This window comes from Sebastes fasciatus, chromosome 2 (genome assembly GCF_043250625.1).
Source record: "Sebastes fasciatus isolate fSebFas1 chromosome 2, fSebFas1.pri, whole genome shotgun sequence".
Taxonomy (NCBI): Eukaryota; Metazoa; Chordata; class Actinopteri; order Perciformes; family Sebastidae; genus Sebastes; species Sebastes fasciatus.
The window spans coordinates 37686522-37830700 of record NC_133796.1 but is presented as its reverse complement, the minus strand read 5'-3'; the positions used below and the strand labels follow the sequence as shown (position 1 = coordinate 37830700).

General features: G+C 40.4%; 6 protein-coding genes across 9 annotated transcripts; 1 reads left to right on the top strand and 5 right to left on the bottom strand.

The window, feature by feature from the left end:
* Positions 1 to 1092: 1092 nt before the first annotated feature.
* LOC141760082 (N-acetyllactosaminide alpha-1,3-galactosyltransferase-like) lies at positions 1093 to 17296 on the bottom strand. The gene is made up of 6 exons (XM_074622732.1): positions 17008 to 17296; positions 15396 to 15473; positions 15178 to 15273; positions 3555 to 3692; positions 2284 to 2969; positions 1093 to 1984 (listed from the first exon to the last, which is right to left on the bottom strand). Exons 1-5 carry the CDS (start codon positions 17025 to 17027, stop codon positions 2285 to 2287), a joined length of 1017 nt encoding a protein of 338 aa, XP_074478833.1. The 5' UTR covers positions 17028 to 17296; the 3' UTR covers positions 1093 to 1984; position 2284.
* On the top strand, positions 4643 to 6404 carry LOC141760092 (uncharacterized). The gene has a single exon (XM_074622744.1). It carries the CDS (start codon positions 4947 to 4949, stop codon positions 5832 to 5834), a length of 888 nt encoding a protein of 295 aa, XP_074478845.1. The 5' UTR covers positions 4643 to 4946; the 3' UTR covers positions 5835 to 6404.
* Positions 17297 to 25792: 8496 nt separating the features above from the next.
* Positions 25793 to 116109, bottom strand: mapk8ip1b (mitogen-activated protein kinase 8 interacting protein 1b). 4 transcript variants are annotated; one of them, XR_012592254.1, is made up of 13 exons: positions 115850 to 116092; positions 83618 to 83729; positions 67059 to 67316; positions 57091 to 57172; positions 51456 to 52580; positions 47129 to 47204; positions 43596 to 43768; positions 43187 to 43290; positions 42677 to 42793; positions 40828 to 40898; positions 38863 to 38961; positions 33798 to 34723; positions 25793 to 25810 (listed from the first exon to the last, which is right to left on the bottom strand). XR_012592254.1 is itself a non-coding variant. In XM_074622697.1 (12 exons), exons 1-12 carry the CDS (start codon positions 115924 to 115926, stop codon positions 34651 to 34653), a joined length of 2367 nt encoding a protein of 788 aa, XP_074478798.1. In that variant the 5' UTR covers positions 115927 to 116092; the 3' UTR covers positions 30311 to 34650. The 4 variants fall into 4 exon arrangements, 3 of the variants coding, with proteins under 3 accessions (XP_074478798.1, XP_074478806.1, XP_074478814.1); XM_074622697.1 differs by lacking the exon at positions 25793 to 25810 and having other exon boundaries at positions 30311 to 34723; XM_074622705.1 differs by lacking the exons at positions 25793 to 25810; positions 115850 to 116092 and adding an exon at positions 104903 to 104984 and having other exon boundaries at positions 30311 to 34723.
* A 5271-nt stretch (positions 116110 to 121380) lies between these two features.
* Positions 121381 to 130353, bottom strand: LOC141760043 (malignant fibrous histiocytoma-amplified sequence 1). The gene is made up of 10 exons (XM_074622686.1): positions 130244 to 130353; positions 127415 to 128279; positions 126279 to 126576; positions 125818 to 126004; positions 125548 to 125741; positions 124828 to 125327; positions 123558 to 123715; positions 123303 to 123477; positions 121615 to 121682; positions 121381 to 121519 (listed from the first exon to the last, which is right to left on the bottom strand). Exons 1-10 carry the CDS (start codon positions 130257 to 130259, stop codon positions 121476 to 121478), a joined length of 2505 nt encoding a protein of 834 aa, XP_074478787.1. The 5' UTR covers positions 130260 to 130353; the 3' UTR covers positions 121381 to 121475.
* A 2490-nt stretch (positions 130354 to 132843) lies between these two features.
* On the bottom strand, positions 132844 to 134504 carry LOC141761777 (guanylyl cyclase-activating protein 2-like). The gene is made up of 4 exons (XM_074625392.1): positions 134304 to 134504; positions 134003 to 134152; positions 133097 to 133208; positions 132844 to 132986 (listed from the first exon to the last, which is right to left on the bottom strand). Exons 1-4 carry the CDS (start codon positions 134502 to 134504, stop codon positions 132844 to 132846), a joined length of 606 nt encoding a protein of 201 aa, XP_074481493.1.
* A 2198-nt stretch (positions 134505 to 136702) lies between these two features.
* On the bottom strand, positions 136703 to 139812 carry LOC141762147 (guanylyl cyclase-activating protein 2-like). Its single transcript, XM_074626082.1, has 4 exons — positions 139565 to 139812; positions 139322 to 139471; positions 137939 to 138047; positions 136703 to 137768 (listed from the first exon to the last, which is right to left on the bottom strand). The coding sequence occupies exons 1-4, from the start codon at positions 139760 to 139762 to the stop codon at positions 137641 to 137643; spliced, it is 585 nt and encodes a 194-aa protein (XP_074482183.1). The 5' UTR covers positions 139763 to 139812; the 3' UTR covers positions 136703 to 137640.
* Between the last annotated feature and the right edge of the window lie 4367 nt (positions 139813 to 144179).

Genomic DNA, 144179 nt, shown 5'->3' with positions numbered 1-144179 from the left:
ACGTAAAGTCTGCACTGAAACCAGACTAAAGTATTAACTTGTTTGCAGTCTTGACTACATTACTGTTTCAACAAAACAATGTTAAAACATTGAAAGAATTGAGAAATAAATGATAGTTGAAGTGTGGTAATATTGTGATATATATCAGTTTCTTTGCAGCTGTGTCGGCAAGGTCCACCCTTAGAAGCCAGACAACAATCACTGCAAAACATCTCCATCATAACATGACTTATTATTGAGTCCTAAAAACCATTCATCATAACCAGTGGGCATCTCTGGGGTCTGAAAAGTGTAGCCAATGCTGAAGTGCCTTAAACTGGCATTCTTTCTAATATCCAACAGGGGGCGACTCCTCTGGTTGCAAAAAGAAGTCTGATTGTATAGAAGTCTTTGAGAAAATGAGCCTACTTCTCACTTGATTTATTACCTCAGTAAACATTGTAATTGACAGGTCGTTACCACTGCGTTGTCCGGTCTGGGAGTTGTCTGTGTTTTCGTCGTAGAACATTAACCTTTTCCCAGTGTGTTTTCAGCTCATGGAAGTTAATTGTAACATTTTGTCCGCCTAAAAAATGTCTTAATCAGCGCTCAGTTGAACTGAGCTCCACCCTCTTGTGTCACTTGTGGTTTCAAAGAAACAAGATGGCGACGCCAAAAAAAAAGAAGATGGTGACAGCCAAAATGATGAACTCGAGGCTTCAAAACTGGAGTCCACAAACCAATGGGGGACGTCAAGGTGACTAAGTCCACTTCTTATATACAGTCTATGATCATAACCCAGTTTCTGAAGGTCACTGAACACTGTTCCAAATTTTTACTAGTTCTTTATACCATTAATGACTTAGTAAGTACAGTATAAACCAAAGTTGAAGTTTGTAGATGAACATCCTGATGTACTATGTGCTTCATCGTGGACTGAAAAGCGTTGGTCCCACAATATAGTTGTTCTTTATAATACAAGTGTTGATTTAGTTTTGACCTCTTCAGTATCTGATAGAACAAGACAGCATACAGTACATGCAGATTGCTGCTCTAGAATCAAAGAAAAATAATGCTTGATTGTAGAAAACTGAAACTATGCACTATGATATGCAAATATTAGAGTTTAATGTGAAGTGTTGCCATAGAGTTAGCCAGCTGAACAATGGGAAACCAGTGAGAAACAATAAACCATCGACTTAGCAGTCTTGAAGGATCATACAGTATAGCATGACATGAGACAGAAACTAACATGTCAAATGTAAAAACACTTAAATCAGAGGTTAAAGGAAAACTACACACTCAAATTATGCTATAACCCTTCCTCCCTGCATATATAAAAAAGTCTGGCAGAGCTTTGACAGTAACTTGAAGCACATTTATAACCTTTTGCGAGGGTGTGGATACAGGTGTTACAATTATAATATTCTGTTTACTGTGATAATGATATTTAACATGAGCAACATCTTTTATTTCAATTGAACTGCTGTTAGCTTTTGACTCTGCCGTTGTTGCATGAAACCTTTTAACTTTTCCTCCCTGGCAACTGGATCTGAGTTTACCTAAACTCGTTCTCTGAATTCATTCCTGATGTTGGACAACTACTAAGTAGTTCCAGTGAAACTTTCAGCTCACTGCGGGCTGTGTGGCTGGTCTAACCTGTTAACACGGACGCCGGAATAAAAAACGACCGTTACGCCACGCGCTGCTCATTATTTTGAGCAAATATGTACATCTTTGTATTGCCTATAATGGTCTAATGATGCCAATTGTAGTTTTTCACTTGTGCTTCATCTTAAATTTAAATCATTCATCATTATGATGATTATTATGACGATGATCATAATTGTGGTGCACCCTCCGACACTTGGTGCCCTATGCGCAGCGCATGGTGGGAGCGGCAGCCCTGACTGTTACACTTCGAAACCAATACAAAGTTTAAAGTAAACAATCTTGCAAATCTTGCATCTTGCAAACATAATTCAATTAGTGGCTCTTCTAGCTCCTGCAGGGTGTGCCATCGGTGTGTGAATGAGTATTAGTTTACATCCTGATGGGCAGGTTGGCACCTTACATGGCAGCCTCTGCCATCAGTGTATGAATGTGTGTGTGAAAGGGTGAATGTTGACATGTAGTGTAAAGCGCTTTGAGTGGTCGGAAGACCAGAAAGGCCCTATATATATATACAAGTCCATTTACCAGTCCCCAATTTTTCTCCAAGTTAAGAATCCAAAACAAAGCTTATAGTAAATAATTTTACACATTTCTCAGAAGATTATTGCAATGAGTGGCTCTTCTAGCCACTCTACCGAGTACGAAGTTTGGCATAATGTTTTGGTGCCCATATTAGGCGGGTGACGTGTATGTCCTTTATTTCCAAAATAACTGGGTCCCAGCAGTACTCAGGCGAGAGCAACCTGCTTGGTTTGTTAAGCCAAAAGTACTTGTTGAGATGACTCTCATCATGCCACAGAGCCTCCACACTGTTTAGTTTGTCCTCCATGATACTCAGAAAGCAGTAATCTGCCAAATCCTTTACATTTTTCCACAAGCCTCCAAAGATAGCAGCATGGTAGTAGTAATCTCCGGTTTCCATGTAGGCTTTGGATTTGGGGTTTCTGTCATAGGTGAACCTATGCTTTGGAAGTTTGTAATACCACGCGTGTTGCAAGGCCACAGATTCCCCCAGAGCCTCTGAGCCAAATCTTCCCTTAAACTCCTGATCCACATCTAAGCAGAAGACGTAATTGCAGTGGTGCCGAATCTCTGATTCTATGGCATCTGATATCGTTTTCATCCGCATCATGGAGATGTCTTGCCACCTGGAGTACTTTTCCACCGGAATAACCTTCAGGCTTCGATTAGGAGCGAGCTCGATGTTTGGTACCTCCTCTGTCAGATCCGTGAACACGTAATAGGTCACATGTAGTCCCACCATAAAATGTTTTTCTGCAGAGGTCAGGAAAGTCTTGAGGTAGGCATCCAGGTACCTTAGGTAGAGACAGAGAGAAAAATAATTGCTGTTGCTCATTACTCATTATGATGATGAGAAGAAGAAGATTTTTATTTCATTATTTGAGACAACTATTATACATATGCATTCACGTGAAAAATAGAAAAAAAGAGGGATGACGTAGTGGTGGAGCAACGTGAACACAACTGAAGGGAAAGTGAAGAAAAAGTTAAAAAAAAACATGCATCCCTCCTCTACTACCATCCTAGAAACAAATATTGTTTGTCATGAAGTTTGGCTTTAATGTTTTCGTCTTCTCACACTGCGCCACAGTATGATATTCAGCTTTAACTGACCTAATTTTATCTCATTCAGATGGATTCAGGGTTTCTTGATTTACACCCAGGTATGGAAAAAATATAAAAATCTTTTGGCAAAGTGCTACCAGATTCGGACTGAACTGCTAGTAATAGTAATATGTCACTTGTTTTTCTCTAGAGGTAAGGAAAGTCTTGAGGTAGCCATCCAGGTACCTTAGGTAGAGAAAAAACAGTTTCAGATGGAACGGCTAGTGTGAAGGCGCTGGTGTTTTCACGGTCACAGTGTTTATGGAGAAACAAACCTTCCCACAGCAAACACGGTGAGGGCAACAGATGACTGGTTTTGGATGTGCTTTTGGTCGTAAAGATTGGGGTCAAACATCCCCTCCCAGATGATAGGAGCTTTCCAAGGTGCTCGTGTTTCAACTTCTTGTCTGGCCCTGAAATGGAAGATGAAAACAAAGACAAATGTTGAACGGCCATATGAGGAGGAGATTTACAGATTCCGAACTGCTGCTTCTCAACGGAGCAAACACAGACTTTTCCAGATCTTCCGCCCTGTGCTTCACCGAATCCTGGCCTGGAAGCCCATCCCGGGTAGTACACTACATCTGCTGGGCGTCCCACCCCGCAGAGCAGACCACCTTACGGATTGCCTTCTTTACTGTAGTTGTGTTTAGTCCAAAAAATACACCATAGGACCGAAAGCCCATTAGTCCGACAACCCACCTGTTGTTCCGAAATCCTGTTCTTCTGAAAATACACGCTCTCCCTGCATGGCAGTCTTACCGCATGGGCTTACCGGGGCTCAAGCCCCCGGGTCCAGCGATGTAAAATGGCCCACGAGGCTGGGATGCTCCGCGCGTAAAGACGCAACGGCGGCAGTGTTTTTTTTTCTCCGACACAGCCTGCCAGGAGATTAAAAAAAGTATTTTTCTAGCAGCTGTATAGCTGACTGAGATCTGTTTGTCTTACTGACCGACTGCCTGACTGACTGAGTGAAGGTATGAGAGGCGACTGACGGTTGATAAAGAATATATGGCTGTTGAAGCTGGGAAAGGAGGGAAGGGCTTTCAAAACGCCCGTAGTCAGACGGCTTAAAGTAATATTAAGGATATTATAATTTTGTTTAATACTGTGTATAGCCCTCACTAATATCACTGCTGCATGGAAAGCTGCATGATGCCAACCAAGAAGCACTGTTAGATTAAATACCTGACCTGAGGTCTGACAGTAGTTGCACTGGGAAGGTCCGATGACATCATTCTGCATAATAAGTAGCCATGTGCTTCTGTTTGTCTGCGATGGAAGATTCAGTGTGAACAATGGACAGATGGAGAAAGATAAATCTGCTTTAGAGTAGATTAATTTCATTCTTATCACTGTGAATGAAGAAGAACTGCATTAACGTGCTGACGTGCTTACGGTAAGCGTATTGCCTCATTTCCGGTTGCCTGTCTTTCTGTGTGCTGCTGTGTTCTGTAGCTGCTCTAGCACATCCAGGGCAATATAGTTCTATACTCTTCATTACAGCGGATAATTACCCGCTACATTTATATCTACACTAGTTCTGCTTAAGCACTCACAACTCGCTCCTCTTTAGAGACTTAACCACACATATTCAGCTCGCTAACGCTAGCTGGGCTATCGTATCGTAGCATAACAGTAGCTTAGCAGTAGCTTAGCCGTTAGCGATGGCTTCTCCTCTCCCCTGCTCTCCTGTTCTCTCTCCTTCTCCTGCTCTCCCCTGCTCTGTGTGTCTTATGTTTAGTTATTCCTCTGCCTCCTTTAGAGCTAATGGTACATGTATTAGGTGTAGTGCATTCGCTGCATTGGAGGCGAGGGTTAGCGAGTTAGAAGCCCGGTTCTGCACTTTAGCTTTAGCTTCTTCTGTAGTTAGCCAGCCCCTAGCCGGTGCAGACCGGCCAAGCTTAGCTTCTGCTAGCCGTCCCCCGGCAACCCCCGAGCAGCCGGGAGGCTGGGTGACTGTCCGAAGGACGCATAGTCGTACCCTGAAGCCCACGGTTAACCACCAACCACTTCACGTTTCTAACAGATATTCCCCTCTCAGCGACACACCCGCTGAGAAACCAACTCTGGTTATCGGCAGCTCCATTTTGCGGAACGTGAAGTTAGCGAAGTCAGCTGCCATAGTTAACTGCATCCCGGGGGCCAGAGCGGGCGACATTGAATCTGTTTTGAAACTGCTGGCTAAGGATAAACGTAAATACAGTAAGATTGTTATTCACGTCGGCGGTAATGACACCCGGTTACGTCGATCGGAGGTCACTAAAGTTAATGTCCAATCGGTGTGTGCATATGCAAAAACAATGTCGGACTCTGTAGTTTTCTCTGGTCCCCTCCCCAATTTGACCAGTGACGACATGTATAGCCGCATGAAGTCATTCCACAGCTGGCTGTCGTGGTGGTGTCCAGCAAACGATGTGGGCTTCATTGACAATTGGAACCCTTTCTGGGGAATTCCTGGTCTGATTAGGAGAGACGGCATTCATCCTACTTTGGATGGTGCGGCTCTCTTATCCAGAAATCTGACCAAGATTGTTGGTGGAACAAATCCATGACAAACCAGGGGTCCTTCCAGGACGCAGAGCTGTAGTCTTACACACTTCTCTGCGCTTCCATTAGAGCAGTTACCCACCCATAGCTTAACCCCAAACCTAACTGAGACTGTGTCTGCCCCACCTAAATTAATTAAATCAAAAGTAAACAGAAGAGGAGCTAAACATAATAATCTAATAAAATCTAACACTAGCACTGCAATAAAGCAACAAAACAGGAGAATTAAATGTGGACTCTTAAATATCAGATCTCTGTCATCTAAAGCTCTACTAGTAAATGATTTAATATCAGATAATCACATTGATTTATTTTGTCTTACTGAAACCTGGCTGTGTCAGGAAGAATATGTCAGCCTAAACGAATCCACTCCCCCGAGTCATATTAATACTCACATTCCTCGAGACACCGGCCGAGGAGGTGGAGTTGCAGCCATCTTCGACTCAAGCCTATTAATAAACCCTAAAACTAAACTAAATTATAACTCATTTGAAAGCCTTGTTCTTAGTCTTTCACACCCAACCTGGAAAGCACTACAGCCAATTTTATTTGTTATAGTGTACCGCGCTCCAGGCCCATATTCTGAATTTCTATCTGAATTCTCAGAGTTTCTATCAAGCTTAGTCCTGAAAACAGATAAAGTCATTATAGTAGGTGATTTTAATATTCATGTGGACGTTGATAATGATAGCCTCAGTACTGCGTTTATCTCTTTATTAGATTCAATTGGTTTCTCGCAGAACGTGCATAAACCCACTCACCGCTACACCCTCGACCTTGTTATGTCATATGGCGTTGAAATTGAACATTTAATTGTTTTTCCACAAAACTCTCTTTTATCAGACCATTATTTAATCACTTTTGAATTCTTATTACTAGACTATACACCATCAGATAAAAGTGTGTACACTAGATGTCTATCCGATAGTGTTGTAGCTAAATTTAAGGAAGCGATTCCATCAGCATTAAATTCAATACCATGTCTCAATATAACAGAGGACTCGTATGTTAATTTTAGCCCTACCCAAATTGATCATCTTGTAGATAGTGCTACAGACTCACTGCGAGTCACACTTGATTCTGTTGCCCCTCTAAAAAAGAAGTTAGTAAAACAAAGGAAGTCAGCTCCATGGTATAACCCTCAAACACGCAAATTAAAGCAAGCATCGAGGAAACTGGAAAGGATATGGCGTTCCGCCAAACAGGAAGAATCTCATTTAGTCTGGCAAGATAGTCTTAAAACATATAGGAAGGCTCTCTGTGATGCCAGAGCAGCCCATTACTCATCATTAATAGAGAAAAATAAGAACAACCCTAGGTTTCTATTCAGCACTGTAGCCAGGCTGACAGAGAGCCACAGCTCTATTGAGCCATGTATTCCTACAACCCTCAGTAGTAGTGACTTCATGAGTTTCTTTAATGATAAAATCATAACTATTAGAGACAAAATTAATCACCTCCTACCGTCAACTGGTACCAATTTATCCTCGAACTTAGGAACCTTAGAAACAGCTGTACAACCTGATATATATTTAGACTGCTTTTCTCCTATCGATCTCCACAAATTAACCTCACTGATCTCCTCATCTAAATCATCTACCTGTCTCCTAGACCCCATCCCAACTAAACTGCTTAAAGAAGTTTTACCTCTAGTTAGCACCTCTTTACTGGATATGATCAATGTGTCTTTACTAACAGGCTATGTACCACAGTCCTTTAAAGTAGCTGTAATTAAACCTCTTCTTAAAAAGCCCACTCTTGATCCAGAGGTCCTAGCCAACTATAGACCTATATCTAACCTTCCCTTTACCTCCAAAATACTCGAAAAAGTAGTTGCCAGTCAGCTGTGTGACTTTCTACAGAACAATCATTTATTCGAAGATTATCAGTCAGGATTTAGAGTGCACCATAGCACAGAGTCAGCACTAGTGAAAATTACAAATGACCTTCTAATGGCATCGGACAAAGGACTTGTCTCTGTACTTGTCTTGCTAGATCTCAGTGCTGCTTTCGACACCATTGACCATGACATCCTATTACAAAGACTGGAACATTTAATTGGCATTAAAGGAACTGCACTAAGTTGGTTTAAGTCCTATTTATCAGATCGATCTCAGTTTGTACATGTCAACGATGAGTCCTCCATGCACGCCAAAGTTAGTCACGGAGTTCCACAGGGTTCTGTACTTGGACCAATTCTATTTACCTTATATATGCTTCCCTTAGGCAATGTTATTAGAAAACACTCCATAAACGTTCATTGTTATGCAGATGATACCCAATTATATCTATCAATCAAGCCAGACGAAACAAACCAGTTAACTAAACTTAAAGCATGCCTTAAGGACATAAAAACCTGGATGACCTGCAATTTCCTGATGTTAAACTCAGACAAAACTGAAGTTATTGTACTAGGCCCTGAGCACCTCCGAAACAAATTATCTAATGATATAGTTACTTTAGATGGCATTGCCCTGGCCTCCAGCACCACCGTAAGGAACCTGGGAGTTGTCTTCGACCAGGATATGTCCTTTAACTCTCACATAAAACAAACCTAACGGACTGCCTTCTTTCATCTACGTAACATTGCGAAGATCAGGCACATCCTGTGTCAAAATGATGCAGAAAAATTAGTCCATGCATTTGTTACCTCTAGACTCGATTACTGCAATTCCTTATTATCAGGCTGCTCCAATAAGTCTCTAAAGACTCTCCAGTTGATCCAGAATTCTGCAGTACGTGTACTGACTAGAACTAGAAAAAGAGATCATATTACGCCTGTATTAGCTTCTCTGCACTGGCTGCCTGTAAAATCCAGAATAGATTTTAAAGTCGTCCTCCTCACCTACAAAGCGCTAAACGGTCAGGCCCCATCATATCTTAAAGAGCTCATAGTACCCTACTACCCCACTAGAGCACTGCGCTCACAGAATGCAGGGTTACTTGAGGTTCCTAGAGTCTCCAAAAGTAGAATGGGAGCAAGAGCCTTCAGCTATCAAGCTCCTCTTCTCTGGAACCAGCTCCCAGTTTCAGTCCGGGAGGCAGACACCGTCTCTACATTTAAGAGTAGGCTAAAGACTTTCCTCTTTGATAACACTTATACTTAAGCTGCTATAGGCATAGACTGCCGGGGGACTTTCTATGACACACTGTCATAAGGAACTTCCTATGACACACTGAGCTCCCCTCTCCTTATGTATATACTCATGTCCCATGTCCATGTTGTTACTAACTTCATTCCTTCCCGGGAGTCCTTGTGCCTCCTTGTCTCGCAGCTAACCGTGGAGCGGGGTCACACCTGGAGCGAGGTTATACCTGGAGCATGGGTACACTTGGAGCAGGGTTTCACCTGGATCTTGGTGGTCTCCGGTATTGTGGCTGCATCTGCTGCCGCGTCGGTGCCTGCTTGACACCAACTGCTACCATCCCTAATTAACTACGTCTGTACGAGGGACTACCAATGCTAACGAGGGATTTCCAACACCTAGTGACAATGTGGCAGCCTGGAGAATAACACTTCTCAATCACTGCCAAAGACATCAAGAGCTCCCAGCAAGCATGCTGATGCTGCAGGAACCAACGCACGGGCATCGATCGCAGGGACGTCCCACACCAATACACATGGACGTACTGAGGAGAGATGCTGGACAGTGCTGGCTTTCCGATAGTTGTATTATCACTCTTTCCATCCACCACTATTGGTTTTGTGTTATCAGTCCTACTTGTATTAGCTATTACAGCTGCTAGACTGCTATTGTGGCTGCTTCTCTATCTCTCTCTCTCTATCTATCTCTCTCTCTCTCTCTCTCTCTCTCACTCTCTCTCTATCTATCTGTCCCCCCAGCCGGTCTCGACAGATGGCCGCCTGCCCTGCGCCCGGTTCTGCTCCAGGTTTCTTCCCAGTAATCGGGGAGTTTTTCCTGGCCACAGTGCGCTTGGTGGATCCTGTTGGGTCTCTAAACTATGGTGTACGGTCACAGACCTGCTCTATATATAAAGCGTCTTGAGATAACTTCTGTTGTGATTTGACGCTATACAAAAATAAATTGATTTGATTTGATTTGATTTGATTTGAATGTTTGTTGAAATGATAATTAACCTAATTTGTTAACTTGTTTAACTTAACAATAATCCGAGGACAAATAATGGGATTCATTTAATTTTATTTGTTTAGGATATTATATATATTTACTTTTTCTGAAGAGAAACAGAAATGAGGAAAGCAAGCAAACAAGTATGTATGGTTCATTTCCTATTAAAACCCCTCTAAAGTAAAGCCGTCTGGGTATTTGTATTTGTATTTGACAACTCAGAGCAACCTAACAACCGAATCATGTATATCTGGTTACTCTTAGATCTGTGTCTCCTCTCAAACATACTCATAGTTCAACCCGATCTCACAGGAAGGTGTATAAATAGCACAACATTACAAGGACATTCAGCGTGTCAAAACTACGGTAACGTATAACGTATGTACTTTTTCTTGGTTGATAAGGTACATATATGTTCCAAACTGAGAAAGGGTCCATGTCTGTACCATTTATATAGGGGTACAATAACAAAGATGTCAGTGTGTGACCAAAATGCTGTTGGGGGATGGGATGGTTAGTGCATCAGGGCTGCAAAGGAAATTGTGAACTTCGGTTTGTGAATTCATTAAGCCTATAGTTCCGAGAGGAGAAAAAATCAGGTCTATTTAATTAATGCTAGTGAACCTCAGAGAAGTCTGTAATGAACTCAACAATGAAGTGAACAGAATTTTGACGATCACCCAACATAAGCACACCCAAACTTTTTACTAGGGTTATAATGTACTCAATTAAGTTAGTTATAATGTACTCAATTTCTTAGTTATAGTTATAGGCTGAAACCTGCTATAGGCTGGCACTATAAGAATTGGACAGCAAATAGGTTCATTTAAAACATTTATCCTGAAAACAACATTGATTTATTGGGCTAAATGAAGAACTGCAATCTATTTGAATTTTGATATTTGAATGAGTGCACATTGAGCTGCACCCGCAGGCACGTCATTTTGCTTCTCCAAAGTTTCAAAGTTTGTAATTCGTTAACTAAATGCATGGTGGAGCTGGCAAAGTGCCTTTGTTTTAATGAGCTTTGTTGACCAAGATACAGGAATGATATTTTAGCAGCGTGTGTTTGTAGTCTAACGTTAGCTTGATTGAGAGAAGCTCTTGTGTTCCATTCTAGGCTGTGCCTGAAAGAGAAGCTGCTGATTTTTGTACTTGTGCTCCTTTTCTTTTGTCGGGTTGTGATTGTATGTTGCGCGCACAGTCGGTTTATTTTCATAGCCTTGGGCTAAAACCTGGCGTTATGGTGTAACGTTGGCTTATCAAAATTGTTTACCGTTCCGCATAGGTTGTGTGCTTGTGCTTATGGAATGGAATGGACTTGCATTTATATAGCGCTTTTCTAGTCTTCCGACCACTCAAAACGCTTTACACTACATGTCAGTATTCACCCATTCATACACTGATGGTGCCAACTTTGCCCATCAGGATGTAATCTAAATCTCATTCACACACTGATGACTATGCCTTCAGGAGCAATTTGGGGTTAAGTGTCTTGCTCAAGGACACATCGACATGTGACCCGGAGCAGCCGGGGATCGATCCACCGACCTTCCGATTGGTCGACAACCTACTCTACCGTCTGAGCCACAGCCGCCCTACCTTATGTGCAACGAGTGTCGAGAGAGAGAGAGCCCATGTGTGTGACAGCGAATATGAAGTCTGCAGTTAGCTGTGATTGCAGCGGTACAGAACTGCACTGGCAGAAACCCTGTGATGTCTGTGTTGGACGGTGACCAGTAACTTACTGCTCTCACGGTAGCTATTGATGTAAGAATACAAACTGAATCCTTTTCATTCTTAGCTCACCGGTGCATCGTAAAGTAACTTTGATTTTTGTACAAGAGGAAAGTTACTTTGAAAAAGTAATAAGTGTCTTGCTTAAGGACACATCGACATGACCTGGAGCAGCCGGGGACCTTCCGATTGGTGGACAACCTGTTGTACCCTCTGAGCCACAGCTGCTCACCACTGTGTGTGGTTGCAAAATTGTAGTTCAGATGAGAAAAAATGTTTTCCGTTGGGAGGTTGAACTATTTTCATTTTCATTTTTCATTTCCAACAGGTGGCAACGCTCCAAGTCCCTACCCAACCGTACTGACTGGAAGATGGCCTTTACCAGGAAGGTTCCGGTTTCGGTTGAAGTGGACAGTGTGGACCTGTGCAGGGGAACAGGAGTTCAAGATGGGGTAATTGCAGCCTTCTGTGCCTACTTTGATTTTGACTTGGCTTACCCAGCCTACATGAAGAATACACTACCCTTTCTCCAACATACTATACTGAACCTTACTGTGGTGGGTGAAAAGCCCCCACCAGTCACTGTGACCCAAATGATCAATGTCCTCTACTAAAAATGCCAGACCGTATAGACGTAAAAGGTGTAGAAGAACCACCTTCACCTTAATGAAACTGCTTCCACATATTGATCTAATTAATGCCAAAGAAGCCAACTTTAATATCACTTGTGGACTAAATGACAGTGCGGCGACCCCTGCTGTCGCCTGTATAGTAAGGTTCTTCTAGCCTGTCATTAGGGCCTTCTTGGAGCACCTGGACCCGTTGCTCCCAGACTATAAATCCAAGGCTCATGACTCATTCGCTCTCTCACCATCCTCACCCAGCGATACATACAGAGAGCCATCCATAACCCTGCCATGACACAGTTAATCCACAAAGGACATTGGGCCACCAGAACACCCCTCCACATAATACTCCAAAACAAACCACCATAACTGTCAACCCCCCCACCACCACCACCAATATTAACCCATGATCACATTTAACTCCAGTTACAGTCCACACACCACATACAACCACATCATCCTTTTTTTAAGCCATCATTCTCTTTTAAAACATCATCTTTTTACCCGTGGCCCTATTAAACACCATCCTTTTAGCATCATTATTTTACTTCTATCTATCTACCTATTTATATTTATTTTACTTTGTTTTATCTTATCTTATTCTTTTTAATCTTGCCCTAATTTGATTTGCACCCTGACTGACAGCCAGCCACCCCAACCCTCTCAAGCGCACACACACAGTCACATGATATCATCCTACCCAGTTGTGTTGGCATTTTTAAAGTTTTCTTTCTTTGTTTGTTTATTTATTTTAATTTTTTATTTTTTAATTTTTTTAATTTTTTTTTAATTTTTTTTAAATTTTTTTTTCTTTAATTTATTTTTCTCTCCATTTTGTTTTATCCATACTTCATTTTATTTTATTTTGTTATGCGGAAAGGGAAGAAAGAAAAAACAAAAAATAAATCCTCAACTCTGCCGGGCCATGATGCCTCAGCACCAACTGGGCTCCTCCTCCATCTCCTCTCTCCTCCCTCCAATGATTTCCTCTATGGATAGAAAAGGGCAGAAGCCCTGAGCTATCTAACCAAGCTCACGAATTTACGAGTACGAGTACGAGATTCTCTCTCTTTTCCCCAACAGACACCATCGCTGGGCATGTGGCAGCCTTAGGTTTTCCTTAATTCATCTTTTGCTTGTTTTATACATCTTACAACATGCACAAGCCATTTACACTCTTCATGCACTCTTCTTTTTTCATTATATACTTTTTTATATTATGTACTTTCAGGCATCATATGTAAATGATTACTTGCATGCAAAGAATGTTCCTCCTTTTTTTTCTTAATTAAATATTTTTTGCATATCAACACACTGTGGCTTCTATGCTGTAAGCTTCTTGTCCCAGTTTTATGATTCCCACCTGTATGCATACACAGTCAAAGTTGATCCTCAATGGAGTGTAATTAAACCAGGACAAGAAGTAAACTTTCAGTCCCTCAATGTGTACTGTACAGTGTTTATGATAAGTTATATGTTACCCTTAGAAATATTTGACATTTTTAAAGGAGTTGTGGCTGAAAAACATTGAAAGAAAAAAGGGGGAAAAGCTATTGTTCAATGAAATGTGTTATGCTGGACTGTATTGTGTTGCATTGATAGTTTACATTATTCAGAAAATAATTTACAGATTTTTGAAATTCTGTATTGATATAAAATATGTTTGTGATGTTTTTATATCAGTTTTAACATACATTGTATGACTTTTATGATTTAAATATTGGTAGTGTAAAAAAAACGTCATTGATTAATGATTCAGATTAATAACTGTGGGAAAACATGATTTTTGACTCTTTCTCATGTTGTACTGAGTACATATTTGCCATCATAATGTACAAAGTGCTTGTCACTGGGGCAGTACCCTCTTAAAGGCCAAATTTGTACCATTTCCAAGGGTACATTTAAGTCCTAGAGAATTAAGGTCCATTTTTGTCCCCAAGTGTACTAGTTGGCCCCATAAGGTACAAACGGTAAGGGTACTAAAATGCACCCTTGTTAAGGGGTACAATGGGTGTACCTTTGTGGGTACTGCTCCAGTGAAGAGCTGTTGGACCCCTTAAGGTACAAACGTAGCACGTTATTTCTGATAGTGTTGGAGAAAAACCCCCCGTCATATTTGGAATTAAAATAAGTACGGAAACTAAGTAAAATACGTACGGAAATAACGTTACATAAGTACTGAAAATATGTCACGAAAGTCATCAAAAAACATGTGACAAACGTCACAAATGTAACTTACAAAAGAAAACACCGGTCTCCTGATTGAAAGTCCTGTGTTTGTTGGACCCATCCACCTTCCTTGCACCAAGTGGGCTTTCTCGCTTATTATTCTACGTCACTAGCTCTAAGCATAGCCTTTTTATGCAGATGTAGATTTACATTGTATTCAGTACAGACTACATGACGTCCAAAAGCAAGAAAGGTGTTCTTATTGCACCCTAAATGCCTTGCACATTGTGATGGTCACAGCCACACAGGGTAATATCATTTCGGTTAACATTCTCTTATCTCATTAGTTAACTACCTACACAGGTTCATGACATCACCATGTTACAGGAAAAAAGGCAGGAATTCAAGCAAGAAGTTTCAGGCAGTTCAGGAGCAGTGTTTCTGTGGGGGAGAGTAACTCCCTTTGGCGTGGACTTTGGGCTTTGTAACTTTGCAGACATTTTACGTGTGCAAAAAAATATATATATTACGCACTAAAGGAAAGGGGGAAAGCACAAAGGCGCAATAGGTCTTCTTTAAATTGTGTTTATTATGCAGTTATTATTCACCATGAAATCTCTCTGTAAAAGCGATGGGCAACGTGTTGTTTTTTAAATATGCCATTTAGCTAAATTGACTTGATTTCTGAGTCCATATAGTCAAAAGTAGAGGGACAATTCTCTTACCCAAAGTCAAGTGTGTCGTCCAAATTGATGCTCTGTCTCAATTGTCCTTCACTGGCCACCGGCAGGTTGTCTGGAGAGACGAGGGATGCTAAATTTCTAATATTGAAAAATGAGACTGGAATAAAATCATTTTGAAATGACTCTCGCAAATAAATCAAATCGGCTCATATGTGCTCTTATTGGTCTTCAAGAGCAATAACGATGACTTCGTGACTCACCTTAAATATAAGGAAGTGGAGCTGACAATGAGCAACACAAAACAGCAGAAGATTCTACCGCTCCTTTCCTTGAGCACACTGAAATGAGCAAACAAACAAAAAAGAGAACACATCAGTTCAACCTATACAATATATGGTTAAAAAAACAACAAAGTATTTGATGTTATAATGAGCATGTCAAGATATGCAATAAGGACCAAAATAAATTATTATTACTACTACCACTACTTGATATGGCCAAGCTGTATGGGGGAGAAAAACTGAAGTGGCCGTTGGCTGAAGAATAACAACAGCAATTCTGATCTTTAATTTAGTTAAATTCACTAACACATTTACCTTAAAACTCTTATTCTAATGTACATACCTTCCATGTTTTGTGGGAGGGCTATTTTACAGATTTTATTATCTCCTCATCCAATTCACCAATTAAAAAAAACGAAAAAAAAAACAGGAATGAAAAGTATCCAAGCCGCTGGGAGTGTCTAGTTTCTACTGTAAACACTCCCATTCATTCAATTGCAGGGTGTCACCACGAGATGGTGGTTCCTTCACAAACACTGTATATACCACTGAAGTACAATGAATGTTTCTTTGTTAAGGCCATGTTTTGCACTGTTTGTGTCTCAGACTTACAGGAATGGCTTAAACTTCAATGTTTGCCGCCCCTCAGTTGTCAATCGTTATCATTTACCTATTTTTTAACCATTTCATTTTCAGTGGTGGAATTTAACTAAGTAGGCCTACATTCAATCAGGTACCTTACTGAAGTACAACTTTGATGTACTTGTACTTTACTTAGTATTTCCGTTTTATGCTTCTTTATACTTCAACTGCATCTCAGAGGCCCAGTTTTTGCGGTGTGTGCCGCACCGTCCGCTCTAGTCTGCCCGTGTTGGAGTTTTTTTTGGCCGATTCGGCTTTCGGCGCCCATCGGTGAAAGAAATCACTCTGATTGGCTGTTCGGCTTAAACGAATCAGTGCACGAGAAGAGAAACGAAAGTGAGGAAAGCAAGCCAACGAATCAAGTCAAGAGGAAAAACACATTTTTCATCTTCATCTCATTAGATCACTCCAATACACGGATATTTTCACAACGACATGGCCATCTGGAATGAAGCCAAGTGGTGAGTGAGAGTGGTGTGAAAATGGTCGGCAAACGTCGCTTTGTTTCGTGTACGTATCATAACAACGGCTTGTATATCCGCCGTCCTCGGTCTTCCAGTTTCCTTTTTTTGAATGACGAATACAGACTAACGCCGCCTGCTGGTGTGGAGAGTTATTTCATGTCAGGAAGGTGCAGAACGTACGTGTTAACTGGTCGTCGGCTGTAGTTTTTGCAATGTGTTCGGGTGCAACTTGTGGGCCAAAATAATGGCGATATGAGGCAACGAAACAGGCGGCCTTCGTCGCCTCTAGTTCTCTGATGTCGGGTTGGCGTGTCCCCAGCTTAACAGATCTGGGATCCCCGTTACACAGATGATACTCTTAAATCATAACGCATGACTTTGTATGACTCCTAAAGAAATACTTTTTATTTCGGCTGATATTTAACTTAAAAATAGAAAAACCTGGAAGATGAGAGACCAAATACCTCATAGCACCTCATAGATACCTGAAAAACTGCCGCTTCATTTTTCCAGCAAACAAACTCTGGCAGGAGGTGAAGATGGCACGTTGAAGATAAAAAAATTCAGTCTACACTGTAGTGAAACCTGTTAAACAACAGACGCACACCAGTACACCCCTGTCACATCATAGGTAAAACACCAGTATTGTCCCACTGTCACACCATAGCAAAGATTGATGACACAGAATAAACTCAAGTTGTTTGTGTTGCACACAAAAACACACATTAGCAATGAAGTTTAACCCTTTTATACATTTTTAAACAACAAAATAATTGGGAAAAAAGTGACATATAACAATGAAGAGAGAAACCAAAATTGAGGTTATACTGTACATAAATTGTATCTAATTATTATTTAGATTTTCAATTAATCTGTTGATTATTTTTTTCGATCAATCAATTAGTTGTTTGGTCTATAAAATGTCAGAATATGGTGAAAAATGTCAATCAGTGTTTACCAAAGCCCAAGATGACGTCCTCAAATGTCTTGTTTTGTCCACAACTCTAAGGTATTCAGTTTACTGTCATAGAGGAGTAAAGAAACCAGAAAAATATTCACATTTAAGAAGCTGAAATCAGAGAATTTTGCATTTTTTTTTCTTTAAAAAATTACTCAAAAGAAAAAAAAAAGTTGGAGATGAATTTAATAGTTAACTAATCGATTAAGTGTTGCAGCTTTAATTCTAAACAGTCAAAGTGAGCCGCATTTTTCCCAGCAGAGACAATGCTGATGACTTACCTGTTTTCAGGTATAAATCCACAACACGTCCAGAGCATCAACAGCGTCAATGTCCAAATGGATTCTACTGCTGCAGAAACCTCCCTCCTCAGGTCATACATAGAATATCAGGGAGGAGACAAAGGGGGAGGGACTCCTCTGAAACAGGTTCAGGTTGCAAAGCTTGTTTTTCTTGACTTCTAGTATGTTTTGAGGGACGACACATGAGCCATGCACCATCTTTTTTTTTAAATTAGAAAATATTCCACTGCATGATATCAGTAAAAAGCACATCTTGATGTCTGCATCAAAAAAACTGCCATAAAACGAAATATTAGGGCTGTAAATCGATGAAAATATTTAATCATGATTAATCACAAATTAATCACACATTTATTATCTCTTCAAAAATGTACTTTAAAGAAAGATTTGTCAAGTATTTTTGTACATAGTTGTCCTCAGTCTCATTTGCTTAAATTGGTCATGGAGGCATCACTATAATACATTTTATTGTTCTCGTTAACTGTATTTTATGTAGTATTAATATCTGTGGATGTGTTGTGGTTGTGCCTTTTGAGTAAGGTGAGAGAGTATTGAAGCAGAAGTGTTGCTGGAGTTTACCATCTCTACACCTCAGAGCACTTGAGTCCCATGCTTACGGTATGTACATTCAGGTGTCTGAATAGCTTCAGGACTTAACAGCAGTATAACACCAGTATTACTATATCTACACCTCAGGGCACTTCAGTCCATGCTAATGTACATTCGTGTGTCTGGGTAGCTTCAGGACTTAACAGCAGTTTTCCTGATTACACTTCATGTTTACTTCCCCTGATATTTACCTCACTATTGGTTTACCAAACAAAGCAAGGTCAACAGGGGCATCACAATAAGTAAACATTTCTATTACATGTTATATTGTTATATTACATTATTATTGTATTACATGTTTATTATTGTATTATAGTACATGCAGTGGTGGAAGTACTCAGATATTGTAGTTCAGTTAAAGTAGCAATACTACCATGTATAAAATACTCTGTTACAAGTAAGGGTCCTGCATTCAAAATCCTTCTTAAAGGGACTATTTGTACCTTTCAGAATTGCTGCTTAACAGCGACACCTGTGGCCGTTAAATCAACGAAAGTCAGCGTCGAGCTCGCGCTTGCTCGTTCTACATAGACTTGAACGAGCATTGCTCAAAACAGTGAGGCGACACACGTCAGCTAAAACCACAATTTCACTCTATATTTCAGCTGCTTGGCAGTAATGTTAGCTAATAATAATAATAATAATACATTTTATTTAGTGGCGCCTTTCTGGACACCCAAGGACACCTTACAAGAATCAATTAAAACATTGACAGATAAAACAATATAAAAACAACAGGACATGACAGAGACATAATTGTACAGACACATAGGATGGGTGATGATGAGTTCTAGAGAGAGTAGGCCAGTTTAAACAGGTGGGTTTTCAGGAGGGATTTGAAAGATGTGATGTTGTCAGACTGCCGGATGTGTGGGGGGAGTGAGTTCCATAACCTGGGAGCAGAGCAGCTGAATGCCCTGGCTCCCATGGTGCGGAGGCGTGAGGTGGGGGTGGTCAGAAGTCCGGCTGATGATGAGCGGAGGGAACGGGAGGGAGTGTACTCCTGGAGGAGGTCTGTGAGGTAGGTGGGGGCGAGGTTATGGAGGGCTTTGTAGGTAAGCAGAAGGTTTTTGTAGTCGATCCGGGATTTAACAGGGAGCCAGTGCAGGGAGCCAGTATCGAAACGCTTAATCCATGGAGAAATACACACAGCCCGTATTCAGAAACTGAGCTTTTGAAACAAGCCGTCAGGGTTTCTGTCTATTTGTGATGTCACAAATATACAATATTTATTCCATTTCAAAGTTTTAAACGTAAACATTCTAAATGGGTCCCAGTTTATTTCCTGTTGCGGTATATATGAGTGACATCAGCTGACAGGAAGTAAACATGGACCCAAGCCGTTGCCTAGCAACGCAATTCTGTTGCAATTCCATTCAACTGTACTAAAACGGAACGTTTCAGACAGAGGGTAAATACAGGTATATTCAAGCAGACAGCATTAGGAAAATAAAGTTTTTTTTAAACATTAAAGTATGTAAACATGTTCTAGTAGAAACCCCAGATACAAATATGAACCTGAAAATGAGCATGATATGTCCCCTTTAAGTCTCAAGCTCAAGCAGAAATCTTCTTGGCCTCCAACATTAGCGTGCACGTAAATTGTGTACTGCAGAGTCACCTAATATAAACGTAATTTCTAATCCTTTTATATTGACCATTTCATTGCCATTATGTTGCTAGAGAAACAGCTTTGGTCCAAGTTTACTTCCTGTCAGCTACTGCATTAACAAATATTGGCTGTATTCAAAACCGCCTACTACATACTACTGATGAACACAGTATGCAGTATACAGTACATACTGCGTTCCTCAGTAGTATGCATGCGACGGTTAAAGCGATGTATTTTGCAGTATGCTAGATGAGGCTGTAGCATTTAAACCAGCTCTTAAAGCACTGGACAAAAAAAACAAACTTGTACCACTGTTGCAATATTATCGAAAAATACAACTTAGATTTTGTTGTTTATGTTAGTTTACTTTATAGGATACTGCAGGTTTAAACTATTTATTCTAACAGCTCATAGTAAAGTGAGACAAACAGGATCATCAACAAGGGGAGACGGGAAATATAAAACATTGCTCGACAAAATTTACGTCACTCAAACTGCTTTCTCGGTTACAGCAACAAAACAGTGGACTGATCTCCCTCCAGATATTAGAGGAATGTTAAAAAGTGTCGTGTTGTCTCAGCAGGTATCTCTCTGCCCCGTCAGAGGCTGCTCTTTCCCTCGCCTCTTCCCTCGCCACTCACCCTCTCTGTAGCCGGTCTGTGAGCGTGTCTGTCCATAAAGGCAGATAATCACAGGTTCCTGTTAATTTACAATTGACATTTGTGTTGTGATATTTAAACAAAACTATCCGTTGACAAGGAAATAAAAGTCCCTCGATAAAAGACAAAAGAGTGATTGTTGAGTTGGTTCCCCTCCACATTCTGAGGGCATTGTCTGTATCGGCAGTTGTGTACAATTAGCCAGCTCTGTTGACAGTTTCATGGCTCTGGTGGCCCTGGTGATGTTAAGGTCTTTGGTTTGGCAAGAAGCTGTGCTTGTGTTCCTGCAGCTAAGGAGACAAATAATGAAGACAAATGAAGTGCAGCATGCCAGTAACACTTATTATAAGAAGGCATATGAGAAGAACATCAGTATACATATTTACTAGGGTTGGGAAAAAAACATTCACTTATGTATCGCAATTTTTTTTTTCCATACGATTTTGAAATAAGAATCAATGTATTTGCTTCATTTGAGTCTATACGTGGAGGTAGAAGGAAGTATCAAGAGCCTCTTGCAACTTATTCCTATTTATTCATTATTTCTTTAAGCATGTTGAACTGTGTCAGTCATGATCAGTTGTGATTTAATTTCTATATACAGTATACTTGGGCTATGCATCTTCTGTAATAGGCCTATAATACTCCAATAATATTCACACTGGAACATTATAGGGTTAAGGTGGCGTGTTTGTATATAGTGTTCATACTTAAAGGGCTTTCTGTGTTATTTGTAGCCTACAGCATCACTAGGCTCTATAGGCATCTATAGGCTGGAACCAACAGCAGCCAGTCAGACATGCAGGTGTACATGCAGAGCTGAGGTGTTTGAGCTCTTCATTCAGTCCCATCAGGATGCTCTTACATATTATGCAGCATTATAAAGAGATACATTCTGAATTTCAACAGGGAATAAAAGATACTAGGAGATATTGTGTTTGGGGCTCCTCCCCCAAGAAAATTTGAAGGTTTTTGACTTAAACCTGCAATTTTACATAATTTTGGACCATTATTGTTATTAGTTAAATTATTGTTTTTATTATTTATCACAGTCTGGAAATGTTTGCCTTGTAAAATCATATTCTATAAATCAAAAGAGCAGATTCAGAAAACGTTTCAATCATTTTTCATTAATAATGACGGGACGTGAACATTGTATTGATAAATTACAGCACACCCTCTCTCCCCCGAGAGTTTTGATTCCTCGGATTCCCTCCCAGTCCGTCTCCCCAATCACTTTTCAAAATCCATCCACTATATCTATTAGAAACAGTCTTGTGTCACAGCTGTTTGTGATCGTAGGTTTTAAATCATTTACGTATTCTACATATGTGTCAGTTGTGTCTAAACAGAGAGAGAGAGAGAGAGAGAGAGAGAGAGAGAGGAGCAGATACACACAAGCACACAGACACAGAGTGAGAGATGGATAGTGAACAGCAGAGGATCAGAATCGCTTGTTGACCAGCACAGAGAAATGCGCTTCTGATGTGAACAGCCAGGCTTCAGCATCTTCTGTACTGCTGCATACCGGCCCACTTCGAGCACTGCGTGACGTCATATCCTGCCTGACGCTGCGTCATTATGAATCTCCATTATGAATCTCCCAGAGAACCTGATATGGAGAGGGCAGAGGAGAGTAAAGACAGCTTGTGAGAAGATCCGGTACGCATGAAAAAGTCACAGTACACCAAGGAGTAAAATGTAGAACTGCCGGTATTGCATATATGCTGCGTACCGACACTGCCTGTTACCAGTACTCCTGAATCTGAAAAGTATATTTTAAAGTAATATTGTTTAATAAATCCTTTACCTAAAATAGGATAAATCATTTATTTGGTGTTTTGAATGTGATTGTGAATGATTGTCTGTCTCTATGTGTCCGCCCTGTGATAGTCTGGCAACCTGTGCAGGGTGCAATGCACTTAACCCCAAATTGCTCCGGACTCATAGCCATTGGTGTGTGAATGAGTATTTAGATTAGATCCTGATGGGCAAAGTTGGCACCTTGCATGGCAGCCTTCTGCCATCAGTGTATGAATGTGTGTGTGTGAATGGGTGAATGCTGACATATAGTGTAAAGCGCTTTGAGTGGTTGGAAGACTAGAAAAACGCTATATAAAATGCAAGTCCATTTACCAATATAGACATTTTCCCCAGACTTATAAAAAAAATTATGAAGAAAAACAATATACGACTAAAATTACAATATATTAACTTATTATGCACCGAAAAATTAATTTCCATGGGCGCCCCCATTTCGGACAACATCAACAAACACATCGAAACTCGTAAACTCTGAGCTTTCAGAAACTTTCCACTTCCGGGGTCGTGAATGCGACATGAGGGTGGCGTTCATATGGACTCTTGAACAATTGCTGTTAATATACAGCAGGATTTCAACAGTATTAACCTGTTATTGCTAAAAACAGTGCTTTACTGTTAATACAAAAGAAAATCTGTTAAATTACGCTCATAGGCCGTTTTTTAACTGAACTATAATGCATTCTTTAAAAAACAGCACTTTACTGCTGATCAACTGTCTAAAGTATCATCAGTAACAGTTTCATGCAGTATTTTTTTAATTCTGGGACCTGATCTGCACATGTGAGGTTTGTACAGTGTACATGATTGTAAAATCAGTGAATGAGCTCTGTTCTTCACTCACATGTTGTTCTGGTTTGCATTCTGTGCTTGTAGCCAGCTATAGACAGACATTTTGGGAAAAGTGTCAACAAATCTATTATAGCCTTTTTCCACTAACAAGTGCCTTTAATTGTATTTAGTGTGACTATTTCTATGTCTGTAACCTGCTAAGTCTATTCATTTAGGCAAAAAATAATGTTTATTAAAATGTATGTAAATAGTGCATTAAAACAAAATCAGTAAGATAATGTAAAAGAAAGGGGGAAAACAGCAATGTATCTTTAAACAGTAAATTAACTGTAAAAATAATGTGAAATTAATAAAAAAAAACAGTTCATACTGTATTTTTCATTAACAGTACAAAGCTGTACATTTCAGTGACAGTATAATAATGTTAATTTGTACAGTAACATAATGGCAACCCTGCTACCAGTTCTTTACTGTTCTTTTACTGGGAAATTCGTTTCCTTGTTTTCTTTTTTTGAAGACTAACAAATGTAATAACTCATTCTAGAACCAGGCTTTTCTTGTGAGTTGATGCGGTGGTTTGCTCAAGACAAGCTGTCCACAATGCAGTTAGACAGGATCAGTAAAGGCCTCATGGCTCTACTCATCATCTCTTTTGTGATTTGTGGAGGACTTTCTGCACCTGTGCTGAGCAGGTAGGTCTTCTTTACTTCTATTTTAAGATAATCGTCATGTGAACATGTTGAAGCACAAGTTGAGGCTTCTGGCAGTTTGGTGTGATATTGTTATTTGAGTAGTTTCCTGAAAGATAGAATATCAAAAAATGCATCAAGGAATTGAGGGAGCAATGGCTGTAGCAGGGTGTGTCAGAAAACACAGACTGCTGCAAATGTTGTTGTTGTTGCCTAGAAACAGAGAATGACGGTCCTTGTGCACTTTTTCATGCCATATTATACCTGAGCTGTGCTTTGCCTCCCCTTACAAAAAATAAGTTTATTCAAGTGTGCTCTCAGTAAACTTCTTTAAAATTAAAATAAGTATGTTTGAGTAAGCGTGCAGTTTACTTTTTATGTGCATTTCAGAGATACACTTAAAAAAATTATACTTAAGTATACTTGGCTTATACCGACAAGTATACAGAAAAGTCCAAGTATACTTGGCTTATACTGAAATGTTTACTGAAAAGTATATTTGGCTAAGTACTATGAGTTCACTTAAAGAAAACGTACAAGTATACTTGCAGTAAAATCTATTAAACTAGTAGTTTACGGAGAGTATACTTTAAAGTATACTTTCATAAACTAAAAAGTGGGTTACAAGTATATAACTAGTAAACTAACAGTATACCTATAATTTCACTTGTAGTATTGTTCATATTATAGTTGCGGTACAAAACACAACTTGGATGTAAACTAGTTGTGTACTCAAAGTTTACTACTCTTACATTTAAAGTATACTTAAAAGCATACTTTTATAAACTAAAAAGTGGGCCAATTTAATCCCAGTAAGTAGTACACTTACAAGTATACTACTAGTGCATTGATATTAGTATACTTATTTCATAAAGTATTTTTGGGATTATACTTGAACTATACTTAAGTATACTTCCTTTTCTTAAGGGTATTTATCTTTTCATAGGCTTCATAAAGAGGCTTTGCGGCTTCCTTTTATTTGTGTGAGAGACTGTGACGCGTTCAGTCTTTTCCTGGGAAATGATCATACATTCTTGTGTGGCTCTTAACATATGAGTGGTTGCTTATAAATAAATAAATAAATAAATAAATATAAAATAATTAATATAAATAAACTTGAAGTATACTTCTGTTTTGTAAGGGTCTGCAAGGCTCTGCGCCCTACCTTGCAGTGAGTGAAGAGCAAATTTGTTATCATGTGAAGGCAGCTTAACGCTATCAGCAGCTATGCGTAACAAGTACAAACTGGGACTTTTTGTAGTTGTTTTTGCACCTGTCTGCATACATGCCAACGTACGTCAGTGACTGAACAAACTTCGGCACACCTATGCGTCCACTCATATGACAATAGCCACACAACTGTCAATACAGACACGATCCTTAAAGTTAATCCTTAAAGTAGATTTCCTTGACATGCCCTTTCTCAGAATGCTGAGGTGAACTTTGCCAAAACTGATACGATTGCCCAGAACAGCAGACCTGAAAACCAGTTCAACAACCACTCTTTTATTTGTTTGCCAGAGAGGAGTGGATTAAAATCTCTCTCAAATCTCTCGTATGGCGACACAAACCTATAGTATATGCCACATTTGTGCCTCTGCGTTGTGCTCTAGCCCCACCTTGCAGTGTGCACAGCTCATACTGCAGATCATGTGTAGCGAGCCGTAAGCCTAACTTTCCACATATGCGAGTATACGAGGGTCCGCAAGGGTCCGCGTGACATAAATTTCATCATCAGAGGATGTAACGCATATAGGCTCTGTGTGGAAGTTTGCTGCAGGTGGTAGCGTAGCAATCTACTGTGCATGTGTGGAACGCGTCCGCCAAGCGGACAGTACAATCAGGACTACTACTCATTCGTGGTGACCCTTGATGTTTTGTGATGATAAAAAGAAAAAAAAAATGTTCTCGCATGCCTCCACAGTGAACGGAGAATCCAAAAAAGTAGAAGATTCTTGATGAATTGAAGTAAACTACAAGCCAAGTATACCTTTCTGTAGGCCTTTAAGGCAAGAATACTTAATTATACTTTCCTTAAGTATATCTCGATCAAAAGGTTAAGTACAAATATAAGCCAAGTATAGTTAGACTTTTCTGTATACTTGTCAGTACAAGCCAAGTATACTTCAGTATACTTTTGTAAAGTATATCTCTGGTAAATACATAAAAAAGTAAACTGAAAGTATACTCTCTTATTTAAAGTTTAAAGGAAGTATACTAATAGCACACTTGAATTAACTTGTTTTTGGTAATGGTAGACTTCCTCAGCACATCTGGACTTCAGATTTTTCTCCACATTTCACTGGATGAAGCAGCTCAATTGTTCCATTATCTGGGGATTGCCATGCACGGGGTTCCTATGTACACTTTGTAACTGTAATAGTTCCTTTCTCAGATTATCATCCATAGATTATCATGTGCATGTAGACATAGACATTAGTTTGAGTTTCTGATATCAGCGGCCTCCACAGTGTGATTATCCTCACTGTTTTCATCTGGTGTTGCAGAGCTGATGGAGATACAGCAGAGTTAGAGCTGCTCTTTGACCCCGGACTCTTCAAACAGTATGTTAGCACTGCTGATGGTAAGAAAGCCACCTATCAGTTTATTCAGTAGCAACTCATAATCAAACCAAACAGGCTACCAAGTGCTGTGTGTCTAAGGCAACACTGAACACTGATTAAACAATGTTGTTAAAACATTTGTTGGATACTTGGCAAACACCAGATTGTGTCATTGTGTTGCTGCAGATTACGGTGAGAAGCCCCTCCCCCCTCCTCCTCCGCCACTTGATACTGAAGATCCTTATCAGCCCAACCTGGAGGAGGAATACTACTAACAGAACCATATCCTGTTGCAAATACATGAGGTGGATCTGTCCTGCAGGGAGGATCAGCTCCAGCAAAATATGTTGAAATAAAACAGGAAAAACCTTGTGCACGTTTCCTTGTATTTCGATACTTATCAAGTTATGAGATTAAGATTTGAGAAAGGTCCAACATCATGCTCATTTTCATGTTCATACTTGTAATTTATGTTTCTACTAGAACATCTTTACATGCTGTAATGTTAAAAAAAAAAAAACTTTATCTACCTCATACCGTCTGCATGAGTATGCCTGTATTTACCCTCTGTCTGAATCGCTCTGTTTCAGCCATAGAAATAGAATATAAGAGTAGAACGGATATTTCCCATTCAAATCAATGTAGCAGGATGGTCAGAGAGGCAGATATTTTTACGAGTGCCGCTGCCATAGTGACCGTTGTGGAGACCGACTTCCGCATAATCCCGTTTTCTTTTGTTTGAGTCAAATGACTATAACCTTTATTCAGGGGAAGTTCACTGAGAGCGATGTTCTCCTTTTCAGGAACTAGAAACTTCCTGGTACACTCACAGATTGATCTGCTGGCCACTCCTATTTTATTTCTATGGTTTTATGGTTCTATTGAAATGCGTTGCTAGGCAACAGCTTGTGGCCATTTTTATTTACTTTTTGTCCTCTGATGTAATTCACATACACTACAACTAATTAAACTAGGAAACATTTACAATGTTTACATATATATATAAATGTATATATATAGATGTAGATTTGTGACATCACAAATGGACAGAAATCCTGATGGCTCGTTTAAAGGCACACTTTCTGGGCTGTGTGTATTTCTCCATGAATTGAGTGTTATAGAACTTAAACCGGCTTTTAAAAAAAAGATAAACATCTCACCTCTTACAAGACCTTTAAATTATAGTTTCAGGCAGTGCCACCCCATTTTCCTCTTCATTCACACATAATGCACTGTGGGCCCTGACTCTTCCATAATGTTGTTATTCATACATTTTGATGATGATGAGATGTTATGCCCAACCTGGCAGTGTGTATGTGTATGTGTTTCTTTTTGCATTAAAGCTGAAGTAGACGAGATTGGAGCAAATAATATTAAAAAACGTTATTTATATAAAACAGTCGCTATATCATGACACTAGTACATGAAACAGGTAACCTGAAAAAATAATGTGCATCGGTGTCCTCCGGTGCTCCTAACATCTCCCTACATCTGCAGGATTTCACAGACCGGAGGAAAACAAGCAGTCAGAGCTGATCTGAGATCCGCTGTCCAGCTGACGTCTATGAGAGCCGGCTGTCAATCACTTGCAAACTCCAACAAAATGGTCAAACTAGGCAGCGCTGATCAAATATGAATCAATATTATGTTACTGTAATGCTTATTTCTCTCCTCAAATGTGTTCAGAATCATCTTGTAGTGCACGGTTTAGCTGTAAAATGAGAAAGTTTGTGACCTGGCAGCCATTGTAAAATCTGTTGAAGGAACGCCAAGTTCTGGTCACATGACCGGAGCACAGCCAATAGGAACGCTCTCTCAATGAAATGACCTGTGATTGGTCAAAGTCTCGATTTTTTAAAGCCTGAAAACAGAGCCATGAGGAGGTGCAGAAGTCTAGTTATCTCTCAGAACACTTGAATTATAATATGCTGAAAGGTTATTATGGAATTTTTGCCCAATGATGCCAAAAATATACTGTAGCAAATAAAGGCGCAAATAATTACTAATCCTTTGCCCACATTTTTGCAGATTTATCAATATTTTATTCAGTCCATGTTCAGTTAGATTCCTTCTCAAACTTCAGAGCGGCTGAGGGTTTAAGTTAGGTAGCGACTCCCTGTCATAACCGTTTCATGACTGGTAGCCCCGAAATGATGGCTGAGGGAGGCAGGTTTAGATGCAATTCTTGTTTAGCAAAACATCCCTGGCTTCCCTTTTTTCAAACAATTTTCTTCTGTGTAAATCTTCTATTGCTTCCAAACAGCGTTACAACAGCTCATGTTAACAGACCACAGCTCTGTTCAGCTACACTTTGCTGGGGTTTTGAACAGAGGCCGGTTCCACAGAGATATTTAACACTGATCTGTAGTGTTGTTATATGAATCTAATGCAAGTTATACAGTTTTACAAAAGTAAAGGCAGACATACAGTATTTTAAGCATCAACAGTTAGACTCCCCACTCGCAGGCTTACTTAGAATTAAGGCACAGTCACACTTCACACGTTCATTTCCATTCTATACGAGCGCAGGGGCAAAAAAATAACAACATTTGCTTCCAGTGGCAAATTTGCATCTTTGCATTTGCTCACTTCAACTTTGGTGAACTTTCAGTTTGAATAACGCCTCGGCGGGAAATGCTCACGGCATTGGCGCATGTGTGACCATGCTTTTAGGAACCATGTTTCCATGGTAACAACAAGTGACACCTGACAATTGGCATAAAATGACAAAAAAGAGGAACATGGCGAGGTGACTCGGTCAGCCGTGTTTTTTAGTTTTAAAAAAGTTGTAATTGACCCAGTATCACCAGAGTGCTCCAGGGATGACGTATTTGTGTAGGCCAACCGGGAAGTTAGCGTCGCCCTGGGTTCCCTCGACAAAAAGCCAATGGGATTTTTCCCATGTGTGTTTGTCTGTGGCAAACACACGTGTATGATATTTACACGTTTTGTTCAACAAGATAATCTCCAAAAATGAACACCACTTTTACGATTTCTTGTGTGAAAGCAATCGCCAGAAGAACGTTAGGCTATAAACGAACTACACCACGGTCATTAAAGCACAACGAGGTTGTAAAGGTGATGACGTTTTATAGTCTCATATAGCCACTTTGTCAGCAAACCGCCTCTTTTAAGACACGTAAAGGCTTCAAAGTTCACAAGTGAGGTATTTATTGATGTTTTTTATGTCGTAGAACAAAACGTTAAAGTCTCTTCAGCTTGTGTTAACCACAGAACTTATTTCAGGCATGTAACTAAAAACCCATTCAAAAAAACCCATTGACTTCCAGAAGAGGGAACTTCTGAAGTGCTAAAATGTTAACTCATTTCTGGGTTTTAGGACTCATTCCTGTAGCATTCTATACTGTCCACTTCTAAATAAAGGCAAAAATACTATACTACTTATTAAAAGTCATGTGTACGCTGCAACATAACCCAAACAAATAAGTGTAACAGAGAGGATTGTGTCACCAACTAATGTACAGTAGGCCAAAGACTAGTACTTGTTTAGAAGTACAAGTTGTCATAATAACTATGGAAGAGTAAGAATGTGTGTAATTACAACACATGAAAACACTGCTTCAGTAGTGTGTTACTTCATTAGTAACCCACTCACAAGCAAGTCAGCTATGACTACATTTAACTCACCAACTGAGATGTAGGGATGCCGTTAGTCAGTCAGATCATCCGATGAGAATCAAGACCTCACAAACACAGTGATATAAATGTGTGTATATATGCAGGTGATGCCAAACGTAATAATGACAAGACTCCATGAGATCTGCATTAAAATTTTTAAATAAAGAATAATCCACACCTAAAAAAAAATCCAAAATAAAGAGAAATTTCACATACTACATGTTGAATCAATACAATGTAATATTTATAATTACAGATATTAAATTATTTATTTATATATGGCATGTCTATACACCCTTTGTATAGCCCCCACTACAGTACATTTTCTCCTATCTGCCTGATCGGCTCTTGAGAAGGGAACTCATATAAAAGTCAGTGTTGCTCTCTTGATGTGAACACGATGGCTTCGATCATCAACAGGAGACGACTCCTTTTGTTTTGTTCAGATTTCTTCTTTTTTTTTTTGAAAGGAACAAACCGTGGGGACTGGTGAGATGGCTGAATTGACTATTTTCCACACTCTTCATTAATTAATATTTCTTTTACAGATACTTTATCTTTTGTTAAATATAGATCACATAAAATAATCTGTTAGAAACTAGTGTAAGTGATAAATGATGGAGGAAGCACACTGTCTGGTTTGTTTTTCACTGCAGGACAACTGTGCTGTACCCGTGCTGGAAAGTTGTTGTTGTCCACCAAAATCGATAACTTTAGCTCACAGCACTAGCATGGATAACGTAATTCCAGCGACACCAGTTGTCATCGTCCAAGTTGTCATTCCTAACCTGTCAGACGCTTGTTAAACGGGCGCTGTAGCCGAGCAGTGTATTAAATGTCAACACAGTCTCACAGCAGTTGGTGAAATAGTCACGAAATTTAATTTATTTGATTTGTGTCCATAGACACGCATTTTCCTTTTTTTTTTCATGACGCTCAGCACGACTTTCAACAACGTATTTTTTGTGTGTTATATCCAGCAACACATGACGAACGTGCCGATTTATGCTCCAGTCTTTTCAAAATTAAACTACTTAGTTAGGTTTATGAAAAAATCGTGGGTTGGGTTAAAATTAACACCGGAACTGCCGTAACTTCAGTGCGGAAGTTACGGGACAAAAATAAATCAACCGTTGACTTCTGGTTTTACACGGGGCACGGACATCAGTTCACAATTACATGAGAATTAATGATTCACGCTGTCCATCACCAAAAAATGTGTGATTCGTGTCTATGTACACAAATCAATACATTAAATTTCATGACTATTTCACGAACTGCTGTGAGACTGGGCTGTAAATGCAGACTATTGAAAGTCAAAGTATTGAAATGGACCATGGATGATTAAAATATTTTAAACGTTGATTTTTAGTTTAATCTTTCTGTCTTGTCAGTTTAACTTCTTACTCGGGTCACAGATATTAGGCTAGAGGGAAGACACCCCAAATCTTGAGAACCGGAGATAGAACAAAGCACAACTATGTTTTTTTCATATTCTGTTTGGTCTCTTACATAGAAAATGGATTCTTATATAAAAATGTTTTACTGCAAAAGTGGTTAAATTGACAGATGTTGTGATGTTGTGAATGGGAGTTTATATACCTAAACTCATGTAAGGCCATAATGCAAGCTCCGATTGACCCCACATTTTGTGTGATAGTGGACAGGGGGTTCCTCTACATGTGTGAGAAAAAGAATGTGAATGCATTGATGCATTGAGGAAATACAGTACTACAAACACATGAGTACAATGAGCGGAAATATCAGATATGAAGGTCTATGATGAATGTAGTCATTTACTTTTAGGCAGCTTTGGCAAATATATAAGTCAAATATTTTTATCCAAGTATCCATTTCCTATGTAGGAGACCTAAGAGAATTTGAAAAAACATCGTTGTCCTTTGTTCTACCTCCGGTAGGGGTATCTCAAAAACTAAAGCACTTTTGTTGGTCTTCCCTCTAGCCCATATAAAGGCTCTGTATTGGCACAATTTCACTCTTCTGAAATATGACTTGTGACAGCACAGGTACAGCACAGCACATTTGGTGCAGTGAAAAAAAAAAAAAAAAGCCCAAGTCACATCAAACATACTCCTTCATCACAATTTGCATTCAAACTCTTAAACTCAACACACACTCCAATGGCATTCCCTTAAAATGTGATAATGTTCACTGAGGAAGGTCACAATGATCTGATGAAAAAAGAGGCACTACTAGTGAAGATATGAAGACACCAGAGTTTTTCTTTTGCTCCCTTGTCAGCGCCCGTACCTACTGTCCCGAGAATCAGCCTCATTATCTTATCACCGCCACACTGAGAGCATTTAGGATTTCTGATGTGGAGCAAGTTTCTAGAACACCACACGAAGGAGAATTCTGTATGTCGGACCTCGTCTTGAACCGCCCAGGAGCCTAAGCCTTTATATACCTAAAACACACAGTAAAGAAGCGCAGTGTGTCTGGCATTAGACTAAGAATTAAGGACTAAAGGCTTTACTCGGCAAATTGTGGGGGCTGTTTAGCTTAACACTAGAGTACCAATAGAAGCTGCTATAAAGTTTGAAAGGAAAAATCCACGCTCATACACCCTCACACTGTTTTGTCATGCTGAGTGCATTTCAGGAGACATTTGTTATTCGATGTTAAAGATGTTTAGTCCACCCTGCTTTGTCTACTCTTACTTCAATTAGTGATTTCTGTACCTACGTTTCCCAGAATGCCCTTCAACCTACAGAAAACCAACCGATCAACATGGCAACTGAAACGTCTAGCATCGCGTTCTAGTCTACTGCCTTCTCTTTTGGATGTAGAAATCGGTCTCTGTATTTCCTCCTCTCCCTGTCTCATTGTGGAACATTGGTGGCTCTATTATTCTAAGGACCTCTACACATGATCTACAGCAGAGAATTGCTTCACATCTTCGTTGATTACTTTTCGCCCATGGAGAGCATGAAGATGCCGGACCTCGCAGCTGTGCTAGCTCGGGCATTGTACACCACTTGTAGGTTACGCCTTGCCACCGCGCTTAAAATTGAATCAGGTACAACTTTGACCTTGTTTGAAAGTTACCCGTGAAGGAATAAAAAGGGTTTCAAGCACCCAAACCCTTCTTAATCATTGGGATTATTTTCATTATCAATTATTCCATAAAATGTTCTCGAAGTCAAAGCTCACATATTCAAATTATCTGTTTTGTCCAAACAATAGTCCAAAACCATAAGATATTTGGTTTAATATCGTAGAAGACCAAGAAAACCAGCAAATATTCACATTTGAGAAGCTGAAAACAGTGAATTTTTTGCATTTTTGCTTAAGAATGACAATGAAACGATTATCAAAATGGTTAATTGATTAATTGACTAATTGTTTCAGCTCTAATCAGGCCCTTACTCGTCTTTGTGCTAAACTGAAAAAACACGGCCTTTGCTAGGCTTGTTTTGTTCTTTCCTGCTATTTGGCGAATTGCGACACAAACCTATATGCTACATTTGTGCCTCTGCGTTGTGCTCTAGCCCCACCTTGCAGTGTGCACAGCTCATACTGCAGATCATATGTAGTGAGCCTTAAGCCGAACTTTCCACAAGTATACGAGGGTCCGCAAGGGTCCGCGTGACATAAATCGGACAGTACAATCAGGACATCCGTGGTGTCCGTAGCCGTCCGAGTACGCGTCCATTTGGGAGTAAACCAAAGCTTTACGAACACCAAAACCTGCCATTGGTGTTCCAGATGGCTAGAACATTTTCTGCTGTCAAACAGCTGATGAAATTGTCTGGATACGAAAAACAAGGTTTATCCTCAACACCAAACATCTAAAGAAGACCCAAAATGCAAAGAGCATCACCTATAGCTGGTTTTATAACAGTGTTTTAGGGTGGATTCTTATGTTGTCACTGAACAATGTGGATATCACCTTGGTATCAGGTGTGCTACAAGGATAAAGGTCACTGTTCATACATGGTTTTGTTTCACTTAGTGTACATTTTCAGTGTGAGAATGTTATTTAGTAGATATACACCTCCCTCATGCTCAGACAAACTCATCTGTTTCCAAATCTCAGCCGCTGTTTCTTTTGTCAGGTGCAAATACAAGCTGGTGCGGTCCAGTATATGGCTCCCGGTCTTTCAGTGTTGACACCTGCTGAGATGACGCTACAGGCTAACTAGCGCTGCCAAGGCTGCGGTGATATAATGTTTGTGCTTTCCATGGGCAGCCTGCGGTCACCGCCTCATCACTGACTCCATTTTGCATATTTTCCTTTCTCAAGACTCCTCCTTTGGCTCATTTTCATCTCTTCTTGCTGCACAGAGGTTTCACCAAGGGTTCCGATACGTGATCCTTCTTCTCCTGCTTGTTTGTCAGATGTGTTAATTTTTTAATTTTTCTTCTTTTTTTTCTTTATTTTAGATATGTCTGTCCTTCATGCAACATTATGTTATGATACAGTGTACTGTACAGGGCTGTGGTTGAAGGCAGGGCAGGGTTATTCCAGGTAGATGTCCTCTGTAGGGCACGAGAACTCCACAAACTCTTTATAGTACAACTGGAAGGCTTTCCTGAAAAACAAAGACATGTGCTTCAGTCATTTCTAGAACGCACTTAAAAGTACACACTCTTTGTTATAGCACCCCAATTGAGAGCCACAGTTAGCTTCTGTCCCACTAGCTGACAATTCTCAATGCATTTTCTCATAGATGGTTTCTTTCACTACTCTTTCTCAAAATCTCAAACATGATACTCGTATTTTCGGTTCATGTTCTGTTCAAGTTCTAGTGCTATAATAGGCTGCCAGCCCAGTTGCACCAAATTGCGTATGAATGACGCGGCTGTCTTTTCACGTGCAATGACGATGCCTTTGTTGCTTTCGGTGTGTCATGTGTACGCCATGTAGTTTGCAAAGCAAACGCATTTGCGTAAATAATACTCCTTTCAATCCGGAGACCGATGTTCGAAACCGGGCGTTGATGTACAGAAGTGTTGTTGAGTTATTTAGAAATGACGTTAGTGACATGAAGACAACGGAGTAGAAGCGCTGCTGGGTCTTTGTGGTAGTCACATACAGGTGCTCCTTGGATTATTCAGGTGCTTATTCAATCTTGTGAAGGGCTTATTGCATGGGTGGAATGCAAGTCTCCTTAAAGAATGATCCAAGGCACACTGTAGAGTTTGAACAAAATGAAAATGCCTTTAGTTTACACGGCAATAATTGTTTAAAGGGACCAACGCCTTGCGACTGACATTGGTGTTCATCAGGGTCGTTGTCAGCATTCAGCAGCAGCTTGCACACCTATATTGTGTTACACTAATCAGTAGACCCTGGCGACCCGTCTTGAAACACGGACCAAGAAGTCTAACACGCGCGAGTCAGAGGGTGCAAGCAAAACCCAGTGGCGCAGTGAAAGTGAGGGCCGGCACGCGCCGCCTGAGGTGGGATCCCAGCCCAGCGGGGTCGGGCGCACCACCATAAAGAGGTATCGGAGCCGTTTTACGAGTATGAGTACGAGTACATTAGCACAGTATCGGACCCGATACTGGTACCGGGTATCGATACTGGTATCGGTATCGGTGCATCCCTATCAAAAGTGAAGTGAAGTTCAATTACTAACTGAAAACAACAAGTGGATACAGCATAAACATTATAGATTAAGTTATTTTAACATAGATAGTCCATGAGCCACTGGTCCCTCAAAAGTGGTCGTGCCACTTTGGAGGGACCATGTCTCATAGTGATTTTTTTAAAGGTTTATATCCCTAGTGTTGGAAAATGCATGATAGCATTACAGCAATGGTAGCTTTCTATGTGCTATCACTCCTTTTTTCATCCCTCCATCATTAAAACTTTTCCATCTTTTTTCGCCATTTTACACATAGATCCAGAATAAAAGAGGGAAACCAACACACAATATCATGAAGTCATATATCGTTGTAAAGCTTAGACTATAATCTATCCTTCAGTCACATTGTCATGACACTGAGGTCAAGAGAATTTGACCTTTGACCTATAATGCTGCAATGGGGCAAATTCTGAAAGCAACTCCAAATGCCCTTATAACTAACTCCATATTGATCGATTGTGCCCATGGATAGTTCCAGCATAAAGAGTACAAAAAGAGCTTTAAATTTATATATTATATGACTAACAACAATAACAACATTTCTTATCAGAATAAACGTAACTTTGTGCAGTTTGTATCTGATAGAATGTTCAGAACCTTGCATTGGATTCTGTTATTGGGGCCGTTTGTAAATGGCTTTCTTAGCAGCAGAAACACAAAATAATACTAAAACTAAAAAAACTGTACTAAGAAATTAATTCTCTATCCATTATTTTATGTTTTCTCATTGTCAATATAAACATGTTCCAACTGATGAGGCCCTGACTCAGTGGCAATGGGTTATATTCCAGGTGATATGTGAAAATGATGTTCACTTTTTTATAAAGGCATGAAACTTGGTACACTTGAACAGTTTGGAGCCCTAAACATTTGGAGACATGGAGCCATCGCAACAAAATTACCATAACCAAATTATGTATTTTGCATCATATCTCCTGTGCCAAACATGATGACACAGAAAAGGTGATGTCTATCCCTATGTTTGGATGGCCAATGTTTACAATGATACCATTCACAATATCATAAACTGTTCAGGTGAATAATTAATGGTGAATTCAGTGATGTTGTATGAAGCAAATAGAGAATTCATTTCTTAGCACAGTTTTTTTAGTTTTAGTATTATTTTGTGTTTCTGCTGCTAAGAAAGCCATTTACAAACGGCCCCAATAACAGAATCCAATGCAAGGTTCTGAACATTCTATCAGATACAAACTGCACAAAGTTACGTTTATTCTGATAAGAAATGTTGTTATTGTTGTTAGTCATATAATATATCAATTCAAAGCTCTTTTTGTGCTCTTTATGCTGGAACTATCCATGGGCACAATCGATCAATATGGAGTTAGTTATAAGGGCATTTGGAGTTGCATTCAGAATTTGCCCTATTGCAGTATTAGAGGTCAAAGGTCAAATTCTCTTGACCTCAGTGTCATGACAATGTGACTGAAGGATAGATTATAGTCTAAGCTTTACAACGATAAATGACTTCATGATATTGTGTGTTGGTTTCCCTCTTTTATACTGGATCTATGTGTAAAATGGCGAAAAAAGATGGAAAAGTTTTAATGATGGAGGGATGAAAAAAGGAGTGATAGCACATAGAAAGCTACCATTGCTGTAATGCTATCATGCATTTTCCAACACTAGGGATATAAACCTTTAAAAAAATCGCTATGAGACATGGTCCCTCCAAAGTGGCACGACGGCCAAATTTTGGGGGTCTGGCTCATTGACTAAGAGTAAATAAAAAATTATAAACTTGATAAACTCAAAGTCAAAACTTTTATTCAATTTAATTTAATTAACTTAATTTAACTCTTCTTTTTAATTAAATTAAACTAACCCAAAATTTCCCTGAAGTTCGTTGGCTTTAAAATTTTCTCAACTTTTTTTTTTTTTTACAGTGTAAAAGAAACAGGCTCTTTAAAGTTGAGGTATTATTTGACGCTGTAAGAAAATTGGATTGGATCTTTGACATTCAATATAAAGATGCTCCAATTGATGTGGCGCCAATCAGAACTGGCTGTTGGTCTTTACAAATTACTTGAACGGTGGTGCTTAAATTGCTCTTCAGAAAAAATCATTAACCCTCTGAGACCCACAATAGACCTGTTTTTGTCCTTTTTAGAGGGGTACAGGGGGTCTTTAGGAGGAGATAGCAGGTCAGCAGCAGATGTCACATAGAAGTGGTGTACATCATCTGAAAGCTGGAACCTGAGATGCTGCTCAGCACTGTGGCTCAGCACTGTGGGTCAAATTGTTCTGGTCATTAATCAGAAATAAATATGAAATATTTGATTGATTAATTAATTTAAATAAATTGTGAAAGCAGATAAGGGCTTAGAACATTATGATAGAAATATATGATGGCCATTTCCATGCTCTATTGTGTTTTTTTGGGTTGATACCATTTGTAACACAGATGTAGTGCTAAATTTAACCATTTTTTTACCACTCGAGAATTGATAAAAATGATCAAAAATCCCTCCAAAATATCACATTAAGACACTAAGACCTCGAGGAACACCAAAGAAAAAGCCATGCTGTGATTTGGTAGCTTTTGACATTTTAAGAGCAGTGTTTTTGTTTTTGAGAGAGAGAGAGAGAGAGAGAGAGAGAGAGAGAGAGAGAGAGAGAGAGAGAGAGACCGGATCCAGACTGGTCCTCTTTATTTTGAAGGATCTAATGAAATTTAACAAGATGATAGCTAGAAAGCGCCTACACAATCTTAGGAATGCGTTATATATATTAGAAAGTCACACATGTAAGTAGATCATGACAAACTTATGGAATGTTGAACAATGTCTCATAGAATATTATAATACAATATTAAACCTTTACAAATCATTTAAAGAAAACCTGGAAGTGTTGGGTTTTTACAGTATTTTTTAACCCAGGACTTTAGTTTTCAACAACAAATCGGTGATCTGTACCAGATCAGCTCTTTCTAATCACATTCAGCCAGATCCCTAAACTAGAGCGTGCATCTGTATGTGTCAGCGGAAAGGAAGTAAATGCACAAACCCCCTCCATGCAAAGAATGAATATCGAAGAGCAAAAGCACAGAAAGTCCAACTCACCCTACTGACTCTGCAAGAGGTTTGGTGGAGTCTTCAGACACGAACACGTGGCAGGCGAATCTCTGGTCTGCTGGGTGCTTAGTAATGAAACCAAAATACCTGCAGAGAAGACAGGGAATACAGATAAGACACTCCAAAGAGGGTGTTCGGTATTGTCGTCACCTTTATTTGTTGATATTCTTGCTGCTCATGTATTAATAATAATAAACTGCTGTTTCACATTTGATCAGAAGGCAGACAACAGTTCCAGTCTATAGGCCCAATTCCAAACCCACCCCCAACACCCTCTCCCTACCCACTTCCACTCCGTGTGCGCGTTCACGTGGAGGGTCCGCCATATTAAGGGCCATCCCAAATCAATCACCGGGGAGTGGAGGTGGGTTATAAAACCCTCTCAACAGCGAGTCTGCAGCGATGCCGACTTCACCAACCGCCCTTACTGACGACGTGCAACGTCGTTTTGTGTTTGTCATAGAACACAATCCAAATGTCAGTCCTGTGTGACTACCTGTACAAACATTTACTTGACAGCTGTTCAAACTGAATAGACATTTAATTTATTCTACTTTATTGTCATGCAGACGTTATCAACATAAAGTAAATAGATTGCATTTAGGATCAAATATACCATTGTCTAGACTAGAAAACAGCAGGCCTTATTCATTAGATTGTACATTGTTGTGTGTATATATATATATAAATGTCGCTGAAAACCCCAGCAGCAACCAATTGACTCTGAGCTGGATTCCTCTTACGTACGACTGTTCTGAAGAGAACAGAATGTGAACGCAATTATGTCATTATTCTGTGAATTTGTACATCACTGTCTGTCAACTGGTTGTGCAGTGCTGTGCATTAACATAATTTTGTTAATATATATATACACAACATATATTTATTATTTGTTACCCCTATCAGGAGCTATATCCCATAATTTATTATATCTTCAACTGTGCAATACTGACTTTACAGTACAATCTTTTTGTGCAATAATTTAGGTTTGAAATAATCTGGTTTACTTCGGCATTAACACTGCTTTTATTTATACACAACATTTAAACTAATATTGTTATTTTACTCTATTGTTGCCGGATTGGAATTTGGATCTATGTCTGAAGTCTGGGACATTTGCTGATTTCTAGCGACACCATTTGGTAAGTTAATGTTTGGTCTCTGCAGATGAACTCTAGCAGAGGGTGAAAAAATGAGTGTTTCTTTCATTCTAGTCAGACGGTACAGAACATTTGACTTGGTATTGTAGTCCCTGGCCCAATCTCAATGTCCCCCCTTAAACAGTCAGTGTGTTGTGCTAGTTCTTCCGGTGGGATTTTGTGTAATTCACTGTGTGGATTTCACCGGTTCACCGTACACACAAATGCCATTGTGAAAATAAACACATCAAACTAAGGTGAAGGAAAATAAAGAATAAAATGAAAACCCTCAGTTAGCTGATGCAACAAGTTGGGCTAGCTAACTGCACCTAACTAGCTAACTAACTAGAAAGACAAACAGACAGATAAACAGATCTATCAGTTTGTTGCTGCTCAGACTCAAACGAGCATGAGTGCGCCTGCTGCTTGGAGGATGACGTCTGACCTGCAGCTTCTACTATAGTCACACATCATATTATGCCATTTTGGCAACAACTCTCGGTTTTTTTTTTTTTTACTTTGAACACAAAATTAAGTTATTTGTCAAAAAAAATGTTGGTAAACAATGTGGCTGATCAACTTAGTCAGAAAATGACTCAAATAAACATGAAATATCATAGAAATTCCACAATAGACTGGAGGGGGGGGGGCTTTAAATTATTAATGTTAATGTTTCTGTGTAAATTTAAATATGTCTGGCTGAACACCCATGTGACGTCATCTTTGTTTACCTTTTTTTTTAAACCCTCAAAGTCTGTGAGTCTGTGAGTGTGGACGTTAGGATCGGACCCCTGTGTTTTCTACCTTTACTTACTTGCTGTTTTTGGGGTGATAGCCGCAGAAGGAGACGTTCTTTAACTGGAAGAAGTGACTGCACTCGTTGCTCTGTGAACGGGACACGAGAAAGAGGCAGAATAAATGTCTTCGATTAACATCAAGAAGGCTGCTTGCTCTACACTTACGAACCATTACAAAATACACATGTTGTATTTGCCCCACTATACGGTACGTCTTTGGATGTTAAACTCATTTATATGTATTATAAAAGTGAAAGTCCTGCTTTCAGAATGAGTAAAAGTACAACATGATTGACAGCACAATGTACAAAAGTAAAAGTACTCATAACGCGGAATGACCCCTTTCTGAGTGTTATATTATTGTATTATTATTATGCTATTATTAAGCCGTAAGCAGCATATTGAAGTTGTACGTATTGAAGGTAGTGGTCAGACTACTATATCACTACAAAGTACTATAGCATACATATGATATACTTCTGGGAAGTGTGATGAGCGGCTCATTAGAAAAGATCTTTATTTGGGACATTTTGCATTGGATTCCCCGGTCCAGTGAGGTACTTTTTTTTAATAATGGACTTTTTCAAAACAGGTATATATTATATATTAGGAAACATGGTCTGTTGATGTCTGGTACAAATCCAAATTACAGATATAATGTCTCATAAATTATTTCATAAAAAGCAACAACTACAATGTAGAGCCTTATGTGAAACACAACTTGACCAAAAGTCAAAGATCTCTCTGCAGAGTTTGATCCAGTGCAGAATTTTTTTTTTATAATTAAATAAAATAAATAATAATATAAAAAATATTAATTGAAAAATAAATAAATAAAAAATAAAAAACGGGGGTGGATGCCTATTACCCTTGTTAGCAAACCAATTGGTGTATCTGCAGAGGGTCTGTCCGAATTCTGTTTCTCCAATCAAATGTGACTAAAGAGTAAGGGGGAAAATCATAATGAAGATGATGGTATACATATTTGTTAATGTTTCAGTTTCTGGCCTTTTAAGACATAATTTGTGGTCGGATGATTAGAAAAGATGAGTTGTGTTTTAGGACTGGGAGCCTTTTTTTGTGTCAGATTTGATTGGTCGAGTTTGGGATTGGAGACAAAGTTCTTTGTTTGCAAAGTAATTTCTTAATGAACATTTCATTTCCTGACAAATCACTGCAATAATACAGTATATGTTGTGTCTTACGTCCGTGCATGCATATCATAGTTTATCATTATGTTCAACGTGTGAAACCTTCGTCTGAAAAGTAACAAGTGACTGCAGCTGTCACACAACTGTATTGGAGAAGAGAACGCTGTTGATGTTTCTCTCTGAAATGTTGAGGAAAGGTAGTCAAAATGGAAATACTTAAGATCTCTTCCTTTCTGAAAAAGACTTCCCTGGCGTCCCCTAACATCTTTGCCTGCCGATGGCGTAAATATCAGCGGTGCAACCGGTGGAGCTGCACAGAGGCCCAAAGGGGGCCCATGTAGGACGACCATTTTTTTTGCAGCTTTATTGTTGTAGTTGGGCCCTCCTATGCATCAACCGTCTTCTGGGCAACTATTATGCTGAAAGTGCTTGCAAATGTGCTGTATGTGGTGCTGATCAGAGGCTGGCATGTGTGTGTGTGTGTGTGTGTGTGTGTGTGTGTGTGGGTGTGGGTCCAAGAAAGAAATTTGCACCAGGGCCAATCCCAAACCTGTTGCCTGCAGGCTCTATTAGCAGCCACACGGGGGCGACATGCCTCAACTGTTGAATGGGATGGTCTGGTGTGAAGACGAGCTGTTATTTGGCAAAACCCTCACTCAGCTGCACTCGATTTATTTCACATTAGACAGACAAAGGGTACAGTAAGAGCGCTCACTCTGTCGTGGGCGTAATAATCCTCCTGAACTGCAAGCTTGATGCCTTTCACACTGATCTCCAGGATGCAGGAGGAAGGCGGGTTGTACTTGACTGTCATCCTTCTGTTGGTGGCAATCTGGGAAACAAATGTAAAAAGATGACTCCTAAAGTGCAAAAAAACTCAATACTCTTAACCTATAACCCGATTCTATACTAGATGATGATACAAAAGTAATACTGAGTTGACAGTGCTGTGTATTGGAAGCTAGTATAATAATGGTATTACATTAATTCTTCACACTTTACCTCTTCAGCTAGAAATTGTTTATAATATACAAAAAGGGATACATAACACATCATAGTTTATCTGTGTTGTTTTTTTGCACTGTACCACATGTCCTCTACTTAAGTTTTCTGGCACAATAGCTAATGTATTTGCGGTGTTTATTTTTCCTGCTTTACTATAGGAGATAAATACTTTACACACTCAAACACACACATACAAATGAGCACAACACGGGCGTCGTACCTTCTGCATAGCTGCACACAGAACATCGTTTCCTTTGTGGAAGGGCACTTGAACTGAGCCCAGGAACTTCAGCCGGTATCTGTCCAGCCATTCACTGCTCTTCACTGCACAGGGAAGACAGAAAAAAAAACATGGAATAAGAGGCCAGGAAATAATAATCAGGCAACAGACAAGATAAGATAACATACTGTAGAACAGTGGCAGTCATTTATTTAAACACTAACATCCAGGTGAGATTATTGTAGTTCCTTTAAAGAGACAAATACGTTGTTTTCTCTGGAATTTTTCTACAGAAGAACGATATTATATATGTTGGGGGTTGATAATGTGTGCAATGTTTTTTCAGCATCTTTACAAACATATTCACAGCCAGCCATCTAGAATTAAAGAATGGTGGCGGCGGCAGTACCTTTGTAGCTCTCAGTGTCCTTGGTCACCTCTATGGCGTAATAAGCTGGGAAGATCCCACGAGCACCGCTTCGCATGTTGTAGCCCTCGTACCAGTAATCCTCCGACTGGACCTCCACCAGCAACGGATCATCCACCTCCAGCTCCAACTCATCGTCGTGACGAGGGACAAACCTGTGGAGACGGATGTAGTTATGCCCAGGTTCTGAGAAGCTGGATGACCACCTTACACAGGACGCCTGTCTGCTTTGATTCATTTTAAGAGAATGCTTCTCTGAAATGTATCAAACATTCGCCACAACTGCACACTGGACACACCTGTGGTTAGCTTTGATTCACAAAGTCACAATAGATTCCAACAGGAAATCCGTTTCATTGTGAAATATAGTAGAACCACAGCGATACACAAGGCACTTCTCAAATGGCTCTTTCTTTACCGTCCATTTGCACGTTGGGCATCATGCAGGAAGCGACAAATACATTTCCTCTTATTTTTGTTTGTATCCACGATATGTTTTATTTTATTAGAACCCATTGGTTTCTAGGATTGACCAATGTTTTCTTATCTTTGCTCTTCTCTTAGGTAAGAGAAGATTTTACGAGTGGTCGAGGGCACTAGTTAACATACTATTTATCTCCATACTGGTTTTCAAAGTCCACAAATTGTTTGTCCAACCCAAGGAAACATAAATTAAAAATCTGAAGAACATAAAAAAAATGCATGAATATAATATAAATAAATTTGGATGTGTTTTACAGTAATTATAATGATTTGATTATGAAAGAAATATGAAAGAAATACTAATGGCTCTATCTATCTATGGATGGATCGATTAATCGATCTATGGATCTATGGATCTATCTATCTATCTGCTAAATTATATGCTAAATATTTAATAATAAACAATCAGCCACACGCCTCCAATTTCTGATCAAGTGGGATTCATCATTCAGCACACCTGTGAGAGCACATCTGGATGGTGAAGAACATTGGGTGAATCTGGAGCTGACTTCTCTTATTATTTCTCTTAACAATAAATTATGAGAAAATATAAGAGAAATTCAACAGAATCTTGCTGCATGAGGCCCAATGATTATGTCCCAGATACTTACATTTTCACCATATATACCATTATTTTAGCTTACTTTTGATGTTAGGACAAATAGCTGCAACTAAACAGGTTGCTCACAAAACAATAATTGACTTTTGTGAATCCAAGCTGACCACAGCTGCTATCTCCTTCAAAACTATAGGCCGTATGTTAATACTCAAAAGGTTTCAGAAACTAGGTTTTCAGGGTCAGCTTTTCTTTGAAAAGGAACCTTGTTTTCAGGTTGACCACTATGGATCCCTGAGTTTATCTAACAAGGTTTGAAATGGTTTCGTTAGTCAAAGACTTACAAACATTCCACTTCTAATACTTCAGCTGAAGTTAAAACGTACGATACATACGATATATCCTAGCTAAGTAGCCTGATGTTGGACAGTCAGATGTGATATTCAAAAATATAGAATATTATACACATACCAACTAGAAAGGAACGCTGTAACAAAGCCCCTGCTTTCAGGCATGCATGGATAATGTCTCGCACCATCATATGATCTTTCAGTGCACAGAGATGCTGCTATTCACATGACTGCATTATTTTTATGCATTTATCAGCCTGAGGTCTTCAACAGCAGCTGTAACTCCACGCTGCCAACTGGAGTGTGACTGTTATGGGGAAACATGAAGAAATGGAGCGTTTTCTGCTCTACATTAAAAAAAAAAGAAGAAAAAAAAAACTCCCTGCATATTTAAAAAAAATGGAACGTTTCCACACTGGTTTGTCAGATGATCAGTAAACATTTGAACCCACTAAACTCTGTTATTGCCAGCAACTTGGTAAAATTCTTAAATTTCTATTGATGATTTATTGCTAATAACACACTGAAATAAAACTTTTCTTAGCCACATTTCCCCATTGAATGCCGGTGAGGCACACTCATTATTTTTAAAATGTTCAACTGATTTCAGCAATTTGTAACCACTAGGGGTGTAGGAAAATATTGCAAATATCGAGTATCGCGATATTACGTTTTGTGATACTGTATCGATTCTCAAAAACACTGTTTTGATTTTTAAGTAATAGTTTAAATGCAAAGATTAGCTCAGACAATACTTTATTTCATTTGCAAAGATATCCTCCTCTCAGTGTATGCGCCCTCTCAGAGTAGTGCTATGATGTTGGATGTTACAGGGAGTGTGATAAATACAGGACTGTTCCGATTGCTTAAAAATGTATCCAGATTTCATGCATATGGTGGCGTATTCTTTATACGACTGTTTTCCTAAAATTAGATTAAAAAAATTGCAATACATCACCTCGGTTACAGTATCGCAATATATCGCGATATATTGAATCGTAAACCCTGTATCATGATACGTATCGTATCGCCAGAGCCACAGCCCTCGTAACCGCCAACAAGACCAACAAGAATCATATAGTGATTTTGAGTCGAATGACGAAAAAAAAAAGATTGCTTGTTTTAATAATAATAATAATAATAATAATAATACATTTTATGTATAGAGCGCATTTAATGAAACTCAAAGACACGTTACACAGTTAACATGGTCATCAATAAAAACATCATAACATATAAAACACACAAAATTAATCACAAATTAAAAGCAGTTCTAAAAAAGTGAGTTTTTAAGTTGTGATTTTCAATGTGGAGAGGTTGGTGCAGTCTGTGATGTGTTTGTTTGAGGTGTAAAGACTGCTTTTACATGTAGGTGGTATAAAGGCCAGATTGAATGGGGGTTGAGTTGATTGCTAAGGTCTGGAGACGTGGCAGGAACTCTGACAAGGTAACAGATATGAACATTCAGACACACCGGAGACATTATTTGAACTACTTATTAGAACATTTAATTCATTATGAACATTGAACATTATAATAATGTAGGTTCGCACCTCTGAATAACTATGTTTAGACAATATGCGTGAACTGTGTATTTGTTTATGACTTGTCCGAAGGAATATATATAGAAATATAAGATATAAATTATAATAAGATATAATTATAAAAATATTATATATATATACATATATATATTTTATATTATATAAATAAATATATAATATAAAATATAATAATTATAATATGTAATAATAAAGATAAAGATATATAAAGTATCACATTTCATTTGAAAGTATGAAGCATAATGAATATTTGCCAAAAGTATTATTTAAACCATCCATCTACATTTAACATAATTTGGTTATTACAGTTGGATAAACAAAAAAGTTAAAAAAATTTTTAACTAACGCTCTACCTTTGTGTAAGTAATCTCTGTTGATTGTATTGTATATTTAGTTTGTACTTTGTACATACTATACTATGCAACCATGGTCCTGAGTCAATAAGTTAAATTCCCTGACTGCTTGTGTGATGTGTTGAGCAAAATGATATTCAATACGGCTAAAACGACATATGTTTTCAGTCACGGTGCAACATTTAGTAGGGATGATGAGGTTCTTCCTCACCTGTAGACGGCTCTGTGGCTCTGATCCCTCTCCTCTCCGTTTATGAGACACGAGTACAAGCCAAAGGACTCTGCGCCTTGAAAACCACAGAAGAAGAAAAGAGAGAATTATGTAAATGATACGGTGTGGAGTGCCAGCAAAATAGATGATTGGCATTGCCTTCTAATTGCAACAAAAAGTCCCAATCATATACAAACAGAAAACACAATTAGTGCTCATTGTGTATACATTAAAGCACATATGCATTCTCTAGGAGCCATTAATCACACCATAATGAGGCGTGAAACAGATGAGCATTGTGTATTTCTACCTACATTCCCCTGAGACATCCGTCACCCTCTCCTGCACTGCTCAGATTAACCGCGTTGGTGTTTTTGTAATGAGTCTGTGAAACACATGGACGCCATCCAAGAGGACAGCGAGGACTATTAGAGGAAATGACCACACATACATTATAGACGAAGCTCGGTCCGTCTCTTATATGACTCCTCCCTCCTGCCCACTACTGCTGGCTGCTTACATACACACGGTGAGAGTCGGCCTAATGAAGGTTAATCCTACAATCCTCCATCAAAGGACTCCATCCTGTCCCTCCTCGTCCCTCGGTCCCAGATGCAGCCTCGGGAAAGCAGCAAATCTTGGAAGAAAACTGAGAGTAGCTGTTTCTTTAAGGACATGGACACAGCCTGCTCCTCATCTCTGCTTGAGGCTCGCTGCTCGAGGTGCTACTAGCATGCATGCATCGATTTTGATAGGCGCACAATGCTGAATTGGGAGTAATCTTTTCATAATACAGCTCGCAGAGTCCTGTTTGAAGACTTGTGTATTAAACACTGGTGGCAAAAAAACACCCCTTGAGCTGCTACTCTTTAGAGGGCTTATCGGGTCACGTTTTAAAGGGGACATATCATGCTCATTCGCAGGCTCATACTTGTGCTTTGGGTTTCTACTAAAACATGTTTACATGCTTTAATGTTCAAAAAACATATTTGTTTCTCATCCTGTCTGTCTGACTATACCTGTATTTACCCTCTGCCGAAAACGCTCTGTTTTAGCGCCTGCTCTGATTGGCTTAGGAGAAAAATATGGTGCAACTTTGCAAAGGTAGTTCTCAAGCTGTGGCTGGAGATACTCCGATGGGGGGGGGCAGTATATTCTAATGCAGGCTGGCCTCATACACCATTCATTGCTATACCTATGAAAAGTAATGCACTGTAATTCATATATATCCCAAAAAAATGAATTGTGTGTGTAATTCATGTAATCATGAACCAGGAAATGTAAAGAGCAGCGAACGCCGAATAGGAAGGAAGTCGGGGTGGATGGATGGGTCAAAAAATACTGGACTTTCGCATAAGAAGACCGGCGTTCGTGTCCCGTGTGAAACCAAAAGTCAACGTTGATTGATTTATCACATAAATTACCTACTTACCGGTAAGGAACAACACTTCCGGAGTTATTTTAAGCCAAACTTTTTAAGCCTACCTAACTAGTTTTGTTGCCTAATCCTAACCAAGTCGATCTTTTCCTATAAGACTAACTATATAGTTTTGTTGCCTAATCCTAACCAAGTAAATCTTTTCCTATAAACCTAACTGAGTAGTTTTCTTGCTTAAACCTGAGGAAGTTGTTTCCTGTGAAGACGGAAGTTTATTTTGAAAAGACTGTCTGCATGTAACGAGCGGAAATTGACACGTGTGGCTGGACATTCGTAGGAAAACGAACGAAAAAAGGAGGAATAACTTTTTCGTAAGATATCATACGAACCGTTGTAGGAGAATACGTTGTCTAATGAGCCTGTGTGTGACATGGGAAAGGGAGCCAAATCTGAATGGCTTGTTGAATCACATGTTTTCTGATCTATCTGTCTTATTTCACAGTTTGTGGGTTGGTAGGCTCTCCAGATGCACCCAAATGTATGTGCACAAGCACTGAAAAAAGTGAGTTTTTCCATGTTACGTCCCCTTTAATACAGAACACTAAAGAAGATGGTAAATAAAATCTTCAGGACTATAACTTGAAGCAGTCAAAATACACGTGGTGGCGACAAAATATTTAGCAGATTCAGCCGAATGTCAATACAGAAAAAATATAATTTATAAAGCCACTCACTGCCTGTGTCATTGCTTCTTTTCTTCCTCAGTCCTTCCAAACAGCCTCTCTAGGACTGCCATTGTTTTAATGTCTAGTATACGACTCAACTAACTCGTTTTTCAAAATGTGTGATCGGTCTGGACAACAGAAGGGGAAGAGAAAGGCAAACACAAGCTGCTTTTTGGCTCAGTGTCCCTCCACCCAGCACGCCACCTAAATGTCCTGCTGGGTTTCTGCCCTGAATGTGCTGCTGTCAGAATGCTGATAACGATATCAACAAAGCAGCAAAGACTGCAGCTTTCATTTACAACACTTAACAAGCTGTGCTGGGTATTGTGGCCGAAATTAGTACAACTTTCAAGTAAATCACATGTTCACACTGGTATGATAAAACAAAAATGTTCAAATACTATTCCTCAACCAGTTTCAGATGTGATTCTACGAGACAAAGTTAAATCTAGTCACAATTTCCAGAGTAACATGTCATGATGGATGATGATCTGTGCTGTACGAGAATATTCCAGCTCCTGAACATCTCTGTGGCTTTGCATCATCAGCCACATCGCTTTAAGCCTTTTCCCACCACGCTGCCAGATCAGCCAGACAGCATTCACTGCTGGGTTACTCTCTGTTTTAAAAAGGGAATTATACAGAATAACAGCCTGCTGTATCGATGTGCTTCCTGGTTGTTTCACGCATAATTCTGGTGGGAATTGGATGTCTTGTATCAAGAAATATCCATATTCTCAAAATGTAAAATCACGTCTCTGAGACAAAGAGGAGGGTGAGATGTTACTGTGAGCTATCTTGAAAAATATGAAGAAGAAAATACTGATGTTAAAAGAAGCTGTGATGTCACATAGGCGTTGTGAGGCTACCCCCCCATATGCAAACGAGTGTCTTAGTTTGCGTGTCTCTGCATGTCTTTACAGAACAAAAAACAAACCATACCCAAGCACTTCCCATTCTCATCAATTACACTTTTGATTGTTCTCTTGACCCTGCCCACAAACTCTGACAATTTAAATTTATAGTCGCCTTATTTGGCTTCATAATTATGACTAAAAACAAACCAAATGGCAATGACATTCATTTTAAAATCTTGTAATATTTTGCCTTTTTACCCTTTTTTGCTGGGCAATATGGCTGAATGTTTTGGCTATCACGGTTTTAAAGGTCCAGCGTGTAGCATTTCGAAGAATCTATTAGCAGAAATGGAATATAATATTTATAACTATGTTTTCATTATAGTGTATAATCACCTGAAACTATGAATCTTTGTGTTTTTGTTAGCTTAGAATGATCCGTTCATATCTACATAGGGAGAAGGTCCTCTTCACGGAGTCCGCCGCTGCACCCAACTGGACTGTTATCAGGCCATTAAATAGGTGTTATCAGTCACTATAAGCACCATAGATGTGCGTCAGTAGGGGCCTATTATGTCTACTACATTGTTTAAGTGAAAGCGAAACAAAAAAAAAGCACGTTCTAACACGTAAAACTGAATGAAACGTTACGTTTTCGCGCACAAACAAAACAGCTTCTTAAGGTTTAGACAACAAAAACCCTTAGTTAGGTTTAGGGAAAAATATTTTGTTTTGACCTTTATAACTACGTTTCAAAAATGAAAGTGAAACTTAAGGCTTGTGAACACAAAGACAACTACAATTTGTTGGTTTCAAATGCGTTGTGTTTTGTGCCCCATCCATCGCCCCCGATGTCCACCGTATATGGAGTTTTTACGCTGTCTATATTACAGCGCCTGACTTCCGTTTCTGCTCCTGTCATAATTACTACGGTCACTAAAGGTCGCTGTCGTGTTCTTTTATACCTTCTTTCAGTGATCTACCATGTGAATATATGATAAAACCTAATATTGGGTGTAGTAGGCCCCTATTGACCCACATGGTGCTTTAAGTGACTGATAACAGCTATTTAATAGCCTGACAACAGTCTAATTGGCTGGCCATGTTGTACCGCTATGTTTCTACAGTAGCCTAGAGCGGACAAACCAAACTCTGGCTCACATAACCGCAGTCTTGGAAAGGGAGGAGTGAGCGGAGGGGTACTCAGTTGGTTGCAATCTACAACCGCACCACTAGATGCCACCAAATTCTACACACTGTCCCTTTAATACTAATATTATGTCACATGTGGTTAATGTGTGCACGATGACCTATAAAATACTCAAATTGAAATATTATAGAAAAAAAAAATCATGGCAGTGACTTACTGGAGGAGCGAGAGCGTCCGTTCATGAAGACGTTGAGGAACTTCTTAGAGAAGTGCAGGTCGACCTCTGGAGTGGAGTCTTCAGACAGACAAGCGGTCGCCTCTCTCCTCACTCCTCCTATCTCAATGCCGTCCTCGTCGTCCTCGTCTTCCTCCTCGTACTCCTCCCCGATGGCCGACTCGTAGGGAGAAGAGACGCAGTTGTCGTAGACGGTGGCCGAGTCGCTGTCGTCGCTGTAGCCTTGGTAACACTGCCGCAGGCTGACTAGTTCTAGCTGAGCGTGCTCGTCCACCACCAGCGTGTATTTGACCGAGTCATACGAAAGGCCGCTGGCCTCCGAGTTCATGGAAGTCCTTAGCGGGACTCTGCTGCCACCGCCGTCCCCCTTTCCTCCCCCCTTCCTCACCCTTCCGTCCATTATTATCCTGTCCACGTCCTCGTCCTCCCCGCAGTAGCTGTCGTCCGTGGCATCCACGTACTCCACCGACGATCCGGGTCTCAGCATGACCCCGGCCCCCGTTCCTGCCCCCTTCAGGCTGAGGTCTAGCGTGAGGGAGGAGCGAGCCATGGTGGGCGGCGTGATGAGGGACTCTACACAAGAAGCGTACGAAGGCGGGGGGATGTAGACCTCGTCCTCCTCATAGATGGAGGGGTTTGTCCGGTCTGGGAGGGGCTGGTAAGGAGGCGGGCCCTCTGTGTCGGAGCTGATGGACATGCGGCCCTGCTCAGTCTGCTGCGAGAGGAAAGGCCGGTCCTGCGAGCTGGGGAGGTCTAGGGGGTCGGCGGAACGCTGCACGGGAGTCAGATAGATCTCCTCCGTGGGCTCCAGATGAACGTCCGTGTGGTAGCGGATCCTCTCCCGGTGGTTCCCGCCTCCATCCGCCTTCCCCGCCGGGTATAAGGGAGCTGGCGTGTAGTTCTGCGGCGGGGGTGGCGCGGGCGGCTTCTCCTGAAGCTTGGAGCGAGTCGCGGCCGTCGTAGACGAGCCGTGCGAGTGTCCCGAGGTGTGGCTGTGTCTGCAGGGGGCGTCGGTGGACGTCCCGCGGTCTTTGGTCTGCGCTCCCCCGCCCTGCACCGTGTCCTCGTCGCTGAGACAGCTGTGCTCGCGCGGAGGGGTGCGCTCACCTAGAGGGAGAGCACACGCAAGCAACGACACGCACGAACACACGCGCAGACACACAAGCACGCACAGAGGCCAGACACACACACAGAGTAAATAGACGTGATGCAGAAAGGCAGACATGACAACGGACAAGCAAATGCACAAACGGACATGGAGGCAGACATGGCAACAAATGCACAAGAGGAAGATAAAGCAGAGCACAAACAGGAAGAGAGGAAAAAGTAGAAATGGTTAGGTAACGGATGTCAGGATTACGCAGCTAAATCCTTATTACTCATCAAATTCATAGTGCAGCCAGGAGAAGGCGATTGACGGGTTATGTCATAATCCATGGCCAGCAAATCCAGGCATGGCATTTTCACTGTGGATGATGCAGCACTGACATCTGAAGCCACAGGAGAGCAAATGGCAGGTGAGCTCTGTGTGAGTGTTTCAACAAAGTTCAGCATTTATAGAGCAGCGAGGCCAATTCAGGTAAATACTGAGACACTTCATTTTTGTCTCTCCTTGAAAGGAACTAAGGCTGGTATTTTTGCGAGATTGTTACTTAGCAATGCATCATCACAGACATTATTTGATGCCCAACAATTAACCCTCATCATATTCAAAAAGAACAAAAAAAACAGAAATTCCTTGTGTGGCTGCACTGACTTGTTCTGCATTGAATCACTTTGCAATTCAAATTTAGTAGAACTTTCTCAGATGACTAAAATGAGTCTTTGATGCTTGTGAGGCCGTGTGATGTAATTTGCTGGTTTGCATATGAATGGAACCAGTTGTGTTCATTAACAAATCTGCAGGTTTCATCACAGTAAGTCTGAAAAGTGTGAGTAAAAAAATAGCAGATATTGTGACTGTGGAAATAAAGACAAGCATAAACTGTCCAAGTATGGTTGGAAGCGTGCACTTGAGGCCAATACACAAATAAGCAGCTCCTGAAAAAAATATCCCATCTCAATTTTCTTCAATAGGCTCTTTTCACAGCAGCCATTTGGACATGGCATATAGCAGGGTAAACACAGGTGTAACTAATAACATTAATTATGGCCCTGGTATTGTGCATGCTGGCTCACTGGAATGGCTGTGACACACTTATTCATTTTATCAATTACACCTGTGTTGACCCTGCTATGAGATGTCTAAATGGCTGCTGTGAAAAGGGCATGTGGTGCCTACAAATGTGGTCGTGTTTACCGTGTTCACGAGAAGAGTCCGTATGAACGCCCCCCTCATGTCGTATTCACAACCTCGTAAGTGGAAAGTTTCCGAAAGCTCACAGTTCACGAGTTGTGACATGTTTGTTGATGTTGTCAGAAATGGCAGAGGCGATGCAAGTTATTTTTTTGGTGCATAATAAGTGAACAAATTGTAGTTTTAGTCGTATATTGTTTTTCTTCGTAATTTTATAATATGTCTGAGGACACTGTCACCCACTTGCTAGCTTGCTAAATTGTTCACAAGTTGCATACACTCCTTTTCGCACAAAAAATATGTACAGTTTATTAATACCTTGAATCTAGCGCTGTAATTTTTACTGGTTTACTTTTTACATATTATTTGAATGTGCCACCCTTCTCTGAGATTGTGCCCCAGTCTGGGAAACTCATCAAAAATGTTCTAGACCCGCAAAATGGATATGTCATTAACATTGACCAGGACAAATATATATTGTAGATTGGACAATTGAAATAATCTGGGATGTGTAGCATAAGGCAATGTCCAAGGTCAATACCCAGGTTTTTATTTTCTCATACAGTACTTCCAGTGTTTGCTTTTCATTTTACTGTCATTAGGAGCAACCTGCATGCGGTTGGATTGTCTTAACAAAGCTCTGTTTAGCTTCATTCACCATAAGCTGTACACTGTACATTATCTGTGTCCTGTCATTTTACTGTAAAGTGGTTCAGTTGATAGTTAACCTGATTTACAGCACCTGTTTAAGAGAGGATTATGTTGTCCTTTTATATGGAGGTTGAGCTATCAAACAATGGTTATCCTGATTAAGATAAAACAATTTAATATATAAATGACATATATAATACAAATGTTTTGTCATTGTTGTTTAATTTTGTTATCAAAGAAAACTAACCTTCCATTCCACTCAGGGGAGGCCCTGGTATTGTGCAGGCTGGAAAAGCTTGCTGGGACACTTAATGGAACTGAGCCATCACTAATGTTATCACTTTCAACTATATGCGTTTCCGACTACCATTTTAGAATGACACTGCAATAAATAACCCCTTAAGGCAACTCAACTGTTCATGCATGCCGTGACAATTTCACACTTGTCTTATTGTGTTACTGTATGGAGCCAGGCTTCACAGTCAACTGTCAAACCTGTTGCATCGCTATATAAACAAGCACTGAACATAATGGATCAAAAACAAATGAAATGTTACCACTGAATAATTTTGAAAAAAGGTATAAGCTGCTCAGCTTTGATAGTTTTATCAAGTTTGCTTTTATCAAATTGATTTTTAAATGTGTGAACAATCTCGCCCCAGCTGTACTTTGTCCATATATCACAAAAATGAATACCAATAAAATAGCCATAGCGCAAAACAACCTTCGGTCAGTCATCTTTTTCAGTAAAAGGAAGACATTTTTGGAATGCCCTACCAACGGAAATAAAAATACAACCTTACCTGAAAAGGTTTAATGAAAAGACTGGCTGAAACTAAACCAAACCTGTAAAAACTGATTTCTGATTGGAAACATACATACTGTATGTAAATTGATTGTATTGTACGATTGTTTGTTGTACTATCTGATTTCATGTATGATATGGTATTACGTATTTTTATTTTTTCTTAAAAGCCTTACCAAGATCTTCAAATTAGCTACGGCAAGAAGTCCTATATACATTGCATTGGTTGCACTTTAATCAAGTGTGACAATGCCTACATGTATTGTCCCTGTCAAATAAATAAATAAATAAATAAATAAATATATAAATAAATAAATAAATAAATAAAAATAAATAAATAAATAAATAAATAAATAAATAAATAAATAAATAAATAAATAAATAAATATGACATGTCAAAATGTTTGCTGTGAAAAAGGTCCATTGGACAGATCATTCTAGTGCAGCCATCACATCATATTGTACAGACTGTAATCATTATCGTTTGAGATATGAAATGGCTAAATCAAATCAACTCTATAATCTGTTTGAATAATCACAAATGAGCTGCACTCTGTTTGTATCCCATTTTCTTTTGTTAGGGAGACAAACATTACAACTTTTATGATACAGGGGTTACGATTCAATATATTGCAATATTGCGATTTTTTAAAAATCTAACTTTAGGAAACCTGTCAAAGTATAAAGAACACACCACCATAGGCATAAAATCAGAGTATAAAAAGTAAATTTTTTTATGCAATCAGAACAGTGGGATCTGCATTTGCATTCATCAGTCTCTGTAACATTCAACTAGGGCTGCAACTAATGATGATTTTCATCATCTATTAATCTGTCGATTATTTTCTTGATTAATCGATTAGTTGAGTGGTCTAAAAAAATGGTCTAAAAAAATTTCCAAAAGCCCAGGACGACATGCTCAAATGCCTTTTTTTTGTCATAGAGGAGTTAAGAAACCAGAAAATTCTCACAGTTAAGAAGCTGGAATCAGAGATTTTTTGACTTTTTTTCTCTTAAAAAATGACTCAGAACCGATTATCAAAATAGTTGGTGATGAATTTAATAGTTGACAACTAATCGATTATTCGTTGCAGCTCTACATCCAACATCATAGCTATCGCAACAGCAATACTTTGAGAGGAATAAAGTATTGACTGAGTTAATCTTTGCATATAAACTATTAATTAAAAATCAATAGTGTTTTTGAAAATCGATACAGTATCACAAAACATAATTATCGTGATATTCGATATTTTCAATATTTTCAGACACCCCTAAATACAAGTCTAGCAACTGGGTAACCGGCTCAGAGTAATGCATGAACTGTATTCTGCCACCACGGCTTGAATGACACTTTAATGGCAAGTTTTTCTTGTTTTCTTTTGTGTTTTAAAACGATTGAAATAACAAATAATATACTGTATCACTTCTTCCATCAGTGGTGAGTTGTTGGCAGTGAGTTAGGTTAGTGTCGCCTCACATGCTGCTCTGAAAAGCGCTGTAGCAATGAGCAATGACAGCTAAGCCCTGAGCTGGCTAACACACACACACACACACAAACACACACACACACACACACACACACACACACACACACATCATCATCATTGCCTCGGCTAGCTACAGTTAGCTCAGCATAGCTAATCCAAGCCTGAACACTGTCCCCTGAGGATCAGTGAGACACACAACCTGCCAGACTCAATGCAAATCACACACGCGTTCAGCTGCTGTGTTAGTGGCACAAGGATGATTAATAACTGCATTCTGGTCATCACATCCCAGTTATCATCAACGAAACAAGAACATTCAGACAATTAAACTAAAATATGAGCTCCATGGCCCCGGGTGGGAAAGGAAAAGCTCACCTGTTTTAAGAGGCGAGGACGAGCCTGAAACCTTCTCCTGCCAACTGTATTTCTTCCCAAAGGAGTTGTTGTTTAGCGTGTCCTGTGGAAACGCAGAAAAGAGGAAGAGAAGAAGAAGAAGGAAGTGGTGAGAAAGATAAATAGATGGAGAGTACAGAAAGAAAAAAGAGAGGAGGGAGAGAGAGAAAGAGAGAGGTTCGGTTACTGAGTTCTGGATCCAGACACTCAATGTACACAACTTTTTGTCTCTCGCTCTCTCTCTCTCTTACACACACACACATATACACACACGCACACACACACACACACACACACACACAAAGCTTTTATTCTGTTGAATGAGTGGGGATTCTTTTGTCTGTGCTCCGTGGTGTGCATTTAAAGGGAACCAGACCTCTTACTAAAGCTACTGGGAACACACACACACATTGGGAGTCTCTTTAGGCTGTTTGTCGGGGAGTTGTTGATAGATGGGCGACAACCCAAAACCACGACACTTCTCGAATGCCTTTTTCCTTCTTTCAGATATAGGCTACTTAAAGGGATCGGGTCATCCAAAGACGTTATTTTCTGTTTTTGTGCGATACAGAACAGTTTCTTTTTCCATCTTCCTGATTTCCAGAAATGAGCAAATTAATCACAAACACCAGTTGAAAACATGTTTTTTGCTGACCTTCACTGGTTTAACATCTCACCATGCTGCAGTGATGTAGAGGAGTACTACAGGGTGTGGTCAGTACGCAGTGACATCATCGTTGAGTGCGGTCACACGTGCAACTGAGCTCACTTCTGACCACACCCAGTCAGAGGTGCAACAGAGCTGATACTTTCAGCCAGAGGGCAGTGGAAACCTGCTTCTTTCCAGCCTGGTGTTAAGTAACTCACTGGTCATGTATGTTTTTTATTCAACCAGTGAGGAGAGATTTTAATTTGATCATGTTTATAGCGAAATAATCTTGTGTGAGTGAGTTACTCACCGTGGAAGACAAAAACAACAGCTATTAGCATTACACAGCCAAACCTCTCTCCCATACACACTTATATTACTTATTTAAAAAGTGCTTTGAGTTACACAGATTCTCACAGTGGGACAAAACTCAAACACACAACCGGTAAAAGAGACATAATTGATGTGCAACGATCAGAAATGTCGCACTTCAGAGCAAGAGAAAGACAGATAAGACTAGGGCTGGGTATTTACGTCACTCAATTTTAATGAAAATAAATACATAAATAAATAAAATGGAAAATTAAATATGGGGGAATTAATAACAAGATAAATATATAAAGAAGCGAGTTTAAACAGAAATATCAATGTATTTCAAATTTTATCAATTAATTAATGGCTACATTTATTTTTAATATTATTTTTTGCTACATTTAATGAAATTTATTTATTTATTAATTTATTTATTTTGATTTTGGCAGGTTCCGTCCTCCATACAACAGAACGTGTGCCTTCAGAAAAATAAAATAAATACATTTTAAATTTAATAAAAAATAAATATATAAATAAATGAAAGGGAAAATCAAACAGAAGTGAATAATAAATAAAGAAGTTAATAAGATCAATTTGTCAGAATTCTGCGCTGTGGAGCCATTCACATCACAATCCCACGATTCCTGGCCCCAACTCTGCATTCACACACACACCCCTCTGTACAGAAGTAGCAGCCATTGCTCCACAAAGAGCCATAATTACAAATTTGATTATCTTTCTCCTCATCCTTGTTATCATCTGCTCACAAATTCGCTGGCTTCCACTGCACATCATCTTATAGATGAAACATGTCTGACAGTGTGCTGCGTGTGACGTCTTTGTTATTGTGTTTTGCGCATGCGGGTCAGTTCAGGACCGTCAGCAGTTCACACTGGAATTGAACAGTCTGAAAAAAATATACATGATCTGAGCAATTAATCCGAATTTAGCATAAGCCTTGCAGTGTGAACGTAGCCATAGTGATGAACCTACCAAATATGCAGCTCCCCTCGGCTGTACTGAGCTCTACAGTGAGTCTCAGCAGAAAAGAAATAGTGAAGCATGGATATATTTAACTCAGTAGTTGGTAGAGACAAAAAAACAAAACAAAGAAAGATAAAAGACAGTGAATATTGGACTTAAAATCATCGGGCGGACACAAACACGACTCCAAATGAATGCTAATGTTGCTCCGTCACTGCTGGATGTGTAAAAATGCAACTGTTTAACATATCAATTTAAAATGTGATGATATGTCAATGTTGTGGTTCACAACTTGTTTCATAAAACTGTCAAAGATTACAAATCTTACATTTTGTGACTCAGTAATACAGACACATTTTTAGTCTTCAGTACCAGACGATTACTGCAGTTTGATACCCGGCATGAGATTAGAGAAGGAGAGACACAGAGATGCTAAAGCAGAACTGGAAACTCCTGTGACGACAATTTGTCGCCCAAAATAAGATGTACCCTCCTCCTCTTCTGTCCGCCCACCACCACGCATGACTCACTTCCCGTCTACGTGTAACGGGCAGAGCTGTCGCCATGGTAACGAGTGAATCAGCAGGTGGGAGACAGCAGCATTGATCAGAGAAGCAAAGGTTCCTTTACTCATATAGTGATAAAAACATCATTGCTCAGGGCAGTGACTCAGATATAGTGCGAGTGTGTGTGTATTCATTAATTAATTAAGATGTCACCGTGTTCCCAGATATCAGCAGTGAACTTGGTGAGAACGACAATATTAATACTGATAGGAACGATGGCCGAAACAACAGATCAAACTTGTGATAAAGAGGGATTATTTAAAACGAGTATATTTTGGGTTGGAGTGTTTGCGTTGATTGACAGGAGACTCAGCCCATCACTCAGCTAGGATGGTAGTTTCTTGCTCGTCCCACCTCGGCTCAACCCTTTGACCAAATTTGGATTTTCCTCCTGCGGTAACTGAAAGGAGGTGAATGATAAACCCAGACTTAATCTCCCTCCCCTCATCACCCTCATCTCCCTCATCTGTTCATTTCCCCAATAAAAGGCTAAACTCCCTGCTGTTATGAATAGCATATGGAGGTTTATCTATACATTTTTTTTAAATTGTTGGCATTGGACGTTTCTGCGAACCATGGATATATTGAATGTCAACATTCTGAACGAAAAAAATGTTTCATAAATACATTTCTTATCAAACTTGTATCACACTTACAGAAATGCCCAATGCCTCGTGGTTAACGTTGTGAAACGATTGGTTAGGTTTAGGCAACAAAACTACTCGGTTAAGGTTAGAAAAAGGATCATGGTTTGTGTTCAAATAATAATGTAACATCATAACAATGTAACATAAGATAACGCAACAAAACCACTATAGTTAGGTTGAAGAAAGAACGACATGGTTTGGCTTAAAACTACGACGTCTGTACAGTGAAAATTACACTGAACGTTGTGAACACGGGACATGAACAAACAGCTGATTGTAAGGTGACACACCGGACAGGAACAGCGGTCTCCTGGATGAAAGCCCTGTGTTTGTTGGACCCATCCACCTCCGCTCCGACTCAGTGTGTCTCTTTTCGCTATTTAAACTTGCTCTGACCGAATGCAAAAAACGTAGACATTCAACGTATCCCTGGTTTGCAGCAACGTCCAATGCCCACATTTTTTTCCCTGGCGACTGGGCTGATTTTTAAAGAAATATAAACCAAGTGTTACTAATTTATGCCTCTTAGAGCAAGAGAAAGACAGATGAGACTAGGGATGGGTATCGTTTGAAATGATTCAATACTAGTGATGATACCATTTATGAATGTAGGCAATACCAAAACAATATTTTTTTTCCCAGTACATGTACCTTACTTAAATCTATACATTTTTTTATCCATTTAAAGCAGCTATAATCAATATTTTTAAAATAATGTATCAAACGAAAATGCAAAAACAATGTGACTATGTGAAAGGGGTCGCTCGTTCACACTGCAGGCATAAATGACCCAAATCTGATTTTTTTTTTTTTGCATATGTGACTACTGTAGGTCAGGTTTTTTAAAATCCGACCTGAACAGTCATATCGGAATTCATGCAACTTTTCTTTTCTGCAAGCGTGATATGAGGCCGATATGAAGCGTGTTAATGAAACGTATTTTTGGTTCAGAAACGTCGTCATTCAACATATCTGTGGTTTGCAGAAACGTCCAATGCCAACATTTCTTTTTTTCTGGCGACTGGGTTGTTAAAAATATATAGATAAACCTCCATATGCTATTCAAAAGGTTACTAATTTATGCCACTTTTTCAACAAATTCTTGATGTTGTCATGTGCATCGCTGTATTTGGTTACAACTCAAATCGTAGTATGTAGGTATAACGTTCAAATCACACACACAAATACACACATGTAGAGTAATTCAACATAAGGAGTTGTGTCGTAGCCAGGTGAGAGATTAGAGTCGGACTCGGATTAAGACGGAGGGATCCCTCCTGAGTTGGAGGTCTGTTTCGGATTTTCTGTCTGAATCATTTTATTCAAGCAGCTTCAGAGGAGACAATCTGTGAAATAAAGCCTGCCCCTGTTTCTGCTAAGAGCTCATGAAACTGTACATACAGTCTTCTTTTTTCAAACATTCTGTGGTTTCATTGTTTTTTCTTAAATACTGTGGCTGAAATCATTATATTTACTCCTTCAAAAAGTTAATATTTGTACTTTTTTAATGGCTAAAACGACATGAATCTTTGTCCTTCCTTAAAAAAAGTATTTTAGTGTCTCATGAGGCTTCATAGGATTCTTCACCTTGTAATTCTCTGGCACAAAAATGCTGGCACTCTGCAGATTATTGGATCTATAAATATTGCTTTTCCAAAAGCCTCAGTACGCTAACCTTGATCAGTGTTCAGAGCTGCTTTTGCTCAGCCACAGCACTCTGTCACTCGCTGCCAAATGATGCAGAACTAATTGTATATTTTAGCATTTTTACCGATCCACTGACCTGGAAACAGTCACACAGTGTGCTGTCTCTCTTTCCTCTTACAGTACTGTCTGAGAAAAAACTGCCTGGAGATCATCAGCACTCATCTTTTCTCATCTCATTTGAGTTGTGTCGGCGCCGCCTGACTAAAGCTTTCACTGTCAGCCGGAGCTGGTTAGGGCTGTTGTAGTGTTTCACCTATAGGGCTGCTGGAGAAACAAATCTATATGGTTATTTAATAAGTCTTCCAAGTCTGTACTGTGGATTTTTTGCAAAGCAGGTAAAACAGCACTGATAGTGTGAGGTTGAATGGAAAATACACTGTCTTTGCTTTTGTGGGAAATCCATTCAGGAAGAGTAAATAGAGAGGCCAATTTCAACACCCACGGGAGCAAGAAATAGACCAGAATGCATTGCAGATGTATTGTGCAGACCTGTCATCAGGTGTTTGTTTAGTACGATGGCCTCATCAACGTTATTTTCTCCTCACTCAATCTTTTCTTGGCATGAAAAACTTGCTGTGCTGTGTGTACGTCATCTGCAGTAGAGCCACTTTAGGCCCCCCAATCATTGGGGTTGTCTGGTCCTCCAAAATACCTCAACACACATGCATACAGGTGCAGTGGCTAGGCTTATGTTGTCCAAGTGCTTTTCATGATAAAAAAAAAGGACACTTTTCAAGGACACTTTAAAGTTGCTCTCTGATGTTATCAACACGATTTGTGAGAACATTATTCCATTGTACTGCAGCCGAATAGAGAAATATTTATCAAACTCAACCCCAAAACAGTGTCTCTAATCGAGAATGTCCTTTATACATAGTCAACATATTAATGTAGTTGACCCCCGCCTTTACTGTTAGCCAGTTGCGACTCCCGAATCAAATTCAAAATGTTCACAAAGGTTTCACGGCAGTTTGCAGAGCAAAAGGTTTTCTGACCACCAGGTGGTTCAGCTGTAGCTCCGAGCCTTTGAGCCTGGGAGTGGTAAATTCAAGCTAATGATTTATAGATGAAGGTCGTAACACATAGCAAACAGCTAGATCCTCACATTAAAACAGACAAATTCATTACAAACACTAAAACATCATCTATAAATATGGCTAAGCTACACTAGAACAACACATTCTCACTCCCAACTTGTCATATACCGAAGCTTGGTCAGTGGCCTTAAGCTTCAAACTATGATGCTCTAGGTACACCTCTAGGGTCAGTTTTGGACGTGTCTGGGACGCCGTGTCTATATACACGCTTTACATACATAGTGTCTTTTCAAAATAAACATCCATCTTTGCAGGAAGTTAGGTTAAGGCAACAAAACCACTTAGTTAAGGTTTGGATAAGATCGTGGTTGACGTTAACTTGATTGACTAGCGACTCATGTGACTAGCGAGTGACTAAAGACTGACGTGACAAAATAAGTCAATGTTGAATTTTTGTTTCACACGTGACACGTACAGCGGTCTCCTGGGTGAGAGCATAAATTTTAGCCTATTTAAGAAGTGGACGTAGTCACCTGACATCACCCATTGGTTATTGGACTACCATTTTGGAGCCTCGAGTTTGGCATCTTGGTTTTTTCGAACCAGAAGTGACACGAGATGGTGGAGTTAAGTACAACCGAACGCTGAGTGAGACATTTTTAGGCGACCAAAATTTTACAATTAACTTTCAAGAACTGAAAACACACTGTGAAAGGGTTAAAGTTGAAGACGGACAACTCCCAGACCGGACAACGCCCTAAAGCATCCCCTACTTTAAGGTCTATTTGACTCTGAATGGGACCATAATTTACTAAATGAACATCATGCTGTATTGACTTGAAACTAGCGTTTGAGACCATAAACTCATGTTTACAATGTTTACTGAGGTAATTAATCAACTGAGAAGTAGGCTCATTTTCTTATAGATTTTATACAATCAGACTTATTTTTGCAACCAGAGAAGTCGCCCCCTATTGGCTATTAGACAGAATGCACATTTAAGGCACTTCAGCATTGGCTTCACTTTTCAGAACCGGAGGTTGCCACCTGGGTGAAAGTCCTGTGTTTGTTTGACCCATTCAACCTCCCCTCTCACCTGCCCTAAGCAGACTTCTGTGCACTTTATCAGTTGCTCTGAGCGTCTAATAATGATGCGGGTGGGTTTACATTGAAGTTAGTTGAAAGCCCAGAACATACAGACTCTAAAGGGTGCCTAAGAGTGTCGGTATCAGACTCCGAGGGGCACCGACCAAGCTGCGTTATTTGACGAGTTGGGAGTGAGACCGGATTGACCAGAAGCATTCAAGTCCAGAAATCTGGAAAAGATCTGCTGCTGATGGATGTTACATTTACGAGATATTGCTTCATGTCTTCACAGTTCATGCAAAGGTCGCTTCCAGGAAACCTTCACCCATCTAACACGGAATTATTTCAAATCAGGTTTTGTTTTCTAACTGCTGTATGAAGAGAGTCAACGATGTCCCAGGAGGCAGGAAGACTTCCCAAGAACCAAAAACGTTTCAGAGCAATTATTTCCTTTATAATTTCCAGAACTGACAGATCAAAAACACACACACACACACACACACACACACACACACACACGAACAAAGACACAGCAGCAAGAACAGTAGGCTTGTTTCCACCTCACGGAAACTGAGCAAAGAACAAAGCGCAGACAAATATAGAGCTGCTTGGTTGATCATGTTGACAGCCTGCACTGTGGGGGGGCGGGGATGTGCGTGTATGTTAGAGTCACAGGCAAAGTCACTATACATTATCGTATACAGTACATTGCATAACAAGAATATCACCATACAGGCATTTACATTTGTACAGGTGCATGTGATGTGAAAGGGGTCGCTCACAGTGAAGAACTCACAGAGAATCATCACCAACTCTGCAGCTCTGCAGAGCTTTTTAGCCTCTTTTAGCGCATACTTTTGGTTTTACAGCACATTCACTGCATGGTATGCTCTCACTTCTCTCATCAACCTCATTTTCAGCAGCAGCAGCAGGCATTTTGACCTGAGAAGTTCTGATGAACACCACCACCTGCCCAGTTATGAACATAGTGATGCATTTAGCTGCTAGAGAGTCACGTATTTCCATCGGGAGTTAGTGCAGCCCAAGACAAGGCTGAGAGTCAGTATTGGTCTTGCATTCATCAGGTGGACACAAGACTCTAAATGGATGCTAATGTTGCTGTGTGTCTGCTGAATGTGTCTTGTTTGCTGACATATAACAGCTAACAGCTCATATTCTTTGCCATACTCAACTTTGTTGTCGTAATCCAAGCAATTACTTTGGTGAATATAATATTATCAGAGCTGATAGAGGTAGACTTGTAATTAACCCGAATTATTCTTTAGACATATTTCAGACTGATTCTGTTTAGTGGTTTTGTGAGCATGAGGTGTCTTTTGTATGAAGCATCTGGTGACAGGAAAATCAGGTGCCGCTGTTATAGAGCGTCAAAGTCGTTTTTTGGGGGGGCGGATGCACGGATCAATAAAACTTTGTTTGTCTCCCTCCCGTGTCAACATTGACCATGATCGTCCCCTAACTTTAATCACATGTTTATTATTGTCACCATGGCAACAAAGCTCCCTTATAACCTTAAAGGTTATCTGCAGTATATGATATTCAGAGCAGAATGAAATCTCACTCCCTCTGTGTGTGTTGTAATCAAAGCTTCTCTGTGCTTTGTTTACATAGGTAACATGGTTGTGCATGTGAGCGTGCCCCACTGGCTAGCTCACGGCTGTCGCTTTGCGCTGCGCTAATATGGTGGCTATACAGTACAGCTGATAACGCCATCTCGACCCACCGCGTCATTGCGAAACCGTAGCGCCTTACCTCTGGTTCCTCCCAAGGTTAACACTGCTAGCCCTGGCAGCACTGTTGCATTTGTTTGCACTGTCACCGCTGTTAGCCCACGTTACCTACGAGCCGCCGGCTAAGCCGTCGCCATGTTGAGAGCCGTGCGGAGGCAATTGATATGCTCTGAATTTCGTATTGAGCACCTTTAACGAAGCAGTTGTTTTAACTCAGACCATGATTTTCCCCAAAAGTTAACCAAATCATTGTTGTACCTAACCCAAGCCGAGCCTTAACCACATCGGCGTCACATCATGAAGGTGATTTATTTTTCAACAGCAAATTTGTAATGTCACTGACAAATATTGTCATCGTGCAGATCAGGGCGTCACATCAGAAATCGCTTTTGTGTTGTTCTAGAGTCGAGTAACAAACGATATATTTTGTTGTATAATTTGGAGGGACTTGCAACACACAGACACACAGACACACACACACACACACACACACACACACACACACACCAGTAATGTGTCCATTTAGTGAAGGACAATATAGACCAGAGCTCTGTTGTATGAACAGGAGGTGGACAGACGCACATGAGATCTACATACATTGATCAACATACCTACACTGTCACACATACACAGCCTCACCCAAGCACATATATACTCCTGTTTGTATGTCTATACTTGTGAGGACCCTTATTAATACCGTACATTCTGTAGCTCCGAACCTTAAGCTAAACCTAATTCTAACCCTAAGCCTATAAAAGTAACCCTGAAACAGCCCTTTTGAAGACAAAATGTCTTCCTCCTCGAGGTCTAAAGCTGAAATTGGTCCTCACAAAGATTGAAGTACAAGAACACACACAGTCACGAGCTCTAGCAGCGTTCAAACACAAACCGAGACGGGCACCAAGGGGAAAAAAAAAAAATCTGTGTCTTGACAATTGAGGCTATTGTTCAGTCCAGTAAACACATCCTGTCAGAGAAACAATTGTCGCAAATCCAATGGTGATGTCACGCAGGTTGTTCATTCATATTTACATTTTTTAAATGTCCATATTTGTGTGTGAGGAGGAACCCAGACAGGCAAAGACACACAGACAGACAGAAACAAATCATCTTCACTGACAGTCCACTCCTCCTGATTTTTGATCAATATTCAATCATCTGCCACAAACTGTGTGTGTGTGTGTGTGTGTGTGTAGATAAGGTCTCTCTACCTGTGTGCGCGGCACAATCGGGAAGAGGTTAAGGGTCGTGGGTCTCTTGGGCCGGTAGGTATCCATGGTAACAGGTGCTGCAGGGTCCTTGGTGACTGCCGGGGGTGCGATGGCTGACGCCTTCGAGGACTCTTTGTCGCTGCGGTAACCGTCACCGTCGTCGATGAGTTCCAAATGCAGCATCTCTGCCTGGAGCTGGCCGACGGCACCCAGCTCGGCCCTCCCCGACATGCTGTTGGTTCCTCGCCTCACATGGCCCTGCAGGGATTGGAGGAAAACACGCCGTCAGTCGAGGCAGAGAAAGAGAGAGAGAGGCAGACAGAGAGAGAGAGAGTGTGTGCGGATGGGATGAGGAGACTGAGCCGGCCAATTAGAGGCTGCTCTGTCTTCTGCCTGTAACGCTTTCGCTGCCAATACTGAGCTTCTTAAAGCAGAGAGCAGAAACTATTCCCAGCATCCGCTTCTCCACATGACAGCATTTACCTACAGTAATGAAGTGAGAATGAAAACTCCTTCTGCTCTGCTAATTAATGTTAATTTTTTTTAATCTCAGTCTTCTGATGAAGACTGCTGTTGTTAAATTTTGTTTTGTTCCACTGAGCCAGATAATCACAACTGTGTTCACGTATTTTTTTGCCCTAACTAATCATTTGTGACTGGCGTATCCGGCCCATTGACGTCATTTCAAATGACACGGAAGCTGCGGTAGCGGTTTGTTGCTACCGTAGGAGCAGTTAACCAAATGTTTGTGATGTTGATAGAAGGAATATTTAAGAAATCTTAAGAGTTGTTATTTCTGTAAGTTGATTTACAAAAATCTGTAGAATCTTATGGTACATGTCCATAGTCTCCGTCCTATCCACGCTTCCCATTCATTGTCTATGTAAGCAGCCGTGCAATGCATTCTGGTAGCGTGGCGGCGCGATTCAAGAGACGGGGCATCACATTGGCTGCTCCTTGTTTGCATTAAGTTGAGGTCTAGGCTACTTTATGCAAATCAGGGGGCGTCCGGTGCGGCGTCTCTGCGCCTCTGAAAACATCACTGGAAATAAGGACAGATTTAGCAACTGCATGGTTTATTTCTGGCATAAAATGTATTCAGAAACACATTTCTGTGAACTATTTTTGTGATATAAGAGAAGAAAGTTCCCAAACGAGCCGCCATTTTGGTTCCACTTCGAAAGCTGGGAGCAGCAGCCCACGAGTGAAAGCGTCCGTCCAATCCGATGCCTAGTGCCTTGTGTCTAGTGGCAGCCCATCAAGCCTCTGATGCTGGGAAGTGGGGCGATCCCCCGTGATAATAAACGCCCCTGTCGACGTGTACCATTATCCATGCGTGTTGCCAAGTTTCTGGCATTTTAGCCATGCTAGCCCCATGGCTCTAGGGACTGCAATGTTGGTCTTTCGGTCCACCACTTTGGTCCAGACTGAAATATCTTTACACTGTTGATGGATTGCCATGAAATTTTGTACAGACATTTGTAGCCCACAGAAGATGAATCCTACTGACTTTGGTGATCCCTTGACATCTATTTGATGGATTACCATGAAATTTGGCACACATCTTCACATAGTCAGTGAAATACCTAAACATCCACAAGATGGATTGGCACACAACTTTGTACAGGCATTCACGGTCGTAAGACAATGCATCCTACTGACTTTGGTGTTCCCCTGACCTTTCCTCTAGTGTCACCATGGGGTTGACAATGTTGTTGTTGTTGTTCAACTATTAGATGGATTGCTGAGAAATTAGTTACAGATATGGCCTTGTTATGGATAATAGCTTTGCTCCCCTGACCTTTAATCCAGCATCCCCCATCAGGTCAAAATTTGAATTTGTCCAATACTATAATGACCAAATAACTTAAAAAGTAACGATATTCCCATCAGCTCCGGCTGTACTTTGAGTTTAGTACTAATCAGCAAATGTTAGCATGCTAACAAGCAAAACTACGTTTAGTGAACATGGTAAGCATTATGCCTGCTAAACATCAGCATGCTAGCATTGTCAATGTGAGCATGTTGATGTGAACTTTTAGCTCAAAACATAGTACAGAAAGATGAAGTCCACATTCTCAGTCCTGCCTACAAAGCTCTGCTTGGCTCAGTTGTTTTTGACATATTCCAGAGGCAACTTGTTGGCCAAAAACTCAACCAAATCAGAGCAGCAGAGCAGTTGTTTCATCTTGTAATGACACTCATTTTGACTGTCTTTTACACTGCTGCTGAAATCAAAGCAAGTGACAAGCATCATCTGGGTGACAGAGTAAGTCAGAGGGCACTGGGACAGCACAGTCTGCTTCACTTACCATCACTATATCTGCAGCCACACACACACCCACACACCCACACACACACAAAACACATGGTAGCTCCTCCTGCTGGTAGATGTGATGTCCATGCTTTGACATGGACACCAAAGTCACTGTTAAGCCTATTACAGTCCTTAACTCCCTCTTTGCTCCACATCGCAAACGCACAATAATACAGATACAGTAATGCTCACACACATACATAATACTACTAAGTAAAGTACAAGTACCCCAACATTGTTCTCAAGTACAGTACTTGAGTAAATGTACTTAGTCACACTCCACACACAGACTAAGAAGCATGATTCTTCAGTATACTTCAGTTGGTTTATGTGTTTTTTGTGAAGGAAGCGCCATCTCATGGTGCAATTGAATGAATGGGCGTGCTTACAGTTGAATCTAGACACAAACTGTACAGGAAACATAATTATGCATCAGGTTAGAGGCACTTTGACTTAAAAAGCCTCTAAACCTGAAACATATTCAGTGACATGCAGCTTATTATTGTTGGAGAGTCTTTTCCCCCGTGATATGACTTATATTCTGAAAGATTTTTTTTTCTTTTTCGAATTTCACAAAATTTTGGGAAAAAAATGTTCAAGTGTAATCCAACTATACAAAACAAAGATTCACGAAGAATCACATAATTAACTCATATTTATCCAATTTAGACAAATGTTATATTTTTTATAGAATAAAATCATATCATCTTTTCTATATTCTAATCAACCCTGCCAATACATCCCCCAAATATATATATATATATATATATATATGTATACTGTATATTTATATATATACAGTATACATATATATAAACCAATCAGCCATAACATTAGGACAGCATGGGCACCCTGACCGGTCTGCGGCTATGCAGCCCCATACGCAACAAACTGTGATGCACTGTGTGTTCTGACACCTTTCTATCAGAACCAGCATTAACTTTTCAGCAATTTGAGCTCCAGTAGCTCTTCTATTGGATCGGACAACACGGGTCAGCCTTCGCTCCCCGCCTGCATCGATGAGCCTGGGGTCTGACCCTGTCGCCAGTTCACCGGTTTTCCTTCCTTGGACCACGTTTGGTAGGTCCTGACCACTGCAGACCGGGAACATCCCACAAGAGCTGCAGTTCTGGAGATGCTCTGACCCAGTCGTCTAGCCAGCACTATTTGGCCCTTGTCAAAGTCGCTCACATCCTTACACTTGACCATTTTTTTCTGCTTCCAACCCAAAGTTCAAAGTTCAAAATGTTCACTTGCTGTCTAATATATCCCCCTCACTGCTAGGTGCCATTGTAACGGGATAATCAATGTTATTCACTTCACCTCTCAGTGGTCATAATGTTATGGCTGATCGGTATATATACTGTATATATATATATATATATATATATATATATATATATAGTACATGAATGAAAATAGAATATTTCTTAATAATATATATGTTCTTGAGTCATTGCAATAGATAGATTATAGTCAAATATAGATTGTCGTCATTCATTGTTGTTGTCACAATTTCTTGATATACTAATTTGTCACTAAACAATTACAAGGCTAAATGATAATATTGATTCATTGCTACATATCAGTATAATCCTAATTGGGATGTGATGAACAGGGATCAAAGCACTGTGGGAAAATAAAACTGAAAAGAAAATCGATACACTTCTTAGAGAGCTGTACCAGGTCTGATTCACAGAGAGGACGACAACAGTGTAATAGTTATGTTAACACTCAGCCGCCGTGATAACAACATCCACCACAGTCTGGAATATTCCAGGGGAGAAGACCAGTGAAAGCAGAGCGGTGAGGCGAACTAAACTCCTTTGACGTAACTCATATTTTACATTCATTCAGTGAGCAGCATTCATATCCTGTGTAATAATTATTTCAGAAGGTAAAGTCATGTGCACAGTACTTAATCCTTGGTTATAATAGTGTGTTTATTTAAACCTTCATGCTGGCTGTGTGTTGGTGAATGGCTGTATAATGAAGATTATTACATGCGTTTTCCTTTGTAAATGAAGCAGAGCGGGTATTAACGTGTGTGGCCAAATTCATTGGCTAAGTGTTGCCTTCAGGCACATTTGTATGCAGCCAAACACTGATCACAGCAAACCAGAGGTCTCTCTCTCTCTCTCTCTCTCTCAATGAAGAAAGAGGCTTTTGAATTGGGACTCAAAGTGTTTGTGCAGCTGCATTCCTATTCAGGGATCGCCTCCTTGAAAGTCTCCATTTTTTTAGACTTAATACCAATACAATATAAAACCTGTCCCTTTTCAAATGTTTCGCCAAATGTGGCCTGGAAATACATTTTAATGATGCATTAAAACAGCATTTGTCAAACTGTAGCAGAGAAAGATCACATGGTCAAGTTGTATTTGCCAGTTGTTTTACGCTGATTTGGTCATTAGTCACAGGGAAATACATCATATGATGTTCACCATTGAAAACCCCACAGCAGGGTGTAAATAATGGAAGCTGGGCATAAACACAAATGTTTGTTTGGAATGAAATATAGCAGATAAAAGCTCTCAAAAATACAAACGTATCTGTAAGCAAACGTCAATAATTGTTAGGGCAGAAATTATGTCTACATAGAGTTCATAACTACTGATATGGCTGGTCTCCTACCTCTTCAGAGTTTTAGACACCTAATGTTTCTATTAGTTTTTTTTGTTGCTTACTGCCCCACTTTTAAATCATCTGATATACACTGAAGGACCAATAGTTGTTAATATTATATTTAATATATATTTAATATATATGTATATATATACATATCTATACATATATATATACATATAGATATATATATATATCTATATGTATATATATACATATAGATATGTATATATATATATTTATTTTTTTCTTTTTTTATTATTTATTTTTTTTTAAATAAATTGTCATTGACAATAGTCTTGGGTTTTGTAAAATCTTTTGTGAGGACTTCCTTACACAACCTCTATTGAATTAGTTAGAATTCCCTCCATCCATCTTTCCAAACATCTATCCTGTCCACCCACCGTCCATCCTTCTATGGTCCGTCCGTCAAGCATGCATCAATTCTGCCCATCCTATTCATCCATCATGCATCCATCCATCCTGCCAGTCCATATATTAATCATCCATCCATCCATCCATCCATCCATCCATCCATCCATCCATCCATCCATCCATCCATCCATCCATCCATCCATCCATCCATCCATCCACCAAGCATCCATCAGTCTATCCATCCAACTGTCCATCTATCTGTCCACTCATCTATCCATCCATCCATTCATCCATCAACATGACCACCACCAAAAACTACACACATTATACAGAGATTTGGATTAACATGGCAGCAACACCTTGCAACCACGCGAATAGATGATAACAGCCTTCTGAACCAACTAGTAGGTGTAGCAGCATCCATCGGTCTATCCATCCACCTGTCCATCCATCCATCAATCTGTCCACTTATCTATTTAGCGATGCATCTATCCTTTTATCATTCATCCATCCATTCTGCCAGTCCTGTGCATCCATCTGTTCACCTATCTATTCATCCATCCAGCCATCTTGCCATCCATCCTAAGGTACCCATAAATCTCTCCCTGATGAGCTTTCAGAAGTCACTACTGTCACCCCTCCTCCTGTATTTTCAGCTCAGTCACATCATGCCACTATCTGTCTGTCTCTGCGCCTGCAATCACACTCTTGTGCCATCATTTTTTCTCCTTTTATCTCTCCCCTCTCTCTCCCTGTTCACCTTTTCACCTGGTGACAATCGATGCCTACTAATGCAGTGGGCTTCTACTCTTCCTCTCATGTTTTATGACTTCAAATTATGACTGGCCCCTTTAAGAGAGCCCCGGCCCCTGTTGCTAGGAGACAAGGGGCTCAGTGATGATGAGGAGGCTGTGGAGATGTTGCTTCCCTGAAGCTACTGTGTGATGCTCAGCTCTTGTCCAATCAGAGCAGCCCGATCAGGGCAGTCGCACACCAACAGGTCAAACATAACAACACAAGACGGCTGAAAATGCTACATCACCCAAAACCTGCTGCTGAGCCCTATCCAGTGGTAAAAAAAAAAGTAGGAACTAATACAATCAATACAGTGTACAATAAATAAAGAGAAGAGACTATATGTAAAGCCAAACGGGACATCAGATATCTTTGTATCAAATGCATGAATCAAAAATACTTCTGAAGGAATAATGAATGATCTGAGGGTAGGCTATATATGTTAAATTAAATAAATCTAATTTGAAGTTTTGGATTTGCTCTGGTGTAAATTAAATAACTGGACTTCTGCTCCAAAATTGTGTGATATGACTAAAATCTAGAGATTCTTATCTTTGCTTTTTGGGAGACTGTGTTGTTACTTTGAACAAACAACATGGAGACCCACTGCATCTGGAAACATACTCTTAAAGCCGGACCAATCACTACTTTTATTGCAACAGAGGATAAAATGACAATGTGCAATATGAAATGGGCCACTCAAAGGGACAAACCCAGAAGGAATTACAACAAATATGGAGTATTTAGTATTTAGTATTTATTTTCCGGCCCACAAACTCCACCCTCGACGCCCTTGTTTCTAGTAGTGGCAGGTAGCATTGACAAAGCTTTGATAAACCCTCTGTACTAAACGACAGACAGACTAAGTTAACATCTAGCTGGTGAAGAAAGGGAACATCTAGTTGCTAAAGCAAAATATGTCTCTCAGGAGTTGGTGGAGACCAAAGCGGAGCTTAAAGGGGAAAGAACACTGGAATTGAATTCATCAGGTGTACAAAAATATGAGTCTGAATGAATGCTAATGTTGCTATTTTTGACAAATAGGGTTGTAACGTTACTATACCGGTATCAAGTTATACAGTGGAATGAAAGTTGACGGTTATCATTCATATATTCATTTGCTTATCAAATGTATTGAAAAAACAAACTGACATACATGAGTGTGTGTGAGTTACAGGTATAGACAGAGCAGCCTGGCTGCGCTGTCGCTCACATATGTTAATTGTTAATAATCATATAGGACATTATTTTAAAAGCCAACAGCTGATGTTATTTTTCATTTAGTTGTAAATTTAACATGTTATAGTTCTGCTAATATGTAAACCAACATGCTTTAGTCATATGACACAGTTACATGCTATTTATTATCAGGTTTATTCCTTCAAGGGTCATTGTAACTGATAAAAACATTAATATTACAGCTTATAATAATAATAATAATAATAATAATAGTGTAATACCGTATACCGCAATATTTTCTGACATAGTTATTGTACCGTGAAAATCTCATACCGTTACAACCTAACACATAACAACTATTCTGGAAGGCGAAATGTTAAAGTGTGTTTAAGTTGTTCCACTGCCTCCGCATGGGAAAAAAATGAACACATGCTAACCACGACAAAGACAGAAGTCCTTTTACTCCAGATCATGTCAATGGAGGGTCAAAGCCGATAACATTACTGCTTATTGACTGATATATGATAATATGATATACTGATATTAACTGATCACTCCCGGTAAACAGTGTGCTGGTGTCCATGGAAATGCATGAATATCAGCAAACAGCTAAATATCAGCAAACAACAACGTATGATGGATGATGCTCTGAACAGAGATACAGAGGGCTTCTCTTGTTTCTGTTTATGTTGATGAGGCAGCTTCATCTCTGCCGTTACCATGTGTAGATGACATGACGTGAGCAGTATCCATGGGGGCAGTGTGTGTATGTGTGTGTATGTGTGTGAGCGCCAACACTGTATTGCATGTATTTTCAGCTCTGACACATGGGGTAGGTGAGAGAAACACTGTTGCCATGGAAATAGGTCTCCTTCTCCTCTTGTAAGTGTTTTGCTCTCTCTCTCTCTCTCTCTCTCTCTCTCTCTCTCTCTCTCTCTCTCTTGACGTATTGCTTCCTCTCTCTCTCTCTGTCTCTCTGTATATCTCCCTCCCTCTTCTTATCTAGGTTAATGAGATCTGGTTTTACTGATGTGTATTGATGGAGTTAAGCACTGTTAATAAAGTGCTTTAACGAGTCAAATAATAGCAATCCTCTCTATTGGTTGGAAGGTTTTAGAACAATATTCCCAAAAGCCATGAAGCCATATGGTAAATGGTAAATGGACTTGCGTTTTTTTACAGGATCTAATTTAAATACTCATTCACACACCGATGGCTCAGCCTTTGGGAGCAATTTGGCGTTAAATATCTTCCTCAAGGATACTTCAACATGTGACCGGAGGAGCCGGGGATCAAACCGCTGACCTTCCAATTGGTGGACGACCTACATCCTATGTAAAAAAAACAAAACATCTATATAGGAATATTCATAATAGATTTACGAACACAAAAAGACCCCTCCTTCTCAACTCTGAATTCAAATATGATGGCATGCCTGTTAAAACATAAAGTATACATTGCCATATGCATTAGTCCTGATACAATTTCTTAATTGACATGAAGCTCATCTGTACTGACCATATTGTTTTTAACAAGTTTCTACAGATCAAAAAATAAAGAAAAAGAAACTTCAGTGTTCAATGTTTATAAACAAGTATGTATATTCTGGGCAATTAATTAAAAAGATTGTTTAATCTTGGAAGTTCAGACTGCACAAGACGGTCGTAATATTATTTTGAATGCATGTATAACTTGTAAAACACAGCACTAAATGATGGACTACGTATAAATCAAGTAGAAACAACCTCAGGGAATAAAGCATAGTGTGTTGCATAATTTCTCAGACTGCACAGTCAACCAAAAGTCCTACTGGATTTTATATGTTTATATGTAAGGGATAATGTACAGCGAGCTAGTCATTGTTGTGAAAGAAACCCTCGGTCTCTCATCGCCCTGAAGGGGTTTACTTCGCAACAATGACCCGCTAGCTGTACATTATCCTGCTTATTGCACGCGGCTACTTACTGAAGAAATCAATATTTTACAAAAGAATTGTCCGCCAGAGTTCGACATCAGAACTGCGTCCTTAGCAACGGTTTGTTATACATAGCAACGGTCTGCTATAAAGAAATAACAGACCGTAGAAAGCTGTGATTGACCAATCAGAATCGAGTGTTCAACACAGCCGTGTTATAAAAAAAGACAATAACTTGCTTTTTTGTTTTATTTAAGTTGACCTAACATTTAATTTAACATATATCACTGTCTACAATGTGACAATAGAGGCAGTCTAGACAGAACAATAACAAGTATAGTATATGTGTGTGTAGATATAACATAGTGGTCATGTGTGTGTTTCACTTAATGTAATAGCCCATCCCATCTGACCCCACCCCGACATGTGACTTTTTCAACCATTCACACATGACAAATGACTGCTAATCAAATCCATTCACCCCTGCACACATGCATGGAAGCACTCTTCTCTCTCTCTATCACCCACTCACACTCACACACACATACACACACACACACACACACACACACACACACACACCCACATGCACGCAGTGGTTGTGATAATGCATGTTGTCATTTCATGTCTCTGAGGAGCAGCAAATCTCTTTATGCTTCATTCTGGACTTGAGCTGCTCCACATTCGCCCCTCATAACAACGGCCATGTGTGCACTAATTCAGATTCATCTTGGTCTCTCTGTTTGGAGCTTCTGTCCACAACAAACGTTCAACCAAGAACTAAACTCTGGAACTAAAAGTCCCTTTACCACATTAATGTTTGTGTTTCCATCACATCTGAGGAGCTGCAAAGAGTAAATCAGACTGATCAAGAAGCAACAGCTTTGTTTGAGACGGTAACACCTCTTCTTCTTTTGTAATTTATTGTTGTGTTACTGTGATATCCTAATAGATGTTGGACATGGGATTTAAAGAGATGGAACTGGAAATGGAAAATGCCAGAAAGGCGAGATGCATAAGTGTCTGCATAAGTGGCACTGATCGGCTGATCTTTCTTGCTCTTTTTAAAGCTATTTGGGAAGTCTACAACATAACTTTCTTTAATTTCAATAGACATCACGATAAATTCCAATTCCTATTCCTAATGTTGCAGCCCAAATATGACAGTTTGGTCAGTGGCCCTACGCGTAAAACAAGGACGCTCTACGTGGCGGGAGTAAAGGAGGAAGTCAGGTTCCCGTTAAAGTCTGCGTAGGGAGGAGGTTGCGGTGGATAAATGGGTCAAACAAACACAGGACTTTCACCCAGGAGACCAGTGCTCGTATCCTGTGTGAAACTTATTTTAATTAATTTTATTTTATTTTAACGTTTAAGTTAAGTTACGTTACATAACGTAGCCTGCTTAAAGCTTCAGTAGGCAGAACGTTTTCGGCATCATTGGGTAAAAAGTCCATAATAACCTTTCAACATATTGTAATTCAAGTGTTCTGAGAAAAAAACAGACTTCTGCTCCTCCTCATGGCTCTGTTTTCAGGTTTTAAAAAATCTAGCCTGTGACGGGAGACTTTGGCCAATCACAGGTCATTTCAGAGGGAGAGCGTTCCTATTGAGCGTTCCTATTGGCTGTGCATCGGCTGGTGGGTGGTGCTTGGTATTTCCTCAACTGATCTCAACATGACTGCCGGGGCACAGACTTTCTCATTTTACTTGACAGCCAACTCATAGACGGCAGGCTCCAGCTCAGCTCTGATTGGTTGTTTTCCTCCGGTCTGTGAAATTTTGCAGATGCCATTAGGAGCACCGGAGGACACAGAGGCACATTATTTTTTTCAGATTACCTGTCTCATGCACTACTGTCAGGATATAGTGGCCATTTTATAAACATAACTTTTTTTAATCATATTTGCTCCATTTCTACCCACTGACGCTAGAGGGATACGTATAGAGTATCACATTTGAAGCGTAGAGCCACTGACCAAGCTGCCATATTTGACGGGTTTGGAGTGAAAACGTGTTGAACATTGACACCACTGGAAACCCGTGCTTGCTTTCTTTGTGAATGAATCCTGTTCACAAGCTGTTGTATTATTGGGGTTTGTGTTCGACCAGCCAGTGAAGTTCAGCACTGCTAACTCTGGCCTCAATAGTTCAGGAAAAGAGCCGGCAGGGACTGTTTTTGGGGCTTCAAACTAAATTTAAAACCTGCTTCCTCCACTACAGATGCAGGTTAAGTTCCTTGAGTCCTAAAAAAGCTCCTGCAGTTAAATTCCTGCAGTGAAGAGGCTATTAGTCAACAAAGTTTAGATCTGCAGATTCCTGACTTCTAGCTTCCTGTGGATGAATTGGGGATAAACTTCTTCAGCTCCTAAAACCATTTTCTTGGAAATCTTTTTGTTGGTGTTTTCCACCCCTGAAACTTAAAGTTTTCACTGGTGGAAAACACCAACAAAAATATAGTTAGAAAGTGACAGAATGAAGGATGGCAGTGATGCAGAGGAGAAGAATAAATAAATTGAAAAGCTCTCGTTGTAAATGTTGTACAAACTATGTATAACACTACAACAATCTGAGAATGCTAATGTGATTGGAACCCATTTTGACCAGTGACAGCATCTATAAAATGTCTGCATCAGTTTGGACACACCCTCTGACCCCTCCCTATAAACCTCTGGACACATGCACGCACGCACGCACGCACACACACACACACCCGCTGAGACAGACACCAAGCCTGTCTGGGGTGAGTGAAGCTCCCTCCATATGACCCCGTCCATTATTGATGAGACAAGATGTGTCCGCAAACTCCCCTGGGGTGGTGAGCTCACTGATGAGGTCACCTCTCTGTTTGTGTGTGTGTACATACAGTGAGGACTCTGCTTAGAGTGCTCAAAAAAAAAAACTACGTCCTGCAGCTGCACCGCCTCCTCATACATTTATAAACAGGCCGGGCCTCCATCAAACACTTTTAAATGGAAAGCAAAGATAAAGCCATTTCTGTGATGACAGCTGAAATATGACAGGCACAAAAAGAATGTCAGTCTGTCTTACTGATTCATTCACTAGTCCTCACCTCTATTTCCCATTTCTAAGCAATCTGAGAGTAACTATGGTTTCATGCATGTCTTGAATTTGCACGAAAAACTAACAACAGAAAGAGAAAAAGACTCAGAAACACAGACCACCTGATGGACGTGTGTTTGTGTCCAACTGGTGAATCTACGTCCAATATTCACTCTACTTTTAGCTCTGGTTTGGTCTCCACCAGCTCGTGAGAAGGTTTCTGACTCGTTAGCTGCAGATGTTCCTCTTTCTACGAAGGCTAGTCGCTAGCTTTGCTTTTCTGCCATTTGGTAGAACAGGGAGAAAACCGTGCCAGAGGTTGTCTACTGAAAACAGCTGTAAGACTGAAACAATTATGTACAACCAGAGAACCAAAACTATGAGTTAGAAGAGGCTAAAAGCCGTATACAGCTGCAGAGTGGGCGTAGAGCCGCAGGTGATACTTTTATTTGACGGGGAATTATTGGATTAAATGTTAATATCTAAAATATTGCTTGGTTTAGCAGAAGTTTAAAAAAAACAAAAAAAAAACAGAATAAAAATAGCAGGAATACTTAAAAAACCTGTGATGCAATGTGTTGTGGCTTTTGACTTTGTCTTTTACTACAAGCTCCTCCATCTGGTGGGGATTAAACGCTAATGAAACAAACAAAGTCATTGAGAGTAGTCTGGGATTTGCTTTCAGCATTATGTTCAACAGTTTATAGTATACTTGCAGATTAAGTGCAACACCACAGGTCGATTTTTTTGTCACTATGAAAGATGATGTATCTTTTTACTAGCACAAATGATTGTCTGAAGAATAAAATGACAATGACACACTTTATTACACATTTCCAAGAAGTGTCAGACACACACACACTGTAGGCAGATTACAGTGGGCATGGGAATAAAAATCAATGAATCAATAAAACAGTACTGTTTTCTATCTGTATAATCCTAGTGCAGCCTACTTGAAAACTATTTTCATCCAGTACATTTTAATAATCAGCTTTTGGTGTGGTCATCTTTATTTGGATTTGTAATAACTCATTGGATTTGTCGTGTTTTATACATTCACCTATTTTGAATGTTATCGGGCGATTGAATGGGCGCTATCAGCGGTTATCCCTACCGTTGTAATGCTTCGGAAGGGCCAACTTGCACCTGCCGTGTTGTAAAAGTTAAAGTGAAACTTAATGTTGTGAATTCAAACAAAACAACTTCAGGTTTAGGCAACAAACGTTTTTGGTTAGGTTTAGGAAAAGATCGTGGTTTGGGTTAAAATAAGTACACAAGTTATGTAACAAAAGTACCGTAAAATAAATCAACATTGACTTTTGGTTTCACACGGGACACGAACAGTGGTCTCCCGGGTGAAAGTCCTGTGTTTGTTTGTATTCTTATATTGTGTGGTGATCAGCCATGTGAATAGATGATAATGGCCATCTGAACCTACTAGATAACTCTAGGATTATTTTCACTGTTGATTTATCCGTCAATTATTTTTCTCTATTAATCAATTAGCTGTTTGGTCTACAAGATGTCAGAAAATAGTGAAAGATGGCGATCAGTGTTTCCCAAAAAAGGAGTAAAGAAACCAGAAAATATTCACATTTAAGAAGCTGGAATCAGAGAATTTGGGCTTTTTTTCTTAAAAAAAAAATACTCAAACCAATTAATCAATTATCAAAATAGTTGGTGATTAATTTAATAGCTGACGACGAATCAATTAATTGATTAATTGTTGCAGCTCTAGAAGCGGGTGATCCAACACCATTGTCGCAGTTTCACAATGGCCTCCAGTAAAATGCCAACTGCTGTCTTCAACCGTTGTTTAGCTCGTTGCACAGCTGTGCACCTTCAGGCACAGTGAGTGCATGAGACTGAGATACTGTCTGTGGGATGGGCGACAAAACTAACATAGGGAGACAAGCCACACTCAACAAACAGCAAAGCAAAATGACATGAGACTGACAGACACATTATTGAGACCAACCAGCAGAGTCTGCTCTTTCCCCACAAAACAATGTTACAAAAAAAACCTTAGCTGAAATGTTCCCTGTGCACTCTCTCAGAAGCCAGATAGTTTGTTTCATGCCCTGAGAGTGACGTCAAAGACACGTGTGGTTTGTTGTTGTTGTTGCCGCTGTCAGAGGGGAACGTCTCAAGGAGCCATTTTGGATTCTGATCTCTGCGAGGCCCCTGCAGGGGGATGAGTCATCAATCCAAAAACACACACACACACACACAACTCCAGCAGATAGCTTTGAAGTTCAATAATCTGGACTATAATTAGCTCCCCAGATAGGAAGACAAGAAAAAGCAGAGAGAGAGAGATAAAAGGCTTTTTAACGTTAAAATATTCCCATCACTCTGTAATAGCGAGTTCCTCATCTGTCAGGTCACCGACTCACTTAGACAATCAAATACGAGTCATAGAAGAAACAAATCTCTCATTTGCTCGTATAAATGACACTGACGAAAAAGACCCTCGACCCTCCTGTTGCCTTGGTTACGGTAGCAGAGCTGAATTGAGGAGGAGGAAGTGATGATGAGGGTTTCACTGGGAGGCAGAGGCGGAGAGATCTGACAGAATAATACATTTACCTCTGCTTATTTTCTCCCTCTCCACATCTCCCTCTCTCATAGTAGCACTTCACACACTCGCTCCAGTTTTCATTAATGATCCAATCGTTTCTATGCCAATAAAACTTTAAGAAAACCAGGGTGCTGGTGGGCCCCGTGGTGCCCGAAACTTTCTTCAGCAGAGTTTCAGAGGACTTGAACAAACAAGTAAACAGCTCAGAGTGAATTATTCAGATAACTAGGATGCAACGGGGCGATCGTATGTGATCAGACTCAAGGTTTTTACTGTCGCCGTCTATCAGGCCTCTCTGCCTCTGGCCTCTGCTCTGTTCTCTGCTGGCAGGAAGCTGAATGTAGCAGCTGTTCAGGACAAAATGCCACATAAGATTTTATTAAATGAGAATGAGCATTAAAAATGGAGACGATCTGACTTTTTGTTTTTTATTTTTCTAAAAATCTGGGAAATTATTGTTGTGTATTTTAACAATTAAATAGATGAAATGGGATTTCAGCATCTCGTCTTTGTTTTTTTGTTTTTTTAATTGACTGATAAAATCAGTAAGAATGGAACGATGGGTTTAAATTGGGTGTTGTGGACAGGAATTTCTTTGACTCTGAGGAATTGCATGAATGTTATTATGCCAATTTTAACCATTTGACTCCATCCATCCATCCATCCATCTGCAACCGCTTATCCCGTTAGGGGTCGCGGGGGGGCTGGAGCCGATCCCAGCCGACATTGGGCGAAGGCAGGGTACACCCTGGACAGGTCGCCAGTCCATCGCAGGGCTGACACATAGAGACAGACAACCATTCACGCTCACATTCACACCTACGGGCAATTTTAGAGTCCACAATTAACCTAACCTGCATGTCTTTGGACCCCCATTTGACTCCAATTAATTTAAATAGCCTCCGAGAGCAGTATTAAGATATTGTATTTCCTTTTCATTCATGTGGGCCAGCGGTCAGCCCGGCAGAGCCAGACATAGACACTATGTCTCCATACACGTGCATGAATCAAAACCAGCAGCAGCTTTGTGCTGCTGTGAAATCTTGAGCAAAGACGCTAAACCTTGCAGCAGCTCAACCTGGCCTGTTTGCACCTCTTTGAACAAATCAAGTGCACAGCAATACATTATCAACTACTAGTTAGTAGGGCTGTGTATTGGCAAGAATCTGGTGATACGATACATATCACCATACAGGGGTAACGATTCAAATATATTGCGCTCTATTGCGCTACCGTAAGCAAGGCGATATATTACGACTTTTTTCTTACCTTATTTTAGGTGAAATGTCATAGTATAAAGACAACACCATATGTATAAACATTTAAACTTGAGTTGTAATTCCTGTTCATTTTGAAGATTTTTTACCATGTTGCTGGTATACGATTTATTATTTTAGTATTAACAATTAAATAAATTCATATCTATATATATCTATTGGTCGCATTTTGTTTTACAAAGTTAGGGAAGCAATGTTTAAGTCAAGCCTGATGTTGATTTACACATAAAGAATGATCCCAGTCACTTCCACACATTGAGGCTTACAGCTTATTAATTAAACACTGGTATCGGATCGGTACTCGATATCGGGACGGAAAAAGTCGGATCGGTGCATCCCTGCATATAACTGCTTGAAAAGTGGAAGACTTCGTTGTGAGAATATATAGCTTATTTAATGAAATCTGGTGAGCACCTCTTTATGGAGGCTGCTTACCTTTATATCCGGACCATTGCAGTTGAGGCTCATCCCGCACTCGTCTGTGATCTCCGTAATCTCCGACAGGTCGTCATCTTCAAACTCATCCAGGCTGATGTCATGGGTCAACCTGGCGGAGGGGGAGGATTAAGGTGAGAAGGGGAAGGGGGGGGGGGAGATGAGGAAAGAAAATCAATGTTAATCCCTCAGCACTCATCCGTAGCCACAGTTCATCTCAAAATCACTTTTTGACCAAATTATGTGTCTTATATGGTGGCAGCTCCAGGCCAAAGATCCAAGACCGATGACACATCACATCACAACACAACACATGGACGTGCAATCATAACTGTCACCATAAAAACGTAGCTGACAAAAAATCATTCCACATTTTTCTGTAATTAAAAATAAAGACAAATATACATAAATATTACCAAAAAAATGTGCTGTATTAAATCACTGATTTACATAAAAGACATAAAAGGAATTTCAATCCCAAATTTAATGTAGTCATTCCACTGATTATTTTGGTAACATGTTTACTTTAACACACCCTATAGGTATTTAACATAGGTGTAATAAAAAAAATATTAAATGTTTATACTGTCTATTATATAATATAATATAATATAGAAACGTCCTCATAGGAGAAAGTTGTTGATAAATATTGTACATAAAAAAAAAAGCGCAAATCTGCTTACAACTAAATTATAGTGTGTTATAAACATTTATTAAATATTTGCATAGTATTATAAATGCTATATAGGAGCATGGGGGTCAAAGTAAAGTGTTAACATAATTTTGATACGATCTTGCTCTTCACTACTCCACTAACGCTTCCTTCTTTAATGAATGACATCACCGAACTACTGGTATTTTTTTCGGCCATTTCTGTGAATATTTCCGTTGGCTATGTTTGTAAAAGAAGGTTAAGATTCTCTTTAAGTACAGGAAGGATGACAAAAAAATAAATAAAAGCCACTGGCAGCACTTTCTCATCACAAGCAGGAATTAGTGTCCGTGACAACAACAGATATCTGACCGGTGGAGGGTGGGAGGGGGATGTGATGGGAAGCTGACTGTTTATTTGGCTGCTGGCTGAGCTACACACCTACGGTGATGAGAAGACTGAATCATAGTGGTTGTGGGAAATGCATTGTCACAGATGGCAGCTCTATCAATGAGCTTACTGTAACAAAAACAATGACAGGCCGGAGAGCAGACTGAACTTATCAATGACAGAAACACAATGTTTCTGAGTGACTTTTCCAGAGATACAAAGTTTAAAATTAGAGTTCAATATGCAAATTTGCCTGTTGTTATAATTAACAGCATAACATTTTTTTTAAAGTTATTTAATCCATAATTCAACATGACTAAAAGATGTAGAAAGCACCGTAAGCAGCATGTAGAGGCCACAATGTTCATTCAGAATACAGTGCATGGAATAAATCAATAAGAATACTGTTGATTTTGCTGCATTTATCAGAAACATTATCAAAGGTTGTCCATCCTCTGACGACCATGACTGTGTTCAGCAGTCTTCATAAATAAATACAGTATCTTGTGGGTACATTTTGTCCTAGGAGTGGCTCTAGAGGTAGTAGGGTTGTGCGATTGGACAAATGTACTGTATCGGCTATTGGCGATTGACGGTCGTTTTTTTGGCTAATGTTTGTCATTTCATTTTGCTAATTTAATGGTCTGCCTCTGAAGAATGAGACTCACTCAGCCGCTGCTCTGCAGGCAGAGAAAGAAAGACAGTGGGGGGAAACAACATGTATCTCCTTCTACCACGTACACAATATCGGAAAGATCCGACCCTCCCTCACACACCCTACTGCCGAGAAGCTCATCCACGCCTTCATCTCCTCCCGCCTTGACTACTGCAACTCTCTCCTCTATGGCATCAGCACCACCTCCATCAACAAACTCCAACTGGTCCAGAATGCAGCTGCCCGACTCCTCACTCACACCAAATCCTGGCATCACATCACCCCAGTCCTCAAAGACCTCCACTGGCTCCCTGTCTCCCACCGGATCTCCTACAAAATACTGACCCTCACCTACAAAGCCCTCCACCAACTTGCTCCCCCCTACCTCTCTGACCTCCTCTTCCCCTCCACGGTCCCTCAGATCCACTTCAGCTGGTCTACTTTACACCCCCAAGTCCAACCTCCGCAGCTTTGGGGACAAAGCATTCGCCAGGGCAGCTCCCAGGCTCTGGAACTCCCTCCAAAAACTCATCAGAGACTCTGATTCCCTCACCCTATGCCAGTCCCGCCTGAAGACCCATCTTTTCTCCTCTGCCTACTCCTAGCCCCCCCCCTCCCCTTACCCATTTGTCCGTGTGTATGTATGAGAGTGCGCCTGTGTGTCGTTTGTCTGCTGTTTGTTTCCCCCCATAGAGTAAAGCGTCTTTGAGTCCTTGAAAAGCGCTATATAAGTTGAATTTATTATTATTATTATTATTATAGCTGGCATATTTTCCCATCTAACTCAGTGAAATAAGGGTTTATTTTGACCAAACCACAGGTGATCGTTGTAAAAGACTAACCAAGACGGTTTTGGTGAGTTTTATTTTGGTTCTGTCGAGAAGGAAGTGTGTTTTACCGCTGGAACAGCTGATCTCCCAGCTAAAACTGTACCACACACACACAGACATGTGAAAATATATCGGCAGTTGCCAGCTGGTGGGCTGACGGTTGCTGGTTTAAAAATTTGAACATATCGCCCAACCCTTGTAGCATCCAAAATTAGAGCGGTTCATCCTCTGGGGAGCATGACTATGCTCAGTAAATTTGAGGGCGTGATTTGGTTATTTATTTGTGTAAAAGTTGTCATGACAGTGGTGGTGGACAATAGGCCAAGGTGACAAAAAACATTAGGATTCATCACCCGGGGACCAGGAATATCCACTGTAACTCTAATGTCAATCAGGCCTGTTGTTGATATATCTGAAGGACTGATTGACCCCTGGAACAACTTTTAAGTCAACAAAACAGGTCATCATATAACTACAAGTAGGGCTGTCCTAAACCAAAGAAATTGTTGAGGTTTTGCCAACTAATCGATTAGTTGATTTAAAAACTTAAAATGTATTACAATCTTTACATACGTACAGGTACATACATGAAATTTGACCTCTACATTTAACCCACTCTTCAGCATGGAGGAGCAGTGGGCTGCTGTAAAGCGCCCGGGGAGCAACTTGGGTGTGCGACTTGTGGTTAAAGGACGACCACTCTACCCACTGAGCTACAGCAGATCTATAAAACGAGAGTTACGTATGTAACTACGGTTCTATGAGTTCTGGATGACTGCCAGAGGCAGTGTTTAACACTGGATGTTATCCATCTCGCGCACGCGCAGGTCGAGTATTTAATATCAACAAAGTCACATGTGACCTGGGATGACGTAGTTTATATAAGCCCACGTCATCATCAGATATGTCCCTCCAGAATCTTCTCGCCAAGATTCCGAGTGACAGCCAACTCTGGCAGTCATCCAGAACTCATAGAACCGTAGTTACATACGTAACTCTCGTTCTATTTCGTTCTTCTTGACTGCCAGAGGCAGTGTTTAACACTGGATGACGACTACCAACGTAGTCACAAGGAAAACCCACCTCACCGGGAACGGCCTGTGGATTCCTGAAAGACCACCGATGCTACTGCATGGGGAGCAGCAACATTGACCCTGTAAAAACGGGCAAAGGTGCATGGAGTAGCCCAGCTGGCCGCAGCGCAGATATCACTTAGGGGGATCCCCCGTAGCGCTGCCCAGGAAGTGGAGACACTCCTGGTGGAGTGGCCTCTGATATTAAGAGGTAAAGGCAGTCCTTTTGACCTGTATGCTTCCTCAATGGCCTGAACAATCCACCTGGAAAGCCTCTGCTTGGACAGGGTGTGCCCTTTCCTATGGCCCCCATAGCAGACAAACAGACTATCAGAGCGGCGAAAGCTCGCAGTCACCTGTATATAATGCCTTAAGGTCCTCACTGGGCAGAGCAGTTCTGCTGACTTAGCATCTTCACCCTGTAGGCATGAAGGGTCATAATAATAATGCCAGCTCAATGACCTGATTAGAGTGGGCCGGAGCCAACCTCTTCGGGAAAAATGATGGGTTAGGCCAAAGTGCTACCCCTGTGCCATCCGAGTTCCAGCGAATACACGTTTCACTCACTGACAAGGCGTGAAGTTCACTCACACGTTTTGCTGATGCCATCGCCAAAAGGAAAGCAACCTTTACTGAAGACCACTCCAGCCCCGACTGCTCCAGAGGCTCGAAGGGGGGGAGACAAAGGGCTTCTAGCACCAGAGGCAGTTCCCACGAGGGAACCTTGACAGCCTGCGGGGGGTTCCGCCGCTGGGCTCCTTTAAGAAATCGGGTCATCAGAGTGTGAGACCCCACGGTCTGGTTATCCACTCTGACATGCCCGGCTGAAATAGCAGCTACATAGACCTTCAAGGTAGAAGGAGAGAGTTTCTTCTCCAGCAAAGACTGCAAAAATCTCAGTATTATTGGCACAGAGGCACTCTGAGGTACCTCCTCATGAACTTTACACCACTCTGAGAATATTTTCCACCTGTTGGCATACAGTGCCCTGGTGGAGGGTGCTCTTGAGTCAGAAATGGTTTGAATTACCGCCTGGTCACATACCCTTAGGAGTGGGTCCGACTCCTCGGGGGCCATACCCAAAGCTGTAGGCGATCCGGGTTCGGATGCCAGATGCGGCCCCCCAGCTGTGAGAGCAAGTCTTGCCTCTTGGGCAGGCACCATGGAACTCCGTCCAGAAGCCTGTGCATCCCCGGAAACCAGGGTCTCCCCGGCCAGTTTGGGGCGACCAACAGGAGTCTGTTGTTGCCGTGCTGTATTCTGTGTAGCGTTACTGCTATCAGTGGGAATGGTGGGAAGGCATAGAGGAGGCAATCTGGCCATGGGTGTGCCAGGGCATCCTGTCCCAACGGGCTTGCTGTCTCCGTCAGGGAGAACCAAAGAGGGCAGTGCGTTGAGGCTTCTGAGGCAAACAGGTCCACCTCTGCTGCGCCATATTTGCGCCATATCTCCTCTACCACCTCTGGGTGGAGCCTCCACTCGCCCGCGGGGGGTTTCTGGCGGGAGAGAAAGTCTGCCACCACATTCTGTGGCCCTGGCAGATACATGGCCCTGAGGCTGGAAAAACAAGGGAAAAACAAGGGAAAGCCCATACCAGAAGTCTCCGTGCCACCTGTAGCAACCGGGTTGATCTGGTGCCCCCTTGCCGGTTTACATGGTAGACAGCTGACTTGTTGTCGGACCGTACAACAACATGCCTGCCTCTCAAATGTGGTAGGAATTTGCGAAGTGCCAAATATATAGCACGGAGTTCGAGCACATTTATGTGCTCCGCCGCTTCCTGTGCTGTCCAGAGCCCCCTTATCGCTTTGTGCTGCCATACTGCCCCCCAGCCGGAGGGCGAAGCATCGGTCACCACCACCTCGCGACGTGAGGGAATCGAACCCAATGAGATGCCCCTGGCCAGATATGCCCCGGCTCTCCATGGCCGCAATGCAAGGAGGCATCGGCTGGACACCCTGACTCTCTTGGATCTGTGGGACTTTGGATCTAATTGGAGACCATTGATCCAAATTTGGAATGGCCGTAAGTACAGGAGGCCCAGTGGCACTACTGATGTTACTGACGTCAACATACCTAACAGCCTGAGAAACAGGCTGTACCTCAACCTCCTGTTCTTCCGGAACCGGAGGAGGAGCTGGAGTATGGCGTTTACTCGTCTTGGTGTTGGGAAGGCCAGCATATGGCGGGAGTCCAGAGTTAAACCAATGAACACTACCCTTTGGCTGGGTATGAGACAACTCTTGGCATGGTTGACGGTAAGGCCCAACCTCGTCACGTGATGCAGAAGGGACGCAGTGTCCCGCTCTGCCTGTTCCCTGGTCAGAGCACAAATTAGCCAATCGTCCAGGTATGGGAGGATAAGCATACCCCTGGCTTGCATCGGGGCGAGTGCCGCCCTCATGCACCTTGTGAAGACCCGTGGGGCAAGGGAAAGACCAAATGGGAGCACCTTGAATTGGAAGGCTTTGCCTTCGAATGCGAAGCGCAGGTACTGCCCGTGAGGTAGTGCTATTGGGACGTGAAAGTATGCGTCCTTCAAATCGATGGATGTGAACCAACTGTGCCGTGTCACGTTTTGGAGCACATCTGCTGTACTCAGCATGTGGAAGGGCAACACCTTCAGAAATGTGTTCAGCCCTCGTAAGTCCAGTATAGGGCGAAACCCACCCTCTCTCTTTGGAATCAGAAAATAAACTGAGTAAAACCCACCTTGCTGTGTCTCTAGCCCCAGCTCTTCGATGGCACCCTTCCCCAGGAGGGTGGATATTTCTTGTCTTAGTGCCTGGGACTTTGTGGGATCTCTGACCGTGGTCAGTCTGATCCCACTGAAAACTGGGGGCCGGCGTCGGAATTGGAGATTGTACCCTTGGGAAAGCGTAGCCACCACCCAAGGGTCTGAAGTGCTGCTTTCCCAGCAGCTGAGTTGCTGCTGGGAGAAGCGTCCGACTGCCGGCCCCGGGGCATCAGGATCTTCCCCTCTGGCCCTTTGGGTACCTGGGGGGGCGATACCCTGACCCCCGACCCCTTCTCGCTTGAGGCACCGGCCGTGCCGGAGCCTGCGAGGTCCTCGGGTACGTATCAGGACGAGCTGGAAGCCGAGGGCGACTGGTACCACCACCCTGTGGGGGCCGCTGTCGCAATAAAGGCGTAGGTTCCCGGAAGCTAGCAAACTGCTGCCGAGTCTGGTTCGCCTGGATTCCCCGCTCCAAGGCCTGCTGTGCTGCTGGGCCAAACAGCTCCCCCGGAACCACGGGGAGAGTGCGGAGGGCTCTCCGGCCCGGCTCCGAAAGCGGAGATTGGGCCAGCCATACCTGCCGGCGAGTCAGCGTAAGGGTCGACATTAGTCTGCCAAGCTCCCTTGTGATAAGACCGAACGCCTGCAGGGATGCATCACTGAGGCTCTGGACGGAAACATCCACGCCAGCAGCTTGCAGGGACTGGGACAAGGATAGTATCAGGTGGGAAAGAGAGTTTCCAAGACGGCCCATGCGTGCCGCTGTTTCATAAGCCTTGACTAGAAAGTCGTCTGTGATGCGACACTGGGGCCTGGGACAGCGAGCATCAGGCCTCAAGACCTCATTGGGAGACACAATAAGGGCGGCAATAGATGGCTCCACTGCTGGCATCTTATCCAGTCCGTAAGTGTCAGCGTTCTGCATTGAAGTAAGGCCCTGCCATCAGTGGTGTGGTGGGAAAGCGATTTCGGGTCTGGCCAGCATTTGTGGAGCTCCTCAATGTATGGCTGGGAGGGTGGAACGGAGAAACCCGCCAGGGGCGGGGCCCACCTAAAAAATGCACTGGATGAGGTGCCCGCAGTCGGGGCCTCATCCAAGCCTAAGCGTGCCAGAGCCATACGGACCACTGGCTTAACTGTCGCTGGAGCAGACTCTGAGCCTGCCCTGGACCCACTTCCTGACTGCTGGGAACAGGTGTCAGAAGCGTGGGAGGAGGCTACTAGCTCTCCCTGTCCAGGCCGGTCCTCACAGAACTGGCTACAGGAAGCCCTCGTAGACAGGGCATCCTCATCCCATCCCGGTGGGGTAGGTGTCATAGCCTGCGGGCTGTCATTCTGGGTTACGTTCACCCTGCCTGGCTGAAGGTTAAGGAGCAGCGCTTTAATCTCAGCAAACTCTGATGTTAGCGTGTCGACCTTAGTTTCCAAACAGTCCACTTTCCGTGCCTTTTTTTGTAGGTGGGGCCCCCTCAGGTGGGACGCGTCTCCGCCCACTCTGTGTATTTGAAGGTACACCCGATAGGGGCAACTGGCACTCGAGCTGCTCTTCTAGCTCAGCTAATCGAGCTATCTTCAGCTCCCGTGGCATAAAACTACAATTCATGCACTGACTGTCGGACAGCCCCTCCCTCAGGTGTACAACACCGAGGCATGTGGGGCATTCATCATGGCCATCAGTAGCTAGCAGTGGAGCCATGCAGGCACGGCAAACATGCTCACCTAACATGGTGCTGCTGATATTTATAATAATTCTTAGTATTAATTTTATACTCTTATATTTAATTAAATAATGTATTTATCTTACTTATATAATGTGTTTACTTAGTTATGCAAATCATTGGTTACACTGGAGTGAAAGCACTCTCTAGTAACAGAGAGAAAAAAAATTACATCAATTTGCTTAACAGCAAATTGTCTCAGTAACTAGACACTAGCTTTGAACTAGGACTGTTATTATACAAAAGACAGGGAAGATAATAACTTCCCCTTTAACAGCAGCCACAAAATAAGTTAACCCACAAGCGAAATCACTTACTGGGGAGCGGTCGCTCTATCTATCAACAAAGGAGATGTCTGCTTTAACGAGCGAAATCACTCGCTGCTGAGCAATACACACTGTAAAAGGAAATTAATTAGCCGACAACAGACCAACGGGGCTCGTTGTCCGACGGAGGCTCGCCGATACTGTAGCGCAAACACTTAGCTCGGCGGCAATAAACAATAAAGGAGACCGAAAACAGACTCCTATCAACAAACGTAACTTAAACTCTAACGACGGGAGGATATACTCACCTTGTTATCCTAGCTCACCTGTCGTTAGCCTCGCTGAATTGAACCGGCGAAAACACCGGTGTTACAGCGTCTAAAGTGTTAGAGTGTAGCCGTGATTAACTAATCGCAGCCCTTGGAGGACGAAACCGTAGCTCCAACCATGCGGTTGCAGGGCTTCCAGCGAAAAGTCAACGGTTTATCTCTTTAATCAACCTGCATTCGCGGATTACCTGCCGCGAGAAGATTCAAGGGACATCTCTGATGATGACGTGGGCTTATATAAACTACATCATCCCAGGTCACATGTGACTTTGTTGATATTAAATACTCGACCTGCGCGTGCGCGAGATGGATAACATCAAGTGTTAAACACTGCCTCTGGCAGTCAGGAAGAACGAAATAGAACTGAGTTTCTCCACAAAGAATCACACAAAAGCACAACTTTAAATCTTGAGTTTACTACAGATGTGCTCATAAGTATTTTGAAAATGAGTCATTCAACATCAAAAAAGCATAAAAGAAGTCGACTAAAGGCCCAGACACACCAACCCGACATCAAAGAACTAGTGGCAACGAAGGCCACCAGTTGCGTCGCCTCAACTCGCCTTAGTCTTGGCCAAAAAGTTGCACTCAAACACATTGCAAAGACTACAGCCGACGACCAACTAGCACGTACATTCTGAGCCTGAGTGGGATGAAATAACTCTAGATTTAAAATGCTGTATTGGCCGAAAACAATTCCAACACGGGCACACTAGAGCCGACGACGCGGGACATACTGCAAAAACTAGGCCGATGGACCGACGGCTGACCGTTGGCTAGGTGTGCCAGGGCCTTAAGACCAAAATCCTCTATTAGTTGACTCAACTAAGAGAGGGCTGCCCTAACTACAAGGTACCCAGTAGCAAACTCCTGTCAAAGATGAACAATCCTCTGCATCGGTTTTCTACCAGCGTATCAACACAGTGCGGCAGTTCTGGCTGTCAAGCGCACACGGAGGCACACAACAACTTCTTAATTTACTGTCCTTGCATCCAAAACGTCCGTGGACATTAAAAGACAACATTTATGTTTTGCAGGGGAAGAACATGACTGACTGTTCTTGCAGCAACCCTGGACATCACTCCGGTGTGAGCCAGGGAAATGCACCATCCTGCTGTCTGTGGCGGGATTCAATTAGCTTCCAGTAAACAATGCTTCACTTTTCCCCATCTGTAATTATGTCTGTCCGCCTGTTATCTCTTTACGCTGCAGCCTCCTGGGCGTAACAGAGAGCAGGGAAATGTTATTAGAGGGAGGAAAGAGAAGATGGCGGTGATCACAAGGAGCATCAAGCAAGCTGTCATATAGAACCCTGGTGAACTTGCAGAGCTATGATCCCCCCCTGTTGTTGCATGATGCTAATGCCATTTTCTGGCTACGTCGACACTGCAGCTGTCTCCTGTTGCAAAATTACACGCAGCTGCAGCCGTCTTTAGCCGTCACGTGTTGGAATATGGGTCTGGGAGTTAAATAGCCTGGGTAGAAGCATCTGTTTACATCAGTAATGAGGCCCTCAAGGAGGCAGGAGAGAAGGGCTGAAGGATGGGAAGAGAAACAATCTATTGGTAGCGATATAAAAGATCTCATATGAGAGTACACCTGGCAGAAAGAAAGGAACAGAAGGAAAATGAGACATTAACAGTTCACCCAGTGGAATCCTCCACCTTCACTGAACAATCCTCCCACTGACAAAGCTGCATTTGTCATTCATGGTTGATTTCCTAAAATGGCACCTAAATGCAAAGTTGTGTAGCGTCTGACTTGCAAGGTGGAAAAACTCTGACTGCATTTGCTCCTGTAACTGGAATTAAATGGCTTTAAGCTAGAGTTTCAAGAAAGGATAAGGCCACTGATGTTCTATATTTTTCTTACTGTCAACAAATTCCATAAAAAGACAACAATGAACTAAGTATCATCTGTGTTGCCAAAGCCTGGTACAGCTAAATTCTCCTCGCTATAGACCTCAATTGTTGACCAAAAGACTACTAAAACAGATCAATGAGCCACATGTTTGCACTACAGTAGGTCACATTTTCCTTCACTGCCATGAACACAGCTACTGTAGTTTATTTTGGGTCAACCATACATACTGTACACCATCCTGCTGCTGTATACAGCAGATTTGTAAGCTGTTTAAGATTTATGTCTTCTCTAGGTATAGCCTTAGGGCAGAGTGTCTAAAAATGACATTCCCATACAACAAACTGCATTGTCAATTACGTTTTAAGGGGAAAACTATTTTCTCCCAGATTACGTTTGTTTTTGATGTATCACACATACATTTTCAATGAGTCTGCATAGTTCAAACAAACACAGGCCTTTCTCCCAGAAGACCGCTGTCCGTGTCCCGTGTGAAACCACAAGTCAATGTTGACTAATTTCAATTTACGTCTGTAACTTAAATAACATAACAAACTTATTTATTTTAAGCCAAACTACAATGTTTTACTAAACCTATCCAGGTAGTTTTGTTGCATTTTTGTTTTCAATTTACAACGTTAACCAGGTGTTTAAAACAAAATACATTTCCCTCAAAACGTAAATAAGAATGCATTTTAGTTGTATGGGAAGTGATAACGTGTTAACGCAAATCCGTTTTAACGCCACTAATTTCTTTAACACATTAACGCAAATTGCTATTTTTAGGTTGTACTAGGCTTGGTTTCAAAGCTAGTGTTACTGGTATCATATGAAACTAGAAAACCTTAAGGAATCCATTGGTACCAACCATGTCATACTAGCTTGTCATGAAGGAGGTTAAATAACGCTCCAAACTTACACTAATTTTTATCAAAGAAAAACTGGCATGCATTTTCAAAGAGGTCCCTTGACCTCTGACCTCCAGATATGTGAATGAAAATGGGTTCTATGGGTACCCATGAGTCTCCCCTTTACAGACATGCCCACTTTATGATAATCACATGCAGTTTGGAGCAAGTCATAGTCAAGTCAGCACACTGACACACTGACAGCTGTTGTTGCATGTTGGGCTGCAGTTTGCCATGTTATGATGTGAGCATATTTTTAATACCCGTGAGGGTTTCTGGACAATATTTGTCATTGTTTTGTGTTGGTAATTGACTTCCAATAATGAATATATCAATACATTTGCAGAAAGAAGCATATTTGCCCACTCTCATGTTGATAAGAGTATTAAATACTTGACAAATCTCCCTTTAAGGTACATTTTGAACAGATAAAAACGTGTGATAAATTTGCGATTAATTGTGATTAATCATGGACGTCCATGATTCAAAATTGCGATATTTTAATCGATTGACAGCCCTAGTCTGTAACTTAAATAATATAACAAATTTACTTATTTTAAACCAACTGATGATGTTTTACTAAACCTAACCAGGTACTTTTGTTGCATTTTTGTTTTGTTTTGTTTCAATTTACAACGTTAACCACGTGTTTAAAACTGCGACCGTAATCCTGGAGTAAATACGTTTCCCTCGAAACGTAAATAAGAATGCATTTAAGTTATATGGTAATATTCTAAGAGACAGGGTTGAGCACAGACAGGTTAAGGAAGCCAAACAAATTGCGAAGCAGACTAATTGGCATTGTTGGTTTCGGCCATTGTTTCAGATTCGTTGACATGCAAAATATAGAATGACTGAAGCATTCACAGACAGAGACATTGGGGTTCTTTATTCCAGTGAATGATTGGAAAATATTAGTAAAGCGAGTAGTAGCTTTCCTATAATACTCAATGAGCTGTGCACAAATGCCTCACATTGAATTATAGCATGGTGGCTGTCACTCAAGTAAATCCGTTCTGCCAATATGTCTCCAGCTCATCTCGTCTTTACCCTGCAGACATGATCAGCTCTGAGTAACAACATGTGGCTTAAGGCGCCGTCTGAACTTTTTTTGTTTTGTCCCAACTGAAATGCATTGACCGGCTTTGTGTCTGGGGACACTGCTCTGTTTTGGAATAACAAAAACTGTAAGCTTATCAGTTCACTACAAATGTAATTTATTAGGCTACAACACAGACAGATGCTTGTAAGAGGAACAAAATCAATATGCTCCTGCGCATCCCCGTTATCAGCATCGCTTACAGGAAGGAGGCGAAAGGTGGAGCAGAAGAGAGGAGAGTAAAAAGGAGAGCAAAGGAAAGAATAGAAAAGGAAATACTGCATGCCAATCAGAGCCAATCAACCATAAGTATGTCATCTATTGTGACCCTGAATTGCAGGTTTTGACCTGTAATTGGGGCTTTACAAGGACAAAAAGGGGGAGGGGAGTCTAAAGAGTGGGTGAAGAAGAGGTGAGAGGATGATGTCGTGATTGTAGATCAAACCCAGAGGAAAGTGCAAATAGAGGCAGCGGACAGTGAGAGGATGGAGGGAGTCATGGGGACTGGAGGAGGGAGGGAGGAGAAAATTAAGTGCCGGGAGATAAACCACCTGGACGGGACAGGGTGACCTCTTTGCTGCAGTGAATTGTGGGTAAAGAGGGATGCAGACACCAGTGAAAACCAACAGGGTGTACAGTACAGAGTAAATTACGTTGTCACACATCAAGGCTGAGACATTACAGGGTAGCAGGGATATATCCTACCAGAAATCTTGGTGATTTTTTTTTTCAATTCACATAAATGATAACAGGGTTCCTCTCTGGGTCCAGAATAGAAAACATCCCACACAGTAACAAAAGACGTGTTCATTTGTAAGAATCTGAAACATGCAAACTTGACATTATAAACAAAGCTTTTTTTTTCATCCTGCAGATCCCATCCTCCTCCATACAGTCACCTTTTGGCCTGTAGAGCCCATAGTGCAGCCACAAGGTCATGATCCCTCACCTACCTCCCACCCACAACAACACTGGAAGCACTGCAGCTGTGGACTGAACACAGCTTATGAGCATTTTTGGGCAGTCCCACATCCCCTTTTCACAGCAGCCATGTTGACATGTTATAGCAGGGTAAACACAGGTGTAATTGATACAATTAATTATGGTCTTATTACACGGCTTTGTTGGATACTTGATTCTGATTGGTCGATCGCGGCGTTCTACGGTCTGTTATTTCTTCATAGCTCACTTTTTGATGTGGAAATCACCTTAACAGAAACCACAACAGAATTCTTAGTCCAAAGAAGACATCTAGATGATGACGCTACAGCAAAATTTGCAGAGCAGATTGCTCTATATGAGCCAACTAGTCATGAATGCTCTCTGAATGAAATGGTAGAGAACCTCAATGATGCACTATCATCTGTGTTAAACTCTGTAGCTCCACTGAAAACCAAAAAGAAGTTTACAAGCAGAACCTCCCCATGGCTGAGAAATAAAAATGTTAGTGAAAATAAAAGAAAATGCCGCGCAGCAGAGAGAAATTGGAGGAAAACAAAGATCACTATCCACCACGACATCTATAAAGATGCACTATCTACCTATAACAAAACCATCCGTCTAGCAAGGAAAGATTATTTTTCCAGCATTATTACAGAAAACGCCGGAAATTCCAGAGTTCTTTTTTCCACCATTGACCAGCTGCTAAACACTGTTCCTGTCCCCCCACTATCCTCAGCAGCTAAGTGTGAAGAGCTTGCCCTATTCTTCATGAACAAAATAACTTCAATCAGAGCTAGTATCACTACTAGTGGAGGTGAAACTGACATCAGTAGATCCCGCAATGTAACCATGAGCACTTTTACATGTATCACACTAGGTGAACTTTCTAAAACTGTCAGTGAATGTAACTCTACAACATCAGATATGGATCCTATGCCCACAACATTCTTTAAGCGAGTGTTTGATAGTGTCTCAGGTCCGGTCCTACACATTATAAACACATCCATTAAAACTGGCGTTTTTCCAGATGCTTTTAAAACATCTGTTGTAAAGCCCTTATTAAAGAAACCCAAATTGGATACCAGTATACTAGCAAACTACAGACCGATATCAAATCTACCTTTTATTAGTAAAGTATTGGAAAAGATAGTATTAGTCCAATTAAATTCCTTTCTTGAAGAAAATAACATCTTGGAAGTCTCTCAGTCAGGTTTCAGAAAATATCACAGTACTGAAACTGCTCTCACCAAAATAATTAGCGACCTCAGACTTAACTCTGATGCAAATAAAGTATCTATCCTTATCCTGTTAGATCTTAGTGCGGCATTTGATACCATTGATCACGACATCCTAATCAATAGACTTGAAAAGCTTATTGGGCTCACTGATAGTGTACTGAACTGGATCAAAACATATATCAGAGGAAGGAAGTTTTATGTTAGCCTAGGAGACCATATGTCTAAGAAACATGAAAACTGCTACGGGGTTGCACAAGGAAGCTGCTTAGGTCCATCACTCTTTTCTCTTTATATGTTACCACTTGGTGACATCATCAGAGAACATAATATTGATTTCCATAGCTACGCGGATGACACACAATTGTATATATCAGCTGAACCTAATGATGCGACAGCCATAAATTCCATTACAAACTGCTTGTTGGCAATAAACAAATGGATGAACAATAACTTTCTCAAATTAAATGAGGACAAAACAGAAGTTCTACTTATCGGCCCCAAATCTAAAAGAGAGATGCTAACCACAAATCTCGGAGGTTTAACCGCCTGGCTTAAACCTGAGGTGACAAGTCTCGGTGTCATCCTGGACGCAGATTTGAATTTCAACTCCCACATTAACAAAGTGACCAAAACAGCTTTCTTTCACCTCAGGAACATAGCGAAGGTACGATCATTCATAAAACAAAATGATGCTGAGAAGCTAATTCATGCTTTCATATCCAGCCGGTTGGACTACTGTAATGCACTTTTCGCTGGTCTTCCCAAGAAAACCACTGGAAGACTCCAGCTCATCCAAAACTCTGCAGCTAGATTATTAACAAAAACTAAAAGGAGAGAACACATCAGTCCTGTCCTAGCTACTTTACACTGGCTGCCTGTTACTTTCAGAATTGACTTCAAGGTCCTCCTCCTCACATACAAAGCACTAAATGGACCTAGCTACATTGCTAACTCCCTTACAAACTACACACCAGCGAGAACACTGCGATCATCAGATGCAGGTCTATTAGAGGTCACCAGAAGCAGTCGTAAGAAGATTGGTGATGCGGCCTTTGTCAACTATGCCCCAAAATTATGGAACGCACTACCCATAAATATTAGGGAAGCAAACACGCTAGACATTTTCAAAAGACATCTTAAAACCTATCTTTTTACCAGCGCATTTTCTCTGTAACTTGCACTACGAATTTTATCCTGCACTATTTATATTTTACTATTTCTACTGTTCTAAAATGTTTTATTATTTTTATCATGATTTTGTTGACTCCATGCACTGCTCTTGCTGCTTGTTTTTAATTTATTTTATGTAAAGCACTTTGAACTGCAACTCCTGTATGAAATGTGCTATATAAATAAAGTCTTACTTACTTACTTACTTACTGACCGTTTCTATGTATAACGGAGCGTTGATATGGACTCAGTTCTGATCTCGGACTCTGGAGGACCGTTTTTGTGTAAAATTATCGATTTCTTAAGTAAGTAGCCGTGTAATAAGCGGGATAATGTACAGGGGTCCACCACAGGCATCCGTTTCTTTCACAACAATGACCGACTCGCTGTACATTATCCCTTACTTAGTGTGTCACAGCTATTCCAGTGAGCCAGCATGCACAAAACATAGACTGTATATAAAGATGGATGATGTGTCTCCTCTTCCTCCCGCTGTACAGAAGTCAGAAGCCAAAATATCCCGGATACAGGAGCTGCCAACTTGAGATTTTGATGTCATTTGGAGTCAGAGTCTGCGCAGTAGTGATCGGGCGGTGGAGAGACGCGGTACCGAGGTCACCTGACCGAACCAATCGCGAGCCGAGCAAAGCCACACCTTGTCAGCGAGAGAGGCTCTCAGCTGCCAATCATAACGTCTGACCCCCTTTTTATAGCATCAAATAACTAATTAAAACCAAACTTATCAGAAAAATGAATACTTGAAAAAACATCAGCATGATTAGAACTACCTACAATGACAGAAACCATCTTTGGAAAAAAATTATTTGACGTGTACTTAGATTTTTTTAGTTTGGCCCATGTCCCATCCGCTAACATGGAGAGGGCGGGATTTATGACCTATAACTGTAGCCAGCCACCAGGGGGCGGTCCAGATGGTTTGGCTTCACTTTTGGGGAGCTGTCATGTCGTCCATCTTTATATACAGTCTATGGCTATATACCAGGGCCTTGGCCCATCTAAATGGAACAGGGCCACAAATAATGTTATTAATTACACCTGTGTTTACCCTGCAATGAAAAGGGACTATTCTACATTGAATTCCTCCAGTACATCCTATATGATTACACTCAGTTGCCAGTTTATTAGGTACACATAGACCTACACCTAATACAATCTAATACAACAATCCAGCAATAAACCTACTTTCATGAAGGTATGTAATGTTCATTGTTTGTTAAAAATCGTGTTAGAGAGGTGTTGATCCTTGTTGAGCTGCATGATCATTTTGGAGGAAGTAGTATGTGGTGCTGTTGAACTGTATTGTATTATACAGAGTGGTGTTTTTATATCATTTAGCTTGCCCTCACTGATCTAAACTGGGTGGAAAAACAATAAATACTGTACAGAGATGCTTTTATAAACCTCACCTGAGTTCAACAGAACTCCCCAAACACGAAAAACAGCCTCAGGTAAGGAATAGGCCTTTTTAACAGAAGACATTTGGACTTGTCACAGTAGTAAAAGCACAGGTGTAAATAATTAAATGAATGATGGAACAAAATTCCATTTAGCTGCTTTGATTTCATGTTCCTGGTATCGCACTTGCTGGCTCACTGACACTCAACACTTAAATAGAACAGAGACGACCGTTAGTGTTAGTAGTAACACCTGTGCTTTTCCTACTATGACCAGTTAAATTGTCTGATGTGAGAAAGACCTACATTTCTTTGGAGACTTTACCACTGCAAGGGTGTCCTCCTAAAACGCTTACACTTACTTTTACAACGGCTTGGGGAGACGGGGGGGATGACATCCAACAAAAGTCCATTGCACTTACATGATACACCTGACCCTATAGGCCACGAGACGCTCCAGATCTCTCACACTTTTGCATACACTTAAGCAGACAAGCACCCCACATACAGTACATACGCACACACCTAATTCTTCAAAGAAAAAACATCCCACCATCCTAATTTTCCTGAATGAACACTAAATGGACCTAGCCTAGAAAATCCAGAACCCTAAATATCCTTGGTAGTCTCCTCTGGGATTGTATTCCTGTACGATGTGCACCCATCATCACCCTTGGTGATCAATGCAGGCTGACTCAGCAGTCTGGCTGGGCTGTCCAGGTCAGAGAGTCCTGTGACACATTTACTATGTCACCATCACTGAAAGTGACACGCAGCAAATCATTTGGACCGTAGCAACAACAGGCTGACACCGATATCATCACTGTGACACTGTTGCCACCTCATAGAGCCCTAAAGAGCATCCAGGCACCTCAAGTAGTAGTAGTAGTAGTAGTAGTAGTAGTAGTAGTAGTAGTAGTAACTAGTTATTACATTAGCATCCCTGATACAGTTTTTGCCTCTGCCATATAAGTTGAGAGCAGCTGATATTTTCAAGTGTTAAAGCAGCAGTGGGGAAAAATGGAGCAAATATGATTAAAAGAAGTTATTTTTTTAAACTGGTCGCTATATCCTGACAGTAGTGCATGAGACAGGTAATCTGAAAAAAATCATGTGCCTCTGTGTCCTCCGTTGTCTTCCGATGCTCCTAACGGCATCTGCAAGATTTCACAGACCGGAGGAAAACAAGCAGTCAGAGCTGATCTGGAGTCTGCCATCCAACTGCCATCTATGAGAGCCGTCTGTCAATCAGCTGATCAAATATGAATCAATATTCTTGTTACGTTTATGCCTATTTGTCGCATAAAATGTTTTCAGAATCATCTTGTAGTGTACTGTTTAGCTGTAATGAGAAAGTTTGTGACCCGGTAGCCATTTTGAGATCTGTTGATAAAATACCGAGCACCGCCCACCAGCCGGAGCACAGCCAATAGGAACGCTCTCTCTCTGAAATGACCTGTGATTGGTCAAAATCTCCCGTCACGGGTTAGATATTTTAAAGCCTGAAAACAGAGCCATGAGGAGATGCAGAAGTCTAGTTTTCTCTCATAACATTTAAATTACAACATGCTGAAAGGTTATTATGGATTTTTTTCCCAATGATGCCAAAAACATTCTGCCTACTGCAAGTTTAAGATGTCAAGAATTGTGAAATCTGTCGGACCAGCCCTGTCTCCTACAGCATACATCTTTACATCATTAATTTGCTCTGCCAAGAAAATTCTAGAGGGAAGTTATGTTCGCTGGTAACTTTGTTTCCAATTAAGGAGGTGTGACGTTCTTAAGGCCTTAACACACCGGGGGGCGTTATTTTTCGTACGATTAATTCACACGTCAATGTATTATTTTACATTGTTGTTTTTTTTATTATGATTACTTTCACACAGAATGTGATTATTACACAGCGAAAAAGCAGCAATTATTTTTTGAAGCAAGGTAAATTTTCCTGAGCTTTTGCACCGAGAATAAAGACATCGACCAATCACGTTGAGAACCAGCTGGTCCTATTTATATGAAACAACAATCGCAATATATTGAATCGTAACCCCTGTACAATGATACATATTGTATCGCCAGATTCTTGCCAATGTACAGCCCTATTATTTATTTATATTGTGTATTCTATATATATATATATATATATATATATATATATATATATATACAGTATATGTACATACTGTATTTACTGTTCCTGTGCATTGCCTGGACAACCTGCTGCTGTAACACAATAATTAACCAATTTGGGATCAATAAAGTAAATATATCTATCTATCTATCTATCGATCTATCTATCGATCTATCTATTATCTAAAGATCAATACTGAAGCAGCTGAAGACGCACACTTCAGATTTAGTTTCTCCAATAGACACTCAATACCAGCTCCAGGAAATCTAAGTCATCCAAGAAGACCCCGAACATCCCTTAAGATATATATTCTTTTCCTCGAGATGTCAGAGTCTCATTCCCTAACTTTACTTCTAATGTTTCTTAAGCCTCGAGTTCACCTCTCCAGGGAAGATTTGAATATTTAATGTGCTAGATCCCATTCTCAGCATGTATGATCTTTCTCCTACTAACCCAGTATTAGTAACGGTAAATATGATATTCATTTGGGCTCTGTGAGTTGCAGGTTTTGAATGTCCCTGAAATGTCCACAGTTTATGTTGTGAAATGACATCAGAGGGCAACAGCGCTGCAGGACGGATGTTTCAGTTTGTTGCGCTGAGGATTTGGGATAAACTCCTGCGTTTTTCTGACAGTGGGGGGGTGACGGGGCAGCCTGTTTGTGCCTCCTCGGCCTGCCTCTCTGCTTGTGTTAATGAAGGACAGCATGACCTCGCGCTCAGGCCTTGATGGGCCCGGGCAGTTCATTAGTCTTTATCTGAGTCCAGCTATGACCCAACAGCACCGTATTTACCTGCTGCTTGCTTGCTTGCAAATGTTGATGCAGTTTTTGTTCACAAGTAGCACGCAAGGTCAAACACAGATAATGGTCAACAGATTTTTTTTCTTCAGTTAATACTGATTTTCACCAGAATTTTATGTCCCTGCAGATCCAGAAGTTTTCCTGCTGCAAAAAAACGACACAGTTTTTGCAGTTTACAGTGTAAAAAGGTCATGCTGTGGTGAAGACAGACCAGAAAGATGCTTCCGGTATTAGAAAGTGAAGAGAAAAATGCAAAGGAGCTGCTAATTATAGACCAAAATCCCCCTATAGGTAAAATTCATAAAAGCTGAGTGAAATGTGAAAAACTGAATCTGATTTCCACCCACATGTTTGTATTATTTATTGCAATATTTGTTTCAGTGGAGGCAGGACAGTCCTGTTACCAATACAACTATGGATATCTTACACTTGCATATCTCTTGCCATGTTGTGTTGTTATGATTCAATCGCCTCACACACTATACACATGAAGCCCAGCGTTTAGTCGTCACAGATGCATGTAAACCCTCGCCTGTCTGTTTCCCCCCCCCCATATCTCCCCAATAATTCACATGTTTATGATCCCACTGAGAGATTACAAGGCTGCACGCAGTCGCTCATTCATCAGATTCGTCCTCCTGCAAGGACAGGACCAAGACAATGATCAGGTCCAGGACCGTCCCATCAACACCCTTTCCCCCCAACCTCCTTTTTCATCCGCTGTATGAAAACAAACTCTGCCAAACAGTACATCTCCATCAGCGTTGGTGTCACAACACACACACACAAACCCAACACAAACTGTGATGTGTTCTCCTCTGGTCCTATTTTTTGGTCAACATAAACCAGCAACCTCTCTTCTTTAGATACACAAACACAGCCATATGCATCCGCTCTCCCTTCAAGGGCATGCCTGTCCTGAGCTTTAAAGATGCAAGGAGGCGACATATAGCGAGAAAAAAACGGCATGTTAGCAGCAGTTCCGCGCTCACAAGGTCACGCACAGCCATGTTGCTGCATGCCGGTAAAAATAAAACACACAGGGTTGGGAAGAATGAGAGAGATGCCCCTACCATTTCTCCCACTGGTCCTCCATCCAACCCTCTTCTCCTTCCCCTCCCGAGTCCATACTGTAAGTGAGGAGGGCATCCACAGCTGAGAGGAGAGGAGGAGGAGGATGATGATGATGAGGAGGAGGAGGAGGAGGAGGAGGAGGAGGAGGAGGAGAAGGAACAAGAAGGGTTAGAAAGTGAAGGAAGGAGGGAGGGTGGGAGAGAGGGGAGGAGCGAGCCGGAGGAGAGGGAGGAGGGGTGCAGCTCCTCCGGGTCGATGAAAGAAGCGTCCGACTCAGAGCCCTGCTACTGCTGCTACTGCTGCCGCTCATCCAGAGATAGAAGGGGGAATTATTTAAAGCAGAGGAGTTGAATCTGCCACAGGAGTAGTGTTATATAATCTACTCCTCTCTCTCTTTCTCTCTCTCTCTCTCTCTCTGATGCTTACTCTGTCCTGCGTGCATCAGATTTACTACGCCACTGCAGGAAAGTGCTGGTGTTTGCAGGACATCCAACGCCGCGGCAAGACCGAACAGGAAAAAACATCAGCACAAGAGGACACTCCTTTCTCTCTCTCTCTCTCTCTCTCTCTCTCTCTCTGTGTGTCTCTCTCTCTCTGCAAAACACAGTCGTGCTCAATTATTCATGAAGCCCCATTGATCGTAAGACTCCTAATTTTCCCTTCTCTCTCTTTCTCTCCATTCATCCTCTTAAAGGAAAACTCACAACTTGGCTCTTATCTTTTTGGCCCCTTATCTGTGTCAGTTTAGATAGTATTGCACTCTCCCAAAGTAATTGCAAAGGTCTGGCAACACAGCGACATTGATAAAATAAAAAGATGCCTGACAGGGCATAAAACACAAGTAGTCAGAAGACCAGGTAGGTTGTAAACAAGCCAACATTTTAACCACACTATCTATAACACTTATTTTGAGGTAAAATGCAATAACTCCTCATTATGCAGGGGAATTGAAAGCTCATCACTATACGGTTAATTACGGTGGGTCAAAGTTGAACCAGGAAGTGGATCTGTAAACTGTGGCGAATGTTTACAACATACATTGTGGGGCTAACCCCAATGTTTCGTAGCTTCGACCGTTGCCATGGTGACCTCCAAATCAGTATTGGAATGCATTTATATCATTTATATATAAATATATATATATATAAGTATGTAAAAATAAAGTATAAATCCCCAAATAGCCCATGAAATAAATAGTCAACATTAATTAATATGAGATATTCCCAGATGGGTATTGCTGTTTGTTTTGTTCAACATGTTCTCAATCCCAACTCGTCAAAATACCGAGGCTTGGTCAGTGGCCCTGAGCTTCAAACCGTGACGCTCTATAGGTACCCCTCTAGAGTCAGTTTTGGACGTGTCAGGGACGGCGTGTCAGTATACTCTCGATACATTCATAGTTTCTTTTCAAAATAAACTTCCAGGAAGTTAGGTTTAGGCAACAAAATCACTTAGTAATGCTTGATTGATACTACTGTGACTGTGCGCCTATGTGTTCTGCGTGTTCTCGCACACACCAGGCTGACATAGTACTGCAGCGGATTGCGCGTAGCATGTAATTTCTTTTTGATTTGGCCCCGCAGTTATCAAATTCTTTGTCAGGCAGTCTTTGATTTATTTGACAGACGTGATTCAATAGTTCCATATAAGTTTGGCCCAACACAACTCCATGGCTGTAAAATAAAATATGGAAGAGTTGAATGATGCTATAATTAATAAGGTTGCTGTTGTAACGGTTGTTAGGTACTTGTTGGTAAATCCCACCTGCGACGTCCACAGTGCCTGACGCGTGGTCAGTATAAATTTTGCATTGTAGGCTGGTCGTGGTAGTCGGTAATACTGGTTTCATTACCGTCACATCCCTAACGCATTCGGATCAGGAAAAGATCGTGGTTGACGTTAACTTGACTGACTAACGACTCACGTGACCACCAAGTGACTAAAGACTCACAAAACTAGTGGGTGCAAAACAATTCATGTGACTAACGAATGAGTAACGGGTCACGTGACTAAGGACTGACGTGATAAGTAAACGTTACTTTTAGTTTTACACGGGACACAGTGGTAACAGTGTTCTCCTGTGTGAAAGTCCTGTGTTTGTTGGATCCTTCCACCACCCATCGTAAGCAAACTATCGTGCACTTTATACTACAGTTACTGTGAGCATCTAATGATGCGACAGATGGGTTTACATTGGAGTTAGTTAAAACCCTGGTGCGTTGCATACAGATGCTAAAGGGTGCCTCTGTATCATATGCTGGGCTTTAATGAGACTGTTAAAGTTGCACTAATCAATATATTTTTCTATAATATAATATAATTATTATAATAAAATGATCAGCCAACTCCGCAGTTCAGCTTGATGGAGCATTTTACCGTCCTGTAGGTCTACCTGTCCAGCACTAAATGGAAGACAAAGTTAGTCACTAGCTTGTAAAGGGCCAGATGTTTAGATCCAGGAGTTCGAGAAGACCAAACCAGAGCTAAAACAGAGAGGATATTGGACTTACATTCATCCGGTGCACAAAAAATGACTCTAATGTGTTGGTTACATTTACTCTCTGTCTGCTGGACATGTAAACAGGTAACTGTTTGCCACAATGTCAGCTATAACAACTTTATGACATGCCGGTGTATCGGCGGTCTGTCAACTGATGTTCCTCTGCCCCCCAGTGGCCAGAAATCAATGAATGCAGCTCAAAATAACAGCAAAAGCATTTAATTCAGCCATACGTTCATATTTGAAACATCCATTACAACTTCACACAGGTGCACAGGCAATTGGTGCTTTATAAAAACCAAATCCCAGGTTTCAAAAATTCCTTCAGAGAGGTCAAGTCCTTGTTTTTCCAGACTCTGAGCTGCCAACACACAGCCATATGGCCATACAGCACGGCCTCGGCAACTGGCCAGAACCTATGGAGCGCACACACAAACACCACCAGAAGAGCTTCGACATTTCCCCCAACACATGTAGAACAAGAAAAAATGCAATCGAACACGCAGAACGCACGCTCTGTATCTGACAAAGAGGAGAAAGAAGAAATGATCGTGTTTGTATTGAGAGACCTAAATCAAGAAAGAGTGAGAGAGAGGTATCCCAGGATTGTGTGACGTTTAATCCCTGTTCAGCTCATCAACAGAGGGAAATTAACACTGTAATGGCCATGAGAGCCGAGGCATCAAGCTGGATTCAGCTAAAGTGTTGAAACAATTAGTTCATTTGTCCATTGGTCAAAAAAAAATAATTAAAAAATATAGTCATGGAGTAAGTCCAATATGCAACTGGAAGGTGATGCCTTAGAAACATGTGTCCTCAGATTATGACACTTTATGATTACTGAAAAAACACTACAGATTTTGAAAATAATAATTGGTTGCAGAACTAACACATTATCACTCCCAACTCGTCAAATACCGAAGCTTGGTCAGTGGCCCTCGGCTTCAAACTGTGACGTAGATGGGGAACCTAAAGGATCCTTCTCAAAATAAACTTCCAATGTAGGTTTACTTAGGCCACAAAACTACATTGTTAGTAGGCTTTGCGCAGTAGTCGGTGTTACCGGTGTTACACGGTGGTCGGGCACACACCGATTACATTACGTACCCACCGCCCCCACCGCCGTTTTGCTTTTTTTACAGAAATAAAACCCATTGGGTTCATTTTGTGCGTATCAGCGCAGTGTTATCATACATAGTCGAACGATGGACGCTACAAACTGAAAGCAAAAGTATCTGCTCCGTACATAGTCTCAGCACAGAGTTGCAGGAGTCAGCTTTCACACACGGGACGAGTAATAACTACGCTTGTTTCGCACTAAAGTCCAGAAGTTCCGTAACAAAACTACGGTAAAATAACTCAACGTTGACTTGGTTTCACACGGGACACCGATAGTGGCCTCTTGGGTGAAAGTCCTGTGTTTGTTCTAACATGGTCTCATCCCAACTCGTCACATACCTCCACTTTGTCACTTGGCGTCACTTTATGTTCTGCATTAAAAACACTATAATTAGTTTTAGGAAAGAACTACGCGGTTGGGCTTAAAACTACTACGTTTGTGCAGTTCTACAGTTTCGTTTCGCTCTTTAAAACTACATCACCATACTCCCGGCGCACTTTCCTGGAGCTTTTACTGTTGCAACCCTGCTCCGAGGGTCCATGCTTACTGTACATGCTGTTTCCACAAATATGTCGATAAAAATGTTTATTTTCTTTTGAATTTTCTTTTTTAAAATATGCTCTGTCAATTTTATATCCCTACACAAAATGTGAATCTCTGTAACTGGGAAATTAAAATGAGAGTAGATCTGAATACTGGGAGGTGTCCTACTAAAATATGATAAAAAATATATTATATTAAGAAAATACTTGTAAAAACAAGAAAAATAGGAATAAAGGCCTGTCGTTATTAGAGAGAGAGAGAGAGAGAGAGAGAGAGAGAGAGAGAGAGAGAGGACAGTATAAGCAAAGGGGAGGTGCCATCAGGTGGAACGTGCCGTGTCAGCAGAATTGAGCGACAGCAGTAAATAATGAGCGTGGGGGGGGAACTGCAACCAGAGCAATAACTGTCCACTCGGTCAGCTTCTACTGGGGGTGGAATTCAAATCAGCTCGATTTAAACGCTCTCTCTCTCTCTCTATCTCTCTCTCTCTCTCTCTCTCTCTCTGAGGATAAAACACAGCTGAAAAAACTACAAGCTAATTCTGTTGAAAAACCCTGATATCAAGCTTTTTTGTCCCCCCTCCTGAAAACATCAAAGTCCACGAAAGACGGATTCAGTGAATCAGGGAAACTAACACTTCAAAACCTGCTTAACCTCCCCCTTCTCTCTCTCTGTCTCCCCCCTTTCATCACTCACATCCTTTTCACATCCCACACCCTGTGAATCCATCTGCCTGAGCAGATCTTGTCAGCAGAGTCACGTCAGTTTGGAAGCTGCAGTGAAAAGATGAAAGAAGAGAAGGAGAGATCACAGACGCTTCTGCGCTTTCAAGTTGATCATTCAGTGATCTGTACATTTTAAAACGGTTGCCTATTAACTCTGATTTATTTTCCATTTTCTGAATATAGGAACAACAATACTAAATGCACAGTGTGTTCAAAATAACAGAAAATAAGATAAATATTGAACTGCATATGAGGAATACGTTTAGCCCCAAGAAGGATCTCTGGTTTCACGAGTTCCCCATTTTTTCCCCCATGATGCACCACAGAATGGACTGCAATCCTACACCGTCTTGTCTCTCTATACATGCTGTATTGCACACACATACAGATCTAAATACTGTGTTAAGGATGTGAAGGAATCTCCTGTTACGCCATCTTGTGCCACAGATGATCAATGCAGTGGAGGAAAATTTAAAAGGTATAGTTCACCTAAATATATGATATGAAATATGAAAACAGCTTAACGCCACTGAAATTAGCTAAACTGGTAACACTTCATGGTAATTAAGTGATAATTAGCAAGTAACCTATTTGAAATTTCTTTGGAATGACTTTATTATAAACATGATTTAATAATGATATGCTAAAATAGCATATAATGGTTCAAATAGGGCCCTTAGGCTTGAGAAGCAGGTGTGCGCTGCTCTTTATCGGAGGTGGAAGACTAAAAATAATAGAAGACGCTTCTGATTGGGTACAAATCTCACAATTGTGGGACTTATTGTCTACACAAATGTAACCTGGTAGCTAATGTAATGATTCAGGGAGTTTTTTAAGAAAATGTAAAATAAGTTATTCGATAATTATCTATTTATAGAGCAGACATGGAAATAATTCCTGGAAAAGTATTAAATAAATTACCAGCTATTGGGAAATAGCAGAATATAATTATTAAATAATGTTTATAATAAAGTAATTTTCAATACATTTTGAGGTAAATATTGGGGAATTTTGGCAGTAATTCCAAAGAAATTTCAAAAAGGTAACTTGCTAATTATCACCTAATTACCATGAAATATGCGGACCTGTAAAATGAAGTGTTACCGCAAAACTACCATTTCTTGATCTCATATTAAATATTGTAGGATAGCTGCACAGTACACCCAGTTTAGTAAAAATAAGAAATGGTGAAGCTGATCAGTAAAATACAGCCTGCATCACAGCCTTCTTTTGTGATTCTGTATGCTAAATTGTGTGCCATCCTTCAGTGTTTTATTCAATATCTGTGAGGAAATGATCGTCAGTGTGGATCTGTTATTCTCTGAAGGTTTGAACAGTCTCTCTCTTCATCTCCAGCATGTTCATGATAATGTTCAAAAGCAGTTTTCAGCTGACAACAGCTTTTTACAGGTGTGAACTTGAGAAATGCCACTAAAACACTATTTTTAACTCTGCTGTCATTGCTCACAGTCAGTGTGAATATCGTTAAATTCACATGCCGGCTGCTGCCGATCTGTTTGTGCCGCTGTGTGTGCATGTTCTATCAATGCTGCTTAACAGGAAAAGGTTATAGCGTCTAACAGAGTGCAATGAGTTCAATGATTAAAGTCCTCAAAGACCTCGTCTATTCAAGAATATTTTTGGATCACTTGGATGTTTGGCTTTGACACAAGAGGGAAATGTTACGCTGAGCTCCCCTTAAAGTGATAGTTTGGGTGTTTTGAAGTGGGGTTGTATGAGGTACCAACGCAGTCTCACGGCCGTTTGTGAAATAGTCGCGAAATTTAATCAATTTGACTCATGTGCATAGACACAAATTTCCCTTTATTTTTTTCTTTTATTTTTTCCGTGACGCTCAGCACGAATTTCAACAACATAATTTTCGGGTGTTTTCCTACGGATGTCCAGCAATGCACGTGTTACACTCCAGTCTTTTCAAATTAAAACTACTTGGTTAGGTTTAGGAAAAGATCGCTGTTTGGGTTAAAATAACTCCAGAAGTGCTGTAATTTAAGTACGGAAGTTACGTGACAAATAAATCAACTTTGACTTATTGTGTTTTTTGACCTACCCATCCACCCCGACCGCCTCCCTACGTGGCGTTCGCCACTCTCTATTCTGACGGCAAGATAAAGCAGTTAAAGTATAGTAAATATAGCGAACACTTAAACGGATAACGTTTTTTTTTAGGTGAGTCTTTCTTTTAGGTGGATTAAATATGTTTTGTAGCTGCCCCCATCCACAGCACTGTATCGCTTTGCTCTGGTGTGGGTACTCCTGTCTGCCTCTCCAAACTGCGGGCACACGATCCGTCATAAGAAGAAGAAAAACAACAGCGATATTGTCTCTCTATATATTTTTGTTATAATTTTGGAACCTCAGCACTTCTTGCTAAAAAAAAAAAAACCTCCATAGAAATCTGCTAAAACATAATAGATGTCTTTCTTTTAGATTTAACTCATCTATTATCCTTTCCGTAAAATCTATTTGTTGTTACGTTCACACTGCTCAAAACAACACAGAAATATGTTGTACTCAATCTCATATGACAACTTGTTAACTCCCTACTGACGAGTCATGAAAATTTTAGGAGCCTCTGAAATGAGGTCACTGGCATGAAAAGCAAAAGAAACCGATGACTGAATCTAGTATCTCAGTCAACGAATATCTCCACACATGGAGCTGCACAGACGGCAGCAAATCAGCGGTCTGTTCTCTAACAGCAGCAGATTGTGGAGAGACGGAGGATTCTACCACAGTGAGTGGAGGCAGGGAGGGAGACGGAGGAAAACATTCCAACATATGGCTGCTATGGGACCGGGCCAGGTTGTGGATTATCTGGCTTCCTTCTCTAGCCGAGTACAACTCTGAAACATCAATCAATACAGTTCACTATTCTGATTTAATTTGAAGCGAAAAATTTATTATTTTACTAATGTCTTTTTAGCCGCTGATATAATTTCGTATAGTTTTTTTTTTATTGCTTTTATAATCAATTTTTTTTTATTGTCTTATTTAGAATTTTGCATTTTTATTTATTGTTTGGCCTTGTACGTTGGAGAAGTATTTACTAGGGCTGTCAATTGATTAAAATAATTAATCGCCAATAATCGCATGATTGTCGGTAGTTAATTGCGATTAATCGCAAATTAATCGCACATTTTTTATCTGATCCAAATGTAGCGTAAAGGAACAGTGTGTAGGATCTGGCGGTATCTAGCGGTGAAGTGTGGAGATTACAACCAACTGAAGCCTCTCCCGTATCCCAGGTGTGTTGGAGAGCTACGGTGGCCGACGTGAAAACACTACACTAGAGCCATCTGGAGCAGAGCCAGTGCGTAGAGTGTGTGTTTGTACGTGGCAAGTGAGTGGTGAAGCGAGAGAGAGAGAGAGCGTCGGCGATGGGAGCAAGTAAAATTGTCGGCATTTAAAAGTTTAAAAAGTATGTTTTTTTCCATGCTACTCCAAGAAGAGGACCCGCTCACTATGTAGATATAAATGGCTCATTTTAAGGTAACGAAAACACAACGACTCTTATTATCAGGTGATTATACACTAAAGAAAAACATACTTATCATAGATCCCCCTAATTGTTACACACTCCTTTAAAGGGAGATTTGTCAAGTATTTAATATTCTCATCAACATGGGAGTGGACAAATATGTTTGATTTATGCACATGTGTGCAAATATTTAACAATTAACAACACAAAACTATGTGCTGACTTGACTATGACTTGCCCCAAAACTGCATGTGATTATCATAAAGTGGGCATGTCTGTAAAGGGGAGACTCGTGTGTACCCATAGAACCCATTTACATTCACATATCTTGAGGTCAGAGGTCAAGGGACCCCTTTGAAAATGGCCATGACAGTTTGTCCTCGCCAAAATTTAGCGTTATTTAGCCTCTTTCCCGACAACTAGTATGACATGGTTGGTACCAATGGATTCTTGAGGTTTTCTAGTTTCATATGATGCCAGTATCTTCACTCTAGCTTTAAACACATTATTATCACGTTGACTTTGGCAGCCTTAGTATTTACATAAATAAATTAAAAGTTTGACTTGCAGCTAATCATTTACAATATTAATGAATGTGATTAAATAGCCCTAGCTGTTTACTGTTTAGTGTCTTTTATTTAAACGCTTTAGTTTACATGTGGATCATAGATGTGTCTTAAGTTGGTGTTAAATTGCTCATGCTACTGAGACTGTACTGCTTCTATTGTTTGTTTTCTCCTGATGGTTTGATGTTTTTTTTTTTCTGTGTAACTTTGAGACGCTTCAAAAAAAAAAAAAAAATTATAATCATAGTTTTTTCTGTCAGACAAATCAAACACCGCTGGAGCGACTCTGATGCCACTGCGATGAAGAAAGATGCTTGTGGATCGGAGTGTTTGCAGCTCAGCTAATAAGACAGGGACAGACTGAGCCTGAGGGTGGTGGTGGGGGGGTGTTGCTGTCTCACTGGGGTATATTGATCACAGGCCTCCATCTACTCAACCATGCTACTGAAGAATCACAGCTTCTCCTCAGGCAACATTGTATGAGTCTCTGTGTGTGTGTGTGTGTGTGTGTGTGTGTGTGTGTGTGTGTGTGTGTGTGTGTATGTGACACACAGTATAAAAGCACGTCAACAGCATGCAGCTAATCCCTCGCCCGGCTCAGCTCTCCAACATGTTGATCTGACCCCTGTTGAATTAGCTCCGACTGATCACCTACCTGATGATGAACTCTGGGCCGTCTCTCTTTACTAAAGCTCTTGAAGCAACACTATTTTCATTATCGACCGACCTATTAATTATGTTCTTATGCAACTCATTACTAATTAATAATGTGCAATAAAATGCCCATCACAACAAGTTCCCAGAGCACACAGTCATTCTTCTCTCAGTCTGGACTACAGTCCAAGAAGCAAAACAGATTTACATTAGACTAATATGAAACAGGTAAAAGCATAAACTATAATCAGACAATGTTTGATATTTTACTGAATAAATTACTTAACAGGAACTGGTTGTGAAAATAGTCATGAGTTAATTCTGTGGCAGGGAATGGGGACTATGAACTGTATAGTAAATTATAAAAGCATTCATTTATTAGACAAAATATGAAATTTATTTTGTACAAAAAAGCTAAAACAGCAACCAGGACATTTTTGTTTGTTTGTTTGTTTTGTTTCCAAACATTCAGGTTTAAGTTGCCATTTTAAAAAAAAAAAGGAACTGCAGCTTTGGCTATGATAGCAGGCCTATTATAAAATTATTATTGCTATTATTGCACCAGATTACAACAGCCTAATTGGCTGTTTCCATGTGAATAAAGTTTATTGTAAATAGGCCAAATCCAAACAAAACACCCCATATCAGAAAAAATAGATTGATGATATACTACAGTACTAGGTTGCTGTAAACTAACATATGAGTTGAGTATGAGTCCTGTACACACAATATGAGTTCCTCTAATAACTTGTAGTGATAGGAGATTAATATGCTGGTAGTGTACTGTTAATCACATAATTAGTGTGCACTACAAACACAAGTCACAACTATATGATGTCACAACAACAAGACTGTACTTTTGTGACAAATCAAGCTCACAAATGTTTTCAAACTCTTCTTCAGTAAAAGCATATTGATGTAAGGAAGAAACTGGCTACCATAAAGCAGGCAATATAAAAAAATATATTTGAAGCAGCAACTCGTAAACAGGCTGCACATCAGTTCTTACAGGGATTCCTGTTTTGGAGCATCTATAACCAGAAAGTATGCGACATATTTCAGATGTCTCTGGTTGTGTTAGATGCAGGGAGAACACATCAGCTCAGTCTGGATTCTCCGGAGAGCAGACACGCCCAAACACTAAAACATGCGGCTCAACAACACATTGCGACTTCCATCCGCAGAGCTGAGCGGTGCCAGACGCAGCTGCAGCGGCTCCTCAGCAGCAGCAGCAGCATCAACAGCTCCGGAGCTCTGCGGAGCCGCGCTGGAGCTTCATGCAGCCCAGCCTCTAACCTGCCGGCGGGAGAGCAACCCGCCCCGGGGCGCTTCTTACCTGAAGCTGGCCGGGGAGTTCACCTGGATGTTGCGGTCAGACGGCGGGCTGGCTTTCCTCTTCTCTCGGTCCGCCATGCCGTCCCGTTATCCTGATTGGTCCATTGGCTGCGCGCTGTGCGGCCGCGCGGCAGAGACACCTGAGAGGTCCGGCGATGCTGCGATACGGTGCTGCCTTCGTGGGCTGTGGGGAAAATAGCAACTCAGCTCAACTGTGCAAGAGTGACTAAATAATATTGGTAACTTTTGCAGGATTTGGAAGATGTGTTGTTGTTTTTTAGTCCCCCACGCATGTAATGTATTGGTCCATTGTTTAAAACAGCTCAGATGTTTTGATTAGCCTACAATAAAAAGACGAATAAATCAGAAATACATACATAAATAAATTAATCAATGAATTAATTAATGAATAAATAAATAAATAATAAAATGGTTAAACATTGCTAAAAGAGCGAAGTAGTCTCTGATATTCATCTTCTATATATTCACTTAGTCCCATATGCATATAGCCCTATGTACATAACCTCTCTATGTATAGATACATACAAGATACAATATAACTCCCCCTGTATACCATTTATTCTTTATAATACTCTTATACAATATTTGTTATACAATATCTCATCAGTATGCAACTTATAGTTAAGCTCTTATTCATCAGAATATAACACATGTCTATCCTTTGCACCTTAACTACAATCTGTATATATGTACTGTTATGCCTATGTAAATGCCCCACATATATCCTCATTTGTATATTGTCTTAATCAGCACTTTACTAGTTTGCACTCTGGTTAGATGCAAAACTACATTTTGTTGTAATTGTACCTGTACTATGTGCAATGACAATAAAGTTGAATCATCTGTTCAGCAGCAGATCATGTGTACAAATGTTTAAATGGCAAAGCAATAGGTTATTTACAATGTTTGAATGTTAAGACCAGCATAAAGACAGCATAGTTTAAGTAGAAATACAAAATACACTCATCATGTTAGCTGTGCCTTGTTATTTATAAGGTCTCTGGCTAATAACACTTTTATCCCAAATAACTGTATCTCAACCATTTAATTGAATTTTATCTTCTTAACGGAGACATGGCTTAGAACTGAATTATTCAACTCCCGTATAGGCTCAATGGTAGGGAAGGTGGACTTGCAGTTGTCTATAAAACAGATTTAAACTGTACCTCATCTTAGTGGAGAAACCTCCCAGCTTTGAAGTACTAAGGCGCTATAGAAATAAAGTTTATTATTAAAGGTTAAGCCTATATACAAGGACACAATTCAGTCAAAATTCATAAATGGTTCGTTTGGATTTAAATCATTTCACTGTGTGGGGGTCACAAGATGACATGAGATACTGCACACTAAAGGAAAAAGAAAGAGGATGTGGAAATGGGTTAATGTATTAAGTATTTTTTCTACTATTTGTATAATGAGTAATACCTCAATTAAATCTGCATTGTAATGTGGCGAGGACTGTGTCTTTGTTGTTATCATGATTGTGTTATAAAGTTATAAAAACTTGTGTTTTTATCCTATGATGCTTCACTTTTATGCATAACACACCTTGTTTGTACTGCCTGCTATTTATAGTTGCTTGAATTGTATTTATCTTTTTCTTTTTATGTATGTATATAAACTGGAAAAACAAAGTTCGGAAACTTGTGTTTGGTCGATTATTTCTCTGTTATTACAATGCTAATTGGCATTGTATTTTACATCGTTGGAAAGCCTGTTTATTTACCTTTGCAATGATGTGCAACTTGTAAGGATCAGGCAAATTTTTCTTGGGCGCTACCCACATAATCAGCTGTGCTGCTCATCCCACAAATGCATGATCCTTAGAAGTTGGACATCATTGCGAAGGTAAATAAACAGGCTTTTCAACCATGTAAAATACAATGACCATTAGCATTGTAACAACAGAGAAATAATCAACCAAACACAAGTTTCCGAACTTTGTTTTTCCAGTATATATATATATATTTGTCCTTTATATATAATAATTTATAAGATGTTTGTGTCATTTTTGGAAATCTTGGAGATTTCCAGTATCATTTAAAAAAAACAGTTATGAGGTTTGAACAAGTTTCAGCAGCACATTATGAGCTTAACTGATGCTGATGTAAGTGAGTGACATTTAAAATGAATAGGAGACTTTAGTTTTTGTTTTTTTTCCTTAAGAACTTATCTTCCAACTTTCATCTTTAATAGGGTTTTCCATCATTCCTATTGGTTATGATTGTTTATCATAACATCTCACTTGCCAATGTTTTGGTGTTTAGAGATGTAGGGATGCCGAGACATCAAAACATAGACATTGGAGTCCATTAGGTTAAACAACATGAGTGGTAAGATAATCAGAATAGTTGGAAACAAACAATTTTGGAAGTGAAAACAAATGTGAGGGCACCTGAAATCTCCACTGCATCATTCGATAAGTGCAGTAGCTTAATCTGTACCAGCAAATGTAGCTGTAAAATAGTTTGGTATGAAAAATTGTGTTTTAACTTCTACATAAAATGTGCAAAGACTCCGGTCATTATCAAATCTCAAATCACAGGGAGCTAGCCTTGATATTATCACACTGATCAATCTTTATTTCACACCACCAAATACTAATTATATGTAACTGCAGAGATGCATTTATTATTTACCATTGCTCTTACCCATTCTAGCACTTCTTGGTCTGGAAAAAAAAGACCCCAAGCACAGGACAAGGCTGTCTTTTTAACTGCCTTAGTGGGACACCAGGTTTAAGTAACCATACCTCACCTGTTTTTCAGCCTAATTAACAGTTATTAGATAGAACATAATACAACTTTTGAAAACCCATCATATTATCTCAAAAATAGACGTTCCTCCACAATGGGTACTGTTTGTTACTGTGTCTTATTAATAATGTGTTATTTCCTCCGATTAAAAGCACTTGAAAAAACACATCACATTGCGTGCATGACTATTACTTCCAACAGTTGGAGTTTACGAGGAGACCATGAAGGCAGCAGTGAGCTCCCACAGAGAGGAGAGGGCTGGATGAAAAACAGACAGAAAAACAGAGGTGCATACCAGCTATAGGGGGATATCAGCAGGCTATCAGTATCAGATTGGACTAATATCTAAAATGTCTGACCCAATATGTTTATCAACTGTGAGTGACCGGTCTGCATGTAACAGGTGTCATTTCAGATCTACATAATTATTAATCCAGAAAGAAAATCCCTGACAGCGTTGAGAATGAAAGCTGTTAGATTTGTCCATTACAATGTGAAACAAACAAACAAAACAGTTACATTAGAGAACATGTTGACATGTTCCCAAACAAGAACTGAAACCATTAAAGAGTCATGTCAGAGATAAACCAGCAGAGGGTGACACTATACACAGGAACACTATGAGTAGTGATGATACTGACAGTATAACATAATTTTTCTTTTTTTTAAATCAAGGATTCTTCCATCTGTCTTCCTGCTTTTCCCCCTTTTCTTTTCTTTCTTCAAATCTTTACTTTTTTTCTTACATTCTAATATATCCCATTGTCTTTGCATCTTTCTACCCCTCCCTGCCTCGGAGTGAGTGAAGAGCCGGGGTTGAAATTGTGCAGGGCTGCTGAGTTGATGTATTGCAGGTGTGTGTCTTGCAGCAGGTGAAACAGCTCGGCAGCAATCGGGAGACTGAATGGAGCAGCCAAGCCGTCGGCAACACACAGAGACAAACAACAGCAAAGCATCACATACCTACATTTTCCCTCCCTATAAATTGATTGTTCAGGCATCTGAGCTCATTCACTTACATTCACATTTTAAAGAAAACGTAAATCCTATTGTAACTGCTACAAATGCAGTACTGCTACTCACCCTGTCACTGTTTCCTTCAGGCCCACCACTGAAATGTTTTTCACAGTAAAAGACATAAGACACAAATTTCTTCCCAAATTGTAATTTTTTCTGTCACTCCGGCCAATCACAAGGCCCGTTCCAGATGAGCCAGGCCTGCACAGAATCGATCGCCAGCGATCACCGCGCAATGCATGACGGTTCGATTTTTGTCCGACTTGATCCCGACTTGCTCTGACATCATGTACACGTGGCCAACGATAACCTCACGAGATCGAGCCGGCCACAATTTTTGGAGTCTGGCGCCACAGATGCTCTCCACGGACTGCAAGACCCAGGGCATTATGTTAGTTTTGACAGCAAACACCACATGTTGTATAAAGTCCGAACCTTCTGTGTAATTATAATATTTAACGCTAGATTGTAGGATATTAAGTCTCATGTTGTGCAATGAAGGTTTCACCTGTTAACAAACATATCTTGTGTGGTTGATAATAATAATAATAATAATATGCACATTACAAAGTGCATTTTGAGGCGGACATACAAATAATAAAGGATAGAATACAATGCCAGATACACGTACATTTCCACATATATTTACAAACAAATATAAATAAATCACAACGTGGTCTGCAAACTACAAGGAGTCTACAGATCAGATCTAACAGGATGTAACTATTCCTGTGACTTCCTGTAAATTCTTTGAAGTCTGCTGGAAACGGCTGGAAACTGTCCGACTTGACTGCGGCTTTTTGTCTCCGCCCCCTGCTGCTGCCGCCTGATCTCATCTACTTTCCAGGCGAGATGCAGTTCATCTCCTATGAGCCTAGTGTAATCTTTGCAATTCTGCAACACAACTCCTTGGCTTATTTGATCTGCCGGTTGATTCAGTACCCCTGCATGCAAATTACCTTAAAGGTCCAGTGAGTGGGATCTGGCGGTATCTAGCGGCGAGGTGAGGAGATTACAACCAACTGAAGCCTCTACAGTGGGTCAAGCATGTTGTAAAACGCGAATGCCCATCTCTAGAGCCATCTGGAGCAGAGCCAGAGGGCAGAATGTGTGTGTACATGGGAAGTGAGTGGTGAAGCAAGAGAGAGAAGCGAGAGAGGGCGGGAGAAGTTTGGTTTGTCCGTTCTGGGCTACTGTAGAAACATGGCAGAGAGGTAGGTAACGAAAGCACAACAATTCTTATTTTCAGGTGATTATACATTAAAGAAAACATACTTATTAATATTATATTCCATTTCTGCACAATAGATCCCCCTTAATGCTACACACTGTTCCTTTAAATGTTTCCTCATTTCTCTTACTTATCCCCCCCCCCCTCCCTAAGGTACAAGGAAGAGAAGCAAAGAAGAAGAAATGAAGGAAACATATTTTTGGGTAAGGTGACATCCTGGCCTCAGAAGTGACGTCTCCATCAGTTGATGAGTTGACACGTAGTCAACATGTAATAGGGATATTTTTGACAGCATTTGAAAGCAACGTTAAGACAAAACGGGTACAGGACACCTGGGATTCGCTGAGCCGATGATAAAAGAATATCTGGCATCCCAGGATGTTGTGAATTCTTGACATCTGTTACAACACGTTTTTATGATAATCATATCAGTGGTGCAATGAAATACAAGCAGCATTTTCTGCAACACCAAATCGACTACACGACAAAAAATCAAGCTGCCACATAAACTTTTAACATATTTATTTATTTTCACAAGAATGACAAAATTAAGTCTGTCATAGTTGTTGCCATTGCAGAATTATGTGGTCACGTGACGTTTCTCATTTGGAGTCATCTTCGTTGGGCTGTGTCATCAAACGCCTCACTGCAACATGGGAATTGACGTGAGAACACATTGTCAATTAATTCGAAATAAAACTTTCGCCTTAACCTCACATATTGACGCAGATATTTCTTTACCTCTTGGAAAAATCAGCTCCGTCCGTCGTGTGTGGCCTCCCTGGCAAACTAGTTTCTCCTCCTTCACACTATTAAAACAGATAAAGTATGAAAGGTGGGACCATGTTGCCTTTGCTTGAGACACAAGTCAACCTGAGTCATAAATGCTACCTGTCAGCAGCTAACAAACAGTAAATTCTCAACAGTTAGCATTGAAGCCTTTAACCAAATCCTATTTGTATTGCTGACAACGGAAACAGAAGGGCATGATAGAGTCAACATTTGGTGTCTGACTGAATGGAAATAGATGGAAATATACTTGACAATTGTCATAAAAAGTTTTTCACAAAACCTTGGATATCTTTTCAGCATTTTAAAATGTATCCCTTTTGGAAACTTTTTTTGAAAAGCTCTAGTTTCTGCCTCTTATCTATTATCATTACATTCAAGTCACAGAGCTAAGCCTTCACTTTTCTAAGATATATATTCTTGCCATCTTTCAAAAACCCAGTTTTGAAGGTATAATCCAGAATGCCATCTGGATCAAAAACATTGCATTCTCTTCACAATCAAAAACATTTTCAACCGACCTGGTTGTGACTCCTCTTTATCTAAAGATCGAAGCCAGAACTGACGTCAGTGCATCAACAAAATTATCAAGCACATTTATCTATACTTATTGTTATTTTCTATTCCCATACAGAATAAACATGTTCATATTTTTTCTTGTGTGATACAAAATAAGCATGTTGATGTGTCACGTTTAATTTTAAAGGTTCAATGTTCATTTATTGTCATTCTACAACCCAGCAATGCAAAACGAAATGCAACTTGTAGTCCCTACATGCTATACAAGAAAAAAAAAAAAAAAAAAAAATTTTTTATGGTGGAGTATAGAGGATAAGTAGATGAAGAAGCTGCTCTGTTGTCTCGTGGTACGACAGCGGATACTTCTGTATCTGTGCCAGGCGGCAGCAGCAGGGTGAACAGGCTTTTTCTGGGGTGGTTATTGTCTTTAAATATCCTTTGGGCTCTGTGCAGGCACCTCACCTCACTGATATCACTGATACTCTGTAAATGGGTACAAACAGCCCATTCTTATTCCCAGGGCATCAAATACCGACGCTTTGTCACAACCATTGGCGTTCGACACGCGAAAGGGTGCCTTTTACGGCGGTAGGAGACGAACCGAGCTTTCCATTAACTACCATGTATACCCATCCGCGGCAACAGTAAACACACAGTGGTAATGTAGTTTAAAAAGAGAAAGAGACACACAGGGCGGTAGGGGAGGTGAATGGGTCCAACAACACAAGGCCTTCATGCAGGAGACCGCTGTTCGTGTCCCGTGACTTACGTTCCACTTTCACTTTACATTCAGCTGTTTGTTTGTGTCCCGTGTTCACAACGTCCAGTCACATTTTCACTGTAAAACATAGTAGTTTTAAGCCCAACCATGTTGTTTTGCCTAAACCTAACTATAGTGGCTAAGCAAGTGTTTTTGTTAAATTCACAACATTAAGCATGTGTTTACTGCGACCGTAAAGTGACGCAGAGGGGTCTGACAAAGCGTCAGTATGTGACGAGTTGGGATGAGAACATGTTGGGTGGTATGGCCAAAGATACTGTTCTAAATAATGTTCTGGGTTTTTGAAAGAGTACCAGGGAAACGGGCATACTGTAGCTTACCCTACCTGAGGAACACTTACATGTTGTAGAAGTCAGCGTTGTGGAGCTCCTGCCAGTCCCTCCAGGTGAAGTAGTGTGGACAGCCTCTCTCTGGACAGGGTGTGTGCACCTGCTGAGTCAGTCCTGGCCACTGCCTGGACAGCACAAACAACTTGGACATCACCGCCAAGATCAGATCCCACAACTGACGAAACTCTGAGGAGAGAAAACAGCATTCTGTGCTGTGCAGAGCATTTGGACTCTTTATTATGAAAGAGTGATCGTAGATTTTTTACCCTCATCCTTCTCTGGTCTCCTGCAGCGTATCTCTATGAACGGATCTTCATCTTCATTCTTCTGTCTCACCAGAGCCAGTCTGTTTCCACAGCAGAGAAGACACTGTTCTCTCCCCACCCAGTGAGCCGGGTACAGGGAGCACGTCTTGATGATCACTCTGATGGGTACATACAATAGATACAGGCAGTGTATGGAAGTTTATTGGTGACAAAAGTATTGAAAAAAATAAGCAAAATTTAAATTGTTTGTTTGTATTGTACATTTATGCCATTTGCCAACCATGGGATATGTTGAATGACGACGTTTCAACCAAAGTATATTCCATAAACACATTTCATATCAGCTCGTATCATGCTTGCAGAAACACATAATGCCACGTGGTTAACGTTGTGAAATGATTGGTTAGATTCAGACAGCAAAACTACTTAGTTAAAGTCATAACGAAACAACGTTGTGTAACAACTGTAACTACCGTAAATAAATAGCAATCTTTAGTGGACTTCCTTACGTAACAAGTACAACAACATCACGGAATAATTGTAAACTCAATGTTTATTTTTGGTTTCATACGGGACACAATCAATAGAATCCTTGGTGAAAGTCCTGTGTTTGTTTGGCTCATCCACCACTTGTCCCACCCTTAAAGGACTTTCTCGCTCTTTATACTCGTTATTACACCATGTAACTTTCAACAACGGTCGCTCCATATATTACATCACATGCTCTGCACGTCGCTTGTTGTAAAACTGCTCTGGCTCTGACCGAAAGTAAAAATGCCCATATAAAAAAAAAAAAAACGTCCACATTCAACATATCGGTTGGTGGTTTGCAGAAACGTACAATACCAAACTGTTTTCCTGGCGACTGGGCTATTGTTCCTTTACAAAAGTCTGAACTAAAGTTCAGCTGTAAGTCACGTCATGTCAATTCCAAGAGTCACATTCTCCCAGTTCAGGACATTCAGTATTTGGATCAAGAAGAAAAAAATGGGATGTGTCAGATAAAATAGGCTGCAGCTGTTATTTCAACGCGTCAGACACATATTTAATCAACATTTGCGTAAATATAAGTATTGGATCAGCTCTGTATCAACAGATACCCAATATCAAAGGACTAGGATCAGGTGCGGGGCCATAAAAACTTGATTGGGACATCCCTTCTTCAGCATGTGTTAGGCCTCAAGGATATACAATACATTTTGGTGAGAAACACAGAATGTACACAAACATACACAATGTCAAATGATGAAAAGAAAGAAAGCTCTGCTACCTGTGGAAGAAGCCATGAGGAATCTCAGGAAGGAAGTACACGTGGACACTGAGGTCATCTTGCTTGTCCTCACCCCACTTGTGGCAGACTACGAGGTCGTCCTTCAGGTAGATGGGGAAGAGACAGGCTCCATCTGGATCTCTCTTGGCCTCCCCGGCAGACTCCCACTGCTTTCCGCCAGGGACGAACTCTGGTGCTTGGGGGTTCAGGTAGTTCCCGACAAAAGCGGGGAGGCAGACCTCAAAATGCTGCAGTAGGGTGAGTATTATGCCTTCCTCCCTTTTGGTCCCCACCACCTCTCCGACCAAGTCGTCGTCATCCACATCCAGTTTCTCTAACTCTCGGCGCATCAAGATGCGCATGGCCGCATTGTGTAGGGTGCCTCTGCACCTCAAGTCATCCACCCAGGTGAACTTCTGTTTCACCAGAGCCCCCTCCTGCATGAGAAGGTCTCTGGAGACCCCCTCCAGCTGCTGCACCAGGTCATGTCGCACGATAGTCTGCATTCACGGAAAGAGGCAAGGAGAGTGAAAATATGGTTTGTGAACCATGTAAATATACTTACTGTAGGTAAAGGGATAAAAAGAGTTTACACATGATGGATTACCAAGATGGTTTGACTTTTTTGAGTTAAAGGGTTGTTAAAACATTGTAGTGTATATTTGGGATCTGAAATTATATGGGTATATTTATCTAATGAAACGGAAAGCCGGTGCTGACCTTGAACATTGAGATGAGGAAGGAAGGCTGAATAAAAACTCTGTCACTGAGTACACTGATGTCTTCGTACCAAACGATCACCCCAATCCGATGCAGATATCTCAAGAGGAATCGCAAGATGGAGTGGAGACTCTCTCTGCTCATTTCAACATGGTTTAGAATTAAATCACCCAGTTCTTCAAGTAGAATGATACCTGAAAAATCAATCAATAAGAAGTTTCTTTACTGTAAATAAAGCATATCGCCCTTGGGAGTTCAAAATTGACTTACCATGTTGGGGAATTTCTTCTTGTGCCACAAGTGTATGAATGGCTTGCTCCACCGCTTCATAGCTTTTTGGTAAGATGCTCTCAGAGCACAGAAACACACTCTCTGATTGAATGCACGTCAAAATGTGACTTCTGAGTTTTGCAATATCCTCAGCCCTTGTGCAGTCAAGGGTTACAAGATCCAGAACCTAAAAGGAAGTTTAAGGGCAGCTGTGAAGGCAAGAAAACCTATACAGTGTCACAATTCATCTACTAAGGGAGTCTCATAGTGCTTTTCTTGAAATTATTTGAAAAACATAAATGTTAGTGCAGGAGAAAGTTTCTCTACTTACAAAACTACCAAAAAACGTTTTCAATACACACCTACATAGAATTTTTTTCAAACATTTTTTTAGAGGCAAGTCTGATAGAGAAAAAAATAATGACAAAGCAAACAAAAATAAGACCTCAGTTAATCAGTACCTTCAAATTGTATTCCAAAAGGCAATCCAGCTCATCTAGCTGGTCCGTAAAGAGAGAGACATCCATGTTTTCTTCCAGATTTTTCTTCAGGTGTTTTAAAACCGTCTTCCTCTTTGCCAACATAATTTCTACCTTCTCCTCAATGTCTTCCTTCTTCTCCATCACCTCCTCCTGGTCTCTGCACTGGTCGCAGTGTGTTCCCACCAGCAGGACCACTGAGTCTGGCACACGCAGCTGTATGTTGTTTATCCAGAACCACAGTTGGTCTTTGAAAGAATGTGGGTCTACAATGCTGTAGCTGATTGAAAAACCACAATCAAATAATTTCAATATGGGCTCACAACCTCTACAACCTGAAAAGATAAACAAGTGAGATAGTGATTGTGATTGTTGAGATATTTTAGTGTGGACCAAAGAGGTGGACTGACCAACAAACCAACATTGCCAAACCCAGAGCCATGCCGCTAACATGGCTGGGACTGGGAATCACTGTCTTAAAAGCAACCTGGTCTCACGGGAAGGCGTATAAACACCACAATGTTACACAGACATTTATTGTGTCATGAGTACGCATTTTAGCCGCTTTGCGTGTCATTTGTTCCCCGCGCAAACGTCTGCAAATAGGTTCAGGCAAGAAAAACACTTAGTTAGGGTAGGGGAAAATGTCATGGTTGGGTTTTAAAGGGTTAGGGTTAGGGTTAACTAAGTAAAACACATACAGACACAACTTAACACAGCTAGGGAAAACATGTCACAAACATCAATAAAATACACGTGACATTCGTCACTAAAGTAACTTACTAAAAAAGCCAGCGGTCAACAACGGTCTCGAACACGGGGTTTCCTGGTTAAAAGTCTGGTGTTTGTTGCACCCATCAACCGCCCCACCCAACCACCATAAGTAGTCTTTCTTGCTTTTTATACTACATCACTCATTCTTACAGTACAATTTATACTCAGATGCATTTATATTTCAATCAGTACAGGATACATGGTGTACAAATGACATGCGGAAATCAAGAAAGACATACTTATCGCACGCTAAACGCTTTGCGCATTATCCTGGCATTTCCACGACTTTTCGTTCGAACAGGCTGCATAAAAGATGAGTAATCAAAATAGTTAGATTTGCTCACCTGGCTAAATCAAAAGTAAGGATAACAAGGGCCCGTGGTGTGATGAAGACATGGTGTGTCAGGTAATACTCCTCTTGCCCTGCAAAGTCCCAGAAAAGGAAACGGACTTCCTGCGCATACAGTTGACTGATCTCGATTCCCTCAGTCCGGTCCTCCACTGCCACCGCCACGGGCTTTCCTTCCCTCAGGCTGCGGCAGAGTGTGGACTTCCCTGCCATGGAGGAGCCCAGGAACATGGTCTTGACTGTCCACCCACTGCGTGTGTTTGGGTTCTCCTCCATTTGACGGAAGTAGCTCTGGATGTCCATGACTCCTCCAGCACAGACCTCCTCTGGAGGGCACCTAAGTGGGTTGCCCATGGCCTTGCACACGGTCAGCTCACAGCTACCGTTCTGGAAGAGCTTGGACGGGAGCTCGGTAAGTTGGTTCCTCTCAACCAAAAGCTCCTTCAGTTTTGGGAGACCAACTAGTGGTTCGATGTTTTGCAGGCAGTTCTTGGAAAGGTCCAGGTGTGTGATACTGGTGCATTGGTTTATATCTGGAGGAAGCTTGGCCAAGCGATTAGTGCTGAGTTTTAGGAACTTTAACCTCCTAAGATGTGGGAAGATTCCCTCTGGAATGGCTCTGATGTTGTTCTGGTTCATGTAGAGTATCTCTAGTTTGTGCAGGTTGTGCATTTCTGGAGAAAACTCCATGATCTTGTTCCTGGAGAGATTAAGTTCCGTCAGGTGGGTGAATCTGGAGATGCCGGTGACCCGTTTCAGTTTGTTCCTCTGCAGATCCACGCTGCTAGCATGCGTTTGAAGAGCCTGAGGAAGGGACTTCAGTTTCTGTCCTGACAGGTCCAATTCCTCCCAACTGATTCCTGTGTTATGAATGAGTAGGTTTACAGTGATTTACTTAAGTAAAAGTAGTAATACCACAGTGTACAAATACTCTGTTACAAGTAAAAGTCCTGCATTTAAAATTTGACTTAAGTAAAAGTACAACAGTATTAACACCAAAATATACTTAAAATACCAAAAATAAATGTACTCATTATGCAGAATGTGTGTATATTATATTAATGGATTATAATTGATATAATACTTGGTAGCTTGTGAACTTCCCCCTGGGAGTCAATAAAGTCTCATTGATACAATAAAATCTGAACACAGAAGTTTATTTTGAAAAAAGGCTATGCATGTAACGATCAGAAACTGACACGCCATCCCTGACAAGCACAAAACTGACAAGCTGCCGTATTTGACGAGTTGGGTGTGAGAATGTGTTACAATATCATAGTTATTTATTGATCTGAGTCTGGAAGTAATTAACGTTCTCAAATAAATGTAGTGAAGTAAAAAAAAATTACAATATATAGTGGAGTAGAAGTATAAAATAGCAGAAAATGGAAATACCCACGTAAAGAACTGGTACCTCAAAATTGTACTTTTAGTTTCAATGTAGGCCTACAGGACTTGAGTTGATGTACTTAGTTACTTTCAATCACTAACAGTATGCAAGATATGGACACTGTTTCAAAATGCAGGTTTACCAAGTTGTCTGGGAAAGTGTATCTCGCAAATAAAACTAGGAACAGCTATTTCTACATCAGAACATGCTCCAGGTTTAAGGGGTCTCGTGGTTTTTCTGAGAAAAGTTATCCAGATAATATGTTTTTTGGAATATCCCTTGATGTGTTGATGAGTTTGTGATCGGTCATACCAGAAACTGACACAGCAAAATTCCCTTGCATGTTCTCTTAAAAAAAGTTGGTGCTGAAACCTTGGTGACGTAGTGAATGCTTACACCCTTTAATAGGCTACTCTATCAAAAAGTAAGCACAACTACAAGCCAAGTATGCCTTTCTGTAGGCCTGTGAGGCAAGAATACGTCATTATACTTTTATTAAGTATATCTCAATCAAATGATTAAGTACAAGTAGGCCTATAAGCCAAGTATACTTAGACTTTTCTGTATACTTGTCAGTATAAGTATACTTAGACTTTTCTGTATACTTGTCAGTATAAATATACTTAGACTTTTCTGTATACTTGTCAGTATAAGTATACTTGGTCTCTTTCTGTATACTTGTCAGTATGAGCCAAGTATACTTAGACTTTTATGTATGCTTGTCAGTATAAATATACTTAGACTTTTCTGTATACTTGTCAGTATAAGCCAAGTACACTTGGACTTTTCTGTATACTTGTCAGTATGAGCCAAATATACTTTTGTATACTTTTGTTAAGTATATCTCTGATAAGTACATCAAAAAGTAAACTGAAAGTATACTGTCTTATTTTAAGTTTAAAAGAAGTATACTAATAGCACACTTGAATAAACATCTTTTTGGTAAGGATTTCCTCTTGGTCGCTAACTGGTTGATTTATTCACAGTTCGTTCTACTTCCACATTCTACTTCTGCATCAAGTTACACTGTCGTAAAGCGGCTACGTATTCATACACTAAACCACAGCAGGATTTTATGATATTGAATGGTGTGACAGAGCTAATAATATAGCTTGGACTCTTTGTTCCCTCAAATGTCAGTGGTTTGTTAAAGTTCACCAGAAGTTGAACTCTACACTAAAACTCTGCACAGATTTATTGAGACTCCGATGTTGATCGTAATTCTTCTTTAATATTGTTCTCATGGTAAAAAATCACATTTTTCAAGGCATAATACCTCACTGGAAATACTTTACCTCAAGCATGATGATGTATGCATTATGGAACAATTAAGAGATCTCTCAGTATAACATGGTGCACAGACAGATATGTCAACATTCCTAACAATAATTACAAACCTCTAACAACATTTAAAGTACATGTTAGGTTGCTTACCACATCGAGAGTCCATCTTCTTTGAATATTTTCTTCATATGTGTGGCGCAGTTTTCTTGTTGAGTGAGTTCTCAGGAAGCGGGTTGAGAGTGAAAAAGAGGTCAGCTGCTTAGCTCACAAGTGACGCAAACCACCACCTCCCACCACAGTGATAGGGAAGTGAAATACAAAAACTTTCATTACTTCCCATTTTAAAGATTTAACAGTTTGCTCCAGTACATAACAAGACCAATGCCAACATGTGGATAAATCAGAATTGTGGTTTTGTTGTTACAGCATTTGTGGTATATACAGTGTGTAAACCTTTAATAGTTTTAAGAGTAGCACTTTATGTTAAGTTATCAATGATAAAGCATCAATTGAAAAAAAAAGTACAGGAATGAACAGTCGCATGGCATTTTGGTGGCCAATGGTCGGCACTGTTGCTCCACAGCAAATGGTCCAGGGTTTGAAGAAGGCTCATTCAGCTGGAAAGGTGAGGTTGTCAGAAATAGATAGACAATAATGAAATAATGATAATAATAATTATCAGCACAAGTCTAGCTTATGTAGTTAGACATAAATGCAACAACAGTAAAACAAAAGGTGAAAAAAAGGACAACAAAAGATTAATGTATTGAGCCACTAGATGGAACAACTTCACGTTTTGTAGAAGTTCTTTATGGAACATAGAACCAATGTGTTTGCAAGTTTTAGCTCCTTTACAACAAATCATTTATTAATGGTATGTAGTATGAAAATCAATTCATCAATAAGCTTATTCTTAAGACTCGATTGAGTCTGGTCTGTGAACACCAAGTCTGGATTGATTTTAGTCAAAATCCCCAATGTCTCAGCATATTATGATACCACATAATGATAATGCAATATGCTCAGCCATTGGTCAATAGGTAATGGAGGCCTGAATGATCTGAAGAATGAGAGGACACATGGTGACAAGACCCTAGATCACTTCTGATTTTACACTTTATCTTATTTGGCTGCAGTGAACCCAGTATTTGTGATGAGATCTGCTGTCTAAACTTAAAAAGGTAGGTTCACATTTTTCAAGTGTATCTTAAGACAGTACTTACATGCCCATATGTACATTGAATGGGTTATTAGTTGCTGTAATCATTCCTCCTGTCAATACTGGCTGCAAAGAGATCCCTTCCTAAAGTGATTTCCCCCGTGCTTTACTTTCGTTACATCTCCTAAATTCTAACTACAGTAAAAATGTAATCATGTGGCGATAATTATTTTCAGTATCTGAATGATGCATTGCTTTCTACCAAACTTCCTGTATCTAAACACATATTGTAATGTTCTTCAAGCTTAACAAAATTATTAAGCATTCTTATCAAATCATTTTTGTCATTTTGATTTTTTAATTGAATGTTGAGATAACAACTTATTGTTTGTAAGAACTGACACATATGCGGCAGTCCTTCACTCCCTCAGCATGTCACAGTGTCATTCTTAGTACTACCACCAGATGGTGCCAAAGCAAGAAATTGTAAGTCCTACACATTGCAGCTTTTAATATCACTAATTATTTGGATATATATTGTCATAATTAGCAGAATAAAGCAGAAAAAATTAATTCAGACCATTTATGATGTGAAGTCTGAGGAAATTACTTTGATGATGTCATCAGGGTGACCTGGGCTTAAGCTTGAAGACTTCAACTTATTAACAGGGTGTGGAATTTAAAATTTACCAGTCAGGAAGGGTATAACAAAGGCCTCTATGGAGTTGCATTATGGGAAGTATGGGATTGAATGGTTTTGAAGCTTGACTCATTCCAGGGACTAAAATGAAGGATGTCTCTGCTCTATCAATTTTGACCTTCTTTGAAATCGCTCTCTTGCAAGCCTCCCAAATTGGAAGTGCAGTTCTAAATTGCCGTAGTGCCCCTTTCAACCAGCTGCTTCTGTAAATCATGTTTCCATATGAGGGTTCTTCATTTCCAATGTAGCCTTAGGAAAATTCCATACCACATCGTATGCTACAAATAACCAGTTCCATTGAGTATTTATTTAAAAAATACAAACATATATTTTAAAACGACTCATAAGATCATTTATGAACAAACACTCAGAGCAATATCAGGCCACAAAGTAAGTGATATTCTACATAATGTCTAATTTCGGCTAAAATCACATATCATATTAAAGGTATAATATGCAAGAATATCCCTAAAAAAAACAATATATAGACGATACAAAAATAATTCCTCTCATGCATCACTTATGACCCACTGGACGTCTGTGGTGGTGTCTGTATCTGCCTGTATTTTCTCTTTTCTTATTATTTTGCAGTGTCCGGGACTCTTCTCGGCACCACGTGGGGGGTGTAACCCCCAGCCAATACCACCGCTTTGTCCCGCCCCTCAGCATCCGATACCGAGGCACATGTCCCCCTTTAGCTCTGTCAGATACAACCGTCCCTGTTCGCTCTCTCTCTTACAGTGTTTTAAGAGTCAACTCAATGTTGGTTACTGCACAGAGAAGGCATGAGTCTTCTCATACACTGCTGGTGGAAGTTTTTATGATTTTCCTGTATGTCCACAATGCAGTTCCTTTCCATTTGGCAGGATCATCTGAAGATATTTAAGTCCTTCAGGAATCTTTGGCACTCATGAGTTTCCTGTCACACAAGTACCTCTGGACCCATCCGCATGGATTGACATCAAGCCGCAGGAAGTTCTGCAGCCACGGACTCCTCTGAGCCCCCTCGACGAACTCATCCAGCGTAATCTGACCTGCACCACAAGCACAGTACATTTGAAGGAATTATTCACGGCTAAATGTCGATTGCCTAAATTTTTGAGGGATTTTGTTTGAGGATTTTGTTGGTTTGCTTTCAACCTACCATCACTGTTTACATCGACCTCCTGAAAGATGCGCTCACACACCTCCTCAGCAGTGAGGTTCTGTTTTCCTGTTTCATCTGACACAGAGCCTTTCTTTATCCTATAGATTATCTGAAAGAAAATTCCAGCAATTAGTCACCTTCCCATCATCTCAACAGATTGTGTGTTTTTTTAGCCATGCTGGTGGTTGGTTGGTTGGTCCACCACTTTGGCCCAGACTCCAGACTGAAATATCTATTGGATGGATTACCATAAATGTTCACACATTCATGATCCCAAAAGGATCAATTGTTATAACTTAGGCAATCACTCAACATTTCATCTTGCGCCATCAATAGCTAAATTTGTCCAATACTTTGGTTTATGACCAAATACCTGCAAAACTAATATCATTCCCATCAGCCTCAGCTCTACTCATGTGCTATTTAGTGCTCATTAGTAATTGTTAGCATGCTAACACGCTAAACTAAGATGGCAATCATGGTAAACATTATACCTGTTAAATATCAGCACGTTAGCATTGTCATTGAACATGTAAGCATGCTGACGTTAGCATTTAGCTAAGCCACCACTGCCTAAGTACAACCTCACAGAGCTGCTAGACTCTGTCAGTATGCAAGTTTGGTTTGCACACTCATTGCTGAAGTTGGTGAAAAATACTGTTTTCATATAAGTCCTTAAAAGTAAGGACATTATTATGATTATGATAACCAACTACAACTATGTCTATACAAACAGTTTCACATTTAACACAATACATAATATTACTTCTGGATTTGCTGCTTAAAAACATAATTAAAAACAAAAGATGGTCTTCTGAAAATCACATGAGAACTGAGGTTATACCTCAGTGGCAAACACTTGTTTTAACAAAATGTGATCTGATGATATCAACACTTTTTTACCTTAACAATCTTCCGTAGTTCATTTCTGTCTAGTCGACCGTTTTCATCGCTGTCAAACACTTTGAAAGACCACCGCAGCTTATCTTCAAGTTTTCCACGCAGGACAAGATTAAGCGCCGCCACATACTCTATAAAATCCATTGTGTTGTCCTGAAAACAGGGGGGAAAAAATGACATGGAATGTATGCTTGGACAGATTAAGAGAAGGGATTTGTGCTTATAATTACAAAGACATATATATTGCTTGGACTTTCATTTGAAGACTGAAACATTTTACTTCAAAGCAGCTTTTTCAACTCACATGATTCATGTCGAATGCTCGGAAGATGCTGTCCATGTACTGGGATTCAGGTGTGCCATTATGTACTCCAAACATCATCTTGAACTCGTGCAGGTACAAAGATCCGCTCGGGCACTCCATGATGAATGACCTGTAGAGGTCCTGGATGTTATTCAACTCCAGTTCTTCGTCCTGTGCCTGTACTTGCTGATTTTGACCCATGCTAAATCTAATACATTATTATTTTGTATTATAAATAAATAAATAAATGCAGATGGTTTAGTAAAGCCATATCCCTAAACCTGCCTGCAACGACTAGTTCAGTGTCCACTTCATGGCTCGCTGTTGACGGTCTCTTCAACAGCTCAGGGGTCTAGAGCTGAGTGGAGGGTAATAACTGATTCATGTGATGCTTGACCCCAACCAAAAGGCTTATTTTTAGCCAAAGTCTTTGACAAGCTGAGTTTAAAGCAGTAATCCACACGCCTGATCCCATTTTGAACCTGTAGCGACCCAGGGTCACAGGTACTCTCACGCTATTACTTACTAAAATGATTACTCATAATAGTGACTAGAGGTGATTTTCTTGTGTGTGGATATATGAAAATGTAATATTGGTGTATTAAATTGTTCTGCAGCTGTTGTCGGGTTATTAGTCTAGTGGCTGTTGATTTATTTCACTTGTTAAAAATCTGTAATCATCTTTCCTCTATTTTGTCAAACACTAAGTCTTTGTGGATGAGGTCTTGCTATAGTAACGTCATGCTTTATTAAGTGCTTGACCTTAACTACTCTGTTTGTTTGTTTGTTTGTGTTTCTGCTTAAGGGGATTCAGCTAAACGGAATTCAGCCATCATTAGTTTTACTATTTAAACCTATACTTTCCCTGCCGGGATGTGTCAACATGTTTTCTGTGAAAGACTAATCACTCGTTGCAACCCTGTCTCCTAGAAACTATGTTTATGTACAACTAATTTGTTTTTTTACTGTGTAATTAAAGCGTAAAAAAGGAAGAGTCAACACTTTATATTATGTATTTAACGGTAACTGTTTGAAACAACAAAATTACACTGTAAATCACAGGCTGTATTAGTGTGCGCTGTAAAATGTTGACCACTTTTTTTTTCCATCTTCAGTTTTGCGTCAGTGAGTGTTACTAATCTGCAGTATGACTGGTGAACCTGAGGTAAACCTGTAGAGCTAAAATAACTACGTGAGTAAATCCCAGGGGTTTATGGGTCTGAGTGACAGGGAGGAGGGGGCTGCACCACTGACTGCAGCAGGTTCAGTATGGTCTCTGTAGCTCATGTGATTCTAGATGGGAACAGGACGTAAAACACCTCTAAAGGCAAATTCATACTTTCTGTGTCTGCGTGTCGCCCGCGTGTCCACGAGTCCGCATGTCCACAAGTCCAGAAATAAACATTCTAGAGATCTGAAAATTAATTCTTACCAGAAAAACTCCCATTTCAGATATCTATAATCCAATTGTTACTAGTCAAAACTTTAATCTCAGATATCCAAAATTTCAAAAAAAACATTCCAGATACCCATAATGTAATTTTGAATATCCAAAATATATTGTGACTAGTAAAATGTAATTACGGATATCCATAACTAGTCTTATGACTAGTAAAAATGCAATTTCAGATATCCACAAATGTATTGCAGTTATCTGTTCAGGATATCAACAAAGATATCAATATGTCCAAATGGCTCAATTCAGTTAGTAACAATTGTAGAATTAGATAGTAGATATCTGAAATGGGAGTTTTTATATTCATTCTGGATACCAAAAATGTATTTGTAGATGTCTGAAATTGAAAGCCCAATACACATGTATGGCAAAATTGACGTCATTTTTCCTAGAAAGGATGCTTTTGTTCCACACTCTTACACCTCTTGCTGGTTAGCCAAGAAGAAGCTTGTTTTGAAGAGAGGTTGTGTTACCCACATTTATATAATTAGCCTTTAAAGGAATACGCCAAATGGCGTTAAACTCCAGGGAAACAACATTATGGTACATTACTGCTACCAACTGATGAAATGGAGTGTGGATCATGAAATTTGCATGCATGTGTGGAATGCCAGACCGACGCGGACCCTCATTTGTAGTACTGTATGAGTGGAACTGTCCACACTGGTACTACAAGTCTGTGGATGCGGAACGCAGGAAGTGTATCTGAGGCTTAACAAAGAGTTAAGCATGCATTTCAGATAAATGTAAAAAAAAAAAAAGAAAAAATATATATAGATATATACCAGCACACATTTTTATAACTGGGAAACAGGACATGATAATGACTTATGCTTTTTTAAAATGTTTTTATTGAATTTGAATTGGTAGGTTTTAAAAAACTGCTTTTAAAAACAATAAAGCAATCAGGTAAAACAATATTACTTTACTGCATGGACTTTAATTCAATATGCACAATGAGGATGTAATTGTCTTCTAGTAATGCTATTATTCGCTTAAAAACAAGGCAAAAATTATAAATAGTAAAAAAACAACAACACCACAATAGAAAAGCAACCGTTGTGATCATTCACTCTTTACATAATGACACTTTATAACAAAAAGGCTGTGACTTGAGCTAGCAAGCAATATATATATAGATACATTATTTGGACTTTGAAACAAGCAAACAAACAAATTGTTGCTTTAATAGCATTTAAAGATAATATAATTAAAGGTGCAGTGTGTAGGATCTGGCGGCATCTAGTGGTGAGGTTGCAGATGCAACCAACTGAGCTGAACTGAACTTCTCCTGTGTGCCGAGCTTGTAGGACAACTATAGTGGCCGACGTGAAAACGCCAATGGCCCTATCTAGAGCCGGTGTTTGGTATTCTGGGGTACAGTAGAAACATGGCGGCTGGGTTTGTGAAGAGGACACGCGCCCTATGTAGATATAAACAGCTCATTCTAAGGTAACGCAAACACAACAATTTGTGTTTTCAGGTGATAATTCACAAAAAAAAAACATAATATTATATTCCATTTCTGCCAATAGAACCCCCTCAATGCTACACACTGTTACTTTAAGCTTAACCAGTATCATAGTTTTAATAGTGAAAGGAGAGCATGATGTATACAATAGAAAAAGTAGTAATTATACATGTTTCTGTGCATTTGTACTGTGTGTTATAGTCCCACATTTTAAGATTTTAAGTGCTATTCATTTATTAAAAGCCATCTGATGGCCAGTTCTGAACAGTCTGTGAATATGAAACTGCATTATGCTGACGAAGTATCCAAAGTGAATTCTAACTGTAGTTGAAAAAATATGTATTTCATACATTTTCAATGCCTGGATTGATTGTTCTCCCTTCGGGGAAAGGCCTATGTGCTTTGACATTTCAGAAGTGCGCACTCCTTCGCCGCTGCTCCAGCACCCATCCAGCAGGGTTCATGTCCAGCTTCAACATGTTGAGCACCCATGGGTCCTGCTGCGCCCCTCTAATGAACTCCTCAAGGTTAATATGACCTGTGGAACAAAAAGGTCAAAGCAGGATTAAATATTCTGATACAACAAAATATTCCGTTGATAGTTGCTCCAAAAGTGCCTTCATTCATTCATTGAATCTAATCTAATCTAATCTAATCTTATTATTAGGTATGCCATCATTAAAACATGACATGTGATTAAAAGCTTACCATCTCCATCACTATCGACGGCCAGTAATATTCGATCCACAACCTCATCTACTGTAAGCTGTGAGTCACTCACGTCCGTTTTTGAGCCTTTCTTTATCCGGAAGAGGCTCTGGATGGAAAGAAAAATAAAACATGTTGTATTTTATGTTAATAACACAGAAAATATTGTCATATCAACCACCTTTTTTAGCATAAACTGCAAGTGATGATGCATACAGTCAGTAACTGAAGATTGACGTTTATATTCAACAATGATGTAACTGGATAACTTTACCACAGCATTATGTTCAATTTGTCATTATATATCTATTGACGCCTATAAATCTGGAGTTCAAAGATTGTACTGGTGCAAACCAGTATGCAAATTTATGACCTTGCATAATGTTTTGCTTTAAATGAAGAGAAATTAATCATAGAAAAGACACAGATTGACATATTGGCAGATAAAAAACACAATACCAAACTGGTAGTCGGAAAAAGAAAGCAGGTCCTTCTTTCCTTCATGTGCATATTTTAATACACAGCTTTTATCTCAATGGAAAAAAAATAGAATCCAGCAGAGAAACAAAGTGAATATTTTGGTTCAGACTTAAACCTGAGCGATTGTGGTTTAGATAATCCAGAATGCACATGTTTTCACATTCACTGTCAGACTTGTAACTAGCCACCGGATTGATGATAAAATGATGTAGCTTAGCACCAACACTGCAAGATAATTTGGAGACATCAGTATGGCCAGTAAATCAGTAAATCATTAGGGAAAAAAATAATAGTTGCCAAGAAAGAGCTTATTTTGTATCTAATTGTTCTCCAACTGTCTTCATCATTTTGAAACCATAAAACAACAGATGTTGAGGATGACTTATTTTCACTTCTGCCAGCAAAAGTGCTATTTTTAAGTTACATAACATACATAGGTAGGGTAGGGATTTGGCGTAATCAGCATAACTAATCTTGAAACCTATTTTTGTTACTATGCTGGAGTAGAGATCACAGAATGAATGTGTAGCTGACCAGGCAGTGGGACTGAGGGGAAATGACACAGAGTTGAAGGTATTTTAAAGATTCGGGGCTTTTGAGAAAACTTTCAAGTACAGTGAAGTGCTTTTGGCATTTTAGAGAGTGATAGTGAATGGGGTGAACGAGAGGATGACAAAGTCCACAGCCTGTTCTGCAGTGCTGAACAGTAGGGGAAAACATTGTACCCTAGATGAAGATGTTGAAAATATCATGGAACTGTTGTCATTTGTTGCTCAAGTTTGGACTTGAAACTTTCTGTAAAAGAGGAACTTCCTGTAAAATCCCCTTTTTTAAGCTCAGTATTTCAGTTGCATCCAACACCCATAAGACATTTTGTTGTAGTTGACTTATAGGATGACTTACATCGATTATTGACCATAGTTCGTCCCTGTCCACATAGCCGTTTCCGTCTTTGTCATACACCTTGAATGACCAGCGCAGTTTATGCTCCGTGTCTCCCCGGAAAACAAGGTTCAGTGCTGCCACAAACTCAAGGAAATCAATTGTATTGTCCTGAAAGGTATAGGTTGAATGAGAATATTTGGGTCACATTTTTTTGGTAAAGATGTACAGTATGCCAGGCTGTAACAGCTTTTACTCTCTCACCCCATTTCGGTCAAAAGCTCGAAACATGTTCTCCGCATAGTCAGACGCTTCCCCTGTCGGGTCCACACCGAAGAAACGCTTGAACTCGTGCAGGAAAAGTAGTCCACTTGGGCACTCCATGACAAACTTTTTATACATGTCCTGAATTGCTTTGACATCGATCTGCTCACTGTTCTCTGTATGCTGTGTCTGCCCCATGGCTGGCTGGCTGCTGATTCAACAGTCCATAGTCCTGAAGCCTTTGGGTATATACTCTGCGATGGAGTGGCAGACTTGAAATGGGCATCTCATACTCTTAGGTGTTGTTGTTTTTTTTAACCCTGTGGAATCCCAAAGCTCCAGTTTACGTATGAGACAGGCGATTAGTGTGGCCGCAGGATTACTACGGTATTATGTTAGTGGGGTTTCCTCTCTGAGTTGATTAGGTTGCAGCTAAATGTGAGTCTAGGCCAAACTTTGGCCCGCATGATTCAAATTAAAGGTATGTACAATCCAATAAAGTGGCATACAGTATATTGCCACTGCTGATAGAAAACAAATAAAACACTAAATTTGAAATGACTATAAGTAATGGAAGGAAATATGACCAGGAAAGCCCGGTTTGGGCAATCAAATAAAAACTTGACTGTAATGTCCAGTATGTCAACATAAATGTTATGTGCTTTCAGTAAATTTGCATTGCTTTTAAAGGGACAGTGTGTAAGATTTGGTGGCATCTAGTGCTGTGGTTGCAAATTGCAACCAACTGAATAACCCTCCACTCACTCCTCCCTTTTTAAAGTAACGCTGTTCATCTCGCTCAGAGGCCATCCTTACCATAATAACAATATGGTTGGCGGCTGGCGGTACCACAGTTTTGCACTCTGCGGCTCACATTACCGCAGTTTCACAAGCGTGACGGAGAACTACCGCGGCCTCAAGGTTACATAGAACCAGTGTTTGGTTTGTCCTGTTCTGGGCTACCGTAGAAACATGGCGGAGCAACACGGGGGACTCCGTGAAGAGGACCCGCTCCCTATGTAGATATGCTCATTCTAAGCTAACAAAAACACCTGATTCTTGTTTTCAGGTGATTATACACTAATGAAAACATAGTTATGAATATTATATTCCATTTCTGCTAATAGATCAGTGGAAATACTACACACTGGCCCGTTAGCAGAGCTTTTCCTCTGAAAACAGATGCGAAACAGAGAAACAGAGCGACACCTTTCACATTGCACGTAATAATCCATTGTTAAAAAGACAAAACAAAATGTGAATTACTGCAGCTTTAAAAGTAAGCAATGCCAATATATCAACCGGTTTATCATCAAGCGGCAACCTCTAATAAATCTAATAAAGCTCACTGCCAAGATTTGGATTTTTTACACAGTCTATGTATGTCATTGATAATCTTCTGACTTTTCTTGTAGCTCCACCTTCAAGTTGACATTTATGAGTTAAATGTCTCAACAACTATTTGTTAAAATGCCATGATTTGTGTCCCTCTCAGGATGAATTGTAATCCCTTGACTGACTTGAGTTTTGTTTATTGCTCACCAAACTGAGCTGCGACAAGCCTACTGCTTCAATTAGTATGATTCTTATACATAACACATAAAGGACCCTTGCTCGTCCTGTTAACTTGTACAAAAAAAGAAGTTGGCAACATCAACTGAATAAGAGTGCTCTTTACTCAACACATTTAAGCACAGTTTATGTTTACAGTTTAAACAGTTTTTACCTAAATAGAGTATTTCCTTGAAAGAGTGAGTGTGTTATGTTTCTTAATACAGACACGTGGCTTCATGTCCGTGACTTTATCTGCCAAAATGGCTGATGTCCAACTTCACTTCTTGCTGTCGTTAATCAGTCATAGCGTTGTTCTCCTCGGAAAGAAGACGCTAAGAGGCTAAGGCACTCTAGGTCATGCTAATTTGGAATTGGTATATCAATCTCTTTTAATCAGATTGCGTTGGCTCTGCGGATCGGCTAGGGAGATGAGATCCCTCAGGAGACCTCAGTGTGTCCAAATTAACACGAGTGCCCAACGACTTTTTATACAGTTGATGGTTACTTTTTGTTTGTACTAAATTGTCCAGCATCCCAATCAATTATTAGATGGACGTCACTAAGTGTTGCTATGTTTTTAAGTAATTCTGTCCAGAGTACCTCTGTTGTTACTCAAAGCATAAAAAAACAAGCCTTCAAGTCTATCAAATGAAATAAATGAGTTGGTCAGTGGCTTGTTAGAGTGTTGCAGCCTCTTGGTAAACAGTGTTTAACTGCTGATTTCTTGCCCACAAGACTGTTGTGCCCTGCCAGTCGGGATGAAATGATACAAAAAAAGAACTGGTCTATTTAATAATCCCAAATGTATAGTTTGGGATTCCTTTCATGCCAATGTCTGATTGGTAAGTGCTGTGCAATCCACATTGAAATCCCTGAGAGGTGATTATAGGTAACGAGAGAGAGGTAAGATTATCAACAGGAGGTCCACCAGAAGGAGGTCCACCAGAATGATGACCTGTAAAGTATCTGGCTCTTCATGCTCATCCATTTTATTATTGTCAATATATTCTGGAATTTGCAATGAGGGATAATCATTTAGTTGCTTATTATTGTATCCATGCAGAAGAAGGTTGTTGGTGGTGGTAGGTAGTAAGCTACATGTCTTTTACAAATAAATATTAGATCATGCTCTGGCAACTTCCTGCTGCTCCTCTTTATACACGTTGTGAGTTCGTAGTTCATCACTTTTGTTTTGGTGCTGTAACCTTAGAGAACCTGGTTACTCTTCCTTTTATGTTGTTGATCTGATTATGTGGCACTGTCCGGCGTAATCCGTAAATCTTTTTGCACTGAGACTGGTATGCCTCAGACTGCTTCCCAAAGGTCAGCACAAACAGACTCAGCACAAACAGACTGTGGCAACTGGGCGTAAGTATGTTTTAAGATCCCCACCTCTCTTCTTTACCCCAACACACCCATGTCACAAAACTGACAATGGATAATTTGAACCCCTTTCAAAAAATAAAAAGCATCCATAGGCCTCTCTTACTGCAGACCTTTTGACTTACTTACTTACCAATAACACTTACGATGGCAGCGCCCCTTGGCATCGGAAACCGAAACACGGAGACACCTTTTATCGACAGTATGTGATGAACCAGGCTCTCAACTAACTCCGATGTAAACCCACCAGCGGCGTTATTCAGCGATCGGAGTAAGTGACGTAGTATTAATAGCGCGAGAATCCGCTAAGAGCGGGCGTTAGGGGAGGTGGATGGGTCAAACAACACAAGATTTTCAATCAGGAGACCGCTGTTCGGGTTCCACGTGAAACTAAAAGTAACTTTGACTTTTTTTTACACGTAAGTCGTTAGTCATGTGACTCATCGGTATCGTTAGTGCCGTGAGTCACGTGAGTTGTTAGTATTGTCAACCCCATGAGTCATGCGAGTAGCTAGTCACATGAGTCATTAGTCAGTCAAGTTAACATCAACCACGACCGTTTCCTAACTCTGACTAAGTGGTTATGTTGCCTAAACCTAACTTCCTGTGAAAACGGAAGTTATTTTGAAAGGACACTATGTATGTAACAAGCATATATTGACACATCCAAAAGTAATGCAAGAGGGGTACCTCGTGCGTCAGTCTCCAGTACTGAGGGGCACTGACCAAGCGAGGGTTTTTGATGAGTTGGGAGTAAGAATGTGTTGTATTTACAACTTAGTTCAAATGTCTTCTGTAAAAAAGGCCTATTGAAATGCAAATACAGATACCCAAATATAGAGAACCCTACAGCCCGAGTGACCAAAAGTGTACCCAGGAAAAATAGTCAAATTGTTTCGCCACATTGAAAAAAGATATTGTGATACATTTTTCATATCACATTTTGAATGCTCCATTCCCTCAATTATTGTGGCACAATGTCATATGCAAGTGGCTCCTTCTAATATGCCCATTGCCAACCTAACCAGTCTACTTTCGATACATTTCATATCTTTCTTATGCAACATGAACGTGTTTTAAATGTTGATGAAACAAAATGTAGACAGAAGATAATCCTGCCAACTTTCCATATCCAAACCCTTAAGGGTTCTCACATTGAAATTGTCTAATGTTGCAAATATTTAGGTGTAAATAAACGGCTCCTTAATCCAAGATCCTACATAAGACTATTTGTTACTTTGCATCACTTTTACTGTTACCAGGTTTATTAATGTTATACTTAGTCACCATGACGTCATACAGCAAGATATTGAGTCAATATAGAGGACAACACTTTGCATATTCTGTGATTTATCCCAGACATGCAGACCAACTGCAAACCTTTCTCACCTCTTCATTTTGGTGAGCTCATTATAGTGTTATGTATGAAGGAATTATTTGTCTGTGGCTCTTACAGTCATTACCAATAGTTCTATACAGCATGCATTACTTATTTCTTATTATTTAAAAACAATTCAATTTACTTAAATAAATCTGACATGTCGTGTACACATGACTTTTGTCTTTGTCAATTGGGTGGAAAGTGAAATTATTTTTTACACTTAAAGCTGAAGTAGACGAGATTGGAGCAAATGTGATTAAAAAAAGTGATTTATTTGCGGCATATGCAAGACTGCAA

Coding starts and splice junctions, on each gene's coding strand:
- LOC141760092 (XM_074622744.1), top strand. CDS start 4,947: ATGGCTTCTCCTCTCCCCTGCTCTCCTGTTCTCTCTCCTTCTCCTGCT.
- mapk8ip1b (XM_074622697.1), bottom strand. CDS start 115,926: ATGGCGGACCGAGAGAAGAGGAAAGCCAGCCCGCCGTCTGACCGCAAC. Junction 47,205..51,455: donor CGGACGCTCTCGCTCCTCCA/GTAAGTCACTGC, acceptor GTGGTTTTCAAG/GCGCAGAGTCCTTTGGCTTG. Junction 42,794..43,186: donor TGTGTGCAGCTATGCAGAAG/GTACGACGCCCG, acceptor TTTGTTTCCCAG/ATTGCCACCAACAGAAGGAT.
- LOC141760043 (XM_074622686.1), bottom strand. Junction 125,328..125,547: donor TCCTCATCTCAATGTTCAAG/GTCAGCACCGGC, acceptor CCGTGAATGCAG/ACTATCGTGCGACATGACCT. Junction 121,520..121,614: donor GGAGCTGATTTTTCCAAGAG/GTAAAGAAATAT, acceptor CCCATGTTGCAG/TGAGGCGTTTGATGACACAG.
- LOC141760082 (XM_074622732.1), bottom strand. CDS start 17,027: ATGAAGCGGCAGTTTTTCAG. Junction 15,274..15,395: donor TCCACTTCCTTATATTTAAG/GTGAGTCACGAA, acceptor TTTCAATATTAG/AAATTTAGCATCCCTCGTCT. Junction 2,970..3,554: donor ACCGTGTTTGCTGTGGGAAG/GTTTGTTTCTCC, acceptor TCTCTACCTAAG/GTACCTGGATGCCTACCTCA.
- LOC141762147 (XM_074626082.1), bottom strand. CDS start 139,762: ATGGGGCAGACACAGCATACAGAGAACAGTGAGCAGATCGATGTCAAA. Junction 138,048..139,321: donor AACTATGGTCAATAATCGAT/GTAAGTCATCCT, acceptor CTTTCCATCCAG/AGCCTCTTCCGGATAAAGAA. Junction 137,769..137,938: donor CGTCGATAGTGATGGAGATG/GTAAGCTTTTAA, acceptor TTTGTTCCACAG/GTCATATTAACCTTGAGGAG.
- LOC141761777 (XM_074625392.1), bottom strand. CDS start 134,504: ATGGGTCAAAATCAGCAAGTACAGGCACAGGACGAAGAACTGGAGTTG. Junction 133,209..134,002: donor AACTACGGAAGATTGTTAAG/GTAAAAAAGTGT, acceptor ATTTTCTTTCAG/ATAATCTATAGGATAAAGAA. Junction 132,987..133,096: donor GGTCGATGTAAACAGTGATG/GTAGGTTGAAAG, acceptor CTTGTGGTGCAG/GTCAGATTACGCTGGATGAG.